General features: G+C 47.5%; 6 protein-coding genes across 15 annotated transcripts; 4 read left to right on the plus strand and 2 right to left on the minus strand.

Moving 5' to 3' along the window:
• Window positions 1-2817: 2817 nt before the first annotated feature.
• zgc:136930 (uncharacterized protein LOC563946 homolog) lies at window positions 2818-11984 on the minus strand. The gene is made up of 10 exons (XM_035429737.1): window positions 10473-11984; window positions 9634-9694; window positions 9227-9322; window positions 8550-8729; window positions 7907-8032; window positions 4944-5164; window positions 4785-4831; window positions 4049-4078; window positions 3437-3466; window positions 2818-3066 (listed from the first exon to the last, which is right to left on the minus strand). The coding sequence occupies exons 1-10, from the start codon at window positions 11228-11230 to the stop codon at window positions 3014-3016; spliced, it is 1602 nt and encodes a 533-aa protein (XP_035285628.1). The 5' UTR covers window positions 11231-11984; the 3' UTR covers window positions 2818-3013.
• Window positions 11985-12739: 755 nt separating this feature from the next.
• LOC118233792 (leucine zipper transcription factor-like protein 1) lies at window positions 12740-30498 on the minus strand. Of its 4 annotated transcripts, none has more exons than XM_035429746.1 (10): window positions 30410-30498; window positions 26589-26713; window positions 25506-25700; window positions 19908-19968; window positions 19405-19476; window positions 18414-18479; window positions 16560-16637; window positions 15092-15268; window positions 14311-14414; window positions 12740-13433 (listed from the first exon to the last, which is right to left on the minus strand). In XM_035429746.1, exons 2-10 carry the CDS (start codon window positions 26663-26665, stop codon window positions 13415-13417), a joined length of 849 nt encoding a protein of 282 aa, XP_035285637.1. In that variant the 5' UTR covers window positions 26666-26713; window positions 30410-30498; the 3' UTR covers window positions 12740-13414. The 4 variants fall into 4 exon arrangements, with proteins under 4 accessions (XP_035285637.1, XP_035285635.1, XP_035285634.1 ...); XM_035429744.1 differs by lacking the exon at window positions 30410-30498 and adding an exon at window positions 29056-29163 and having other exon boundaries at window positions 15092-15250; XM_035429743.1 differs by lacking the exon at window positions 30410-30498 and adding an exon at window positions 29056-29163.
• Window positions 28971-72568, plus strand: LOC118233791 (dnaJ homolog subfamily C member 13-like). Of its 4 annotated transcripts, none has more exons than XM_035429738.1 (57): window positions 28971-29066; window positions 32938-33018; window positions 36065-36140; window positions 36598-36747; window positions 37191-37232; window positions 37725-37925; window positions 38506-38712; window positions 39415-39510; window positions 40173-40264; window positions 41039-41205; window positions 41700-41779; window positions 42255-42424; window positions 42935-43034; window positions 43454-43561; window positions 44207-44362; window positions 44774-44830; window positions 45256-45377; window positions 45696-45771; window positions 46028-46123; window positions 46249-46389; window positions 47236-47253; window positions 47440-47522; window positions 47879-48032; window positions 48752-48855; window positions 49392-49551; window positions 49941-50003; window positions 50291-50392; window positions 50559-50663; window positions 51280-51482; window positions 52422-52506; window positions 52939-53093; window positions 53593-53638; window positions 53754-53908; window positions 58090-58291; window positions 58467-58582; window positions 58962-59040; window positions 59319-59454; window positions 59851-60035; window positions 60833-60907; window positions 61324-61443; window positions 61991-62170; window positions 62332-62511; window positions 63000-63113; window positions 63269-63385; window positions 63693-63870; window positions 64296-64387; window positions 64631-64730; window positions 65438-65512; window positions 65673-65785; window positions 66716-66885; window positions 67369-67411; window positions 67820-67993; window positions 68604-68783; window positions 69343-69483; window positions 69777-69920; window positions 70441-70540; window positions 72060-72568. In XM_035429738.1, the coding sequence occupies exons 1-57, from the start codon at window positions 29041-29043 to the stop codon at window positions 72155-72157; spliced, it is 6789 nt and encodes a 2262-aa protein (XP_035285629.1). In that variant the 5' UTR covers window positions 28971-29040; the 3' UTR covers window positions 72158-72568. The 4 variants fall into 4 exon arrangements, with proteins under 4 accessions (XP_035285629.1, XP_035285630.1, XP_035285632.1 ...); XM_035429741.1 differs by lacking the exon at window positions 28971-29066 and adding an exon at window positions 30434-30567; XM_035429740.1 differs by lacking the exon at window positions 28971-29066 and adding an exon at window positions 30532-30682.
• A 3943-nt stretch (window positions 72569-76511) lies between these two features.
• Window positions 76512-118197, plus strand: LOC118232939 (transmembrane protein 108-like). The gene is made up of 5 exons (XM_035428192.1): window positions 76512-76865; window positions 101743-101826; window positions 112614-113450; window positions 114086-114246; window positions 115712-118197. The coding sequence occupies exons 2-5, from the start codon at window positions 101787-101789 to the stop codon at window positions 115826-115828; spliced, it is 1155 nt and encodes a 384-aa protein (XP_035284083.1). The 5' UTR covers window positions 76512-76865; window positions 101743-101786; the 3' UTR covers window positions 115829-118197.
• Window positions 118198-120630: 2433 nt separating this feature from the next.
• Window positions 120631-126086, plus strand: bfsp2 (beaded filament structural protein 2, phakinin). The gene is made up of 8 exons (XM_035431514.1): window positions 120631-121077; window positions 122183-122265; window positions 122631-122787; window positions 123171-123332; window positions 123732-123860; window positions 124392-124627; window positions 125530-125609; window positions 125896-126086. The coding sequence occupies exons 1-8, from the start codon at window positions 120631-120633 to the stop codon at window positions 125931-125933; spliced, it is 1332 nt and encodes a 443-aa protein (XP_035287405.1). The 3' UTR covers window positions 125934-126086.
• Window positions 126087-128734: 2648 nt separating this feature from the next.
• LOC118233000 (protein CDV3 homolog) lies at window positions 128735-135350 on the plus strand. Of its 4 annotated transcripts, none has more exons than XM_035428289.1 (5): window positions 128735-129159; window positions 132446-132519; window positions 133006-133139; window positions 133299-133461; window positions 134998-135350. In XM_035428289.1, exons 1-5 carry the CDS (start codon window positions 128974-128976, stop codon window positions 135122-135124), a joined length of 684 nt encoding a protein of 227 aa, XP_035284180.1. In that variant the 5' UTR covers window positions 128735-128973; the 3' UTR covers window positions 135125-135350. The 4 variants fall into 4 exon arrangements, with proteins under 4 accessions (XP_035284180.1, XP_035284179.1, XP_035284178.1 ...); XM_035428288.1 differs by having other exon boundaries at window positions 128737-129159; window positions 132446-132522; window positions 134998-135346; XM_035428287.1 differs by having other exon boundaries at window positions 128737-129168; window positions 134998-135345.
• The last annotated feature ends 5517 nt before the right edge of the window (window positions 135351-140867 follow it).

Raw genomic sequence — 140867 nt, forward strand, 5'->3', positions numbered from 1 at the left:
TGACAGATTCCTTATTACATTTCTTATAGCGTTCATTCTACCGCTACTTTACGCTAGTCTGGCCAGCGGAGGATGGGCTCCCCCCTCTGCAGTCAAGTTCCTCCTGGGATTTCTTCACAATGTATAGAAATCGGGGGGTTTTCCTGGCCACCATTTGAATGTTTTTCTTCTTCTTCTTCTTCTTCTTCACCTGGGACTTTTTAAAAACCTCACATTCTGGCCTAGTTCATTTGCCCAACATTCCCATTGTTGCTCTGCAAAGCCTCTTTGTGACAGTTCTCTGTAATCGAGCTGTATGCAAATAAAGTTTTGTTTGCTTTGAGTTGCTGGTCAGGGAAGATTGCACAGTCCAGCCCGCAGTTTCCACAGCCACTGTGAGTCTGTGCATCACAATACCACACCTGCTCTTGTCTTAGCTCTCGCCCCCATGACTCAAACACACACACGCATTGTTTACCATTCTTCGCTTTCTGAGCAGAGAAAGTGGAACTGAAATTTCTCTCCAGCTTATTTTGAAACCGTCTGGTGCACAGGCCTTGCCCCTCCTGAGGAGGCAACGCGTCTGTCTGTCCAGCTGTTTGTATGTCTGTCTGTCTGTCTGTCTGTCTGTCTTTCTGTCACAAGGTCTTACATCAGATCAGATCACCAGATTTAATGCAGTAGCTTCTGTGTGGAGTTGCTTAGGTACAGTTGGGTGTGTGCCCAAGCATTCTCAGGACGCTCGGAGCCACTGAACGTCTTAAAGATGATCACGGCCTAAACTTCAGGAGAAAAGTGAAGAAATGCAAGCGTTCATCAACATGAATACATCGTTTTCTCTGCACGTCTTTTGTTATTTTCTGCCTCTGCCTTGTACGTTTCCTCTTGTAGCGCTTCTGATGACAGGCATGGCCTGTCCCGCAAACTTATCCTTGCAATTAGGCTTTAGTCTTCTGTCCCGTTGGACTTGAAGCTACATCATAAAACCTTTTCATTGCCACCAATTCCACCAGGGAACGTTGTGTCACGTCCTTTAATACTGTGCATCTCTGCTATTTTCACCTTTTGAAATTCTACAAACCAGACCATATTTTAGCTGGGATTTTCGAGGAATGCTCTCTGTAGCAAATTAGATTTTACGGCAGTTGATCAGATTGCATATTTTACAGCACTCGATTGCTTTTTTGTATACTTTCACAAGGAAAGTCAGAACAACCAACAGGATGGTAGATCTCCAGGAACAGGATTGGGCAGCCTTGGTTTATAGTGACAACCACAGGAATTAATTTATGAAATTGGTAAACAACAGATTGGTTAGGGGACAGTCAGATGACCAGGATTAGGATTTGGTCAAAACCTCCGGGTTTACACCCAGGGTGTGAATAATGGGGGGATGGGGGGATGGGGGGGGGGGGGCTGAGCCCCATAACTGAGACATGAACCCCACAGAAGGGAAGTGAACACAAAAGGTTGGGGGAGGGGGGGGTTCTAAAATCTTTACACAAATCAATAGTAAATATTCAAATGTGAATCCCCAGTCCCAGAAAGATGGTAACACAGTTCAACACAGTGACCCCAACACCGCATCGGGAGTGTGCTGGTATTTCCATGGTTCACAGGGAAGATTCCCACCTATAAACATCAATTTCTGGACTAAACCGGTGTCCATGGAGTAGTGGGCACATCCAACCCGCCGCCAATGCGGACCAAGCAACAACAGCCAGCGCTTGCGCAACTGGCTGAATTCCATCTTGAGTAAATGAAAGATCTGGTGTGATCTGTGTGAAGTTCAAGTGTGAAAACAAGCGAAGATGAGAAAAAAAGTGTTAATACAACCAAAACAGGAAGTGCACACAGACTTCCTATCTAGTATCTTTTTAAAAAAAAAAATTTTTAATCGCTTTAAATACTTCCTGACTGATAGGCGCTCCACTTGAACAAGGAGCACACCTGACCGGGGACGACCACAAAAATATTTCCCCAGTGAAAATGGAGCAAGTTGGGCCCCTTCAGTTCCTCAAGTTGAAGTCAAGAAGCCAAAACTGAAGCGCACTTACATTTTTCTACAGTCTATGGTGGAACTCCATCAAGTGTGCCCACAACCGTGGGACCTCTCTGTCTCTGTCTGTCTCAGTCTCGTTTCCCCTCCCACTGTGCGTTACGAAACAGGACTATCCCCTGCAGGAAGTGAAACGGTCGACCTGACCCTGGCCTCCCCACCAATTCTCAGTTATGGAACATAAAAGTCAAGAGAAGCACAGAAAAAGTAATATTTTAGGCACTCAAATACTACACTAACACCATTAAACATTCACTTTTAATGAAATGTCTGCATCTTCCTAATTGTGCCATCAGTTGATGTGAAATTGTGCTCTCTTAGCAAATTATGCATATGCGTGCGTTTGTTTGCCTATTTTCCACCTATGCCTTGACTTAGAAATACTGTAAAATTAAAAATGAATACAAAATCTTTTATACACAATTTTCATTGAAAACAAACCAATAATTAAGACGATACTTAAACAATACTCAAAAGAAAATGTAGTTGTAGAGCATGCAGTCGGGATTTTGATGTGGCTAAACTTATATATTAATACTAAATGGGTATTAATAAAAGTAAATACTAAATAGGATGAGTTGTTCTGTCTGATGTGTGATTTGCCGTGGCGTGGGACTCGCTGAAGAGTTTGACTTGTTGGAATTTGAACAGCATGTCCAAGAGAACGCTCCCAATCTAGTGATTCTACTGTTCTATGGTCGTACAGCCACAGTCTGTGCGATGGCTCACATGCTACCGGCTTCGATGCGCAGCAAAGAAACAGAAGACCCACACTGTCCGGTTCAAGCTGGAAGATTTATTAAGCTGTAGGCAAAGAGTGAGGGATCCATGCTCGGAAGGGGCGTAGGCTGGAGCCAAAGGTCTTTGGCGTAGGAGGGTGAGGGGGCGTAGGGGGCGTGGGGGGCGTAGGGGGCGGGGCTTCAAGGGGAAGGTAGAGGTGCGATGTCTTGCTGTCTTCAGGGGCCCACGTGGAGGTCAAGTTGACTCGGTCTCCTCTCCATCGGAGACGGCAGATGTCTCTCTGTGCCCTTTTGAGAAGTGTGGAGTTTACAGTAAGAGCTCCACAAGGCTAAAAGGCTCCGATCTCCTCAAGCACTGCAAAGATACTGTCTATTGTAGGGATGTGGTTATCTGACTAAAAATGACAAAGGCCTCAATTCAACGCCACATCTCAGTGTTATTCTCAGTTAGTGTAATTATCTGTTTCCCCAACAAATGTACTTTCCACAGCAAAGTAATACTGTTTAAAATAATGTGGGGTAATATTAATTTGATAACAAACACAACAAAAGAGCAAATTATTATTATTATTATTATTATTGTTATTATTATTATTATAGCAGTGTTAACTGACTTGATAAGCATTTGGTATTCTGTTCAAAGCATGCATGCAATTACCTGAGATGACAGTTATGCCTGCAGACCCACCTAGGAGAGAGAGAGAGAGAGAGAGAGCAAGAGGATAGGAGAGGACAGAGAGAGAAGGTCAGATCAGCGATAGACAACATAGGCGGAGATCATTCTGGATGCGGACGGCACTTCATTTCGTGGCATCAGGCACACTCAGAACTTCACGGCGTAAACTGTCATTGTACAGCAACGCCCAGGAGCCGAGTGCATCTCAGAGCGCCGTCCAGCATCGGACACGGCGGATGTCTCTCTGTGCCCTTTTGAGAAGTGTAGAGTTCACAGCAAGAGCTCCACAAGGCTAAAAGGCCCCGATCTCCTCAAGCATTGCAAAGATACTGTCTATTGTAGGGATGTGGTTATCTGACTAAAAATGCCCAAGGCCTCAGTTCAACACCACATCTCAGTGTTATTCTCAAATGTACTTTCCATAGCAAAGTAATACTAAACATAAACTACTGTACTTTCCATAGCAAAGTAATACAACAAAAGAGCAAATTATTATTATTATTATTACTATTATTATTATTATCATTATCATTATAGCAGTGTAACTAACTTAATAAGAATTTGGTATTCTGTTCAAAGCATGCATACAATTACCTGAGATGACACTTATGCCTGCCGTCCCACCTAGGAGAGAGAGAGAGAGAGAGAGAGCAAGAGGATAGGAGAGGACAGAGAGAGAAGGTTAGATCAGCGATACACAACATAGGCGGAGATCATTCTGGATGCGGACGGCACTTCATTTCGTGGCATTAGGCACGCTCGGAGCTTCACCGGATGACAGAATAATCTGTCGTTCTACAGTAGCGCCCGAGAGGCGAGGTGCATTTCAGAGCGCCGCGGAGCGTCGCGCTGCCGAGGGCTTCTGCAGCCCTGCACTGCCGCTCCGTGCTCCTGGTGCTTTCACAGACCAGGGCCCTGTGCACCCTCACGACATTGGCAATATGTGAGCTGCTCTCAGCAGCGCCGTCTAAGCTCTCTGAGGGGGGTGACTTGCCTGCCAGGGCAGTATCCCAGGACAGGTTGTGGGGGGAGTTCTGGGGGGTGCTGGAGAGTGGGGCATCACCCTCTGCAAGAGGGAAAAGGGCAGGTGAGTGAGGGCACCCTTTGCTCCCCTCCAGCAACCCCCCCCCCCCCAACCCCCCCAACCCCGGGCCCTACCCCAGAACTCCAGCCCCCAAGACACAGGCTACTACAGCCCTATGAGTCTGCTGAAAGTCTCCCTAGAGATCCACGTTTAGATATTTCATTCGGGGCTGCACGCTGATTCGAGATCACCGTCCCTCAGATCAGGGGTTCAGAAGCACGTGCTGAATCAGTGATCTCATCTCACCTGTGAAGGTGTAGGATCCTCCTCCCCCTGAGTAGGACTCTGACATCCTGAACGACGGGTCACAAAAAAAGGCCGAGTCAGCACACACTGAAGGCGCTTACAGGACTGTCCACAAACTTTCGCCCCTTTTATAGTCTTGGGAAAAAAAATGCGGCTCACTTGAAATCGTTGCCCTCCAGCAGTTTCCTATAGGTGGAAATCTCCACGTCCAGGGCCATCTTGACATCCAACAGCTCCTGGTAGGCGATGATCTGCTTCTGCAGGTCTGCTTTGGCCGCCTCGATGGCCGCGGCCAGACTGGATATCTGGGCCTGGAATTCCGCCACGCCCACCGTCGACAGCGCCTGCGCATCAGCCAGACGCTGCTCCAGCGACATGTTCTGGAGCAAGGAAATGAAGGGAGGAGAGGAAGAGAAGGAGAGAAAGAGAAGGGGGGGGAGAGTGGGTAGGAATAAAGAAGGAATAAATGAGTTGGGTCTAGATGGATGTGGGGGGGGGGGGGGGGCTGGTGAAGATGTCCATGGCTGCTGGCACTGAGGGAAAAGTTAAAGCCATGACTAGAGCAAAGCTGAATTGTCCCTTATATTCAAAAACATAATTTCTGTGCAGCTGCACTTCATTTCAGATGATGATACCCAACAGCCATATTTTACTTTACTACACTGTTGTAAGTCGCTCTGGATAAGAGCGTCAGCTAAATGCCTATAATGTAATGTAATGTAATGTAATATTTGCGTGTGACTATAAGGGTTGCAACACGGGCATCACTGGCTATATCAGGCGTCACTGTAATGTTTTGTTTTGATAAGAAAACAGCTAAACTGCAGTCTGGATTGCCCCCGTGTCCTGTTGGCACACATTCAAATCTTTTTGTTAGAAAAAAAATACCGGTTTCTTCGGGGAAAGTCAGTACAGCAGAGCCGCTGTGAAATGGGGGAGTTTGGCACTGCTCTAAGCGTACCGAGACGAAGCAACCACTTCCTTTGCATGTTTGAGCTGTTCTTCCGGTAAGCTGTGATTTTTCTGTTTTTTCAAAAATCTTTCGCCTTGAGAACTGACGTTTACAGTTGCTGGCGCAAACTGACGGTAACTGTTCTGTCGGTTTCTTGCAAATTTCAGTCTCACGCTCGAACAAACACCAGCAGGGAGCTGAGACTTCAGTAAGTGGCACAGCAAGCCAGCCTAAGTGCATTCACATTTTAGTTTTAGCTTTTCTCTTAAATCGGAGAAAGCTGCAATTTTCACAGCATAAACTTACATTTCGGCCTAACCGAAAATCTTCCGTGTGGGCTCTGGCTGTAAAAAGGCACTCGCTATGCGTGCAGTCTGGGGCCTATATGGTTGAATGTACTTGTCTTGGGCAGCATGACTTTGGTTTCTCCAAAAGGATTTGCCAGAAATCCACAGGCTGCAAGCTCTCTACTGTAGGCACCGTGTGAACAGTAAGGTTAAAGATGATCACTGACTCCCAGACAAGTGGTAAATGGACTGCATTTATATAGCGCTTTTATCCAAAGCGCTTTACAATTGATGCCTCTCATTCGCCAGAGAAGTTAGGGGTTAGGTGTCTTGCTCAGGGGATACCTCAACACAGCCAGGGCGGGGATCGAACCGGCAACCCTCCGACTGCCAGACAACCGCTCTTACCTCCTGAGTCATGTCGCACCTAGAGGCTGCACTCATTTCAGCTGCAGTGCACCGTAAGGCATTATTTTCGTAGAGCAAAACCGAGGGTGAAAAAAAAATAATAAAATGAGGGTGAACATCATAAATACGTGCCCAAATGTGGCGTCTTCCCCATCACACGTTGACTCATTCTCCATCTTCCAGCTTGGGCGTCATGCTCTGATAGCTGTATCTATCTGCTTGCTTGTGCTGTTCAACAGATACAGAACTTTCCATCCTGTTTTCCCTCAAGACTTTCCTCTGTTCTGCTTTTTGGTCATATGTTGGCACAATGTTTTTTTGAGGCTCTGTCTTCTGGTTTTCTCACAGGGTTCTGAGCATGTATTGCTTTACTCTCTTTGCTAGCCGAAATCCGTCCTTACGTACGAGAGCACGTGTCGAATATCACAGGGAAATTTACACGAAACTGCGTCAGAATGTTACGTATGGTTGGATGGCGGTCCCTGCATCCATTCTGATTTCACTCTGGTTCGTTAGAAATTCAGGCACCGGTGTTGCGTTCGGCATGCAACGGACTTTCCAGCTCGAAGCCAAAATTCCCCCTCGATAGAACTGAAATGGATGTTGATTTTCTGACGCGAAAGCAGCACTACAGAACATCGCCACCACCCTCCCCCCCCCCCCCCCCCCCCCCCCCTTTTGTCTTCGCCCGACAATGCTCTGTTTTCGCTTTTGATGACAGACGATGCGGGGGTTTCACTAATGATTCACTGTACCGTGAACCAGCACCAATCACTGTCATCTACGGAGGCTTTCCTGTCTGCTGCCTGTCTGTTAGAGCGATGTGGCTGGATCGGACGAAACACACTTCTGTTTGATACCTCATCTCTCTGGCCTTGACCTTCCAGACTTTTCCATAGAAGCACATGGCAGGCTGTTTGTGTTGCTACCACAGTTGCTTCTACTACAACAACTGCACATCATCACCAATGAGACATTTTCCTTTAGTGCCCTTATCCAGTGGAGGGTTAACGGAAAAGATGCGATTAAATACAAAGGAACCTCTATCACGTGTTTAGAAGCACTGGCTAGGGATCACATGAACGATGCCACTTCCGCTTTTGTAGGGATTTCCCATCTATTAAAATTGTCTCTATAAAATAATTTTCAGCCACACTATAATTACTGTGATTCTGGGTCACGTTGTTTTAATAGATCACTATTAACCTTTAGGTCATTCCACTATAAACCGCACCGTTCTCAGTGATTAACTGTCGGATGCGGCGCTTTTAGGAATCCCTTTTATTTTAGCTTGCTGCCTAATTCCAGCCCTTCTAAATCTGATACTGCCGTTCCCCTTGGTCCAGGGAAGCACATTTAATATATCAAACGAAATCAGCCTTGTAGGTCACCAGCCAGCCGAATTAATGAAGGAGTAAATTAATGAAGGAGTAAATCATGTCTGTCTGTGTGGCACACAGCAGGCAGAGGCTCACCATGGTCAGCAGAGCCTGAAGCTCCAAACCCAGGCCCTGCAGGTCCTTTCTAGCAGCCGCAATCTCTATTTTGGTACTGCTGATGGCTTCAGTGCTCTTGGCTGTTACTGTAGAGATCTCGTCCATCTGCGGGGGGGAAATCAGGGGAGGTCAAAGGTCAAAGGTCATGGGGATTCAAAACGTCACAAAGTGTGTTCCAGTTAAGTTGTAACAAATTCATTCCACGGAGTTGTGTTTACACTGGCATTGTGTAGAAATTAGGATATTACTTAAATGGACCGGATGTGACAGATTTGCTTCAGTCAACAATTTGCCCAATCAACATGTCTAGCCTTTCCCAGTACTGCAATAAAGTTTGGTGCAATTCTGCATAAACATTACAGTAACTTTTTAGTCTGGAGTGAAACTGCTGATGTGAATAGTAAAAAGTACCTAGAGTTTGTAGTAATTTATAATAATAGTCTGTAGTAATAAAGCTGAAGTACGCGGTAAAATGTCCAGTGTTAATTCAACTCTTAACAGAGTACATTTGGTCCCACTTTGGACCAAACGTACGTGGTTACAGCTGAATTAACACTGGACATTTGACTGTGCGGTAACTGCGGGTTGTAGCGGGAATGTCGACGCGGTTGGCGAACAGCACCCTGAGTCTGTAGTATGCGTCCGCCTCTTCTTTGTGCTGCCGCACCGACTTCTCATAGTCCTCCCTTATCTTGTTCAGGGCCTCTGAGATGTCGAAGGATTTGAGGGTGTCCACCTCGATCATCGACACGGACGTGTCCATGTTGGTGGTGCCCAGCTTGGACTGTAAGCCGGCAAGCTCCTGCAAGGGACGAACAGCCAAAAAATGTTGCTCAGCCGAGAACCACTGACCACGAAGGCAGTTGCAGTTTTGCATGAAAAAGATTTTTTTTTTTTTTAAAGCCAAGTCTTATCGCTATACCCCCCGTTACGCAGTCAAACCTATCAGGCTGAGGCGTCTTCCTGAAGTCCCGCCTTCACATATTGTGAATAAACTACGGGAGCACGTGGAAAGTGTGGCTTCTTTTTTTTCTGATTTATGAGTTTTCTCCAGCCGGTCTGTGCCTGGTTTAAGTTTTTTGGGCGGGCGTTGGCCCTCCGGCTTCTACATTTTACAAATAGTTGGCTCGCCACTTGACAGCCCCCTCTGTCTGAAATGCCACGCTATTGCCCTGAATGGACTGATTGCGCAGTTCAAAGCAAAAATAAATAAATAAAAAATAAAACTGCGGGACAGCCCGCAATGTCCCTCAGCTCTTTTGGCGGTCACAGTCGCGCTCCCCACGGCGTGTCCCGTACCTCCTCCTGTGTCTTGGTTATAAAGTCCAGCTCGTTCTTCAAGCTGGAGGACTTGGCATCCAGCTCAATACGCAGGTCAGACGCCATCTCAATATCCTGGGGGGGGGGATAAGAAGATGGACAGGTCATCACTGACCTACTCGGCCTCATCATACGGCATCATGGGTAAAATTAAGTCCGACTGAGACTTGGGTGAATGACAGGTGTCAATTCATCATTCAGACCTCGTTTTAATGTGAACCTCCACCATTATGACTGACAGACAATGCTCTTAAGCCCATTCATGGAATATGACCCTTAGGCATTTTCTTAGAAAGCCTGTCGTGCAACTTTCTGTAACTGACAGCTTCTAGCATAGCAATATCCCACTGATCAAGTTCACAAATTGCCCAGCACCTCTCCCTTACCTTCTTCATGGCTGCAATGTCAGCCTCCAGCTGGAATCTGACGCCCTGTTCAAAATCAAGCCTGTCAACAAAGGGTGAGTGTTACACGTGTGCCGCCTCACCCGATTAAAACACGTTTCCCCGTCCTGAATTATGGACTGCAACCCTGGCCCTGGAGAGCCACAGGCTCTGCTGGCTTTCATCGTTACTCCGCCCTCAATTAAGCAATTAGAGCAGTTGATCACGCGGGTAAACTCACTCAACTGGTTTCTTGGGCCTGAATTTGGGTGCTGATTTTAAAGTGAAACCAAAAAACCAGCAGAGCTTTTTACGCTCCAGGACCAGGGTCACAGGCCCCTCTACTTAGGGATGTTGGTGGGACAAAGAAATCTAAAACAAATTTGAAATGAAAAGGGTCTGGCAGTCTGTCCCCCAACAGATCATGCCACACTTATTGGTCTATTGGCTGTATGTTGCCTCCCTAAATGTGTAAAACAGTGTCCACATCTAGGACTGCCCAAATAATGTCAAAACTGAGCAAATTTATATTTTCCAATATGACCGTCTACATATCTACATATAGCTACATCTGCAGATATTAATTTTCAATCGCCAACTGCATGAATTGAACAATAAAATAAGCACATCTGATACACTGCACTACAGAGTTCACTATTTTCTGTACGATTTATAATTCCGCACGGAATACAGTACCAATGTTGTACTTTTAAAGCTTTTTTTATTTTTTACCGTGAACACTTTGAAGACTAAAAACACTATATGAAGACTGCATTCCTAATGAAGTTACTACGCATTGCTTATTTCAGAAACTAATGAGAAAGGGAGGGACAGACACTCACTTGGCCTTGACCTCATGGGCGGTGCCACGGATGTTGTCCAGTTCAACCTCCAGCTTGATGGTGTCCAGGGTGAGGCCCTCCAGGGTGATGCGGTACTCGCCGAGCTGTGCCTCGTACTCTATGCTGGTGGTGGACGAGTCCGGGGACATGTCGGTGCCCCCGGTCAGCTGGGACAGCTTGGCCTCCAGGGTGGCGTTCTCCTGCTGCAGCGTGCGCACCTTGGCCATGTAGGTGGCGAAGCGGTCGTTGAGGCCCGAGAGCATCTGCTTCTCCGCCGCCCGGGTGAGGATGGGCCCCAGGACGGGCCCCAGGACGGGCCCCACGGCCAGGGCCGAGCTGCCGCTCAGGCCCCCCGCCGCGAACGTGCGGCCCATGGTGAAGGCGGGGCTGATCATCAGGCCGCCGCCGCCGCCGCCGCCTCCGCCGCCGCCGTAGCCCAGCCCGGCGCCTCCTCCTCCGCCGCCCAACCCCAGGCCATACCCGCCTCCCCCCAGCCCGAGGCCGAGGCCCCCTCCGTAGGCCGCTGCTCCTCCCCCTCCCAGCCCCAGCCCCATCCCCATCCCTAGCCCCCCTCCTGAGCCCAGGCCTCCGCCGCCCCCGCCATAGCTCAGGCCCATCCTGGCCCCGCCGCCGCCGCCGCCACCGCCGCCCCCGCCGCCCCTGGCCAAGCCGATGCCGCCAAGCCCGAGGCTGCCGCCGCCGCCGCCGCCTCCGCCTCCCGACATCTTGGACGAGGAATAGGAGTAGGACACAGACATTGTCGCTGAGCTGACGTTCGTTCCCTACAGCAGGCACCGAGAAACTGGAGAGCGCCAGGCAGCCAGCTCGGAGCTCTCCATTTATAAAGGATCGGGGGAGAAGGGCGTGAGCAGGGAGGGGAGGGGCCACAAGGCAAGGGGGGCTCCTGATTGGCCCCCAGCCAGCTGGATCCCCACCCTGCCCTGCCCTACCCCTACAACACCCTCGCCAATGCGGGACAATCACAAGAGTGTATTCGCACCTGCAGGGCAGGGTCTGACTCCTTCATTCAATCAGTTTGAGAGAACAGTCCCTTCAGGGCTGGCAGTAAAGCAGAGATTTATATTGCAGCCTCTTTGTGCAGCGATGGATTTTTTTGAATTTTTTAAAATTATTATTATTTAAAAAAAACAGATAATACCTGCTGACATTTTATATCCATGCTTTTTCCCCGAAATTGCAGGGGTTGCATTGCAGGCGGATATATTCCGAGTCATTTCGTTCTCCGAAAACCACTACTCCCACCTTCGCGTTAAATAAGTGCTCTAATGCCACGGGTGTTAAGTGTTTGTTTCAGTAAAATAACAGTCATATGCTTATGGGGTCATATGTGAGGCACATCAAGATCAAGCCAGCAGGTGACGGACTACCTGCAGGAAAGGGCAGTTATCGGTGAGTGCGTCCACGCACAGCGCTAGGTACTTTCAGACACAGGAGAGTTCACTGGGAGAGTGAACACACACCCAAGCAAGCAGAAAATACTGCTCCCCCCCCCACCCCCCCCAGTGGTCTTTCTCCCCCTAATCAAATCAAATCAAATCAAAACAGTTTTCATTTTGACTTTATTTTGTGCAGCGCTGTCTTACTTTACAGAGAGCAGAATGAAGATGGGGAATTTGCCAGAAAAATTTGCCAGAAATCAATGTTTTTTTTTTTTTTTTTTTTTTTTTGTCTCCCCCAGATATTACAGTTATAAAATGAGGAATTTGTGTATGAGGCGCACGGGAGTGACAGCAGCCGCTGCCTGGTCTTGAAAGCCTCCGGGAGCCGTTGGCCGGGTCTCTGCGAGTGCGCTGTTTGGGTGTGGCCAGGCCTGTATGTGCTTTTTAGGGGGGCCAGGCGAGGCGGGCATACCTTCCCCTGTGGAAACACGCTCTCGCTGCGGAGTGTCAATCAAGCGCGCAGGTCTGCTGCCTCGTATCCCTTCGTGAGGCAGGTGTTAACCCGTTCCCCTTCCGTCAGGTGGCTGCGGAAACCTTGTTCTGGGAGTCCCAATGCTGTTTCTAAATGACTTTTATTGAGATGTGCGCATTTGACCGGTTGGTTCTGTCTGTGATAAGGTCTCAGATCCCGGTTTGTTGCGAGGAGGGGGGTGGTGGTGGGGGGTGGGGGTAGGGGGCGTGGAATCTACACGCAAGTCAGGGTCGCTTCGCGTGTCCCGCGTCACGTCCCAGAGCCCCCCATGATCCTCAGCGTCCGGCGAGCTGCGTTCTAGGAGGAGGAGGACGTGAAGGAGGAACTGAAGCTTGTTAAATAATTGTCGCTGCGTTTATTTTTGCAGGCGGCCAATGACAGCACACACACTTCGTCACGCCGAAACTGCAGTGTCACCATGACTCTTAAAGTCGTTCAGACAATTTAAATGGGAAAAAGATTGTAAAAAAAACAACATTCCCTCATTTATCAGCGAATCACTCCCTGTGCACAGAGATGTACAAAATATATACATTATCAATAAGGGAAAAGGAAGCATTGCCTCGTTTTGAGAAAACAAATGCAGAGCTTTTCCCAACTGGAATGTGACAGAACTTAAACTACAGAGCAAAAAAAGAAATATTCAATATTCGGTTCGTCCAGCAACTATAGGATCTGTGACTGTAAAAGTCCCCCTTGCAGTCCAGGTCAGACTAACCACTGACAAACAGCCTTTCTACTCTTGTGTGTTTACACTTCCTACTCAGGTCTAATAATAAGTCGACAACATCAGCAGATGGGGAATTTCTTGACAGAGTCACCAATGTTTACTGTTACGCAACATTTCTCAGTTCACGTTTTCCAACCCCTTCCTCCGTCCAAAGATCATGTGCTTCACTGAAGTAGAAAGCAAGGTTGTGGGAGAGCTCATGCTTCAGGTGCTGCAGCATATCTCGTTCCCTCTCGTTGCCTTCTCCATGTTATCCCACCAGAGCATGTTCTCAGTTTGATCACTCATCTGGCTCATACCTGCGAAAAAATGAACATAATTATAAACACTATTATTTAAATCAGAACTGATATTAATCTCAGTGGGAGTGGGAGAGCTGATCTGGCATCTGCTGTTCCCTGTCCACACCCTCATCTTACTCGTTATGAGCTAAAACAGAAAAGTGATCCCTGTCAGCACTAGTATTCTGGCCTTGTATCATTGTCTTGATGTTGTAGCTTGCCTCCTAGTTTGACTTAGCATAGGTTAGGTCAGAGTGATGTTCACTGTGTGAACTGGACTTAACGTTGCTTTGGATAAAAGCATCTGCCAAATAAATGTAATGTACTGTAAAGTATTCTTTGACGCTTTATGTATATGGCCCCTGGCACCTACTTACAGACATTTAATCAAGGATTACAAAAAGTCCTTTATGCACTTCCTGGCTTTGGAGGACGGACCTACAAGAATCACTCAACTCATATTCATGAACTCCAATCTCATTTCATTGCCCAGCAAACGTGCAAGCATGACTGTGTGATGATAGCGTAAGGCATTGGTTCCCAGCCCTGTTCCTGGAGATCTACCGTCCTGAAGGTTTTCATTTCAACCCTAATTTGGCACACCTGACTCTGCTAATTAGCAGCTCAAGGAGGCGCGCTCTCATAGGGCTGAAATGAAGACCTACAGGATGCAGGGTAGATCTACAGGAACAGGGTTGGGCAGCCCTGCTCTAGCTGTAGAATGAGGCTTGCTTTGTTAGGGTTTAAGTGAAAACCTACAGGATGGTAGAGCTCCAGGAACAGGGTAGGCTATCCCTGGCATAAGGAATATGTTGGGATGTGATGTGACTTGAAATTATGTAATTTGACGTGATGTAACAAGATGCCCTGCTGCATGCTAGGTGCTGCTGCTCACTTCTGCAAACGCTTTCTAATCTCCTTGATTTGCTCATTCTTCTTGGTCAAGATTTCCTTCATGTTGCGATAGGCAGCAGTCTGCTGGAACTTCTTCTCCAGCTCCTACCGAAGTCACACACACGCAGGCAAGCGCGCAAACACACACACACACACGCACACAGAGGCACGCACGCAAGTACACACAAACAGGAATGCACACAGGCACGCACATATACACACACACGCACACAAGCACGCACACACACACACACAGGCACGCAAACAAGCACGCACACATACGCGCACGCACACACAGTAGTTAAGCAACATTTCCTTTGTAACAGCCAAGGTTATTTGTCCTATTATATAAAAACATAAATATATTTAACAGCTTTAAAAATAAATACATAAATAAAATGTGTTTGTATTATTATTATTATTATTATTTAAATGTGCTGTATTTTAAAACAAGAGCAATATTCCTCAGTAAGGGGCATGTGGCTCAGTGTGCGTGCGTGTGTGTGTGGGTGTGTGTGTGTCTGTGTGTGTGTGTGTGTGCATGCGTGCGTCTGTGTGTGTGCGTGCGTGTGTCTGTGTGTGTGCGTGTGTGTGGGTGTGTGTGCGTGTGCGTGTGTGTGTGCATGTGTGTGTGTGTGTCTGTGTGCGTGTGGGTGCGTCTGTGTGTGTGTGTGTCTGTGTGGGTGTGTGTGTGCGTGCATGTGTGTCTGTGTGCGTGCGTGCGTGTGTGTGTGTGTCTGTGTGTATGTGCGTGCGTGAGGGACGCCGTTGCCGGGGGAAACCTTCTCGGCCTGGGCCAGCTGGTCCTGCACGCGCAGCAGGTCGTGCTTGGCGGCGACCAGGTTGTGCTGCAGGTCCTCCTGCGTGGCGGTGCTGGCGCCCAGCGTGTCCTGGAACTGGGCTCTCAGCGCGGCCACCGTCTCCTCCAGCCCGTCGATCTCCTGGGACCGCAGCGACCGCTGGGCCGCGAGGGGAGGGGGAGAGGAAACAGTCAGGGTGGCCACATTAGGGGGATTCACCCCCACCCAAATGCAGGGGGCTTTTAGAGAGATCTAATAGGGGAAGTTTTACTGGAAAAATATTCAAATTTATGCGAGTCAATGGTAGATGGGGGATTTCGAAGAACTTATGACGTCAAACTGTGAAAAATCTGCACGAGAGTTTTTTTAGGGGGGGGTTTAATTCAGGCAACATTGGTAACAGTGGTGAGGCCAGGCAAAAAGCATCAACAAGTGCTTGGGTTAGAGTCACTACCATGTTGTAACTGCCATGAGACTATTATACAGTATGATGAAATATGGTAACAATGAGAAAGTAATGGGGTAATTGCTACGATTGCTATGAAATTCAGACATATTGTATTTTGTTCCAATCTGAGGAGAATAAGACACTGACGGTAGGGATACGTACCAATAACATTCCAGGAAGCAAACGAAAGAGAAACAGCAATTTAAAGACAAATAAACACGAAAGGGTGACAAAGACTACGCCTATAACTGCCTCTAACGTCCGAGTGACACTATCGTTAAGACCACAGAGAGAACTTAGAGCAGGGCTCTCAGACTCAAATCCTGCAGGGCTGCTGTGTCTGCAGGTCCTTCGTGTGTTCCTGCACTAACAGTAAGTGCTGAATCTAAGTCGCTGATTGGCTAAGGAGGCTGCACACCTGGTGACTGATTGGCTAAAGACTCTGCACACCTGGTCTCCAAGGCCTAAACTGTCTGCTGCCGGAAAGGAAATCGCGAATACCAGCAGAGACTGCGGCCCTCCAGCACTGGAGTTTGACACCCCTGATTTAGAGGACAAACATTAAAAGATTATTGCACGTTCTGTTATGTTCTTTATGCAGAAACTGGGCAAATACATACAGGTTCTGCTGTCAACAGCCTTTCTGTCCTGAGATAATCTTCAAAATTCACATATAGTTCACTGAAAAGTGTCTTCTTTCACATTAACTCGTAAACGTACTGACAGATTGATGTATTTGACCGTTTAAAGTGAATTCATTCTTTAGTGTATGCATACATTTCCACAATGGACCAAATGTTCACTGACAGCCAAGTAGCCACTGAAAAGACACTTACCTATCAACACAGAGCTGAGAACTTACATTTCGAAAAACTTACACTTTTACAATATTTATAAAAGTGAAACTGGAAAGTCTACTTAATAACCCTAAATATAATGCATAAAACAATATTAAATTCCTGTATCTATCCTGCAATCTCTATACCGGTCGCTCTCCCATACCTGTTGGTCCCCCTGGACCCTCTGTAGGTCCCTCAGGGTCTGCTCCACCTTCCACTTCTCATCCAACGCACTTGTAGCCTGGAAGCAAAAAAAAAAACAGTCTGTTACCATGTGGTGTAGGTTACAGGCCGATGAGTACGTTCCAATATGCATCCAGGATATTCCACTGGAACTGCGACTGCGGAGGTGTTTTCTCCCCAATCCTCTTCTGCGGACCTGCCTGGCGGCCAATGAGGAACAGATCCACACCTATATATAGCGAATATTGTCAGTTACTCCCCAGTGACTTGGATTTGAATGTTAGTTCACTCTTGTATTGCTATTGTGACTTCGTGCTATTTTGACTTCTGTGTATCGATCGTAATTTCTGAAAAGACTTCGAGTTTGGGTTTGCGTCTCTGGTTTGGTTGCTGGTTTTGTGTTGGGTTAGGAGTGGGATTTAAGTAGGTGTTTGTTTTCTTAACTGTCACTGTTAGTTTCACTTGTGTATATATATAAGGAGTGGGATTTAGGTAGGTGTTTCTTTTCTTAACTGTCACTGTTAGCTTCACTTGTGTATATATATAAGGAGTGGGATTTAGGTAGGTGTTTCTTTTCTTAACTGTCACTGTTAGCTTCACTTGTGTATATATATAAGGAGTGGGATTTAGGTAGGTGTTTCTTTTCTTAACTGTCACTGTTAGCTTCACTTGTGTATATATATATATAGATATCTATATATCTTAACCGTGTATGGGTAAGATCAGGGCAAGCAGATAAAAAAAAAATGCAAGAGATCAACCTGCCTGAAAATAAAGGGCTAGAGTCGCCCTGGGCTTTCAGAAACGGTGGGTTCGTACGCTAAGCCGTTCTCCAAGAGTGTCATTTTGGTTCAAGTGTTGTTTTGGTTTCCTACAATCTCTGTCCATTATAGGAAATATGTTTAAGGACACGGTATCTCAACACAATCAGCAATCGGCTAGCAGCTCCCACGCGTTCACTCTCTCTGCGTGTACATGCCCAAGGAGGGAAAAGAGGACTGACCACAGGGAAACCAAAGTGAGGTGGCAGTGTAGTATAATGGGTATGGAGTTGGTCTTGTAACCTAAAGGTCGCAGGTTCGATTCCCCGCTAGGGTACTGCCGTTGTACCCTTGTACACTTGACCTGCATTGCTCCAGTATATTTCCAGCTGCATAAATGGATGCAATGTAAATGCTGTGTCGCTCTGGATAAGAGCATCAGCTAAATGCCGGTAATGTAATGAGGCTGGGTTTGGTGCTCCTGGCCCCACGCGTGGGTTGAAGGTACAGACTGCCGTTCAGCTCAGGACGTGAAGGCGGCTGTAGATTCGCCGATATGACAACAACCCGTGACTTAAATCCGACAGAGTGGTAGAGTGAGTAAGGAAACAAAACAAATGTGACCTCATTTTCAGATGTGAAGCACCTCACGGACCTCACTTGTAACTCACACACACACTCACTCACATTCAGCAGGCTGAAGATTCTCCACAAGGGGGAGCTATCAGCACTCAAGCACCCCGAAATTCGGGGGTGTAACGTAAGGCCTGAAACACTCAACACTCAAATGCAAATGACAACTACAAGCGCACAGCCCTCCTCAAGGGGGTGATCCACGACAGTTGTGAAAGACCAAGTGGAAGAAAGCACAAACGGAAGAAGACGGCTTCGTCTTGCCTGCCACAGCGCCCCCTTGGTGCAAAGCTTGACACTTACGCTTGTGTTGCGTTGCATTGCGCTACCAAAAATGTTCATAACGAACTGGAATAAACCTGCATTGTCACACCATTAATAAACACGGTGAGGACCACTGCATGTGCCTGAGGGCTCAATAAACAGATGCAGAGACATACCTGCGACTCCAACATCCGAAGCCTGGACTTCAGCTTGTCGTTCTCTACCTGTAAACGACCGATCTCCTGCAAGTGAAAAATAAAGAGATGTCTTTTTGTTCCTTATAGGAGCACATTACACAAATCAGGAGGAGTGCATAGGGCTAACTACGCAATACACCGCAGAGTTAGTCTGAACAAATACACAAATTACTGTTAAAATGATCATCAGTATGTTACCTTTCGATTAGCATTAAATGAGTACTATCAACCCATTTCACAGAATAAAGCAATACAGTTCCAGGAAACCATCAAGCTGTAAGTAAGGTTACCCAGGGTCCTGATAATCCTGTAAATGGCTATGTAGGAGCTGTCGGGCCTTGCATCCAATAAAAACATTATTTAGTAAAACCTTTAGCACGTGCAAAACCCGTCAGCACACGCAAAACTAATAGCACAACCGATGATTGGTGCAAAATAAATACCGTGACCAATCACTGGTCGGGTTATTGGTTTTGTGTGCGCTAATCCTGCCAATGCCACCTGTGACCTTGCAGCCACACAGGGGGATGTATAACTTAAATTACATTATATTACATTACAGGCATTTAGCAGACGCTCTTATCCAGAGCGACTTACACAACTTTTACATAGCATTTTACATTGTATCCATTTATACAGCTGGATATATACTGAAGCAATTCCGGTTAAGTACCTTGCTCAAGGGTAGAACGGCAGTGTCCTTACCCGGGAATCGAACCTGCGACCTTTTAGTTACAAGCCCAGTTCCTTACCCGCTGTGCTACACTCCGTCAACTCAACTCAACATGGTGCCATGTAGGCCATAGGGTTTCAGCCAGCAGGGCTCTCCCCCTGTCATCGCACACATGACTGGTCAGCATTGAATCCCACAGTCTGACAGTCACCACAACCAACCGATTCTCAGGAAAGTGTGTGGAAACCGTTGAGCCAAAATGAAAGACCACACACGATTTCTCCAGAAATTACTCACCTTGTTGAGCAGCTCTGACACCCCGCCTTCATTCAAAGGGGCCAGTTTAGGTTTGCTGGACTCCTGAGCTGTCTATAGGAGATTAAACAATAATAGAAGGTAAATACAAGAGGTTGCACTTTACTTGAAGCTGGTCTTCAAAATAATTTTTTTTTTTAAATACTTTTTTTTTTTCATCTAAATATTGACCATAACCCTTGTGAAAAGCCTGCATGTACATTATGGCCAGCTTATAACAAATGACATGCAATTATGTTATAATGCATGCAATGAAACACATTAGAGACTATTTTATTTTATATCACTTTGGCCGGCGATAACTAGTTGCAAGCAAAGTTGCAAGCTGGTTATGGTATTTCTGTCCAACGAATATCAAGTAGTGTTACACCATGGAAGGAACTCAAACAAACGCCAAGAAAATGCCTGAATTCAATCAGATCAGAACGCTTTCGCTGAAAGGTATGCGCACTTGTGACCGCACGTACGCTCGCTTTTTCACTCACCTTTTTGTTGGTGCTTTTAAATTCGGCTTTCTCAAACTCCGCCACCTGCTCCAACAGGTCCCTGAAACGCACCAGGAAGGCAGAGAGACTACAGCTGCCATTAGTGCTCTGGGCAGCACAAATAAAAAGTTGGCGGCAACACAATTTCAATGCAATTCAGATTCTTGCGGTTAACGGTAAATATGTTACTACTCCAGCTGGAATAGGAGCGACTCTTCACTGTAGGCACTATTTAGTCTGATTTTTTTTTTTTTTTAAAACCTTTCAGAGTATTAAATGGTATAGGAGACTCCAGTGCACGAGCAGGCCTCTGAAAGTTCTCCTTTTGCACATCAACAGTGTATCACATCATAAAGCAAATGAAATATAGTGCTGTATATTTCAACTGAACACCATAATTGAAGTTTTGGGGGATTTTTGGGGAGTGTTGAAGAGTTGGCCCTCTCTCTCCCTCTCTCCCTCTCTCTCTCTCTCTCTCTCCCTCTCTCCCTCTCTCTCTCTCCCTCTCTCCCTCTCTCCCCCTCTCTCTCCATAGACAGCAGAACCCCTCCAGGCTTGCGTTTCTGCCCAAATCCATACTCTCGCCGCTGTGGCTATCAATCTCTTTTTTGTGTCCTTTGGCAGTGCGCTCGTAACAAGTTCAGGTCCGTCCGGTGGGAGGTAGTTCGCCAAAAGAAAGACGCTTTCCCCCTCCTTCTCAATCCCCCCTGCCTGTGAAGACAGGCGTTAGGAATCCAGCATGCCATGTCAGCATACTTCTACCTGAGCGCAGCTATCAAAATAACCCAGCCCCACTGCGTCTTAGCGTGGCCCGAATTATTATAAAGCACTATTATCTGCTAAAACACACAAAAAATCTGCTTTTTTATCGGTCACTCGAACGCAAGAGGAAAAAGCAGAGGTGTTTCTAATGGACAATTCTGGCGTAAAACATACATTTAATATAAGGTCTATTACAAAACACATCGACCGCTGCCACTTTTACCCTTTTGAAGAGCAGGTTTTTTTTTTTTTTTTCAAAATTCTAAGTCAGTGTTCTAGAACTCCATTGCTTCCAGTCACCAGTTGTGATTGTTACGTGAGCATTAGAATGTTCAGCGGAGAGCATTACGATCACTTATTTGTGACCTTTACACCTTAAAGCCTTAATATTCTTGTGAAACTGTACGCATGCACTGCAGAATCTTATTGCACTTTAATTATTCACTTAAAGCTCCATTAAAGAGTAATGTCTATAGCACATTTTTTTTAACAGCATTCATCATGCAGGACTCATATGATTTAATTTTGTTTTTTCCTGCAAGGGCAGAAGTTAAAAAAAAAGGCCAGGACACACAGTAAGGAATCCCCCTTTGGCTCAAACTAGCCATAATAGCACAGTAGAGGCTAGTCACTCTGCGCCTAGCCGCCTAGCCAGTTACAAAACTCCTACAGCAGTTTGCCAAAATGGGGAAATATTGTGTTTGCGCAAGCTGCACATACTCCACCCTATAAATCACATTTTTCTAAGGAAAAATGTTTTAAAAAGTAATGCGTCTGAACAGTTGAGCAAGGCTGAAGAACACAACACAGTCATTACACTCTCAGCTCATAGCTTTAGTAGTCTCCCATCACCTAAGATTCTGGGCCAGATTGGTAGAGGTGGTGGTGTATAGACAATGATGTATTGCTAGTGGTCGTAACAACATAATATAACATGATGACAAGAACAGGCCATTCAGCCCAAAAATGCTTGCCATTTTCCTGACTAGATTAGTACTCTGATTACCTACAGACTAGATAGTATCTAACACTTTTTGGTAATTGGCTTATTCTTATTCTTGCTTATTCTGCCTAGTTGGCTTTGCAGAGGTTAGGTCTGAATAGTGTTCACTGTGTGAACTAAACTGTGTTCTTGGCTAGAAATAGCTGTACAAAATAAGTATTGTACCTTACTGAACCTGTGTTTAGCAGTTGTCTATGACCATGAAATGCACTTTTTGTACGTCGCTTTGGATAAAAGCGTCTGCCAAATAAATGTAATGTAATGTAATGTACTGTATCAAGCCTAGTCTTGAAAATCCCCAGAGTTTCTGCCTCTACCACGTGACCTGGCAGGCTATTCCACACATTGACTACTCTCTGTGTGAAAAATTCTTTCTAATGTCTGCATGGAATTTACCTTTTGTAATTTCCATTTATGTCCTCTTGTTCTAACATAACTCAACCAGAAGAATCTCTTGTAGTTCACTTTGTTGATCCCCTTTATGAATTTAAAAGCCTCAATCAAATCACCCCTAAGTCTCATATTACTAAACTTGAAGAGATTAAGCAACTTAAGTATTTCCTCATTGCTTTTATCTTTCATACCTGGAATCAATTTGGTTGCTCTTCTTTGAACCTTTTCCAGAGCCTTGATATCTTTCTTGTAGTACAGTCCCCAGAACAGCACACAATACTCCAACTAAGGTCTAAGATAATTAAAACCTATATACTCAATATTTTTGGCTATACATCCCAGCATCTTGTAGGTATTTTTTACTGCTTTCTAGCTAACTAGCTGAGAAAATATAATGCAGTAACAGCTATCAATATAAGTGACAACTGGATAACCAACTAGCTAGGTAGCTACCTACTATCTTCACACGCAGTAAACTGTTCGGTGTTAATCTACTCTTAGAGTACATATGGTACTCTGTTAAAGTTGAAATAACACTGGATGTTTTACTGTGCACAAAATCAAAACATAGCTAGTTAAGCTACGTTATATTTTGCCGGTTTTGTAGCATGTAGCTAGACTAGCTACCGTGGATATCAGTACTCATTGGATAGGCATGGCTATGAGATGATGATAATCAATGCTATGTACGCTAGCTAGCTAGTTCTGAACACTAGATGCAGTGAAATAAAATTAGATACAATGTGACATTAAAAAAAAAACTTGGTCTGTAAAGTAGCTTCACCTAAAGTGCTGATGTGAACAAGCTAACCATCAGTGTCACTAGCGTCAGTCACTCACCAACACATCTGTTCTCAAACTAAATTTCTGCTGATCCCTGTTACTTCTTTTCCCTCCTTGCCCCATTCCGGTTCCCTTTGATGCCTAACGCAGTCAGATTGCTACAGCTGTGGTCCTTCCTGCTCATAATTAATTACATGGTAAACCTTGTCCACCCCTACCATGGGCATTGACGGGATATGTCTTTGTAGTTGTAAATTGCAGTGTAGCTGTCCCACTATAAAACTCCCTTATGTTATAATCTGATCCGTTTAATCTGATTTTGTAAGGGCCAATGCCATTACAAAATCAAGTCCAGCTCTAATCACAAGGGTCAATTTTTCAAGACACAGTATGTATAAAATGATACTGAAACCGTATGTATGATACTGTATGTATCAAAAAAAAACATGATACTGCATGTATAAAATCCCATTACTACATAATTTCCCACACAGTTACTTCACTGAGGAATGCCGACTTAAAAGATTTCTCTTCAGATAACATTCTTTGTCATTTATGCAAATACAGTCATTTATTACATTTTGGTAGATTCTATACTTTCCATACGTGTTCGTTTTTTTGATTGATGGTATTGAAAGTATTCACGGACGGCACATACAGTACACTCTCCTATCACTTCCCTGGAACGTGAGTTGGTATGCTTCCAAGCCTTCACCCACTGCCGTGACTTGCAATGGAGGAGCAGCTGAGGACATTGCTCCCAGCTGTATGGACAAATCCCAGGGTGGCAGGGGAAGGTACGCTCTGCTCCGACTGATTTTACGACCCTAGTTTGCTTGCCGTTCCTGCAGGAACATTCACGTTCACATGACGACGAGGAGTACTAGCACAGGTGCTAGGCACAGGCGATGGCCACACCTGTACGAGGTCGTGCTGTTCAGTTAGTAGGAGAAATTACCCACTGCACAGGAATGATTCTCCTACTGTAGCCATGACAAATGCTGCAGGACGAATGATGCCCTGAAGCTAACACAGAAACAAAAGCGTTAGAAAAGCAAACGCTAAAGCCAACAAGATTTCCCTTGTCGTCTCCCACTCAGAGACACCAAATTCTAACTAGCCGTGCCCGTTTCCAACGAAGGCCAGCACATGAGATTTGTGTACATCAACCATGTCAAACTGAAAAAAGACAAGAATCAAAGATGTTGACTTTTTTTATGGGAACGCCTAGCTTCACTTTTGAAACAGAGGCAGGAAGTGGGTTTCTGTGACTGAAAGACTGCCATAGATGAGAACTGAGGTGACCTGAAATGCACCTGTGCACACCTTACCTCCGCCTGTGTGATGTAATTTCAGATGCGCTTCGAGCCGTTAAAAGCACAGGCCTTGCCACAGCTCACACCTTTGAATCTAATTTATGTAACTTCACCTCAAAGGAGTGATCTTCTGTTTGTCTCTCTGTTTTTTTCCAGTTCTGCAAAGCCTGAATGTCCAAATCACAGGCTCTTGAGATTTATTCCTGGGAGACGCTGAAGTCCTTACAAGTAGTGTGTGTAAACCATTGTGGAACTGGCTGGCCTGCGATACAGATCACTACCGGTTGCTTTGACTGATGAACTAACAGCAGCAAACAACATTATGTGGTCAGATGTGAATTTATAATCCACAGAAGAAAACAGATGCAGAAAACAGACAATGCTGTTGACAGAAAAAGGTGAAGTTGCATGAGGGTTAGTTTCTGCTTAGTGCATGACTCATAGAAAAAGTGGACTCCCTGCAATCAGTTAATCTACCAGCATTTCTCATTTGTAGTGCACGGTGGCAGGATAGCAGTTGGATTAACTTCCAGGCTCACACTCAAGAACGAGGCACTATTGTTTTACAGATAAGAAAGGCAATTATCCTGACTAGCTCCAAGAATGTTTCCAATCACATTAAATAATCCTAAGTAAACATGCTAAATATAAAATGTTGACCTCTTTTAAGGTGCCCAGACATCTATAGCCTTCACTAGTACAGTAACACAAGCAACCTCTAGTTTATGTGAGCCCCACTGTCCACAGGTATCTCTCAACTGTTCACCACAACCCAGCCTGAAAAGGCTCCTGTAAAGCATAGTCTAATCTAGGGGTCCTCAATCTAATGCAGAAATGGCCAACCAAACATTTACATGCCTGATTTTGCTAATCAACCACTAGAGTCTTTGTCAAGGCCCTTGATTATTAGAATCAGGTGTGTTACTGCTTGGTTTGGTAGGAACCAGATCTGGGTCAAATACATATTTCTTTTGGATTCAAAAGAAATATGCACTTTACTTTTATACACTTTACTGATCTTGTCTGGTGTATTGGAACCAATGAAATTCTCTCAAAAAGTGCAAACCTCGCCTTATGGTCATATCGGCAAGCTCAATGAAACCAGGCAAGATCAACAGAGCACAGAAAAGTATTTTAATCCAAAACCAATACTTATTGGACCCAGGTCTGGTAGAAACAAAAGCCTGCACCCACGCCAGCCCCTTTCCTGATAAGACCGAGGACCCCTGGTCTGTTCTTTCTCTTCCCCCTCCCCGCCCCCCCCCCCCCCCCCCCCCCCCCCCCCCCCCCCCCCCCCCCCCCCCCCCCCCCCCCCCCCCGTCACCCCAGCGGAGAGCCGACCTGTTCTCCAGCTCGGAGACGTCCGTCTGCAGCTTGAGGTAGAACTTCTCGGCCTGGGAGAAGAGCTGCCGCAGCAGCAGCACGTTGGTGTGGGCCGCGTTGATGAGCTCCGTCTCCACCTCGCCCCGGACCACCGCCCGCAGGCCCTCCAGCATCTCCGCCACCTCGTCCGCCGTGAAGGTCTCCTCCGTCAGCCTGCACGCAGGGTCGCGGGTCACAGGGTCGCGGGGTCGCAAGGTCATGGATCGGCCGTCCAAAACGGATCGTGGAGAGTCGACGGTTATGAGCAGAAGAGGTACAAGAACTGAGACAATGCTCAGAGGGCGTTCTGTCCGACCTTTCACCAACATGGCATCATACATGAGGGAAACAGTATACAGCGGCATGAAAAAGTATTTGTCCCCTTCCTAATTTCCTCTGCACACCTGTCGCACTGAATGGTTCCAGATCTTTAGGCAAAATGTAATATAGCAACATGAGGGAACACAAAATGTATTTATTTATTTATTTTTATTTTTTATTAATTATTATTTCATTTATTCTATGAAAAAAAAGTTGTGATATGGGTGCTTGATAACGTTTTCCATTAAATAAATGAAATAGCAATTCAAAAAATATGTTTTGTGTTCACTCAGTTTCGCTTTGTCTAATTACATTATGGCTACAGATGTGAAACCATCCATTGAAAAATATGCAGTAAAAGAGTGTAGTAACAGTACTGGTGGTATTTGCAGTATAAACACTAGGAGATAAACAGCACTTGCATAGTATTCACATTCACATTGCCCAAAGTGACACTGTATCAACATAAGAACACTGGATGGTTTCACATCCAGTGAAACCATCCAGTGTGAAAAATATGCAGTAAAAGAGTGTAGTAAGAGTACTGGTGGTATTTGCAGTGAAACCACTAGGAGATAAACAGCACTTGCATAGTATTCACATTCACATTGCCCAAAGTGACACTGTATCAACATAAGAACACTGGAAGCAGGAGGCATTACTGAATTCTGCAGTGCACTTTTGACGGTATACTGAGACATGGACCCACTGGCCCACACATGAAGCTGTCTGAGTAGTCACCTGCTGTCTTTGAGGTCCTGGAAGCAGGAGTCAATCGTCTTGAGCCTCAGGGCCCTCTTAGAGCGTGCAAACCGCATATAGTTGACCACTTCATTCTGATGGTGCTCATTGAAGCCAAACTCAGCCTATGCGCGGACGCAGAAAAAACAACTGTTGTTAACCAGACACCCCTGCCAAATTCAAATACGATTCACAAAAACCTGATATTCCGAACTGCATCATATCATTTATTCAGTAAGCCTCCTCAAACATGACTGGGTTCAATAAAAGAACTAAGTACAGACATCTGCACCTGTTCAAGTTTGGCCTCGGGCAGGGTCAGGGTCACTTTCCCGTTTCAGTAAATGCTAAGTGGTGCATGCAATGCGTAACCCACACAGTGTGCTACCTGGGGTGGAACAATTGCTTACTGTGCTTTTATGTTAGGTTACACTGCCCCACACTGGCAAAGACGCTTGCTACAATGCATTCATGTTCTTATATCAGTGGTTCCCAATCTTGTTCCTAGAGATCTACCGTCCTGTAGGTTTTCATTCCAACCGTAATTTGGCACACCTGATATTACTGCTTAGCAGCTCAAGAACATCTCTAGTTGTTTGACTGAGGTGTGCTTTGTTAGGGTTGGTGTGAAAACTCACAGGATTGTAGATCTCCAGGAACTGGGTGGTGAAGCAGTGATCAGACCTCTGTGCAAGGACCCTGAATTCTTGCTCAACCTGATTTTATAAAAATGATGGTTTCTCCATACACATTCCAAGGAGAGACAAAACACAATTTCACTTCTTAAAATACTTATTCTAACTGTTAAGGTATTCTTGCTGTATCTTTTGGCTGTTATAGCTGGCTACAATCAATCACATCAGAACAGTATTGCTAGCTAAGTTAGGTGCATCAATTTAGCTCAGGCTAGATAACAAGCTTCCATCACCTGTGAGCTGATCATTTTCAGTTAGCCTTGGCAAGCACCATACGAAATAAGGAAAACTAATGCGATTATACTAGCAGTCAGTACACATTAATAGAAAAAAGCGTGTTAACTACCAAATACGCATATGTTACAAAAACAAGAAAAAGATAATAACATTAGCTATGTAAACTCTACTGCGTGTTCACTAATTAACAAGTCAGCCTGCTCACACGTAAGAGAACAACAATGAATAACAGCTTAATTAACGTTAATACTGAATGAACGAATCTAACATAGCTAAACACACCAGCTAACGTTACTGTAATCCATCCACCACATGTCACCGATCTCGCTTGCTTGGTAGCTTTGACGTTAGCAACTACCTACCAATACATAGTTCATTTAGCTAGTCCATTTGGAATTAAAATCTGAGCAAATGGCCCGTCAGCACTTCTAATTTATATTCACTGTCAATAGATATCTAGTCTAACAATCTGAGATGTGATGTGTTGTTGTACCTTTATAAAGTACTGTGTTTCAACATACCGGCAGTAGCTAATGTTACATATTCTGTAGGAAATAACAATACCTCTAATTACAACGTTGGTGAAAAGCATTCCACACTTAAACTATATAGCTAGCTAGCTAGCTAGCCAGCAAGCTACTTACCATTTCGGTAACAGTTCTCGGGCGTTGGATAGCTAATGTTAGCTAGCTAGACAGCTAACTAGCCCTTTTATAGCAATATATAAAAATAATCAAAACATTTATATACAGCAATTATTGCTGCGCGAAACGTATTCTATTCTGAGGTTTATGTGTTTAAAGCGTAGTTTCTATCAAGCAAACCGGTATCTTTTAACCTCCTTGATGCAAGCGTTTGGCCGTCTCGTTGTGCTTGGAAACGAAAAGCGTCACTGCGTTGCCAACCAAGGCCGTCACAACTACGGATGACGTAAAGGACAAAAGAGCGTTAACCCTCAAAATAAGAGAAGGTGGTCTTAAGGCTATGACATTCAAAGCAGGTAGGCCAAAGTCTTAGGGATATTCTGCTCACTCAAATCAATTTTTCTGCAAGATGAATTTTTCACTTATTTGCAATATACATTGCATATGGACTGGCAATGTTGAAAAAGTTCTTCTGTGGAGATAAAAGTGGACAGTGCTGAACTAATAATTCAGGCTGCAAGTTATCACATAAAACAACTTCTTCCAAACCCCATACCATATTTTCTGTCTGCATAGGTCCAATATTTAACAAACTTACAGATTTCAGTTCTGCTTCCATACGAGACATACAATGAACTAAAATGCCATACAAGTTAGTTCTTCTTTAAGCACAGGGACAGACTGGCAGCTCATTTCAGAACATATATAAAAGTGCTGTTATGCGCCTTAGTAACCCTATGTTTAACGGCTGTAACTTGATTAAGCTAACCAGTTGCGCATGCTAGGCCGCGGGTCAGATGCTCCATAATGCGATAAGTGAGCAGGGTTCGAATTCTTTTCTTCTCAGCAACTCAGCCAAGGAGGCCACCAAAAAACATGTTTCCCTTATACCTTCAGCAGCGGTGAGTCCACGTACGCATTGTAATGTGTCGGTGTCGCTGTGTAGGAACAATAAGGATACGGTGCTAGCGTTAGCATGTCCAGGAATGGGCACTGTGGCAGGGCTTTTATTCACTCAGTGCGTTATACTGTATTCGCAACTGACACTTTCTCTGGGTTATGGAAGCCTTTTATAGATCGTGTTTTGTGTTAAGTTTTATGCTCAATGCCAAATAAACAAAATTCTTTTTGATTACATATCTTTTTTGAATTAAAATTAAAGAATGACCTCAAGGGACAATCTCAATTTAAATACATTTTAAATGTATTTTTGTTGACTGAAGTTCAATGAAGGAGTGAATGAAGGAAAAGACCATGACAATGTACAAATGAGCAAACTGACATGTAGGAAAATCAAATACAGACAGACATTAATGACGTACACCTTGAAACAAGTGGAAGTCAAATATTTGATAATTACAGAAAGGACTTTGAAGGACTGCTTCAATCACCATACTTCAAAAGCCTTGTTGCTTTTGTTGTAATTGTTTTACCAAACTGGCAATGAAACACTAATCTTGGCTTTATCAATTTGCGCATTGTGTGGCTTCAAGGATAATACATTGGCTCTGATCCCAATTCTGAGGTATTATACCATTTTTTAGATTCAGATATTTTAGTAGGTGTCCAAGGGTCATGATGCAGTATGTGACTTTTGTAACAATTTGGTGAATAAAACTTTTTTTATACAGAGAAGCAACTACATGATTGATTTAGTCTTACCACTCAAAGGGGAGAAATACTGAAAACAGGAATAGGAAATCATTTCTATCCTGAAATAAAGAATCCAGTTACCAATTACATAAATGCATTGCTCTTAATAAATGAAAACTTCCCGTAGCTTTTTGTTCATTTGTATTTGTATAAATACCTTTATACAAAAGACATCTTCAAAAAGTAGTATATGCAGCAAAGAGAAGTGCTGTAGACACAGATTCAACTGCCGCACGAAATGTTCTGTGTACACACATAAAATGAAGACAAAAAGGAGGGGAGGGGGGGACTTTTAGAATTAAGTCAGAATAAAGAATGTGAGGTCTGTGCGTAAACACGGCTGACATTTTCGCGAGAAAGCCTCCAGAGGTCGCTACAGAATAATTATCATCGTGGGTACCACTCACGTAAATGACGGTTCTCAGCATCCACGCGCAGCAGACTTGAAAAAAATAGCCTAGCTAGACACGTACGTAGACGTTTTTATTAAGACTGCTGCCCATGCCAAATCAGGCTAGACTCGAAAATGTTGCCTGGTTACTCGTTAAAAAAAACCTGCAATGGCACTTGAATTCCAACAATGGATTATTACCAGATCCTTCCTTTCGTGGCTATTCCTTGAATCTGCGCTTCTTCCGAAGTCGCCAATCAGCTGATAGTCCTGTGACAGTCGGAGGCGGGGTGCGTGCGCGAAGGGTCTAAGGAGCGACCAGCTGTGGCGCAGCTACAGTGGCGATGTCCTCCTTCTGAGTGAGTAGAAGAAGTGTGCAGCTAATTAAGCTGGACTGTGCCGGGTAAATACAAAACTACGACCTTTCGAGGGAGGAGGCGGAGGGACGAACTCCAGCTGCCAAGAGCAGTTCAGGTGACGGCGATGTTTTCAGCGCATCGCAATGATCAATTTTCGGTTGCACACCTGCTTACCTATCCTCGAGGTGCACGTGAAAATAACAATCTCGGCAGTAGCTACGGAGCTGGAAGTTGTACCTTGAATCCGCAGTGCATTGTTTTTGAGGGCAGTGGCTTGCTTTGACTATATTAACTAAATGCGAGCTAGCCAACTGAAATATTTTTTAAAATCTGGTATAAATATCTGAAGTCTGCTATAAATGCGTATTATAACATTTGAAGAGCTGGAACCTGCTACTGTTTTGTATTTTGTCCTACATTTTCCTATTTCGTTTTCATTTGCTAGAAAGCAAATTTACATTAAATTGTGCTTTTTGGCAATTTTCAACAGTCACTTCACGTGAATGTGGTGACTGGAAGAGCAAGCTTCTGCTACCCTGTTGCAGTGTTCTGCAGCCTAATGTAGATGTTTGCTACTTCACAGTAAAATGTTCAGTGTTAAACCAACTCTTACAGAGTGTATATGGTCCCAATTGGACTCATGTATACTCATGATTCGAATTAACACCGGACATTGAACTGTGTGCTTTAATTGTTGTTTGAGCTGTAACTTTGCACATTGTCTGTTATTTGCTTTGTAAACAGAATAGAACAGTGATGAGAATATAAGTGGTCATAGACGTGTCACTTTGCCTAAGAAGCATATTTCATCTGCCATAGGAAGTTGAGGAATTTTGGAGAGTAGTCATTTGTTTTTGAGTTGCAGGTGGCTGGAGGTCAGACAGAGGAATAAATACACTTTCAGATATTCTTACTGAAAAGTTCTGTTTTTGTTGACAATATTGGTTTGTATACCACAGCTGTCACCACTATGTGGAGTTGCTATTCTCAAGTGAAGTATCGAATGCAACTTTTTCGAGCCAGGTCATGGCGTGGGTACTTTTGCAAGAAATAGCCTAATCGTTTGACAAATTACACGTGCCCCAAATCCACGAACAAATGCATTTAGGATTAAATGTGGTTCAGGAATAAGCTGTCAATAGATTGGTGTGGTGTTCATGTTAGGGCCTTGTTAGCGCCTTGTGTAAGCAAGCAGGTATTGATACTGAGGGCTGTTGTTGTTGAGTTTGGTCTTTAACTCTAGAAATGGCAGGAAGGAAGGGAGCAGTAAGATGCTGCCAGAATCGCTGCGGATTGCTGACGAAGGGGAACCCTCCAGCGGCACTGGCACTGCGAGACTGCTTTGTTCCCTACAACTCAGATGCCTTCCGTGTGTGTGTGTGTGTGTGTGTGTGAGTTTGTGTGTGTGTGCGTGCATGTGTGTGTGTGTGTTGCGTGGGTGTGTGTGTGCGTGTGTGTGCGTGTGTGTGTGTGCGTGTGTGTATGCGTGTGCGTGTGTGTGCGTGTGTGTGCGTGCATGTGTGTGTGTGTGTTGCGTGGGTGTGTGTGTGCGTGTGTGTATGCGTGTGTGTGTGTGTGTGTGTGTCGCGTGTGTGTGGGTGTGCGTGTGTGTTTGAGCATGTGTGCATGTGTGTGTGCGTGATCCATTGCATACTGCGATTTTATTTTCTTAACTAAAACTGTGTGATCAGTTTTAAGAATGCGTTCTGGCTCCTGTGCGTATACACTCATAGTTTGGATTATGCACAGAATATTGCATGTTCCACTGAATGCATTGTGAGTGCACCAGCTTTCATATCATGGTGGCACTAACTGGAAAGTGTCTTCAGAATAGAGGGTTATAATCTTGCACAGGGTGCATCCTGGGAACAGCGCAATCAGCATGAAATGGGGCAGTATTCCAGGCAGCTGATTAGACACTCCAGAGGAAGCAGGGCTTCGTAGGCTCTGAATTATGCTGAATGTCGTGTTTTGGACTAAGCCTCTTTCCCACAGGGTCACTGAGAAAGATCAGACCTCAAACTGATTTAACGGATTCCAGGTTATCAGTGGCAGCATCACAGATTCAACTTTTTTTTGGGGGGGGGGGGAAAGGTTATAGTGCACGCATGCCTGTTCAGATTGTGGAGAGTTGCCACCTCAACCATAAATGTTTAAGAATCCATTCAGTCCTGAAAGTTAAAACGTTGCACTGTCCAAACACTCACAGCTAAAAGTTTCATTAAGAATGCTGTAGAGAATGCCTTCTTTAAAGAAGCTAGGCATGCTGCTTGTGGATGTAATGCGTTGAAAAACACTTTTCATCGGTTAGAACATGTACTCCCTCCACATCTTGTCTTACGATGCCTTTTGTGTCCTCCCATGTTTCAGCTCTTTCCAGAAGATGAGTGTCCTCAAAGGCAACAAAGATGTGGCCTGTTTCTACACCACCAAGCACTCCTGGAGAGGAAAGTAAGAGTTACTTTCAACCCCGTCGAATGGACCTTTATGGCTAAAATAGGTCATCTGCAGACGTGGATGCGAAACCATTCTGCGGATGCAAAACCGTTATCTACGCATGCGGAAATTCAAGGAGTCACGGCTGACCAAACAATCCTGAATATTGTAAACATTGTACAACTAAGCAAACTCCAAATTAAACGAGCAGGTTGTAACTGCCTTGGAAAGTCAGTTAGTCTCAGAGATCTTGCACGACTTCAATTGCTTCCAGCACATCCTGAAGGCAATGGATGGGGGACGTGAACACGCTACACAGTGTTACTGCTCAGCCATTTCAGAATGCCATTGACAGCAAAACAATTTGTGGTCAAAACGTGGAAAAAAGAGGAGCTTTTTATTGGCTGCTGGCCGGAGGGCTTTGCACACAGCTGTTGACACCATTGCAGTGATTCGGTTTAAGCGACACTTAGCAATGCAGGACCCGAGAGTGCCTGTTGACGGGCCCGGTACTTTGGCTGTCTTGTGGGAGTTCAGCTGCATTCAGGCTGAACGTCATTGCTCAGAAAATTCTGCTTTACTTAGGAATCATAGGCTCCCTATTGCTTAACGGCAGATCTTAATTAAACTTGACCTGGATTAATTTATTTTTTTGTCCATTTCGACAGTTTTTTCTTCAGTTGGTTCAGAAATTGACTGAGCCCTACATTTTGGATTCGGAATGAAAGTCAACTGCAGAGTTCTTTGTTTCTCTCTGGTTTTGATCACACAACTTCACGTGATGTCACAATGTCACGTGATGTCACAAAGGGCAGAGTCTGCATTGCAGTGCACAAGCCCTCCTGCACAGGACACTTTTACAAGACAGAAGGGTTAACCATTAATCCACAGAATTATCCCAAAGATGCATGATCTTGTGTACGCCCACCCACCCCCCATCCCCCCACCCTACCTCCCCTCACTCCCTTCCCCTGTCTCCCTCTCTCCTGAGTAACAGTGAATAATTGTTCAGGAGAACAGTGAACACACTGAATGAACTGGCCTGGCTTGTCGAGAATGAAATTGAATGAGTTCATCTGCGTGACTGTCAGCTCCCACAGTGCAGCCAGAGATGTCACTGTGATCTGGCTCTGCCTGAACTGGAACATGCTGACCAATGCATCTGCACTGTAAAATGTTCAGTGTCAAATCCACTCTTACAGTACATGTACATGTGGTCCCTATTGGACTCATACGTACTCAGTGTTAGAGTTGAATTAACACTAGACAGTTTGTGGAGTCGCACTCTGTTGTATCTCTGAAAGACTGAATATATCCCTAGGGGATTTAGTCTTGCCATATAGACTCGGCTGCTGTACCCTTAGTGGGCTGCTGCCTGAAGCTTGGTTTGTCTGCCACCAAGCATAAATAGGATTTCACCTCCTGTAGCTTAGACTGCCAGCTTGCCTTTTGAGGCTCTGTATGGGGTCCACCCCCCACATGATTGTCTTGCCGTTTAGGAGAAAACCCAGCTGTATTTGGTTGAAAAGTGTAAGTTTTCTAGCCGACTAGGATGTAGCCAGGCTATATTCAGGTAAAACCTGAGCTATATTGGGATTAACCTATATAGTCCATTTATGTCAAACCATCTCTCAGCCCCAGATTTCCACCCCTCTGGACTGGAATCAAGTTTTTTCTCACTGGGGAGGGTGGAGTGCTCTCTTCAGTGGATGTGCTATGTCTGAGCTCATCTGTAGCAGCCAGACTATGGAAGAGGTCTTGGAGAAGGCAGGACTTGGAGAGAATATCAGATACAGCATATCATTCTTAGCCAGTTTAAGAAAGGAAAGGTGAACTTGAGTTTCATCAGTATAGGAGTGGGAGGACAAACCATGTGTCATCATAAGAGATGACAGAACCAAAAGACCTGTGAAGTTTTCTTTAGAAAAATTAAAAACCCTCCTATAAAATACAGCAACTTGTGCTCAACTGTGTACGGCACAGTATCACAGAACAGTCTTTTGACTGCGAAGGTGCCTTTGAAAAGCGCACCCTGGTCACAGGTGCACAGAGGTCCATGTCCCCTGATTCGTCACTTATAAAGTTGTGTAAAACAGTGGTGTCATTGGTCATATAAAACTAAAGGTTTATAGGCCTTCCTGTACACAACTGCTAAGCAAAACTTTTTTTTGTGTGTGTGTAAAGTCAGAGTGAGAGAGTGAAAGGAAATGTGTGTTGATCTCAGCCCTTCTGTTGAAGAGAATGACCAATGACTGAGCTTCTTATGGCCAATGACCAATGACTGAGCTCCTTATGACCAATGACCAATGACTAAGCTCCTTATGACCAGTGACCAATGACTGAGCTTCATATAGTTTCAGGTATCAGGTGTGCATATGTGGGTATGGCCAATCAGCTGTGATTGCTGATCAGAAACACCTGTTTGGGACCTCTATAAAAGAGCCTGTTCTCCACCTCTCTGATCCCTCTCTCTCTCAACCAGGAGGAAGAACAGTGACCTACTAACCACCACTTTTACCCCTTTTTTTCTTCACTCTGCTCTTTGTGTTTTTGATACTTTAATAAACTAATTTTGTAATCAATCCCATTTTGTGTTTGATTCCTTTTTGTTATGGCCTTTTAGAGCCGGGGCCGTAACACCAATGACTGAGCTTCTTATGACCAGTGACCAATGACTGAGCTTCTTATGACCAGTGACCAATGACTGAGCTTCTTATTACCAATGACCAATGACTGAGCTTCTTGGTCAGAATTTGTTTTTCCTGATAAGCAAACATTTGTGCTTGTTTGTTTGAGTATTGTTTTGCTGAATGTTGTTTCCCAGACATGGATTAAACCTAGGCCTAGAATAAAAGAGAGATTAAATGAAGCTCTCCAGTGGAATAATAATAATTTAGTCTAGAACCACACTTAATCCATGCCTGGGAAACCAGCCCTGGGTGTTTGTTAGGTGAGTGTACTTCGGTTGTTGTTGTTTCACAGGTATTTGTTTCATGCAGTCTTCATGCTGTTTTCTGTATGGCAGTGTGTCTTTCTTACCCTCTTCTCCTGGCTGTTTCAGGTACAAAAGAGTATTTTCAGTGGGGACTCATGCCATCACCACCTACAATCCCACAACTTTAGAAGTAACAAACCAGGTCAGTTTAAAATCCACCTGTTTAAATTACTATACTGCAGCTCTGCTAATGCTTTGAACCACATTTGCATGAACAATGAGCATATAGCACCCTCACTGTATGACTGTTACACACTTTGGCAATGAATCAGCAATCTTGCAACCACTGATTACACACAGAGCTTTGTTTTTAGACTTGTTTCTGTACCGTACTCTATATTAGCTCTTATATGCTTAATGTAATATTTTGTATACGCTCAAATTTAACCTTGTATGCTCCATTCTAACCTATTAGAAAAATTTGATTGAGACAACCACCTGAACATTAAATTCTCACCTTTCATTGAGTTTATTTTCATATTTGAAATGTGATAATTTTAAACCTCAGAAATGCATGTTTCTGTGTTTGTGTGTGTGTGTGTGTGTGTGTGTGTGTGTGTATATGTGTGTATGCGTGTGTGTGTGTGTGTGTGTGTCAGTGGCCATATGCAGACATCTGCAGGATAGCCCCAGTGGGAAAGGGTCAGGGGTCGGAGTTCACCATCACTTTCCGCAAAGGCGCCGGCAAGAAGTCCGAGACGCTCAAATTCTCCACTGAGCACAGAAGCGAGCTGCTCACAGAGGCGCTGGTGAGAGACCGTCTGACTGAGAGACCGCGTCTCCCACGCTTCCTTTCAGAGAAACTGCCTCACAGAGAAACTGCCTTACGAAGACACCACTTTACAGAGAATCGGTTTCGCAGATACATCGCTAGTACTGAGAAACTGTTTTTACTGAGAAACCGCTTTTACTGAGGAGCCACTTCAGTCAGAGGCTGTCACACAGAGAAACCACCCCAGGGAGAAACCCCTTCATTGTCTTGCTGAGAGACCACCTGGGTTCACTGAGTTTCATAGGGAGTTCTGGTGTTCATCATTCGAGTGACAGATCACTTCTAACTTATTCTTTTTTGCGCCAATGAAGTATTGTTTCTCGATCTCATCTAAGGCACTGTGAATTACATTTGCTGTAAACCCTGACAAGTCATTCAAGTTGTGTAGTCCATTGTTTCTCTTTCTCTCTCTTACTGCAGCGATTTCACACTGATTTCTCTGATGGGAAGAAAATTGGCAAGGTGAGTAGCATGCAGTGATCAGGTGACAGAGTTTGTGTGATGTGTGTGTACCAGGGGGGAGAGAACCATGGTAAGGTCTATTGATCAAAGTGCAAGAGATTCTTCAGAGTCTAATCCCAAAGATGTATGACCGTGTGAACAAATTAGTATTTGCTTAGGAAGGGATGCATTAGAGTTTATAATATTTTGCTTGGATATTTAACCCAGTCCCTGCAGGAGTGGGTGGAGCAGTAGTGTACATAGTATTACTGCCTCCCACCTGGACCTTCAGCAGATCCTCCTGTCACTTTGAGCTTGCATGGCATCATCCAGTGTTTGGATAAAATTTCACCAGAACGACCAATCATAGCACTGTGTGTGATCTCAACACCAATCACAGCACAGTGACTGATCTCCTGGTACACCAATCAGTGCAGCGACTGATCAAGACACCAATCACAGCACAGTGAATGAAGGTCGCGACCCCATGATGTGCTGGTGTTCTCCCCTCAGCGCTACAACTGCTTCAAGCACCACTGGAGCGACTCTCGGCGGCTGGTGGTGCTGGAGGTGACCCCGTGGGGCATTGACCAGATTGACCCCCACACCGGCCGCCTGCTGACCTCCTACGAGTATCGGTCCATAGAGGGCTTCACCGAGCTCTCAGACTACCAGGGAGGCTTCTGCATCCTGTACGGGGGCTTCAGCCGACTGGTACGTCTGTGTGTGTGTGTGTGTGTGTGTGTGTGTGTGTGTGTGTAGTGTGTGTGTGTGTGTGTGTGCGTGCGTGTGTGTGTGTGTGCGCGTGTGTGTTTTGTGCGTATGTGTGTGTTTGTGTGCATGCGTGTGTTCTCGTGCAAGATTGTGTGTGTGTGTGTGCACGTGCGTGTGTGTGTGTGTGTGTGTGTGTGTGTGTGTCTGTGTGTGCATGTGTGTATGTGTGTGCGTCTGCATGTGTGTGTGTGCATGCGTGCATGTGTGCGTGCACACGCAAGCTTGTGTCTGTGTGTGCGAGTGTTTTCACAGTAATGTATGAGCGTTATACAGTATGTTTTATTCCCAGAACTGATGTTTTGCCAAGTTCAGTGTTCACAAAGGATTATAGATTTTTTTTTATTTGCCAATACAGAACAGTATAATTTCACAAACTGGCTCATTGAAAGAGAATCCCTGTTATTATTCTTCCTCTGTCCTCCATCTCGCACACGTTTCTTTTTTTCAACTCCATCCCCTCCCCTCATTCTGCCGCTCCTCTTTCCGCCCCCCCCCCCCCCCCCCCCGCCCCCCCCCCCAGCACTTGTTTGCCTCGGAGCTGAGGGCCGAGATCGTCGCTGGCGCCATAGAGCATGCTGGGAGTTTCGTTGGTATCGCGCTGCGGCAGCGCCGGGAGCTGCTGGACTTCGACGGCTTTACCGCCGCGCGGCTCGGCAAGTACAGCGCCGACCGCTGCGTCACCTCGCTGGCCGAGTTCACCGTGCAGAAGATCTCGCCCCGCCACCCGGTGAGCGCCCGTCTCTCTCTGTCTCTCACTTTCTCTCTCTCTCTGTCTCTCTCTGTCTGTCTCTCCCTCTCTCTTTCTCTGTCTCTCTCTCTCTTTCTGTCTCTGTCTCTGTCTCTCTCTCTTTCTGTCTCTGTCTGTCTGTCTTTCTCTCTCAGTCTTTGTCTCTCTCTCTCTGTCTCTCGCTTTCTCTTTCTCTCTCTCTCTGTGTGTGTCTCTGTCTCTCATTCTGTCTCTGTCTCTCTCTCTCTCTTCCTGTCTCTGTCTCTCTGTCTTTCTCTCTCAGTCTTTGTCTCTGTCTCTGTCTCTCTCTCTTTCTGTCTCTGTCTGTCTGTCTTTCTCTCTGTCTTTGTCTCTGTCTCTCTCTGTCTCTGTCTCTCATTCTGTCTCTCTCTCTCTCTCTCTCTCTCTCTCTCTGTCTCTCGCTTTCTCTCTCTCTCTGTCTCTCTCTCTCTCTCTCTGTCTTTCTCTGTCCCTCTCTCTGACCTGCTAGCTGTAATGGGTGTTTCGTCTGTGGTAGTCAACCCTTTTCAGGTGTAAGTTCACAAATATGCGAGTAGAATGTCCTTGTCTTAACGCTGCAATGTTGCGATCACTAATGGTAATCGAAAGAAATGGAGTTCTAGAACACTGACTTAGAATTTTTTTTTTTTAAACATTCCAAAAAACCTGCTCTTTAAATGGTTAATTACTCCATCCCTCCAGGAGCCAGTGAAGAGGATTCTGGGATTGACTGAGGCCTGTCTGGTAGAGAGGGATCCCGCCTCTTATAACATCGTCACCCTAAAACCATTTGGGGAGGTAGGTGACCCTTGCTGGGGAGCTGGGCTGGTGGGGGCAGCATGGGGTGGGACTGGTTTAACCCAATCCCAGCTCTGTTTTTAGCTTGAACTCACACTCACGTCCACATACATGTGAACTGCCAGAGAAAGTGTCAAAATGTGTGGTTTAGGGTACTTTTATGACATATAAAAATTAAATACACAAAAGATTAGCCCAACAGACTACACTGGGCTGGTGATAATGACACTATTACACACTGCACCCATAACAAATTAATGAAAATAACCAACATCAGGCAGACACAGAATCATTTATACACACACACACACACACACACACACACAGACACACACACATACACACACACATACACACACACACACACACTTGAATTATCCCCAGAGAATGGATTGTGTGACACAGTGCACTTGCTTCACAGACCTTGATTAGCATGATGAAGAGCTCAATCACGTGTGGACAAGGTCATCAGTCAAATCCACGATTAAGTCCCACATTAGTACCAATCAGTGCCTTTGAAATGAACTACCGAACAGACTGAACACAGCCACCCTGTACAGCAGTGGTCACCATAATGGCTCAAATACCCATGTGTGTGTTATTTATTAGCCTGATTGTTAGTTACATTTAGGGGCTGATGTTATTTGTGCTCATGTCTGCAGGTGTTTGCTCTTATCTGTGATGCAGAGAACCCCCAGGTGTTCACCATAGAGTTTATTACGGGCCAGATCAGACGGTATGCTTCCACAGAAAGGTAAGGTGTCACGTGTACAGTATGTCCCCCTGTTATGTGTCAAATATGCATTGTTTGTGTGTGTGCGTGTGCGCGTGCGTGCATGTGTGCGTGCGTGCATGTGTGTGTGTGTGCACACGCACGTGTTTGAGCGTGCGTGTGTGTGTGTGTACAGTATGTATGTTTGCGTGTGTGTGTGTGCATGTGAGCGTGTGTGTGTACAGTATGTATGTTGGCGTGTGTTTGTGTGTGTGTGTGTGTGTGTGTGTGTGTGTGCAGTATGTATGTTTGCCCGCGTGTGTGTGTGCGTGTGTGTGTGCGTGTGTGTGTGTGTGTGCGCGTGCGTGCGTGTACGTGTGTGTGTGTGTGTGTGTGTGTGTGTGTGCGCAGTATGTATGTTTGTGCGCGTGCGTGTGTGTCTGTGTGTGCGCGCTTGTGTGTGTGTGTGTGTGTGTGTGTGTGTGTGTGTGTGTGCGCAGTATGTATGTTTGTGCGCGTGCGTGTGTGTCTGTGTGTGCGCGCATGTGTGTGTGTGTGTGTGTGCGTGTGTGTGTGTGTGTGCGCGTGTGTGTGTGTGTGTGCAGTATGTATGTTTGTGCGCGCGCGTGTGTGTGTGTGTGTGTGTGCAGTATGTATGTTTGTGCGCGTGCGTGTGTGTGTGTGTGTGTGTATGCGTGTGTGCGTGTATGCGTGTGTGCGTGTGTGCATGTGTGCGTGTGTGTGTGTATGTGTGTGTGTGCGCGCGTGTGTGTGTGTGTGTGTGTGTGTGTGTGTACTGACCAGCCTCTCCTGCAGAGACTCCCTGATGGCCAGCCTGCTGGACGGGGTGCGGGCCTCAGGGAACCGGGACGTGTGTGTGAAGATGACCCCCACACTGCGAGGGCAGCGCTGGGGGCTCCTCTGCATGCCCGTGGAGGAGGAGGTGGAGAGCCTGCACCTCAAGTTCCTCGCCGCACCCCCCAGTGAGTCACAACCCCTCCTCCCCCCAAAAAAAGATCCAGAACCCTCCACCTAAATGCACGTTTATGCCCCACCACAGAACCACAGCACAAAAGTTGCTGTGATGACCCACACAGTAAAATGTCCAGTGTTGACTGAACTCTTACAGAGTACATGTGAGTCCAATATGCCTACTGTAAGAGTTGATGTGACAATTTCACTATGCGGACTGTTATGTTGGTCACCAGTCGGCACCCGGAGCCGACCAGAGGAGGATGGGTTTCCCCCTTGAGCCTGGTTCCTTCCAAGGTTTCTTCCCATCTGCCACAGGGAGTTTTTCCTCGCCACTGTTGCCTTAGGCTTGCTCCTGTGGGGGTTTAGGCCAGGGTTGTCTGTAAAGCACATTGTGACAACTTCTGTAAAATACGCTATGCAAATAAAATTAGATTTATGAATTTTGATTGATTGTCTCGGGAAGTCGCAGGTATTTTGACTCGGTTCTGCTCGCTCTCCTCAGATGGAAGTTTTGGGGACGCCGTGCTGAGGTTCAACGCCAACATCTCCTACAGCGGCGTCCTGCACGCCGTCACGCAGGACGTGAGTCCGCACAGCCCCCTGCCTTTCCGCCTGTGCTATATAACAACACGCACTTTTCACTGTGCTGAGCAGCGCTGGGCGGTGGTTAGTTTTTTCCGTGTTACCATTCAGGCAGAGGTTTTACCCTAAAAGAAGTGATTCACAGCAATTATACCTGCTGCTGTCAGCTCAGTGCATTATGTAAACTAAAGAGTTTCAGTTGACAGTGCATTCATGAATATAGCTTAGACGCAAGGCCACTAATTGTTTGGTTCTGCATTTTTAATCTCAAGTATGAGTTGGTTTTTCCTATGTTAAACGATCCAGAACGCAAAATATCAGATGAAAAAAGAAAACAAAATGGAGATTGAAGGAATTTTGATCATATAGAATGTCTTTGGCTTCACTGTGCTATTGAGTCCTGTACAGCACACAGTTATGTTGTATTTCAGGATGGTAATCTCTCCTCTCCCCACCCCCTCCCCCCCCTCCCCAGGGCCTGTTCTCAGAGAACAAGGAGAAGCTGATCAACCACGCCATCTTGGCTCTGCTGTACCAGGAGCCGGAGCTGCCGGGGCCGAACGCCGAGCTGGAGGGCCAGTTTCAGGCAATGCGCCGGCTGGTGGCCTCCAAGGCTGGGTTCCAGGCCTTTACCCAGCAGGCCAAGTACGAGACTCTCTCTCTCCATCGTCTCTCACTCTCATCTCTCTCCTTCTCGTTTTCTCTCTCTCACTTTCTTTCACTCTCTCCCTCATCTCTCTCTCTCTCTCTCTCCTTCCCTCCATCCCTCTCTCCCTCATCTCTCATTCTCTCTCTGTCTCGCCCTCCCTCCCTCACCTCTCACTCTCTTTCCCTCCCTCCCTTCTCACTCTCTCTCTGTCTCTCTCCCTCCCTCCCTTATCTCTCACTCTCTCTCCCTCCCTCCCTTCTCACTCTCTCTCTCTTTCCCTCCCTCACCTCTCACTCTCTCTCCCTCCCTCCCTTCTCACTCTCTCTCTCTCTCTCTCTCCCTCCCTCCCTCCCTTATCTCTCACTCTCTCTCTCCTTCCCTCCCTTATCTCTCACTCTCTCTCTCTCCCTCCCTCATCTCTCTCTCTCCCTTTTTCTCTGTCTCTCTCTCTTTCTTTCTCTTTATTTCTTCCTCTCTCCCTCCCTCATTTAGCATTTGTGTTCCAGGTTCAGGGAGAAGCTGGGGATGAAGACGGTGAGGGCGCTGAAGAGGAAGAATGATGGAGTGACGCACGCCGCCATCGACATGCTCTGTGCGCTCATGTGTGTGAGTGTCCACCCTCCTCTCTGTCCTCAACAGGTCATATACCTTGCGACAGGGCTGTAGCACCCCCTGCTGCCCACACTGATTGGTGCTCATTTTTTTTTTGAGCTCATAGTATCATAAGGTTATATTGGTACAGTATTTATGTGATACTGGGGATGATATAATAGTGAATGAATGATAATTTTGGTGTAGATTGTAGCAGTGTTATGGTAATGGTATTGATGATGGTCATAGATTGTAGTCAGGGTCTTAAAGTTGGTGCGATTATGATGGTGCCAATGTGAAAATGTAGTAATACTGTTGGAAAGATAACTAGCCTTAGGAATGTTAGAGAAGGATCATAATGAAGGTAATGCAGTAGCGTTACCATGGATGCAATTATGATGTCGATGCTGACAATGCCGCTGGTGTGATTTCAGCCAATGCACGACGACTACGACCTTCGTCAGGAGCAGCTGAACAAGGCCTCCCTGCTCTCCTCCAATAAATTCCTGGAGAACCTTCTGGAAAAGTTCATCAGCAATGTGGTGAGTGTGATGCAGAGGGAGGACATCAGGCAAAGCCTTCGCAAGCATTTCTGTGGTGAAAAGTCGGTGAGAAGTCAGAGTAACGCTGCGTGGGCGTTCAGGTGAAAACCCAGCTATATTTGGTTGAGTGAAGTGAAAGTGAAAGTTTTCTAGCCGAATAGATCATAGACAAGGTATATCCTAGTAAGACCTGAGCTATATTGGGGTTAACCCAGTCCGTTCAAAGATCCTCCACTAGACAAATAGGTTTCAGCTTTTGCTCACTGGGCTATGGCCCTACTGCTGCTTCTGTTATGGGCGCTGGTGCTCTTACACTATTTCTCCTATCTCAATCACTGTTGCTAATGCTAGCATTATAATTCCACCCGTGAGCCAGCATTTCTGCTACCATTGCTAGCTCACTGATGATAACCGCTGCTGGTGGTCTTTTGCATGGCACATTGGCCTCTGTTGAGGGTCAGTCTGTTGCTCTTTATGAAGATCTCTGCACAAGCTAGCATTCAGAGGGTTGCAGCCCAGTACTATGCAGGATTTTTTTTTTAGCCTTGTTGTGGTCCTGTGTTTACGATCAAAGAAGTCTTCTCCCCTGTCTTCGACCCCGCCCACTCACCAGAGCTCCGCCCCTTTTTGCTTTCGTTTCCCCAGGAGCAGGGCGCGGGCGCGCTGGTCATCAGCTCGCTGCTGGACTTCCTGACCTTCGCCCTCTGCGCCCCCTACAGCGAGACCACGGAAGGGCAGCAGTTCGACATGCTGCTGGAGATGGTGGCCGCGGACGGCCGGACCCTCTTCAAACTCTTCCAGGTGGGGTCTGGGGGGGGGGGGGGGGGTTATGGGGTGGTCAGGTATTTGTGAACAGAGGTGACAGAGAAACCGTCAGGGGCAAGGGGGGGCCATGTTTTAAAAAGAGACTACAACAGAGTCAAGGGAAAATATTATTGAAATTATATAATGCACATTAATAACATTTCTGTAAATGTGCCAGAGTTAGCCAGGGAGGCTAATGTCAATCTGTAGGCCCCGGGCTACATGTCTTTGGTCTGCGGGAGGAAGCCGACACTGCTTTCTGTCTTTATCTTCTTGTAATTCTTGGAGTGTGATGTTGAGAATGATGAAGACGAACGAATCATCAGATCAAAGTTGTTGTCTCTCTACAGATGAGTTTTGGTCATGTGATGAAAGGTGTCATTTGGTGTCATTTCCGTCTGTCCACAGCACCCTTCCCTAGCCATTGTGAAGGGAGCCGGACTGGTCATGAAGGCCATTATCGAGGTGAGGCCTTTAATGTTTGTGTGTTATTAGAATCATCAAATCTGCCTGACAGCCACTAATTAGAGCAATTGTCACTATATTGATCGTTATCAGAGGGGAAATTTTCCTTTTTTTTACTCAAATAAAAAACTCAAAAAAGTAGTCATGAATATTAATAAAGAGTAGGTTTTTTGGGAATGTTTTTCGTAATTTTTTTATTCCAAGTCGCTGTTCCGGAAGCCGGTGTTCTAGAACTCCATTGCTTTCAATTACCACTAGTGATTGTGACATTGGCATTTGAATGTTCAATTAAGAACATTCTAATCACATATTTGTGATCTTACACTTTATAGGGTTAAAATGATTATGATCCCTGTGGCAGTCATTATGGGTGTAACGACGATGATGATGATGATGATGATGATGATATTGTGTGTGTCTGTAAGGAGGGGGACGAGGCGATGGCCAGTAAGATGCAGGAGCTCGCACTGAGTGAGGGAGCCCTGCCCAGACACCTGCTCACCTCCATGTTCACCGTCAGCTCTGACCAAAGGATGCTCACCAACAGGTTAGAGGATTCTTTCCTGTACACACGTCTATGCTTCCATGCGCACACGTAATCAAACACACCCCCCTCCACACACACTCACACACACACATGCATATCCCCCCCCACAAACAAACATATACACACATACACACACACATACACACACGCAAACTCCAAAACCTACAAGAAAGCGCACGCAGTTATACAGAAGCATACATGTACACCCAGACACATAAAGAACACAGTTTTGGGTGAGAGAACTGTCATCGGCCACTGAAACAGGGTTTCTGTGCTGTGTTCTGTCCCTGTCCCCCTCCCCCCTCCCCCCCCTTGCAGGCAGCTGAGTCGCCACCTGGTGGCGCTGTGGACAGCAGAGAACCCCATCGCCATGAACCTTATGAGGAGAATCCTGGTGAGGGAGCGATCAGTCATGTGACTGACCTGTGATCATGTGACTGATGAGTGGCGTGCGCTTGGACTGAGCCTAACTTTGTCTTTGAACTGAAAAGGATTCTGAAGCTCAGGTGAAGGGCATAGTGTTGTATGAGTAAAGTGAATGAGCTAAGGTGTAAAAAAAGATCCCAGCTGATCAGAACCAGTTCAGATGGCTTAGATCAGCCATTATTGGTCTAATGTGGTCATGTGACCATAATGGGTGTCACCTCCAGCCCGCAGGTCTGCTGGCGTACCTGGACAGCCCTGACCCGGTGCCCGAGAAGCAGAGAGACACGATGAACGTTCGGGACAACCTCAAACTCGCCACGGTACGTCTCCACTGCGCTCTCAAGTCCGTCGCTAGTTCATCGCACAGCGTCTAGTCGTCCTGCGTCTTAAGATGTCTCGATCGAGAGACCGAAGTCTGGTTTTCTCGGCTTCTCTCCCCCCTCAGGAACAGTGCGGGTACAGCAAGGCCCCAGAATGGCAGCGGTTGGCGGGGCGGGCTGCCAAGGAGGTGGAGAAGTTCGCCAAAGAGAAGATGGACGTGGTGCTGACACACTGGCGGGACCGTATGGGCATCGCTCAGAAGGAGGTGAACCCCATTCCCAGCCCGCTTACCCCCCCCCCACCCCCCCACCTCATTACAGCCGTCCAGAATGCTGTCATTGCTACTGGTTCACTCTGCTGCCCCCTGCTGGTGCTGAGCAGTAATTTATGCTGTGTACATGCAAGCACAGGGCTGTTGGTTTGAATCATTGTTAATGTAGTGGATTAGCTGGGCTTCACTCAATGGCATTATCATTTTGCAGAGGTGGTCCAGGTTCACAAAGTAAAAGTCCTCCCCAGTATTTTGTTCCAATGACTGGGATTTTCTAATTAGCTCAAGTCTTCTGCCAGGAGGTAGAAATAATGAATGAACTCTGCTGGCTGAGGTCATGGGTGGAAGACATTAACTTTCTGAACAATGGACTTTCCACCTCTGTCATTTTAAAAGGCAGTTATAGAGTTTTATGTCCTTGACACTGCTCTATCCAGCAATATTTTGGGTGACCATATAATGAAAAATGAAAATGGAAATTTATTGCCACAGTGGTGTTAATATTAATGTTAGAAATCACTGCAGAGCTATAGCCGAACAGCTATACTTTTATTAAATTAAACACTGCTGTCTGGCATGACTTTGGTTTCCATAATAATTATGATTCCATCAATGTTAAATCCATATTTTATTTTTCCAACTAGATAGAGAACTAGATCATTTTCAGGTTTCCTCCAGGCCTGATTAGCCTGATGCTAATGAATGTAAAGTGATTGATTAAGCCGCATGGCAATCAGCAATGAAATGTCAGTCTTCTGCTGTGGAATAAATGAATGATTTTTCTGTCTCTGTGCCTGTCCCTCCCTATCCTCTACGGTTTCCTCCTGTCAATCAATGTAGCCGGACAAGAATAACCCAGTGAGTAGAACTCTACTCCAATCAGAGGCCTCCCATTGTGGACAATTGTGTCAGCTGTCTATCTGACTGCTTTTCAAGTGTGGTTTGTCGCAAATAGTTTGAATGGGCCTCTCTGGAAAGCTGAAAGATGTTCAGTAGAAATCACAGGTGGCAGGTTAAGGTTGACTGAAAGTTATATGCCTGCAGAATCCAAACCAGAAGCCAGTGATCTTGAGGAAGAGGAGGCAGAGGATCAAGATCCAGGCTAACTGGGAGCTGTTCTACTACAGGTAGGTCATCAGTGATGAGTGCTAATGCTAATGATGCTAATGTGCAGTAAATGGGTCTTATTGGTGTTAACTGTAGAGCAGCATCAGTGTTCACACAAAAACGCATGCATCGGATATAACTGAACAAATGTGTTAATCTGTACAGATTAGAAGTGACAGGCTGAAAATATCATCATCGGTGCAACCTGTAAACAATCACTTAGCAAACAATAAATCCAAAATTCTAGATCTCTGTCCTCCCTCATTCATCTAGCCTCAAATTCCTCTTCATGCTTTCATCTCCCCTTCACTCTCTCATTTCCCCTTTCTCTCCATCTGTTTCCTCTGTTCTCCTCCTCCCGCCTCCTGCCCCGCAGGTTCCAGCAGGATCACGCGCGCTCCGACCTGATCTGGAACCTGAAGACTCGGGAGGAGCTTCGGGAGGCGCTGGAGGGGGAGATGCGCGCCTTCAACGTGGACCGGGAGCTGGGCAGCGCCAGCGTCATCTCCTGGAACCACCAGGAGTTTGAGGTCAGGGGGTCATAGGTCAGGGGTCAGTGTGGACCGGGAGCTGGGCAGCGCCAGCGTCATCTCCTGGAACCATCAGGAATTTGAGGTCAGGCGGTCATAGGTCATGGGTCAGCGTGGACCTGGAGCTGGGCAGCGCCAGCATCATCTCCTGGAACCACCAGGAGTTTGAGGTCAGGGGGTCATAGGTCAGGGGTCAACGTGGACCGGGAGCTGGGCAGCGCCAGCGTCATCTCCTGGAACCACCAGGAGTTTGAGGTCAGGGGGTCATAGGTCATGGGTCAGCGTGGACCTGGAGCTGGGCAGCGCCAGCATCATCTCCTGGAACCACCAGGAGTTTGAGGTCAGGGGGTCATAGGTCAGGGGTCAACGTGGACCGGGAGCTGGGCAGCGCCAGCGTCATCTCCTGGAACCACCAGGAGTTTGAGGTCAGGGGGTCATAGGTCATGGGTCAGCGTGGACCTGGAGCTGGGCAGTGCCAGCATCATCTCCTGGAACCACCAGGAATTTGAGGTCAGGGGGTCATAGGTCAGTGATCAGGGTGGACCGGGAGCTATGCAATACCTGTGTCTACAGTCAGAATATGACTGTGTTAAAGTTCATTGATATTATATATATGTTTGAAGGTACTTCTACACACTGGAAAAGGAATATTACTTGCAAGCATTGTGTCTAGTTCCTGTTTCTGATTGGTTGCTGTTGCTGTACCTGTCCCTGCTCAGGTGAAGTACGAGTGCCTTTCAGACGAGATTAAGATCGGAGATTACTATCTGCGTCTGCTCCTGGAGGAAGATGAAAACGAAGAGTCAGGAGCCATCAAGAGATCGTACGTCACCTCCACTGGGTCACTCCCAGCGATTCCCAACCCCCTGGTGTTTACCTCACTTCTTTAAAAAAATACATTTAATGAAGGGTTATATGCCTTAGGGTTCAGTGATATTTCTTAGACACAAATGCAATTTAACTTAAAAGTTGCCAGCCAGCTGATCACTGACCTGGATAAGATGAAAATACAGTAATGCACTGGAGTTTACTTGATGAAGTGAACCAGAGCAAATCCAGTTCAGTGATTTTGATTATTACTTTTGATTTCAGTTTGTGAAAAAGTGTTTAAGCTTTGCTCGGTTTTTGAAATGTGTCAGTCTGGTACTGTTAATTCAAATTTTGTTATTTGACTTAAAAGACCAGTCAAGGTGCCAGACTATGATCCTCCTACTCTTATTAGTAAAGGCAGAAACCAGTATATTTCTTTTTTGCGGTCACCGACTCTGCTTCTATAAAAACATAATTTTATTCCGATACCTTTTTCACTGTGCCTGGCGTAATCGCGTGAGCGTCTCACTTCCTGTCCGTGCTCCTCAGGTACGAGTTCTTTAACCAGCTGTACCACCGCTTCCTGCTGGCGCCCAAGGTCTCCATGAAGTGCCAGTGCCTCCAGGCCCTGGCCATCGTTTACGGGCGGTGCCACGAGGAGATCGGCCCCTTCGCTGATACCAAGTACATCGTGGGCATGCTGGACCGGGTCAGTGAGGGCGGGGGGGGGGGGCGGGCAGTACAGACACCTCTGTCATTCAGTTTCTGTCTCCATTCGCTCTTTGGTTTTAGGACTTTTTCTCTTTTATCTTCTAACCATTGTCGTTCTTCCTCTTTTATGTTTAATTTGAAGTGGGGTCTTACTGAATATACTGTATATGCAGTTATATGCCAAACTTGCAGTCTTATTACAATCTGTCTCTCTCTACCTCTTTTATTCTCTATCTCTTTCTCTCTCTCTGTCCAATTTCAAATTTCGGAGTGCTTTATTGACATGACAAACATAGGCAAAATAAGAAGTTGCATAATGAAACTGTGTAACATGGATAATAGTTCATGGATTATTTTTTTAAAGTGTCTCTCCCTCTCTGCTGACAGTGCACAGACAGGCTGGAGAGAGACAGACTCATCCTCTTCCTCAACAAGCTGATCCTGAACAAGGTGAGCTGGTCACTCTTTCCATCACCTTCTCACATCTGACCCTCTCCATGCAGCACAGCAGCCTTCCCCAGGTCCCCAGGGGATACAAAATTCATATTATAACATTATTGCTGCTGTGTGTTTTATATCGTTTTTTTTACTGCAGTGTGTGATAATATTAGTATTGTATCTGGGTATCTGAGTTTAGACTTGCTTGTTACCTCTACCACGCTCTCTCTCTTTCTCTCTCTCCTTCTCTCCCCCTCTCTCTCTCTCTCCCTCTCTCACTCTCTTGCCCTGTCACACAGAGGAACATAGTGGATCTGACAGACTCGAATGGCATCCGCATCCTGGTGGATCTGCTGCCCCTAGCACACCTGCACACCAGCCGAGCCACGGTCCCGCTGCAGGTGAATCTGTGTGTGTGTGTGTGTGTGTGTGTGTGTGTGTGTGGAGCAACAAAATCACTTCTTGTTATTTAGTTTATCCATCGCAGCCACATTTTCTTACATCCTGAATCCAGGCCAAGTCTTTGGTGTGATAGTTGCTCACTGCCGCCCCCTGTCTGTGTCCCAGAGTAACGTGCTGGAGGCGGCACCAGACATGAAGAGGGAGAGCGAGAAAGAGTGGTACTTCGGCAACGTGGAGAAGGAGAAGAGGGGGCCCTTCAGCTTTGAGGAGGTGAAGCTTTTTAGTGTCGGGTCAGTCCTGCCATCTGGTCCCTGACCAGTTTGACATATCAGAGATGAGCTGGTGGGGTGAAATGCCATCTGCATTGGGCTGCGTGGCCTCTGCAGGGTAAAGTGTCTGCCGGCCTGCAGTGTGGTCTGCACAAGGCTGAGCCTCATTCATAAAGAGCAGCATTTGGCAAATTCCGAAACCTAAGCTGGAAAAAACAGGCAATGTTTGTTTAAAAACAGCACCATTATCCAGGCAAATATCCATCTATGCATCCATCCATTCATTATCTAACCTGGTTATTACTGGTCAGGGTCACGTTGGGGCTGGAGGCCATCCCAGCATGCATTGGGCACGAGGAGGAACCAGGAAAACATAAGCATTGTATATTTTACATATTATACCAATGCAACCATGCTACAGTTGAGCTCTTCCTGGGATTTGAACCAGCATCACTGTTTCAATCATGCTACAGTAGAGCTCTTTCTGGGATTTGAACCAGCTTCACTGTTTCAACAGTACTACAGTAGAGCTCTTCCTGGGATTTGAACCTGCATCACTGTTTCAACTGTTCACCCCTCCTGTCAGTGCTTTACTGTCCCACGCTGCTGTCCCCCAGATGCAGGAGTTCTGGAGCTGCGGGGAGCTGGACGCTAAGACGCGCTGCTGGGCGCAGGGCATGGACGGCTGGCGCCCCCTGCTGGCCATCCCGCAGCTGAAGTGGTGCCTGCTGGCCAGCGGGCAGGCGGTGATGAACGAGACGGACCTGGCCACCCTCGTCCTCAACATGCTGATCAGCATGTGCTCCTACTTCCCCAGCAGGTACAGCACAGCTGGTACTAGAGTACTGGTGCAGAGCAGCTGGTACTAGGGAACAGGTACAAAACAGCTGGTACTAGGGAACAGGTACAAAACAGCTGGTACTAGAGTACTGGTGCAGAACAGCTGGTACTAGAGTACTGATGCAGAACAGCTGGTACTAGAGAACAGGTACAGAGCAGCTGGTACTAGAGTATAGGTACAGCACAGCTGGTACTAGAGTACAGGTACAGAACAGCTGGTACTAGAGTTCAGGTACAGCACAGCTGGTACTAGAGTACAGGTACAGAACAGCTGGTACTAGGGAACAGGTACAGAACAGCTGGTACTAGAGTACAGGTACAGCACAGCTGGTACTAGAGTACAGGTACAGAACAGCTGGTACTAGAGTTCAGGTACAGCACAGCTGGTACTAGAATTAAGGTACAGAACAGCTGGAACTAGAGTATAGGCACAGCACAGCTGGTACTAGAGTACAGGTACAAAACAGGTGGTACTAGAGTACAGGTACAGCACAGCACTGGTACTAGGGTCTAGATACAGAACAGCTGGCACTAGAGTACAGGTACAAAACAGCTGGTACTAGGGAACAGGTACAGAACAGCTGGTACTAGGGAACAGGTACAGAACAGCTGGTACTAGGGAACAGGTACAGAACAGCTGGTACTAGAGTACAGGTACAGCACAGCACTGGTACTAGAGTGTAGATACAGAACAGCTGGCACTAGAGTGCAGGGTACAACACAGCTGGTACTGGAGTTCAGGTACAGAACAGCTGGTGCTAGATTCACTCATCTAGTCATTAATCTCCTGTGAAAATCCTTCAAGAAGCTCTGAAATACGGGACAGTCCATTTCAGCACTGAACGGCCGAGCCTCCAGCTCCAGCTCCAGCTCCAGCTCCAGCATAACTTTCTGTGTCTGTGTTCATTGACGCTTCCAGGGACCAGGACAACGCCATCATCCGGCCACTCCCCCGAGTGAAGAGGATGATGTGCGACAACACCTGCCTGCCCCACATCGTGCAGGTGAGCTTTCTGCTGTGGGGCTCGGGGGAGGGGGCAGCGGGCACAGGGTAAGGGGGGTTCGGTTGAGGGGAGTCGTAGTAGAACAGGGCACTGCGGTCTCTGGCTCTGTATGCTTCCCCATTGCAGAGGAGTAGTGCTTCCTCGTTACACTTAGGCCCTGGTAATTCGTATTCATTCTGACCATTTGACCATTTATTCTGGTCTGTTGAATGGCTTTAACCTAGTGTGCGGTGGAAAATGAAATAATGTATATAAATGTATGGTTTACTGCAGTCAGCAAATTTATGAACCATTAAATAAAATGGCATTATAAAACTCAGTATATGTGGTATAGTTTTCATTTAAAAAACAGGTTCGGCAGAGTGACAAACTTGTGTTGACCTGCAGCCAGCGGCTCCTGTGTGACCTTTTTGGATGTGTTCCATGTGGCAGCTGCTGCTGACCTTCGACCCCATCCTGGTGGAGAAGGTGGCCAACGTGCTGCACCTGGTGATGCAGGACAACCCCAACCTGCAGCGCCTCTACCTCACCGGAGTCTTCTTCTTCATCATGATGTACACCGGCTCCAACGTGCTGCCCGTGGCTCGGTGAGGGCGCTCACGTGTCCTCAGTAAAATAAACGTGAACACTCGGAACTCAGAACACGGAAGCATGTGCCAGCTTTGAATTCTACCACTGTATACCTCATGTGGGGTCGGTACCTTCACAAGACCAAGCCAGAGAGTAGTACTGTGATGGAGTATCGTTTTCCACCCCGTGCATCCACTGGGCTGTGAATTAACCCTTCAAAGGTGTGAGATCAGAATGTGTGATTGGAATGTTCTTGACTGGACATTAATGTAACAATCACTGCTGGTAACTGAAAGCAGTGGAGTTCTAGAACACTGACTTAGAATTTTGATGAGAAAAAACTACTCTTCGAAGGGTTAAACCACAATCAGAATGCAGAAGCTTTCACCCTTGGTCACTGCACCATCAAAAAAGTGGAATGTTAACTTGCCTCCTTTCTGTCCTGGTTTTGTCTCACTTCTTTAAGGGCATTACTGAGTGTGTCTGTTTGTATGTTGGTGTTTGTGTGTCTTCCAGGTTCCTGAAGTACACTCACCTGAAGCAAGCCTTCAAATCTGAAGAGGTGAGGTCATTTGGGGCTTGCTTCCGTTTCTTAAACCTGTAGCAGGTGTGCATTGTTGGGGGTGGTCTGACCCTTCATGACCCCCCCTCCACCCCACCCCCCGCTCCCTCCCCAGGCCAGGGGTCAGGACGTGGTCCAGCGGAGCGTGCTGAGCCCCATGCTGCCCGAGGCCATGGTCTGCTACCTGGAGAACTACGAGTCCGAGCGCTTCTCCGAGATCTTCCTGGGCGAGTTCGACACGCCCGAGGCCATCTGGAGCAGCGAGATGAGGTAGACCAGGGCTGCCTGACCCTGTTCCTGTTCCTGGAGGTCTAGCTTCCTGTACCCTTCCATTTCAACTCTAACTTGCCACTTTAAGGATTTAGATTTGGTCGCAGGGAGGAAAACTAGTTTATCTGACTCTGTTGACTTCAAAACCTGTAAGGCGGATGTTTGTGTGAATAAGGGTTCTAATAAACATGCATTGACTAGGGGTGTGCTCAAATAATTGGTGGCAAGACTCTGTACCTGAGAGACTTAGACCTACTGCTGCCAAATCTAAATCCTTAGAGTACACCTGATTCTACTAATTAGCAGCTCAATGAGATCTCTAGCTGTTGAGTGAGGCCCGCTTTGTTAGGGCTGGAGTGAAAACCTACAGGACGGTAGATCTCCAGGAACAGGGTTGGGCAGCCCTGCTCTAGCTGTAGAATGAGGTGTAATTTGTTAGGGTTGGAATGAAACCCTACAGGAGGGTAGATCTCCAGGAACAGGGTTGGGCAGCCCTGAGGTAGACCCGAGACCCTTACCAGGCTCTTACAGCGTATCATAACTTAATTTGTTTCTGCTGTTGCTAGTTAGCGAACATAGTTGTGTGTAATTTAGGTAGCCTAATCTTTTTAAAACTTGTCTCAACTGTTGCTAGTCAGCAAGCTTAGTTGGGCGTTAGCTGAGAATATCTGTAGTTGACTTGCTGTTGTTAGTTAGTTAAAGGCGTTAGTGAAACTGTGTGTGGGGATTGGTGTTTAACTGCCCCGTATTGTTGAGCTAATTTCGAGGAGCTTCACCTGGTGCTTATCTGCTCTAATGAAGCTAATGCAAACACGTAATTGTCACCCAGTATTTATAGCTCCAGCAGAGGCTGCCATAGGCAGCCTCGTCATCAGTTTATCATGTTTTTAAACCCCATTCCCTTGTGCGTGCTGCCTCGCCCCAAATGGTCTGTTCACCGCAGGCGTAATTTAACCAACTTGATCTACCCACCCTTATCCACACCTCAGGAATTCACTGTCACAGGTGGATTATGGAACTGCCAGTCAGCCGTCCAGAAAGCTGACTTCATTACTGCCTTTGCCAAGACGAAGTCTCTTGACTTCCTGGCTCTCACGGAAACCTGGATCACTCCCGATAACACCGCCACCCCAGCTGCACTGTCTGCGGGATACTCCTTCTCGCACACCCCCAGGGCCTCTGGCCGAGGCGGGGGTACCGGTCTACTCATTTCCTTGTCCTGGAAGTTCTGTGTCCTCCCCAGTCCTAACCCTACTTTCTCCTCCTTTGAATTTCACGCGATTACTGTTACTCATCCCTCTACATTTCACGTTATTGTTCTGTACCGCCCTCCAGGTCCACTCGGCTCATTTCTGGACGAGCTGGACACTCTCCTGAGCTCTCTCCCTGAGGATGGCACTCCTGCTATTCTACTGGGAGACTTCAACCTCCCACCAGAAACCTCCCAACTGTCCAGGGTTGCCTCACTCCTGCAGTCTTTCGCCCTATCCCTGTCCTCCTCCCCCCCCACACACAAGGCTGGTAACCAACTAGACCTTGTATTCACCAGAGGCTGCTCCATTCCCCAACTTGCAGTGACTCCCCTCCATGTCTCAGACCACTTCTTTCTTTCTTTCTCCCTCTCCTATTTACTCCCCCTCAATTCATCCAATAGCTCACCCACAGTAACTTTCAGGAGAAATCTCCCTACTCTGTCACAATCCTCCCTCGTCTCCACTGCTCTGTCCACACTTCCCCCTCCTGCGTCTTTCTCTAACCTGCCAGTTGACCTTGCCACCTCCACCCTCAACTCCTGCCTCTCTCAGTCCCTCGACTCACTTTGTCCTCTTGTCTCCAAACCAGCACGCTCCTCACCCCCCTGTCCATGGCTGACCGAGTCACTACGCTCCAGCAGAACATCACTGCGGGCTGCAGAGAGGAAGTGGAGAAAATCCCGATCCTCTGATGACCTGACTGCATACCATACCCTGCTGGCGACTTTTACATCTGCCCTCACGTCTGCAAAAGCCTCTTTTTTCCAATCCAAGATCAGCGCATGTGTCTCTAATCCACGTAAACTATTCTCCACCTTCTCTTCCCTCCTCATTCCTCCTCCACCCCCACCTCCCTCTTCCCTCTCCGCAGATGACTTTCTGGCCGCCTTTGAAGGAAAGGTGGCTACAATCCGGAACTCCTTCACCCATCCAGTGAGCCCCCCAACCCCCCAGGACAACCCCACAGCCACACTGACCTCCTTTGAAATGCTGGAAGACTCCGATGTATTACAACTGATCACCTCTCATCGCGCAACCACCTGTCCACTTGACCCCATCCCATCTAAAGTTCTCCAATCTATCTCCAGCGAGCTCCTTCCCTATCTGTCTTCCATTATTAATTCCTCTCTCTCCTCTGGTCATGTTCCCTCTGTTTTTAAGACGGCTCGTGTTACCCCACTACTCAAAAAACCCACCTTAGACCCCTCCGATGTAGCAAATTATCGACCCGTATCCCTTCTACCCTTTCTGTCCAAAACCCTCGAACGAGCAGTTCTTAAACAATTAACCTCTTTTCTCCATCAGAACAACCTGCTAGACCCTCTCCAGTCTGGCTTCCGATCTGGGCACTCAACAGAGACTGCACTCCTAGCTGTGACGGAGGCACTTGCCACTGCAAGAGCCTCACGCCTTTCCTCTGTCCTGATCCTTCTTGACCTGTCTGCAGCTTTTGACACGGTCAACCATAAAATACTCCTCTCCACCTTGGCTGGGATGGGAATTGCCGGGACTGCCCTGTCTTGGTTCGCTTCCTATCTTGCAGATAGGACCTACCAGGTCACCTGGAAGGGGTCTGCCTCTGCTTCTCATCCACTTGTTACGGGAGTGCCGCAGGGATCTGTACTGGGTCCTCTGCTGTTCTCCTTATACACCAGATCTCTTGGTTCAGTCATTAATTCACATGGTTTTTCCTATCATTGTTATGCAGATGACACACAACTCTTCTTTTCTTTCCCCCCCTCGGCCACACTGGTCAATGATAAGATCTCTTCCTGCCTGGCTGACATCTCCACCTGGATGGCCAGCCACCATTTGAAGCTCAACCTCAACAAAACTGAGCTGCTCTTCTTCCCGCACAAGACCTCCTTGCTTCGTGAACTCTCAATCACGGTTGATGGCACCACAGTGACTGCCTCTCACTCTGCCAAGAGCTTGGGGGTGGTCCTGGATGACCAACTGGACCTCAAGGAGCACATCAAGGCAACATCAAGGTCCTGCAGATTCCTCCTATACAACATCAGGAGGATTCGACCATACCTGACGACGCACTCCACCCAGCTGCTCGTCCAGGCTACGGTGACCTCTCGCCTTGATTACTGCAACTCTCTCCTTGCAAACCTGCCAGCTTGTGCCATACAGCCACTACAGATGATCCAGAATGCCGCTGCCCGGCTCATCTACAACCTCCCCAAATTCTCCCACGTCACTCCTCTGCTGCGATCACTTCACTGGCTACCGGTCGCTGCCAGGATCCGATTCAAAGCCCTGACCCTTGCCTACACTGCCGCCAACAGGACAGCCCCCATCTACTTGCAGGACATGACTCAATTCTATGTGCCTGCTCGACCACTCCGCTCTGCAGCAGCAGGGCGTCTTGTAACCCCTCCCACCCGCCCAAAGGGATCACAGAGCTTCTCCACCCTAGCTCCCCAGTGGTGGAACGAACTCCCCGTCCCTCTCCGAACCTCCCCCTCACTATCCATCTTCCGCCGTGGCCTGAAGACTCATCTCTTCAGACTATACCTAGAATAACCACCACCATGCTGTGTTTATATATTTTTAAAAAAAAATAAAAAAAAAATACCCTTTTTTCCTTGTCACTTGTTACATGCTGCCCCATCCCTGCACTTCTTGGTAAATTGTATTTGTCCTAATACTCTAGCTTAATCTTCTGCCTAGTTTGGCTTTGCAGATGTTAGACCAGGATAGTGTTCATTGTTCTCAGCTAGAAATAGCTGTACAAAATAAGTAATTGTACCTTACTGAACCCGTGTTCAGCAGTTGTCTACGATCATGAAAATGCACTTCTTGTACGTCGCTTTGGATAAAAGCGTCTGCCAAATGAATGTAATGTAATGTAATGTTACAGGTAGCAGGTGTACATGACGTGTGAGCCTGACCGCGCTGCTTTGGGTCCCGCCCCTCCAGACGGATGATGATCGAGAAGATCGCGGTGCACCTGGCCGACTTCTCGCCGCGGCTGCAGAGCAACACGCGCGCCCTCTACCAGTACTGCCCCGTCCCCGTCATCGGCTACCCCCAGCTGGACTGCGAGCTCTTCTGCAGCATCTACTACCTCCGACACCTGTGCGACACCACCCGCTTCCCAGACTGGCCCATCAGAGATCCCGTAGGGGCTGTGTGTGTGTGTGTGTGTGTGTGTGTGTGTGGGTATATGTGTGTGTGTGTGTCTGTGTGTCTGCGTGTGTGTGTGTGTCTGTGTGTGTGTGCGCGTGTATGTGTGCCTGTGCCTGTGCATGTGAGGTTTGTGCCCAGTTTGTGTCATGTTGTGCTGCCCCCTGCAGGTGAAGCTGCTGAAGGACACCCTGGAGGGCTGGAAGAAGGAGGTGGAGAAGAAGCCTCCCTCCATGTCTGTGGACGAGGCCTATGAGGTTCTGAGCCTTCCAGAGGGACAGGGCCTGTAAGCCTCCTCCTCTCTCATTCTGCCTTCAGTTTCTCAGCCTAATACCCATATGAATATACAGTCAGGGATTCTATAATATATTTGTGCTTATTTGCTTGCCGTGTGGGTCAGTTTCTCAGTCTGATACCCTTGTGAATATACTGAGGCTTTGCAGTAAAAATGTAGTCAAGAGCCGTGTGTGACCAATTGCTGCACAGCTGCCGTTGCTAGTTGCAAGGCCAGTGAATGTGCAGCTATGCATGGCACATGTTGTGTCTGCAGCAGTGCAAATGCAGATGTAAATGTCATAAACGTTTCATGTATTTCGTTGAGTCACAGAGGCAGGCAGTGTGTTTGCAGTTTTCTGTGGTGTTCAGCGGTGGCATTTTGTCCACAGGCATGAAGAGAGCGTGATAAGAAAAGCCTACTTCCGCCTGGCACAGAAATACCATCCGGACAAGAATCCAGAGGGCAGGGTGCGTCTGATTCCTGCTTAAAAAACCCATTAAATAGAGTGTGTCTGATGTCAAGAGGTGCTTTTGACCCATCATAACATCTGACTACTGAACTATACGATTAAATACGAAATTGTTAGGAGGCGTCATGTCATATGATTTCAACAAATGCTTTGGGGAAAAAAAACTCTTATTGGGCAATTCGGTCTAAGTCTCAGTGAGATAGAGGGAAAAGATTACAGTAAGTTGGCAGTTTCTTGGGGTTGTCTGAAGGGTACTCCTTGCTCCTTCCCGTTCAGGACATGTTTGAGAAGGTGAACAAGGCCTACGAGTTCCTCTGCACCAAGTCGGCCCGCGTGGTGGACGGGCCCGACCCGGAGAACATCATCCTCATCCTCAAGACCCAGAGCATCCTCTTCAACCGGCACCAGGAAGGTCCGCCTCTGTCCGTCTATGTATGTCTGTCCTTCGTTTTGTCTGCATTTGTGTCTGTTGCAGAATGTCCGCGTCTCTGGATCTGTCTTATTTTATATCTGTCTGTGGGGAAGCCCCTCTCCTCTTTCTCTCTCTTTCTCCACTTTCTCCTGTTTGTCTCTCTTTCTCTGTGTCTATAGTTGTCAGGAGAACCTGTGTTTTGGTCGGTGTATTTTTAAAATTATCCTTATGATATTGAGTTACACTTTTTAATGATTGACTTGAAATGAAAACCCTGACTTGGTTTAATTCATTACAAAAAGTTGTAAGATGCCAGACAGGGTTGTTGCTTAATAAGTTGTGAGATGTTTTTCTGATAACTGGTCCCATTCACCTGTGTGCCTGTGTATTTAATAGTGTTTGAGCCATACAAATACGCTGGCTACCCCATGCTCATCAAGACCATCACCATGGAGACGAATGACGAGCAGCTCTTTTCCAAGACCTCTCCCCTCCTGCCGAGCGCCACCGAGCTGGCGTTCCACACCGTCAACTGCTCCGCCCTCAACGCAGAGGAGCTGAGGAGGGAGAACGGCATCGAGGCACGGCAACACTCGCTCACAGACTCACAGGCTGTGACTCTCACTGATTCACTGTCATACACACTAGCTCACTCGCTCACAGACTCACAGGCTGTGACTCTCACTGATTCACTGTCACACACACTAGCTCACTCACTCACTCACTCACAGGCTGTGACTATCACTGATTCACTGTCACACACACTAGCTCACTCACTCACAGACTCACAGACTGTGACTATCACTGATTCACTGTCACACACACTAGCTCACTCAGTCATGAACTCCGACTCTAATCCTCACTCAACCACTCACTCAGTCATGAACTCAGACTTGCTCACTCACATGCTAACTCACTCATTCACTTACTCACTCACTCACCCTCAGTCCCTTACTAATTCACAGACTGCGACACTTGCCTGCTTATTCACCGTCGCACACACTAGCTCACTCACTCACTCATGAACTCAGACTCAAATATTCAATCAACCACTCATGAACTCAGACTAATACTCACTGATTCACTCATTAACTCAAACTCTATCACTCACTCATGCATCACTTACTCTCTCAGTCGCTCATGAACTCAGACTCACTCACACACTCACTCATTCATACACTCACTCAATCACTTGCTTACCTGCAGACTGTTTTTGATTGTCCCCTTCCAGCAGGTCTGCAGCATCTCCAAAACCCATAGATTAATACTCACTCACTGGCTCAATGTCTGTCTTAAATAATCATTCACTCTTATGCTTGCTGGGTGACTGATTCATACACATTCACTCATAGGTATTAACCCTCTCGACTGCTTGCAGGTGCTGCTGGAGGCTCTGTCTCGATGTGTAGCTGTGCTAACTGCATCCAGCAAGCCTGAGGACATGGCAGTGCAGGTAAACCTGGAGCCAACCAGACCGTAACCTGGCCTACCAGGTCTTCCTGTGTGTATCTCTATCGTCTTTCATTATCTGTTAGCATTTCCAGGACAAACGGTGCAGTTTGTCTACGGCAGTGGTTCCCAACCCTGTTCCTGGTGATCTACCGTCCTGTAGGTTTTCATTTCAACCCCTCAATGAGGTCTCTAGCTGTTAAATAAGGTGTGCTTTGTTAGGGCTGGAGTGAAAACCTACAGAACGGTAGATCTCCAGGAACAGGGTTGGGCAGCCCTGCCCTAGCTGTTGAGTGAGTTGCGCTTTTTTAGGGCTGGAGTGAAAACCTACAGAACGGTAGATCTCCAGGAACAGCGTTGGGAACCACTGCTCAACAACCGTTTTTCTTTTTTTCCCCCCGATTTTTCCCTCTTCTCCAGGTGTGTGGGCACATCTGCAAGTGCTACAGTGTGGCAGCGCAGTTCAGGGAGTGCCGGGAGAAAATCGTCGAGCTTCCGAACATCGTGCGGGACCTGTGCCGCCTGCTTTACTACGGGAAGGTGAGGGCAGGGCCACCGTGGTTAGGGAGGGTGGGGTTACGAAAAGTGAGGGAGAGGCTAATGTCAGTGAGGACGGGCAGACAGTGGGGGAGGGCGTGGCCGGGACAGGCACAACAGTTGAGGGAACAGAAGAAATTCCCTAATCCTGAAAAGACCTTAATTCGTAGTGCTCTGTAGTGTTGGCAAACTTGACATGGAGGGTACAGCTCATAGCAGGGGTCTCATACTACTGTCCTGGAGGGCCACAGTCTTTGCTGGTTTTCGTGATTTCCTTTCAATCAGCAGCCATTTTAGGCCTTGAAAACAAAGTGTGTAGACTCGTTCACCAGTCAATGAATTACATTAAGCACTTCAGTGCAGGAACACATTAAAAACCAGCAGACACAGCAGGTCCTCCAGGATGTGAGTTTGAGATCCCTGGCTTATAGAGCCATCATATTGACCAGGGGCCAGGGTGCTCTACACGTTTCAGTGCTGTATGCAGTACGGAGGCTCCCGGGTGGGTGTGGTTCATTCCCCGTCTCTCTCCTCTCTCCTCCATCTGAAGAGCGTTCCCCGGGTGGCCTCTCTGGCCGTGCAGTGCGTCACCTCCTTCGCCGCGGACTCCCTCCTGCAGCTGCAAATGTACCAGGCCGGCGTGCTCTGGCACCTGCTGGCCTACCTGTTCAACTACGACTACACGCTGGAGGAGAGCGGCATTCAAAAGAGCCAGGACACCAACCAGCAGGTATTGCTTTTATCTCCATGCCTACGCGTACCTACTCACAGACAGAACACCAAATACCTTGTTCTTACAGTTTTATACACCCTTACACCTGTTCAAACGCAGCTAGGGCCCCCAGCTCAAATGTTTGTCGAGTTTGTGTTTCCCGCCTCTTTCCCCAACAGGAGGTGTGCAACAGCCTAGCCAAGCTGTGCCTGCTGTCCCTCAGCTGCCTGGGGGGGTATGGGCCGGGGCCCGAGGGGGAGGGCGGGGCACCTCCGGAGAACTTCGTCATCAGGAAGAGCCTGTCCGCCATGCTCACCCCGTACATCTCCCGCAAACTGGGGACCGGCTCGCCCGCAGAGGTACGGGGGTGCCCCACATGTGAACTTGCACGTGCTGGGCTTAGAAACTTAGAACTGTACAGAGAAAATAACTCACACTAGCGGTCTTCACGACTACAAAAAGTTGTACCTGACCCAAACTGGACCTGTGGATTTCTTACCCAAAGCCACGTGAATTAATTTTGAAATTACCCAAACCGCCTTTCGATGGATTGGTGACCTGTCCAGGGTGTGTTCCTGCCTTTCACCCAATGTCTGCTGGGATTGGCTCCAGTCCTTTAACCAACCAGGAATAAGCAATTTTAAAAATGGATGGATGGATGGATGGCTAGGTGGATGGAGACCCAAACCTAAACAGACTCATTATAAGGGGCTGTACAGACGATCTGCATGAATATCAGATAAATCCAGTGAATCCAGATGGTCCCATTCACCTCCGTCACACACACACACACCCAGAATCACGCCACACTGTCTCTACTAAAACACTGAGTCCCCTCCTGTCCCAGGTCCTGAAGCTGCTGAACAGTAACTGCGAGAGCCCCAACCTGATCTGGAACAACGGCACTCGAGCCGAGCTGCTGGAATTCCTGGAGCAGCAGCAGGAGCGGATCATCAAGAGGGTGAGCGGATCATTAATTAATGGGGAACCTTTACTGTACACAGTCTTCCACATCCAGCTTTGCCCAGCATCTTCTGCCGTGGGCGTGGTCAAGCCTGATGGATCTCCTGCCTTGTCTCTGCTGAGATTCAGAGCGTCTGATCTTCCCCTCCACAGGGAGAGTTTGACGAGAACCTGGCGACGGAGTTTGTGTTCAGCGACCACAGCAAGGAGCTGATCGTGGGCGAGATCTTTGTCCGGGTCTACAACGAGCAGCCCACCTTTGCCCTGGAGGTCAGGAACACCCCAGAACTTCATCCTCAGTTACAAACACAGAGCATCCTTTACAGAAAGGAATGGAATTAATAGAACTAGAAAATACTAGGATTCTTTTGTGCACACAATAGTCAAATAACATCTTCTCCAGCACTGACACACTGTTTCTCTCTTAACATGTTTGTTTGACTAAATGTCTTTGACTTCCCCCGTATGCCTCACATTTGTGTATCTCTTTGTGACCTCACTTCCTGTCCTCCGTGGCATCACATTTGTTTATCTCCTTGTGACCTCACTTCCTGTCCTCTGTCTTCCTCCTGCCCAGTTCCCTAAGGTGTTTGTGGCCAGCCTGCTGGACTACGTGGGCTCCCAGGCACAGTACCTGCACACGCTGCTGGCCATGACCCAGGCCAGCCAGGTGGAGTCCCAGCTGCACGCTCAGAGGCTGCAGTGGGCTGAGATGGCTCTGGAGGCACTACGCAACGTCATCAAGAACAACCCGGGTACGAGGGCTTGCGTCTGGGCTGGGGGGGCGGGGGGGGGGGGGTGGTGGAGTTTAGGATGTGTGCTGGGAGGGAAGGGCGAGGAGGAAGAGGAAGTGAGCAGAGGGGGAAGTGAGCTGAGATGGAAGCAGTGAGCAAAGGAGGAAGAGGAAGGAAGTATAGGAGGAAGGGAAAGTGAGCAGGAGGAGAATCTCAGGTATCTTGCACCCAACTGACATCCACCTCAAAGAGGATGTTCTCATATCTGTGTGCCATTGTCCCTGCTTCAAGGGAAATGGATCAAAATGCATTTTGTTTGCCATTTGATGGAAGAGTCCATGTTATTATTATACTTTCTGTGAAAGTATTCCTCCTTGTATTCCTGTACTGACTGACATTGCTCCCCAGCGCCATTGATGGATGTGTGGTCCCTCTGTCTGTCTCAGGGTCCGAGTCGGAGTGCATCGGTCATTTCAAGCTCCTCTTCTCCCTGCTGCGTGTTCATGGGGCGGGCAAGGTCCAGCAGCTGGCTCTGGAGGTACCACGTTCTCTTCCTGTGTGGGACAGTACCCAACCAGTACCTGAAATGTGTACCACCAAAGGACTTTTAAAGTTCCTGGACATTGATGAGCGATAACTTGCTGGTTGAGCGACAGTATTTCAGCAGTTCTGGGGTGACCCTAACCTGTATGATAACTGTTTTTCACCACCTCACAGTCATTCTTTGGTACCTGCCTATGAGCCTCTCCCATTGGCCCACTGTGTTTATCTGTTGACTCAGGTGGTGAACACTGTCACGACGAACCAGGACTGTGTGAACAGCATCTCCGAGGCCCTGGTGCTGTCCAATCTCCTGGTTCTGCTGCAGTCCTTGCCCTCCAGTAAGACCTCTCTCTGCTTGCTCACAGTGACTCACCCAGGGTTATCCACAAGGTGGTGCTGTTGTTTGTCTGGATGCCATAATTCTGCCAATGTCAAACACATCAACAAGACCAAACACTGACTTCATATTAACACACTATATTAATGCCAGTGGACATATTCTCCAGTAGTCCTACTCTCCAAACAGCTCCTGCACAATATTACAGTTTTGGGTCAAAAATCATCCATAGTCTTACATTGTAAAACTGCTCGATTTTACAACTGCCAGAAGGCTCAATGATGGCTTGCGAACAAGGCCGATTCTCCATGTCTTCATAGAGCCCTCCCTGAAGGTGCAGTTGCAAGTCTAGGCGTGAGCAGCTTATGAGTGGGGGAGTTAAGACGATTCCAAGACCCCTGACTGACGGGGGGTCTCAAAAAATATTTGAACATTGGATTTTCTGGGGTGCCCCAGTGTGGAATCTTTTCATAGGGCCTCAAATCCCTGGTGGATCCCCTGAGTCTAGGTAGTGTATGCTGTATGTTTTTGGGTTGTGCTCTTTTCTATGGACTTCCTGCTCTTGATAACTGATCTTGGATCAATAGACGCACCCTAATCCTAGTCCGATTCATGTCGTGGGTAAATGCAGATCCAGTAGTGGCATATTTTATGTTCAAGAAGCCCAGGTTAATTAAATATGTTCAACCACATGTGTCTGTCTTGCAGGCAGGCAACTAGTACTGGAGACCCTGTACGCTTTGTGCTCCAACACTAAGATCATCAAAGAAGCTATGGCTAAAGGTAATGATTCCATCAAAGGGATTGGGGGTAAGAATGATATTGGGAGAGGTTGAACAGTTTTCTCTTAATTAATGCCACCATATTCTTAAACACCGCATCATCTTTCCTGGTGATTAAATTCTGTCTAAACCCCACTCCTCACACCTTGCCTCTCTTCCAGGTGCTCTGATCTACCTCCTGGACCTCTTCTGTAACTCCACCCACCCCCAGGTGCGCTCCCAGACTGCCGAGCTCTTCGCCAAGATGATCTCGGACAAGCTGGTGGGACCCAAGGTATGACCCTGGCAGTGCCTGTCTGAAAACAAGTACCTAAACCTCTGAGGGGTGGTTACACACCGGTCTCAGTGTGTTTGTCAATAGATGGGCCAGGTCTCATTGTGCCTAACTATAGATGAGCCAGGTCTCAGTGTGCCTGACTATAGATGAGCCAGGTCTCAGTGTGCCTGACTATAGATGGGCCAGGCCTCAGTGGGTCTGTCTATAGAGAAACCAGGTCTCAATGTCTCTGTTTATAAACAGGGGCCAGGTCTCAATGTGTCTGTCTATAGAGGAGTCAGGTCTCAGTGTGTCTGTCTATAGAGGTTCCAGGTCTCAGTGTGTCTGTCTATAGAGGGCCCAGGTCTCAGTGTGTCTGTCTATAGAGGTTCCAGGTCTCAGTGTGTCTATCTATAGAGGGCCCAGGTCTCAGTGTGTCTGTCTATAGAGGTTCCAGGTCTCAGTGTGTCTGTCTATAGAGGAGTCAGGTCTCAGTGTGTCTGTCTATAGAGGTTCCAGGTCTCAGTGTGTCTGTCTATAGAGGTTTGAGGTCTCAGTGTGTCTGTCTATAGAGGGGTCAGGTCTCAGTGTGTCTGTCTATAGAGGTTCCAGGTCTCAGTGTGTCAGTCTAAAGAGGTTCCAGGTCTCAGTGTGTCTGTCTATAGAGGTTCCAGGTCTCAGTGTGTCTGTATAAAGAGGTTCCAGGTCTCAGTATGTCTGTCTATAGATGGACGAGGTCTCAGTGTTCCTGTCTATAAACAGGCCCAGGTCTCAGTGTGTATGTTTACAGAGGGACCAGGTCTCAGTGTGTCAGTCTATAAAGGGGCCTGGTCTCAGTGGCTCTGTCTATAAACAGGCCCAGGTCTCAGTGTGTCTGTCTACAGAGGGACCGAGTCTGAATGTGTCTGTCTATAAACAGCCAGGTCTCAGTGTGTCTGTCTCCCTCAGGTGCGCCTGACGCTGATGCACTTCCTGCCGGGCGTGTTCATGGAGGCGATGAGGGACAACGCGGAGGCGGCGGTGCAGATCTTCGAGGGGACGCACGAGAACCCCGAGCTCATCTGGAACGACAGCTCCCGGGAAGCCGTTGCCTCCGCCGCTCGGGAGATGATGCTGGAGTATGAGGGCGTTTCACCCTTTCCTTCCTCTTCTGCATTGTACCGATATACATTCTTCAGTGCTTTAACAGTAATGCGTAATTTGATTTGAATTTACATGTTCCTCTATTTGTTGTCGTTAGTTCTCATTATGTGACATAGCCAGGAGGCATTAATGGACACATCCGCATTAATATTATGGTGCTGGTCCACACTTTTCTCATGTGACATTAGCCCTTTGAAGAGTAGGTTTTTGTGGAATGTTTTTTTTCTTCAGAATTCTAAGTCAGTGTTCTAGAACTCCTTTGCTTTCAGTTACCAGTAGTGATTGTTACATCAGCATTAGAATGCACCATCAAGAACATTCTAATCCCATATTTGTGATTTCACACTGTAAGGGGTTAATCCCCTGTCCAGCATGCGAGTGCCTCTCTGTCACTGCATCTGTTGATTTAATTGACTAAAGTGTTTCTACTGCCTCACACCAAATATTCTCCTGTCCAGGCACTTCAAACAACAAAGGGACAACCCTGACGTCAACTGGAAGGTAATGATGTCTTTATAATGTCTTTAGCTTCAGTCGATAATTGTCTGAGCAACTATGTGCAATCAGGCTAAAGAAAGCATGTCACTCTTATATTACTCGACAAATGTTTCAGTGGTTGTGTCAGTGACCTTGATGAGCATTGTTGGACATTGTTTTTCAAATGTGTGATTAAAGATGGAAATGATACTTCTGGGCTTTATGCTGTGCATCTTTAGTATTGACATGCTGACAATTCAGTGTATCACTGTAGTGTTTGAGTTTTCATAATATTTCTGTGTGTGTTTATGTGTGTGGATGTACATTTGTCTGTGTGTGTGTGTGTGTGTGTGTTTGCGTGTGCATCTGCATGCATGTGTGCACTTGTGTACGTGTGTGTGTGTGTGTGCGTGTGTGTGTGTGTGTGTCCAGCTGCCAGAGGACTTCTCAGTAGCATACGGGGCGGGGCAGGATGAGCTGGCGGTGGGCGGAGTCTTCCTCAGAATCTTCATCGCCCAGCCAGGCTGGGTGTTACGGAAACCCCGGGAGTTCCTGGTGTCTCTGCTGGAGACTCTGACAGAGCTGCTGGAGAAAAACAACCCAAATGTGAGTCTGAACTCGCTTTATTCCACACTCACACACACACACACACACACAGGCAGGCTGGCAGACAGACAGACAGACACACACATACACACACTGACAGACACACACACACACAAACACTGACAGACACACACACACACACACACACACACACTGACAGACACACACACACACACACACAGGCAGGCTGGCAGACAGACAGACAGACAGACACACACACACACACAGGCAGGCTGGCAGACAGACACACACACACACACACACAGGCAGGCTGGCAGACTGACATACACACACACACACAGAGGCAGGCTAGCAGACACACACACACACACACACACATACATACAGAACACATGTGTTTATCGGTTTATATACTATTAGGAATACTTCTGTATTCTTGAGACTTACACTGATGTTCCACACTTTCGTAAGTCCCTCTGGATAAGAGTTCCCCATGATCATAATGTGATTTAATATGTGCTATACACGCACGCACACCTTCACACAGGTGCACTCACACACTGTTATGGATGTCCTGTGCTATACACGCACACACACTTTCACACAGGTGCACTCTCACAGCTCACACACCTTCATGGATGTCCTGCAGGGCGAGGCCTTGGAGATGGTCACCACGGCGACCGTGTGCCTCTTCGGCGCTCAGACGCAGCTGGCTGACCAGGTGCCCCCGCTGGGTCACATGCCCCGCGTGCTGGGGGCGCTCGGTCACCCGAACACCGCCGTGCCAAAGAGCTGCATCCGCCTCATACACGTGCTCTCCGAAAACCAGGTCAGACAGGGCCGCCTCTGCCCCCTCTGAGTGTGTGTGTGCTTGTGTGTGTGTGTGTGTGTGTGTGTCACAGTACTGTGTGTGTGCGCATGTGTGTGTGTGTGTCACAGCTCTGTGTGTGTGCGTGTGTGTGTGTGTGTGTGTCACAGCACTGTGTGTGTGTGCCTGTCTGCCCGTTTGTGTGTGTGTGTGTGTGTGTGTCACATCTGTGTGTGTGTGTGTGTGTGTGTGTGTGTGTCTGTCTGTCTGTCTGCCCGTCTGTGTGTGTGTGTGTGTGTGTGTGTGTGTGTGTTTATCTATGTATGTGCTGACATGATTCCCATGCACCTGTGCGTGTGCGTGTGCGTGTGCGTGTGCGCGTGTGCGTGTGTGTGTGTGTGTGTGTGTGTGTTTATCTATGTATGTGCTGACATGATTCCCATGAACCTGTGCGTGTGTGTGTGTGCGTGTGTGTGTGTGCGTGTGTGTGTGTGTGTGCGCGTGTGTGTGCGTGTGCGTGTGTGTGTGTGCGTGTGTGTGTGTGTGTGTGTGTGCGTGTGTGTGTGTGTGTGTATCACAGCTGTGTGTGAACTCCATGGCGTCCCTGGAGACGATAGGGCCGCTGATGAGTGGGATGAAGGTGCGGGCGGACATGGTGGGGCTGGCCTGCGAGGCTCTCAATCGCATGTTTCAGAGAGAGCAGACCCACCTGGTGGCTCAGGTAAGCACACACACGCCCCACTGTCTCTCTCTCACCCTGTATCAGAGTCCAGAGAAATGCTTCACTGGTGTGTGTGTGTGTGTGTGTGTGTCTTTGTGTGTCTGTGTGTGTGTGTATCTGTGCGCGTGCGTGCGTGCGTGTGTGTGTGTGTGTGTGTGTGTCTTTCTTTGTGTGTCTGTGTGTGTGTGTGTATCTGTGCGCGTGCGTGCGTGCGTGCGTGCGTGTGTGCGTGCGTGCGTGTGTGTGTGTGTGTGTGTGCGTGCATGCGTGCATGTGTGTGTGTGTGTCCATAGGCCCTGAGGGTGGGGCTGGTTCCCTATCTGCTGCAACTGTTGGAGGGCGTGGGCCTGGAGACACTGGAGAACCCATCTGCCACCAAAGCCCAGATCGTCAAGGCGATCAAATCCATGACAACCAGCCTGCAGTACGGAGAGCAGGTAAGCTATGACCAGGCCTGCTCCAGTCACATGCATGTACACCACAATTGCTATAACATGAGTTGATTATAAAGCATTATATGTTGTCACTGTCTGCTTGAAGAAATTTGTTTCATTTAACAACAAAATGCACAACTTTTATTTTATTTACTCAACATTACTTTAATGGAATTTCAAACAAGACATTATAATAAGTGGTTAATTGGCTAGCTGGCAAATTCTGTATGCAGTAGCTTGTTATCTTTAGAAGGTACAAATGAGCTCACATATTATCCCCTGAAAAGAAAGAAAAAAGATGTTTAGAAAGTGTGTTTTTTCTGCATGGAATAAATTCATGAAATTTCTAATAGAGAGCATTATGAGCCATTGTGTGTGGTTTTAACTGTGCTTATACTGCATTATGACTGCATTTTAATGAAATTATGTACTCTAGAATCTGTAGCAGTTATGGAGTGCAGGGTTGAGTACAGGACAGCAGTCTATTGTCTGGCTCTTGACTCTACACCCACCTGTATTACAGGTGAATGAAATCCTTGCGCAGTCCACAGTGTGGAGAGCTTTCAAAGACCAGAAGCATGACCTGTTCATCTATGAGTCTCAGGCAGCTGGGTATCTGACAGGTATGCATATCCTCACATACACACACACACACACACACACACACACACACACACACACACATGCACAGACACACGCACATGCATGCACATAATCACACATACGCATGCGTATGTACGTGTATAAACGATGCAAAAGCGAATGCATGAATGAATGTTATTGCTGTTGCACATACACACACACATGAAATACCTGGTATCTGGTACTCTGTCTCCATCTTCATCTGGTTACAAACATAAAATGTCCTTTCAATTTTCTGGAACAATTCTAATTTGCCAGGTATACAAATGATTTCCCTCTTACCTCCATCAACGCTGGCAAGATTGCCACTCGTTTATATCTGTGTGAGTGTTTCCATTCCCGTTGGTGGAAAGGATATTAGTTGTGTATGAAATTTGGATAGAAATTGGTGGCATGATTGGCTTTGGCCCAAGGAGGAAATAGAAAGCTTTCAGTGCTACCATGACAACTACTAAGGTTAGCGGAGGCATCCATCTTACTGAGCTCCCAACTAGTTTTAGTCTCTGTTTAGCACTGTGACCACACATATGGACTGCATTTATGTAGCGCTTTTATCCGAACGCTTTACAATTGATGCCTCTCATTCGCCAGAGCAGTTAGGGGTTAGGTGTCTTGCTCAAGGACACTTCGACACGCCCAGGGCGGGGTTTGAACCGGCAACCCTCCGACTGCCAGACAATCGGTCTTACCTCCTGAGCTACGTCGCCCCACACATGCTCTATGCCGTCCTGAACTTCAGTTACCTGTGACTAGTGCAGTAAAGAGTGGGACACCCCTGCAGTGAGCAAATCTGCGTGAACGGTCCACGTGAGTGTTTTTCACACTTTAACGTGTAGTGTGTAACGTGCGATGTCATGAACCGTTAAGGTGTTATACACGGAAACCGAATATGTACGTGTGCACCTTATATGCTGGCATCTGCGTCTGTATTCTCGCAAGTAGGTTACGGATCGAAACGCAGCGTGAACCAACAACGGAGGTAATTCCGGGACAAAATCGGAGCGCCTAATGAATCATTTGCTCATCCTGAGCTCACCTCCGCTGAAGAGCCAGCGTTGGGGCTCCGCCTGTGGGCTAAAAACGCCTGAAAGTCACTGAGCCTCCGGCGTTGGATTTATGTGTGCGCGTGATCCTCCAGGCCCCCGGCGGCCGAGCGCAGTTGAGCTGTTGAGCATCCTCGTTTTCCCCCCTGAACACTTTTTTTGTGAAAAGTCAGCGTTAAACTCCACTCCCCTTCCCCCCCCCCCCCCGCAGCCGCAGCGCTAAAAAAAGAAAGTGGCGGTGCAGCAGAAAACGCACGAGCTGTGACATTTAACGCCCTCCCCCCCCCGGAGCCCTTACCGCCCGCCGTGTGTGTGTTCAGTTCAGGGGTGTGCAGCGGGGGGGGGGGGGGGGGGGCTGTCTCACTGACGGTTTTGTTTGGGCCCTTTTTTTGTTTGTTAACCCTCCACCCCCGTTTTTGTGTGTTAACCACCCCCGCCCCCCGTACCCCTCCCACAGGTCCGGGGGTGGCGGGCTACCTCACAGCCGGGACGAGCTCTGCAGTGCCCTCCAGCGTCCCGCCGCCCGTGCACTGTGAGAGCGTGGATTTAGGCTGATGGGACGGACCCCACGGGCGGGTGGACCGCCCCACTGCAGGGGACAATTGGGCTCCTAGCACATATGAAGCACACACAGACAGGGGCAGGTCGAAATTTTGGGGGAGGCTGGGACCAGTGGAGCACCACCCCCTAGAGCACCATCATTATCTCCAAACAGCACCAGCATTTTATAACACTTATTTTTCCAACTGAAGACACTTTTTTTGGCCCTTTTTCTTCTCTGAGTCCAGAAAATGGTCTGTGGTGTACCATTTTATGTGCATTTGTGTAAACACCTCCTTCCTGGCCCAGTAAGCTGTAAAGTTAAGCTCTCAGTCCCTATCTTGTTGAGAGCTCAAGCCTGGTTGTGTGTTGCACACCAAAGCTTGCAGGTTTTCAGTTTACGAACTTAAAATGCAACAAGAGAAAATAAAAAAAATAAAAAGTTTTCTAAATGAGAGCCAAAGACATATGGACAGAATACAGACATTTCATTTCCAGGCTCTCCCTCGGGCTACCCTGCTGATCAACCACCAAAGTTTTCTGTTATTAATGTGACCCTTCCTTTCCTACATCCCTCTTTAACATTGATTTCTCTCTCAGGGGTGCAGAAAGCACTAGAACAATTATATTGAGTTGTATAACTACTTCACCATTCCCCAAAGGCCTTTTGTATACAGTAATGAATTGTGATATTTACTCGTATGATTAAGAAACAATTGTGCTGTAATTGCAATCTTCTTTGTACATTACATGGAATTTTTCTGCATATACTCAGTTTAAATTGAGAAGATTAAGTACATTTGTAACACTTGTAAATAGATTTTTAAAATAAACAAAGGGAATTGATTTTTCCATACAGATTTTCATTTCCATGTGTTTTTCAAAGCGCTTCGCATAAATTTGATGCTGGTTTCTCTCCAAACTGTTTCCAAAAGGTTGAGTAAAATGGGACTCTTTCAGCACTAACCGGCACTGTTGGGCTATGCTCACTAGAGGGCGACACTTTACTTCCCTCTAGGTTGGATTATTGGTGATACAGAAGCTCAGTACCTCTTCAGAATTACATTTCTCTGATATTAATGTATAATAACTTTTTGCTGACACTGACAGAATACTGCACACTATGGGGTATTTACCCTGGTGAAAATTAATCACAAAGTTATGCTTCCAATTCAGCATTTAGATATTTGATCAACAAGATATATTGAAAGAAGCCCTTTGAAGCAAGTCACTGAACACCCTGAAGATATCCTAAAAGATCCTACAGCATGCACATGATTAATGTTACAGCCAAGTGGCTGGTGTTCATTCACCTCAGAGTTAAAATTAACTTCAAAGATTTCATTCTCTCGCTCTCTCTCCACCCGCCCCCCCCTCCCTCTCTCTCTCTCTCTCTCTCTCTAGTGTGATGAATTGACTATGATGTTATAATAAAGGGGCATCAAACGCCTCTCAGAATTGAAGTATCATGTTATAACCATGAATAATCACTGCGTTCAAATCGACTCTTAATATGCTTTTGAACTTTTGAGCGTGTTTGCGTAACCCATGACGACGTTTGGGTTCCCTGTTGCACTGCCGTACTGCCCTGTGTTTGCAATCGTATAGAACCTGTGCATAGAACCTCAACGCTCTGTTGAACCTTCAGCCTTCGTGGTGTCTGGAACCTGAGCTGTTTATAGAGAATCTCGCCGTGTGAAGGATTCCAAGGTCTCCTGACTCCACAGTGCCGCCCGGTGAATTATTTCACGAATTAGGCTCTCCGTGCCAAGAAACCTTTTTACTCTGATATTTGAAAATGACCCCTTTTACACATACTTGGCAGCGTGTAGAATGACCTCACAGGGATGCCTGGGATCCCCCCCGTGACATAGTGCGAGGTTCCCCTTCTACATTAAAGCCAACTGTCAGACGAGCCAACGCGTCCTTGAGAAGGCCCGATCTATGCCACCAGGCTTTACGTTCAAACTGTGTGATTGATGGAGGCCGATTACTGAGCTTGCCAATGAAACGGAGACTGAAGACAGATGGTGGTTTCAGAAGCGCATGGGGGGGGGGGGGGGGGGGGGATGCCCCCCTTCACCCCTTCAGGTATGACGCTGCAGATTCCTGCTCCTGGTCGTGAACGCAGAGAGGATCAGAGGAGGGTCTTAGAGTGTCTGACTGACATTTCGGTTCTGATTGCTATCCGCACACCCAGCTCCATTTTAGGAGGCCTACTTCTTTCAGGGGGACTTGAATGTGCTAATGTATCCAGGGCTACTTTTTGTACATTGTATGGCAGTGAGTGATAGCCAACCACCAACGGTATTGCTCCTTAAGTCACAGATGATTTCCTTCATTTTCACTCTGAGTAAGCTATAATGGTGTGTTCCTCACTCAAGGAGTGAATGAATGAATGATTGCATTCATATAGCACTTTTCCAAACACTCAAAGTGCTTTACAGTGATGAGTGGGAACTCACCGAACCGAACCACCAATGTGTAGCACCGACCTTGGGTGATGCACAGCAGCCATTTTGAGCCAGAACACTCACCACACATTAGATTGTGCTCTTTGTATAAATCGGATTTATGAGGAGCAGACTTGGGGTGGTAGGCAGCATAAAGGAGAACGCTCGGATTTTGGGAATTGGGCACCATGGGTGGTAAATCCAGGTTCAGAGAGTAAAAGTGTTTTGTTCCAATCACCTGTTATTTGCTAATGGGTGGAAGAAAGCCATGTGCAGGACATTTACTTTCTGAACCCTGGAATTTTCTCCTCTGTTAGGCACTTGAGGAAGAACACCATTTGTTACTGCGGTTTGACAGTTTAATAAGTTCTGCCTTATAATCTGTCCTTTGGGTATATCAAAAGTCAAAGCACTTTGGTGAAGGAAGGTGGTCTCCGTGAACACGAATATACACAGACAAATCGACAGCAACGCGTTATACTGTTACAACAAATGTATGACAGACAATGCATAAAACAGATGCAATTGTGTTTGCCGTGTCTTAGTTCTGGTCGTAGCCTGTTTGCATAAATTACATGTGTGCGGTCCAGGAATTCATGCAAATGACGTTAAGCCGTGTGCTTTAGTAAAATACAGCACGCGCACATTATTTGTGTCTCATATTGCAGAGCGGAAGTAGCCTCCGTCGGTGTATTGTGTGCTCATCTTGGATGAAAGCGGTTGTCATTCAAAAAATAATGGATATTGAAACAGTAGTGGATTGTCTTTTTTGTGTGCACACATTTATTCTGCCACATTGTGGCTACAATAACAGATCCTGTCTGGACTGTATTAGAAAATTTGACACACGGGAATATAGTCAGTGATAAGATGCCGTACAGATTAATTTACAGTACGGTTTCTCAACAGTTGGCCTATATCTCTTGATTTTCTGTTGATGGATCATTCTTGACTGTTTGTGGAAAGTGTTTATCAGAAAAAAAGCATTATGTAACTTACACTCCAGTAACTTCGCAGCAGTTGTCACGTTTGTGTCTGCGTGGCTCAGAGTTTGGAAAAAAGTATCTAAATTATCCCCAGGAAGAGTAGGTCTAGATATTTCTGCTCGTGTTTGAATACATGCAAATCATTATTTGTGTGTGGATTAGAACGCCCTTGGATTTCGGTAGAGTTACTGCCGTCAATTTAAGCAGTCAATAATAGCCTAGTACACGCAGCGTTTGCAATGACTGAGTCGTCACAGCAACAAGCTTTCAAACATTTGTAACACTGCGGCGCTTTACTAACCGTATCCGATTACTCTGAATATAAAATTAATTATATTACTTCTCTTCTTTATTTTTAAAAAAAAAAACGTTTTAAAATGACACTGGAAAAAATGCGACCCTGAATTTCTTCCTTTGTGTATGTTTGTGAATGAGATAAAACTTTTTTTTTTTTTTTTACTTTACTGTAAACCAGCTAGCAGCATCAGATCCTTTGGGATTGAAATGCTGAGACCAGTATATCACAACAGCCTCGATCAGCACATCAGAAATTAAGGTGACTGGTTACAGTTACCATTATGACCAATGCGTCTCATTGGCCTATTGTCTTTATTCTAATCCTTCTTGGTACACGCCAACCCAAGTATTCCTGTTGCTATAAGTAGCGATATACCGTTGTTTCGTTGATATCCAAGTTACTGACAAACATTTTTTCAGACTGTTGATAAATCAACACGCCGCTGAATTGTTTTGACCTCCAGCCGGTTCGTTTTCTTAACAAGACAACTGATGTTGGTCTGCACATGCTCAACAAATCCGGTTTCTAATCTGAGTCAACACCGAACTAAATCTGTCCCTGCTGTTGCAGCAATATATCCCCTCATTATTATTCTGTGCTCGTTCGCCTTTCACAATAACCCGACAGCCCCTCCGAGCCTGGGTGATACCACGCGCACGCTTTTTCGCGCATTCCGGTTAGAGCTCCCTTGCCGCTGACGCGAAGCGGGTCAAAGTGTGTCTTTTTAGGCTGTCCCACCCTGAAGAGATAGCCAGTGGGTGTCTCGTTTCCCTATATAAACATTTTTTTTTTGTCAGGCTGTAACTACTGAACAATTTGTTCGCACCGAAGTTGGAGCTGCAGAACACCATTGTACATGGATATGGAGCTCGTCATGGCAATAGCGGGCAACATGTGCGCATGGCAGATGTGACTGCGGAGTTGTGACAGTGGTTTTGGGTTCACTCCGTTCGGATACGCCAAGGATCAGAGAAGAACGTTGAGAGGTACGTGTTTCCTGAATTTACCTGTCATATACTTTGCCATCGCAAAACAATCAGAGAATTTCCGTCTTTTTTTGTCTTGCTGTTTAAAAGATGAATCGTGGACTCTGGGTTAGCCCACTAGTTCTCTCGGACTAAGATACGTTGCATCTGTGTACCTGAGTCTATACACTTTTTTGGTATGTCCGTGGTGTGTGCGTGAGTGTGTGTGTATCTGTGACTGTGTTTAATTTGATCCCCATTAAGATGAGATTTGAAAAAACACAGAATAAACAATTTGTTTATTTTGTAACAGTTGTGTAATTGTATATATAAGCATAATTACTTAATTGTCGGCGCTGACGTCAGCCGTTCTGGTCTACCGGGCTGGTCGAAACGCACAGGTCGAGTCACGTGATAATTTCTTGGACTGAATGTTCTGATCTAGCGTTTACAATCTCGTCCATATGTGTTTCCCTACGACTAAGAACAACTAAGATTTATTAAGAGCCGCGCTCACTATACAGATAGTCGTTTATGAAATGCATTCGAAGTTATTTGCTTGTATTTTGCAAAATACCCCCCGCCCATGCGGTGTGTACGATAGACTAGCCTACACCTTGCTGGAATATTTTTAATTCCTCACTTGCGAAGTGAGTTAATTTCGCGCCCGACTGTATACTTGCCAGACAGTCCTGTCAATTGGATAGACGTTACATTAATGTAATGTAAATATTGTAAGTGTCAGTTTGTCGGTGACAATTGCATGGCTGATTTATATAGGCGGCTGAAATATTCAGTCAATGGAACTAAACTTAAGCTGTGCCCAACTTTGACGTCGGTTTCCATTTTTACCGTGTAAAGAGGTTTGACAGTCAGGTTCGATATTAGCCATGCAGGCACTATGGAGCGAAGATGATACTGTTTGCGTTTCACGGTTGTTTCCCTATCTTGATATCAAGGCACGCTTTACAGTCTGTACTACAAAATAAATGCAGATGCTGTATGCGCCTGGGCTGCAAAACTCTGACACTCGAACAACGTTGACGCTGAGTAAGGCTAAATCTTGTGGTCGATGAAACACGATGCTCGTATTTCAGTGTCAGTTTGGTCAAATCAGCGTTTTGATAAATGAGAGGTAGCATACAGCGAATCAAACTGAATATATTTACGTGGCATAGCATGGTTGCTGGATCCACACAGCCGACAGACTGAATTGCCGTGATTACTGAGAGTTTGTGAGAGTGAGAATTGCTTGGAGACGGGCGCCTTCAAGGTAGCGTAAATGAGTCACTGCATCCGTGATATCATTCATGATATCATTCATTATGTAGGCTATTGTGTTAGTTTTTCTAAGCGAGCTTGCCGCATATTCTTTTTTACTGACTTTTCAGTAAAACCTTTCATACTGTAAATACACCTGCAACAGGTGTGCAGTCGTAAAACAGTGGAATGCTTATAAGTGAAGTATAACCCAATGTGCACTTGTGTTTTGGAGGGTTTGCATAGTCCCAGTGTAGTCACCTAAAATAAAAGTGGCCAAATAAAAATGTTGAAATGTCTTACTTTGACTTTTGTCATGTTGAGACAATGCATTGCTCACTACACACAGCCAATGAATTGCTAAGTGGACACGTGGTGCTTTACCAAAAACCAAAAACAAAAGAGTTATATAATCCTTCCCAAAGTAATATCCTTTAAGATGGTAGACCACAGTGATTTGCATGTGAAGTAAATAAACTAAGTGCCTGGACAAAGAAAGTGAGAATACAATAGAATAATAGTTCTTGAAGAAACATTATTTGTAGCTTTCACCTTGATGAATCTACCTCAATGTTTTATTCAATGTTTAACCAATCAGGTACATCAGAAATTACACCACAGCATAAACAAGTCATTACTGGGGCTCTGGCTTGTGCTGTCAGAGAAACCGAGAATGTCTTTGGAGATGCTCTAGGCCAGGGTTGTCAAACTGAATCCCAAGGGGGCTGCAGTGTCTGCAGGTTTTTTTGTTTTCCTTTCAATCAGCTGCCAATTAAGGCCTTGAGAACAAGGTGTGTGGATTCCTTAGCCAATCACTGACTTGAATGAAACACCTGTGCAGAGAACACCCCAAAAACCAGCAGTTACTGCGGCCCTCCAGAATGCTCACCCACACATCAGCTGAGGTGGAGAGAGAGAGAGAGAACAGTGTTTTAGCCAATTAAACTGGGGAGATGATTGGGTGGCAGTTTACGAGAGCCAAGTTGGGGTACATCGGGGAACCCCTTACTGTGCGCTGAGTGCCATGGGATCTTTAATTGCCACAGTAAGCCAGGATCTCAGAACAGGTAAGAGCGCAATAATGGCATAAGGTGGGATAGGATCAATCAGGTGTCCGACTCCAAACCTTCTCTCCCTCTCCACCTTCGCTAATGTGTGGTGAGCGTTCTGGCCGCAAATTGGCTGCCGTGCATCACCCAGGTGGGTGCTACACATTGGTGGTGGGTGAGGTGAGTTCCCCCTTCACTGTAAAGCACTTTGAGCATATGGAAGAGTGCTATATAAATGTAATTAACAATAATATAATAATAACAAACAGCTAGTTTTGCTCTGCGTCAGTCATTGACCGACATTGACAAAGGGAAACAGGTCATAGTAAGAGAGGCAGTTGGCAGTTGGCGCGTCGCTGGATACCGAAACAAGGCCCCGTGAGTCTCTCAGAGCTTAGCACAGCCAGGGCAGCGATCGTCCTCCACTGATTAACACCACCAGGGTTCGAATTACCCCCTGACTTTTGTGGTGGGGGGTGGGGGGGGGGGTCTATGAGATTGCAGACTGGGGGGGCGGAGAGATTGTGAACACTCGGCCCCCGGGAAGGGGTTGAGGATGGCATCACGGTTGTTGCTTTTGGGCAGGGAGGGTTCAGGTGTCCTTCAGGAGGGGTACGCTCCCCTGGTTCCCCTGTAATTGGAACCCCAAACACAGCCCACCAAGTGCGCTCATGAGAAAAAAAGCAAAAAAAAAAAGGGACCACTAACAGAAAATTTTATTTATTTTCCTGTGTTTTAAACGGCAGGTAGATCTAGCCCCCAGTCTGTTCTGTCCTTGCAAGGAGACTCTCGTGGACCGTTAAGAAAAAATAATTTAACCCAAAAAATCAGGGTGATATTGTCAGAAAATAAACAAAGCCAAATCAAAATGGCAGGCGCCGTTAAACGTGTCCTCAGACCGAGGGTATCTGCGAAACGAATTGGTTGAACCCTTTGAAGTGCTGGTTTTTTGGAACCCTTTCTCAAAATTCTCAGTCACTGTTCTAGAACTCCACTGCTTTCAAACACCAGCAGTGACTTACATTCAGCAACAGAATGTTGAGTTAACAAAATTCTAATAACGTGTTTGTGATCTCACGCCTTAAAGGGTCAGGCAAAGAATGAGTTCCTGAAAGCACTGAGCCAGAACCTCTTTGCTGGAGTTCTGTTTGTTTTGAAGCAACCAAGCCGCTCCACTGGAACCAGTGTGAGGGGGAGGCTCATTTTCTTTGCCATTTGTGATCTTATGAGCCATGTTTTATTTCTGGAAACGGGATATAGTAAACGATGGCTGCCTACACAATGGATGGCATTCTTGTAACAATGCCCTGGGCAATGTTGTTGAAAACACACTGAGTACTGTGGTGAGGCCATGCACTGACAAATTCAGATGGTCTTCGTGCCTTTTAAACCAGGATGGTATATTTGTCTCTGTGCATGGCCGCGCCCGGTGCGTGAAAGCTCTGTTGTTGTTGGGGCGCGGGATCCCCCCGAAATCAGCCACAGGAAGAGCCGCGCGGAAGAGGGGAGCGCTGTCGCGGGCCCTTTTCCGCGCCCGGGACGACCGGTGGGTCCGCGAGATAAGAGCCGCGGCTCGGCCAAGCGTGAGCAGAAGGCTGGAGAGGGGAATTCCTGGCATTCTTTGTCCCGCTCTCATGTCCGTCCGCACCTCTGGACAGCGCTGCGTTCCTCGCCGGACCACAGAACCTCTTGCTGAGGGGGGGGCAGTCTTGTCCTCGCATCAGTGAGTGCATGTGACCATCAGGACCTGCAGTCCCTGTTATAACACTCCTGAGTTTTTGGAATGTGGAATTTTTTACAGAGTTCTAAGTCAGAGTTCTAGAAGTCCTTCGCTTTCAATTTCCAGTGGTGATTGTTACATCAGCATTAGAATGTTTAAGTTAAAAAAAGCCACAGATGAACCAACAGTTAAGGATTGCTGCATTACATACTATTAGATTTAAAGGCAAAAAAAACATAATTAAAGTGAATGTGTCGAGAAAAGAAGTTCAATTGCACTATTTTTAAAAATGGTTTCATTTTATGAAATGTTCTGAGCACTCCGTTCTCATTTGTCGGTTGAAATGCATTTGAGGAGAGAGCTGAGGTGGTAACGGAATGGGGAGAAGTGGATTGATGTCGTGGTTTCTGTGAATTTCCGACTGATTTTGATTATATCTTAGCCCTCGTGTGAGTCAGTATCTGTAATTGACTTTCAGCGCTTGGAAGAAAAACATTGGCAGGTTTTCCGCTCTTCCACTTGGTTCAGTATTACTCATATATATATATTTTTAATAATCTGATTTGAAACTGTACGTTGCCTTTTCCTTCGTCCTCCAGAAAGTAATTGAGGTCCGACAGAAACTGATTGAGTATTTTCAGGCTGAAGTCATGGATGACCTCAGCTTCCTCTTCCATGAGGTCCATCACATTTGGGCAACTGGTGGGGTGGGAGGTCAGTGATGGTTGGGGGGGGGGGGGCGGGGGGTGCAGAGTTACTGGAAAAATTCAGTCCGGTACGAGCACTTTGTGTTTTTTTTTTTTTTTTTTTTTTTAAACGTTCTTTCGGTTTTCAGTGAATGTTTTTGATTGGCCCAAACAGCTTTTTGGGTTACGTTGAAGGATATTATCGATATTTACCAAAAAAAGGAAGTTTGATGGTCTTCTGGAAGGAGGATCGTGGTCTAAAGCAAGAAAATACAACACGGGAACCAGCAAAAAAAAATGTAACAGAACAGAGAAAAAGAGAAGAACTGTTTTCATACTGTGTGAATTTTACCACTCAGTTCTGACTGCTGAGATTCAGGATGAGGTCGTTTTGACTGAATGTCCAATTGAACTTACCTTGGAGAACGATAGCTTCTAGATGTGAGCCTACTGCCTGTGAGGCAGGTGCCTCAGCATTTGTTTGTCAGGGAACATGATTTGACTGAGCGTCATGTCTTGCTTTCAGCAATGACTTGAATGTCTCATCATCTCATCGGCACATGTGGATGGTTGGCTATTTGAAACCTTGTGTTGAATTAACATTTGTTCTTACCTCTGGCTTACAGAAGGAACACTTCTTTCATACTTGTTTTTAGTTAGCCATGTTTGCAAGAAAAAATGCAAATGTTCAAAGTCAGAAGTCGGTGAGTATCGATTGGATCCAGTCTGTCAGTGTACTTTATTTTTTATTTTTTATTTTATTTTTTAAATAAATTTGGTGCCCAACATCCCCAGTTTCCACCCTAATTGGGGATGGCCAATTATCCGCAACCACAGCTGCGTTCATGCGCAAACCCCACTGCTGATTCAGAAGTGTAGACTGCCAATAGCTCTCCAATAAAAACGCACGTTGCTGCCTGCTGCTTCTTTTCACACCAAAGACTACATCTATGCTCGTAGTGGGCGGAGTCAGAGGAAGACCTTTCGCATTGGGCTTTACATGCAGCCCACAGGCGGCCGATCGCACAGTGGGGGTGGCTACAATGTGCCAATTACGCATCACCCTACGGAATGCCAACAGTCAGCACAGGCATAGTCTGGATTTGTCACTGTATTTATTTAAAAGTATTTCCCATAATGGTCTTGCAGATACAACAGGGGGAAGAGGGTGGGGGGGCCAGTGCGGGATGGCCTCTTGCCGAGGCAAGTGGCCCCCGAAAAGTACCCTGTTGATAAGCCCTCTGAAGCTTAGCCTGAGTGTCTAAACCGAGAAGAATAACGGTGATGCTGCCCCAGGGAAGGCTCTTTCTGTGAAGTGGCAGCCATTTTGTGCTCAGGATTAATTGGCGCTTTTTTTTATGCGGTGCAAACGACGAGGAAAATAGGATTAGGGGAGAGACTCGCCGAGGTAAAAAGGGAACGCGAACATTCCTGGGTCCCCCCCAGGTCTGCTCTGGACCTCCTGTGCAGGTCATGTGATTCCGAGGGAAAGGTTCTCGGTGTGAAGCTGACTGGCAGCCGTTCCCTGATTGAATACCTTTGTTCAGTTCTGCTTGCTTTATTGAACAGAGGGCTGCAAGGTGAGCGGCACACCAAGAATTTTTCCTCCAGCAGTATGCTCTACAGTTGTGGGGTAATGGGTTCAAATTGATCCTCGGTGGACTCACATACTGTAATTAGAGGGTTTCGTTTCAAACTGACCCAGACGTCTTCACCACTTAATAGTGCAGTAATAGTGTCAACATTTACCGCATATTTACGGTTTCCTTTTCCTTAAAATTTTAAAACCATAACTAACGCGGTGCCCCTGTTTCATCGTTTTTAGTGCCGCTAAAATGTGAAGCGCGCACGGCATAAAATATTACGAGTTTGACGAAACACTTTGGCTTCGCCCTCCCCGGCTTCATTTTTATTCATTAGCCAAAAAGCAGCCACTCAGGTCTTAAATTCATACGGCTCACTCCGGTCGGATCGATGCCGGCACACGGGCGGAACTTCCCCGGTTTTTGGCTCGGCTAAGCCTGTCGTCTTAATGAGCCTCGGCGGGACGAGTCGCGCCGCCGTTAGCATCGTCGTTCCTTCCGTCTCGCGGAGTCGAGCTCGACTGGCCCCTCTACTGAGCCGGCGTAGCGGCGCGTTAGCGTTAGCGCCCCGTTAGCATCGTCGTTCTTTCCGTCTCGCGGAGTCAAGCTCGACTGGCCCCTCTACTGAGCCAGCGTAGCGGCGCGTTAGCGTTAGCGCCCCGTTAGCACGAGGATCGTTTAGTTCCGTTAGCGCCGCCGCCTGCGCCGAAGAGAAGCGCAAGAGGGGAACGAGAACGGGGGGTGTCTCCGGTCTCGCTTAATTTCTTCACTCGCGTCCCGTGCGTTATTGCTCTCCACGACTCTGGGATCTGCTTTTAGAAGCTCTTTCAGAAGAGAATTTAAAGGGGCTTATTGACATTGGAGAGAAACAGCGGGTGCACCGATAAACCCCAACATATGCTGAAAGCCAGGGTGTTCCCTGGCATGAAAAGGGTCTTCGGTGCTCCCCATCATTGGGTGGGCGCTTGCGGTCGCACGTAGGGTCATCCCAACATTAGGCCCCATTCACGAAACTTGCGTACGATCACATTCGATCGTAAACTGCGTGTAAGAACGTTTCCGAGAACGTTTGCCCTTTCTCCTCTCCATGGGGCTGAACATGTCCAACCATGCCAAGTACAAGCACACATAAACATGCTCTCTGGCACACACACACAAAACACACACAAACACACACATACACAAGTACACAAATTGTTAGCTGAGATGGTGCGATGTTGCGCGTTGTTGTGCAACGTCGCAGCGGGGAGATATCTGCCCTGGCAGTGTCGCCATGGAGACAGCCGCTGCACGCCGGAGCGAGCTGAAGACGCAGCGATTGGTAAAGCTCTGGAGGACAGTGTTGAGTCCACGCAGGTCCGTGTGTGTTTTAGGAGGAGGGCACGGATTAGCGCGTAGTGCGTTCCGCTCAAACACGTGTGGCCCCCGCCACATTTCCCCTTCTTCTCACCACACGGGTCAATCAGCTGCTGGGCTTGGGAGGAGTAGAGCAGAGTAAAGCTTTAATGCCCCCGGAGGGGAGAATTTGGCTTGCAAACAGCAGTCAATAATAAGTAAAAATGGAACCCATACAATGTATATATACATTACAGACATACATAAACACAAGTACACAGTTAGCGCCCATTTCACTGGTGTCACTTGTCACCAGAACCATCAGAAGAAGCAGCAAGAAAGAAAGAAAAATGGGGGGGTGCGGGAGGCACCGTATCACATCCACTGATAGTCACAGTCCCATTTTGTTTAAAAATCCAATAGCTGATGGAATAAAAGACCTCATATATCTGTTAGTGTCACCTCTAGGGGGATACAACCTCCGCCTTGAGATACTGCACAAGCTCCAACTTTTCCACTTTTCCACAATGCTGTGCAGAACCTGGAAGCCGAGTGTGTGTCCGAAATGGTACGCTCGTTCCCTATATAGTGAACTAGCTAGGGTACCAGCCACTTTCCAGCGAATGGCTGACACCCTAGTTAGCCCTCTATGTAGGGGACTAGTGGACCATTTCGGACACAGCCCGCGACACCAGTGCAGGGGGACGGTTCTGATTGGGGGTCCGCTGTCCTGACCCCAGGTGTCGTCCGTTGGGGTGAGTTACCCAGCATGCCTGGAGTGCTACAGTGCCTAACAGGAATGCTTGGGCCAAGGCCCCGGTTAGCTGGAAACGTCCCAGATGTTGCCCTCCTGCGTCGCTCTATCTGCGTACCGCAGCCAATAAGAAGACGAGCTGGCGTCGTGTTTTCGCGTCAGCGGTGGCTGTCCTCGTATTGAACCGTTTTTTTTTCACGGGGGCTGGTCGTGCAGACTGGGCACTGGCCAAGGCTGCAGTGAACTCCAGGCTCGTGGGGGGCGTGCTCTGCGAGTGCTGCTGCTCTCTACGGCTCAGACTCAAGACTGCATGGCTGCGTGAAGCTTTGGATGCTAGGCGGTCCCCTTTAAGGCTGAATGTAAATACTGCATTGCAGCCCCTGCCTTGAGACTATAGCTCTGGCCATTTATTGAGACTGCAGTATATATATATTCCAGTCCAGCTTATTATGCATGCAGTCTTGCATGCAGTGTAATACTGTGAGGAGTAAGTGGAAGGTAGCAGAACGGCTGTGCTCGGCGCGTCCCCAGAAGGACGGTTCTGTGCTTTGTGGGGACCTTGCGCTGTCACGCCGCTATTGTCCGTTCTGCCCCTGTCACCGTAGCAACTCTCCTAAAATCGGTGTCTGCAGAATGAGCTCAGCACCGCCCCCCACACCCCAAGCACACACACACACACACATGCTGCATACACACACACAGTGTGCACACACACATGCACATACACGCACACACATGCATGCAGACACCTATGTACATACACACACTCATGTATGTCCAGACACACACAAACTCTCTCTCACACACACACACACACACATACACACACACACTCTTTCTCTCTCTCTTTCTCTCTCTCTCACACACACACACACTCACTTTCTCTCTCTCTTTCACACACTCACACACACACACACACACTAACTCACTCACTCACTCTCTCTCTCTCTCTCTCTCTCTCACACACACACACACACACACACACACACACTCTCTCTCTCTCTTTCACACACACACACACACAGTTCTTCCCTTAAGGGCACCGGTACATTTTCCATCTCTTCACTATTAATAGCTCCGGTAAGGCAGAGGGAGAGGTCTCCTGGATGTGCTGTGACTGCACTCCCAAACCAGCCCCAGTGTGTAAGGTCCCGACAAACCACAGCCCCAGTGTGTAAGGTCCTGACAAACCACAGCCCCAGTGTGTAAGGTCCTGACAAACCACAGCCCCAGTGTGTAAGGTCCTGACAAACCGCAGTCCCAGTGTGTAAAGTCCTGACAAAGTGTGTAAGGTCCTGACAAACCACAGCCCCAGTGTGTAAGGTCCTGACAAACCACAGCCCCACTGTGTAAGGTCCTGACAAACCACAGCCCCACTGTGTAAGGTCCTGACAAACCGCAGCCCCAGTGTGTAAGGTCCTGACTAACCACAGCCCCAGTGTGTAAGGTCCTGACAAACCGCAGCCCCAGTGTGTAAGGTCCTGACTAACCACAGCCCCAGTGTGTAAGGTCCTGACAAACCACAGCCCCAGTGTGTAAAGTCCTGACAAAGTGTGTAAGGTCCTGACAAACCACAGCCCCAGTGTGTAAGGTCCTGACAAACCACAGCCCCAGTGCGTAAGGTCCTGACAAAACCACAGCCCCAGTGCGTAAGGTCCTGACAAACCACAGCCCCAGTGTGTAAAGTCCTGACAAACCGCAGCCGCAGTGTGTAAAGTCCTGACAAAACCGCAGCCCCAGTGTGTAAAGTCCTGACAAACCACAGCCCCAGTGTGTAAGGTCCTGACAAACCACAGCCCCAGTGTGTAAGGTCCTGGCAAACCGCAGCCCCAGTGTGTAAGGTCCTGACAAACTGTTCTGAAGGTCAGAGGTAACACAAAACTGTTGTAGTCACTGAAGGTCCATATAAGTCCTTTATATCAGTGCTAGGGTGGACCTGTGAGAAAGAAGAACCCACTTTATGCGTTTTGTTGGATGTGCCTTTACAAAAAAATTTAAAATCCAGCCTTATACTCAGCAAGCGATTTAGTGTGTGTAGGATACAAATTGATGCTAAGTCATCAGGTGTCTAATGGGTTTAATAGGTGTCTGGTGTCTAGGTTTCATCCTGTAATCAGGTGTTTAGGGACCATCTACCAATTAATAGACCGCTTCATGCACTCAAGGGACAGTCAGTACATTGTGAATCTGTAATACCTCAGGCAGAGAAGGTTTCCATACCAGTGGTTCCCAACCCTGAGATCTACCATCCTGTAGATTTTCACTACAAAACCAAAAACAAAGCACGCCTCATTCAACAGCTGGAGATCTCGTTGAGCTGCTACTGTAATTAGTAGAATTAGAGTTGGAGTGAAAACCTACAGGATGGTAGATATCCAGGAGCAGGGTTGGGGTTAGGAACCGCTGCCAAATACTCTCTTCTTCCTGTCTCCTATTTCCAGTTTCCTGCCTTTCCGTGAACTCTGAATGAACACTGCGGGCAGATGAGTCTTTGGGGTTGTGGCAATGTTCACTCACAGTGCCGCACTGTTGCAGTAAAGGTTGAGAGTACTTTATTGTTTGAAAAGGTCTATCAATATAGACCACTACTTACAGCAGGGGTACCAACACCTGATTCAACTGGTTAACTAATTGTAGTCTTCAATCAAGGCATCCTTACTTAGAATCAGGCATTTTAGTGTTGGGCAAAAACAAAAACCTGCACCCACACTGGCCCTTTTCGGATAAGGTTGGACACCCCTGACTTACAGTACTAAGTCTGTCGGGGGTTTGATCTCAAGTACTTCTACATCCAAGGTAAAAAGAAAAATACAGCATTAGCAACCACATGCCAATGCGTGACTTGTCATTAGCCAGGTGATAGAATGCACAAACACGCTTGCCTGATTGTCCGAACACTTTTCAAAACCTGCCGCTGAAGCTGGCCTATCTCTGGGTGAGATACGTGTTCCTCCGGCTCTGTTCACCGGTGCATTTGTTCATGTTGTGGGTTGATGACGGGACACCCCCTATTCCCCCCAATCTCTGGAAACGAAATGTGAACATCTGGCCGGTTTGTGCTGCTGGCAGGCCCTGGAACGGCCACCGTTGGGCCCGGCCAATTACGCAGCTTTGCTTTGGACAATTAGCGTGCTGATTGGCTGCGCTGATTGCTCGGTTATTTTTGCAGGTGCGGTGTCCTACGTGTCTGGAATGTGCTGAATAACGTTCAGGGCTCGAGCTGTTTTGTTCTAGTCCTGGGTAGAGCCCTCGATCGCTGTGGAGAGGTAGAGAAAGATACTTTGTAAAACTGTAAGCTGAGTATGTGTAAGAGGTTTGCTCGAGGTTGGATTTGAACCCGGGCCTCTCACTCGCCCAAAGACTCCATAGACGAACATGTTACCAGTCAGCTGAAAGTAAAATCGCCCCTGGCTAATGGCAACGTCATTATTTTTCACGTGAATGTTGCGTCGCCGAAAGTGTTGTCAAGGTAACCTGCTGCAAGGCCTTCGCTTTAGTGCAGATCGCTGTGCTGACTAGCGCACTAGTCGAGCTTGTAAGGGTGTCTGTGGAGAAAATGAATAGCACCATTTTGGGGTTTTTTTTTTTTTTGGTCGCTGTGCTGTGTCACTCCTCCCCCCCCCCCCCCCCCCCCCACCCCTCCAAGCACAGCTGCTTAATGCTGACACACTACAGGAAACCGCACACAATATCCCGCTCCTGAAACATCCTTCCTCATTACCGTCCGTTCCTGCCATTGTCGGCGAGACGGCCCCCAGTGCATCACGCGGCGCGTTTATCTGGGCCGCGAGCGCCGAGGATGTCGGCCTTGTTTTTTTCGGGGGGCAGGCCTGGTGGACAGAGAGAGGAAGCGCGGACACGCCGGAAAAAAAGCCCCCGTTTCCCCCCCCCCGAGACACGGTAGCCGGCGAGTGCGTAAGCGAGCCGCCCCGCCAGCGCGGCCCGATCTCTCGGGACGGTCCTGACGCTCGCCCCCCCCCCCCCCCCCCTTGGGCGTAACGCCCTTCCTGCGCTCGCGGAATGTCACGGTAGCCGGGGTGACGTCGTCGTGGCCTCGCAGCGGAAATGTAGGAATGCTGCTTGAGCGTTTGCCGCTGTCCTCGGTCACCGGCCGCCGTTGGCTGTGATATAAAGTCATGCAGCGCAAAGGTCACAGTTGATGAAAGAGAGTACTTCTCTTTCACTTTGTAACAGGCTGTTTTTTTGCCATTTGCTTTATTCATTGATTTAGTTGATGACATAGGACATAGGTCAGATAAGGTACAACCTATTCAGAACACACTGTAGGTACAGTTCTCGTAAGGTATCAGTTGTCCATAGTTGTGAACATCAAGTCTAGTTCACATGGTAAGCAAAGTCTGTAAAGCTATGGCAAGTCATGAACAACAATTGAGGCATGATTACAAGAGGCGTGATAAAGAGCTACAGCATCAAGATGAAGCCCCAAGCGCAACATGAAAGTGCTAGATCAAGACAAAGTGGAACATGAAAAGTGGTAGAAGATCGAGATACCAGTGTTACGTGGGATTGAGGAGTGTGAAGTCAGTCAAGGTAGAGTCTGAAGAGATGTGTCTTTGGGCCAATGGCAGAAAATAGGCAGTGACTGAGCAGGCATGAAAAGTGGTAGAAGATCAAGATACCAGTGTTTCGTGAGATTGATGAGTGTGAAGTTAGTCAAGGTAGAGTCTGAAGTGATGTGTCTTTGGGCCAATGGCAGAAAATAGGCAGTGACTGAGCAGACATGAAAAGTGGTAGAAGATCAAGATGCCAGTGTTACGTGAGATGGAGGAGTGTGAAGCCAGTCAAGGTAGAGTCTGAAGAGATGTGCCTTCGGGCCAATGGCAGAAAATAGGCAGTGACTGAGCGGTTCATAGAGGAATGGGGGGTTTTTCCAGCACTGGGGAGCTAGGGTGGAGAAGCTTCATGGCCAGGACGAGCGAGAACCACTCACACGAGCACTCACATCATTTCCAGTAAATAACAAAATATTCCAGGATGGTAGAAAAACAATGTAAAATCCCCCCTTCTTGCCCTCAGAGTTCAGTAGAACAATTCACCTCTCAAAAGTTTAGATCTCGCTACAGCAGCTGTCAGAGGACAGCTATTTGAGAAAACAAAGTGCAGTTTCCATCTCACGTACGCGAAACAAAGGGTACAACGGCTACAATTCATCTACAACCGGACATTCTTTTGAAATGAGTAGGAAGAAAGGCATTTCCTGCTCCGGTTGAATCTGAAATTGTAAGTTAATTAAAGTAAAGTAATGAGTAATTAGGACAAGGCTGACAGAAGCAACTCCTGATGTAGAGCTGATTTGCGGTGTAATAAGTAATCGGGGTCCATGCCCTGCCTGGTTTATGTATTTCTCTAGAGTGCACCAGACACTCCCAGGAGACCATGGGGAGCGTAGTTTCAACAGGGATTTTGGTCCCTGACAAATGTAATTTTCCGTAACCCCACGGAGACAGCTTAAGAATTCAATGCTTCAGCTGGGCATTTTGTGACACTGAGCCACCCCTGCACCAGCCCCCTAGATACCCCCCCCTACCCCCCCCCCAGGGACAGGGAAAGCTGACTAATCTCAGCACCACGCTCACTCTTTAATAATTTAGGCTGTGAGTGAATATTAGGCCTAGTCGCTGTCGCTCGCTTTCTGAATAAAGCCTTTATTAATCATAAACAGCTCAATGTGAGCTCAACTCACTCTTTGCGAGCAGTGTGAGATTGCTATCGGGGACCAAGTCGGGGGGGGGGGGTTATTATGGGATTGCGATCACAGATCCCAAACTACCTTCGGACCCCCGGTTGAAAACCGAAACCCAGGCCTGAAAGCACAGCCGTGTCCTCCTCAGTTCCTCAGTACAGGTTTAAAAAAAAAAACAGCGCTCAGACGATGTGTTTGTCCATAGGACAGGAGCGCATTGCGTTCACCCAGTCAGCTGTTGTTCTAGCCCTGCGGGACCCCCAGAGCAGTCAATAACACGGTGGTACGCCTCCCCACTGCCAGTGGATCAAGAGTCCCCAGCATGTGGCACAGTTTCAGTTTGTGCTTTCGTGTTCACGTCTCGATGTCTAAGACCTCCCTCCTCTCAACCCCACAATAAAGAAGGTAGCTACTCTTCCCAGAGACTCGTCTAAACCACAATGCACCTCAGGGACGTCATGCATGCAGTTTGTGGCTGTTCATCGCCACGTGACCAAACAACTGTCTCAGAGATGGGATCACTCACGCCGATTGTAGCTTTTTCCCATAATTCATGGATTGATATTTCTCCCGTGATGCTCTGCCACTCCTGTCGGTTGCATTCCACCCGGCTATCCCTGAGGAGAGAAGAAGGTGAAAGACAGAGTTACTGGACAGAAAATCTCTAAAGGGAATGTTCTCCTGAGCAATGATTGACAGACCTGCAGTTGCTGTTAGACTTCGCATTGAGCCTTGGTTGAAAATTTGACTCATTTCCAACTGAAGTGGAAAGTGGGAGAAACAGAGTCTGGCTTCGGCCTTATTGGGGGTCTCACTTTCTGGCTGAGTGCACAGGGACATGCCAACATCTGGAACTGATGGAGGAGAGACGCCTTCTACCTGCTACCTGCTACCTGCTGCTTCCTCCAATCAGGTCACTGGTCCTTTACATTGTTACTCAAGTCACCATGCGAAAATACATTATGGGCATTTAGCAAACACACTTACCCAGAGAAACTTACACAACTTATAGTCATATTTAATTATTTTTACATTTTATTTTCACATTGTATCCATTTATACAACTGGCATACTCATATTGTGCAAAGTCATGGTGCCAGGCCTGATTGGGATTGACAGCTGTCAGGCCCTGTGATTGATTGACGGGAGGGAGCGCTTGAGGCCCTGTGATTGATTGATGGTAGCGTCCACGACACAGACTCTCCCCGGGAGAGGAACATTTCCACCTGATGTCCACATCCTGTCTGCCGCGATTGAATGAGATCGCCTTCATGATCCACCCTCGGGGATCAGACTCGTGTGGAGGACCAGAGACCCCAGCTGCGTTTGTGTAGCTCTAGTAGAAAAGCAAGGCTGGCTTCTCTTTCTTTTTCTGTTTTTCTTTCTTTCTTTTTTTTAACCGTCTCATTCCAGCTAGTCTCCTAAAACGCACTTTCAAAAAGAGCAACAAAACTAGAGCCAAAGACCGAAAGCGCTAATGGGGTCGTATTCTCTGCCCCCTACTCATCAGCTCAGGTAGAGAGTGTGTGGCGCTAAGCTGTAGCATTAAGCTCCTGCACACAGCAGAGGAACATCCCAGACGCCCAAATACCGAGCCGCCCAGACACCCAAATACTGAGCCCCCTTTCACGCGTGTTCGCCGTCTCCGTCCGGTTCGGGCCGCCGGACGGGCACGGCGGCACGCGTCTCGTCTTCGAACCCGGGGGGGCGCCGCCGCTGCCCCCCTCCACCGCCGGCACCCTGGCAGCGGCGGCGGCGGCGTGTCTTCGTAAATCAAACCGCCGGCTCGCTAAGCCACAGCCGCCACGTCGATAGAGAGACGTTTGGAGAGGTGTCCGGAGGAACGTAAAATGGCGCCATTCCCGCTCGTTAGCTCGTTAGCTCGCGTCCAGCTTTCATTAGCTCTCCTGCGCTGTAAACAACGTGCCTGTGCTGGAGAACCCAGGCCTTGTTGTCTGTGAGCAGGAGGTGTTCGGCGCTGTGTTTTTTCGGGGGATATTTTCTTCTGATGAAAGCTATTCTTCAGCGGGGCGAGAGAGTCCTTTGCCAAGAGTCCTAGTCCTGTTATTATGACAAGAGTACATTCTCTCCCTACTCGGGTGTAAGGACTGTTATCCAAAACGACAGGAGTCTTTGCTGGGGATGAGCGTATCTGAAAATAGCACAGAAGCAGTTCCGGTGGCTTTTTCGTCTTTTTTAAATGAGTTTTTTTTTTTTTTTCGGTATTCATTATCCGTTCATTTTTCTTTCTCTTTTTAATGCACAACCGTTGCTTCACATAATAATAAATCACACGGGACCTTATTTAACTAGACTGGTGCACCTGCATTTAGCACACATGAGCAACCATATGAACAACCTTCTGCAGTCCATCAAGGCTGGAAAAGTACGTGTATGTGTGTGTGTGTGTGTGTGTGTGTGTGTGTGTGTGTGTGTGTGTGTCTCTTCCCACCTGGGCCTGGGGAAAGCAGGTGTCTACTTTCCGAGCAGGCACTGTATGAGAGCGTTGCCATGGCTGCAATATAAATGCTGCTACAGGCTTTTCAATGACATAAACATTTTACTGACGTCCCTGTAGCTCCATGTGTTGCCATGCATTTGTCTCATTCAGGTTTTACGGTGGAGCTGATCATTCGGTACACTAATCCGTTTGTCTTTACACCACCTGCACAAGACAGGCTTTTTAGAGCAGTAGAAAAAATATGTAAAAAAAATGGGGCGATATGTAGGCCTAAATGAAATGGGCTTCACGAATACCGCGCTAAATCAAGAGCGTGTGCCAGAATACTTTTTCCTCCCCAATTCGATCCTTCCTTTTCACACTTTGACCTTCTTTCCCATAGCAGTAAGAGTGAATTCTCTTGTGTGAATTTGGTGAAGTCTAAACAGGGCACTCAAAGACACAGAATGTCAGCTGGAAAAGACAAGTCGACGGTGTATTGCTCCTTAGGTGCCAGCCGCTGCTGTCTGTCCAATCTTAATGAATACACATTAATTCATATTGAATACACATTCATTCATATTTTCTGCATTATTTTTTTATTTTTTGTTCTCACGCCCCTGCATGGCCCGTGCGCAATGAAACTGCTCTTACGCACGACGGAAGCACGACGCTTGTGACGGGATCGATGTAAAGATGGAGATGACTCGGTCGCAGGCTGCGCAGCTCTCCCGATCTCCTCGCCTTGGCATACGGGGGGGGGGGGCTGCAGGGGGAGAGAGACCCAGGACTTCAGCTGCGGGACATGATGTCCCTGTCATAAACGTCAGGGTCAGCAGTTCGTATGGATTTTATTTGTTGTTGCAGCGGGAGAACCCTTGAGGGGCGCAGGAGTGGAGAGGGGGAATGGGGGGGGTGGGGGGGGGTAAATGGGGAGGGGGGGGTTGGTAGACGCAGTCGCCGGCGAATTTCGCAGAGCCTCCACAGAGCCACTGGTGCAGAGCGATCCGTGGCCGCGGGCGTCAGGCGGGACGGGGCAGGGCGGGACGGGACAGGACGGGACAGGACGCTCTGCTCTGTGCTCCGCTGGCTGTCCTGTCACGGGCGGCCGGTTGGTTTATTTCGCGCTGCCGTGTGTGTGTGTGTGTGTGTGTGTGCTGCTCTGCTCTGTGCTGTGCAGCCCAGCGTGTGCAGATCCCTCTCAGGGTGTCAGCTGGATGCCTTCAGCTTCGTCAGGCGAAAAGAAGAAAGAGCTTTCTGACAACACACAGGCCTTGTGAGGACATGAGGTCTAATGGAGGACAGTGTACAATGAAGCAAACGCTGAAAGTGTGCTGACCTTAGTTTGTGAGATGTGTATTCTTTGTGTGTGTGTCGTGTGTGTCGTGCGTGTGTGTGTATCTGTGTGTGTTTGCATGCGAGCGCAAAAAACACGATTGATGCTGTTGTGTAACCAAACCACTATCTGGCCATGAGTACATTTTGTTCACCAGCATGGATCTCTGGTAGCTCTGCTAAACACCACATCGCATCATACGAGGCTAGCTAGCTGTTAGCCTCGGTTAAAGCACACGCACGGTTGCGCAGTCCTGCACAGAGATACTCATCGGTTTCCATCAGAATTGAACTCCTGAGAACCCGAGAGCTTAACCCAGCTGTGTTCTCAGCGTTCAGGTGTTTTGCCAATATTATAACATTGCCACTACATGGCAGGAATATTGTGAGAATTATTTTTTTTTTTTTTTTTTAGTTAGCTGGGTAAGTTGTGGGGTGGAATGTGAGCGTGTGCCCTAACTGACGAGTGGCAATACGCTCTCAGGGACCTTCTCTAATTACAGGTCACCAGCAATTAGCAGAGCTATGCCCCAGAACGCCACAGACTCCACCCGACCCTCCCACACCACCCCACCCCCCCCTCTCCTCTAGCTGTTCCCTGGCACGATCTGCTGATAGCCGGTGCTGTAAACACTCCCAGGGCACAGCATTCCTAAGTGTAAACACACTTTGGCGCTTCCTTTGAACGTCGGTCCCCCTTCGCTCTCCCTACGTCATGTGCAGAATCGCTAATGGAGGATATCCTTTGTCCCCGCAACCCCCCCCCCCCCCCCCCTCCCGGTCCTCAGTTTGTCTCGCCTGATGACCTCGTAAACCGCTGCGAAGCGGCTAGTCATTGTGACACGCCACCGTTCCCCCCCCCCCCCCGACAAATATTTGTGCGTTCACTGCCTTGTTAAACAATTCATATTCATCTTTCATCCTTCAGTCAGCTTTGCTGTAATGTTATTCATTAGTTCAAAGCCATTAGCATTATTCATTTTTTCAGCGCATTACGCCAGCACGTAATCTCATTCCAGCCCTTAACGAGGTGTCAGATCACAAATATGCGATTAGAGCGTTCTTAACTGAACATTCTGATGCCGGCGGAACAATCACACTGCCGGTAATTGAAAGCAATGGAGTTCCAGAACACTGAACTTTGAAGAAAAAAATTCCTAAAAAAAAAAAAAGCCTACTCTTCAAAGGGTTATGTGGCACCTGAAGTCTTACAGAGGTACCTAAACCGATGCATACAATTACAATCACCTTCTCGCAAACAAACACTGCTTTTCCATTTTGTAGTTCTGTAGCTCCATTCTGTGGTTGTACGCCGGTTGTAAGTGAGCAAGAAATCAGCAAGAAAAGGAAAGGGTTCCTGGTGGTTTTAGTGCTCGTCACTTGGTACTATATAATCTCATAGTTGGTTGTTGAAGAGTAGATACAGGACACAGCCTGATGAAGGCCCTTGTTGACGCGTAAGGCAATGAATGCAGAGGCCACAGACTTAATCGATCTGCCTGTGGGTACAGACACGATCAAACGCCCACAGTTCCAGGGTGTCAGTACCCTGTCAGGGATGGCTAGCAGGTCACAGATGCGCTCCACGAGGTGAAATCTGTCTCACAGCTGCCTGAGCTGAGGATTTTCATTTTCCGCTCGTGATGTCTGAACGGTGAACTCACTCAATTTAAAATCTCACTGGGGGGGGGGGGGAAACACGCCTGTGCTGATTTAGCATCCAATTCTACAATTCCATCTTTGCGTTACATGAATAATAGATGGTCATTTCCGTGGGCTTCCATAAAACCACTGTTACTGTCGCGCAGTGAACGGAAGAGCCGTACTTTATTAAGCTGACACGGTCTCCTGACACAAGCTGAGAAGTCTGTATTATATCAGCGCGCCCATGCAAGCACACACAAATCAGATTCAAAGGCTATGTAAATGAATTAGTGGCCCCCCAGATGTGATTATGCCCCTCCCCCACACTGAAGGAAAGTCGTAACAGCATTGCAGAAAGGAGACACAGAGAGTGATGTGGACTCTGGACCGGGGGTGGGGGGGGGGGATTATCTGGAATACATTTTGATAATCAAATAAAAGTGTGTGTTCCCAGGCAGGTACCTGGCAGAATTTGCATTCTGCGAAGATTCTCACTTCTTTCCCTGACACATCGATGTTGATCGACGATATCAGTATCATTTTGAGAATGGAAGTTGTGCATACTTGGTTACCTCACTTGGCCTCTCTCATTCCTTTAAAGGAATTGACTCGTGTAGTACGTAGATGTTTGTCATTTTGGACATTTACATTTATAAGCAATTCAAAGCAGTAGTTTGTGTTGATTTATGGGTTCACTTTTAGTGAAGTGGTATACGGCTCATAGGAACTCTACTACAAGAGATGGCCCGGAATCAAAGGGAGTGGACATCGATTGACCCGTTGAGGTATAAGATCAGAAGTACGTGCTTGGAATGTTCTTAACCGAGCATTCTAATTCTGATATAACCGTCACTACTGGCAATGGGAAGCAATGCAGTTCTAAGAACACTGACTTAGAATTTTGAAGAAAGAAAGAAACATTCCAAAAAAACTCCGGTTCTCTTCGAAGGGTTGAAGACTTGAGTCGACTGTGTGCCAGACCTTAAACGCTCTGACTGGTGACACTCCTCTGCCCCGAAGAGTGGCTCGTGGGTCCGGTCCTAGGAGATGGGGCAGTACTCATCTAAATGTCCTGTCACTTGTGGGGGACAGTCTACTCAGTGACAGTGACAGACAGGCTTATTCACGTTGCTCAGTCTCAGTAGTGACCCTGGGAGAGATTTAAGGGACCTGCTCCAGACAGTTCCAAACAGAGCATTTACCGCTGCTCTCAGTATTAACTTCGGAGTTATTTCGGAGGGGCGAGGGCCTGTGGCTTTGGCAACAGGTCAGATCAGCTTCAGAGGAAGAGGGACTGAGGTAGACCAACATGCAAAAATGGGTACAATAGTTTTTTTTTCTTGCTTTTTCCATGCCGGGTTATTTTTCCTCTTCTTCCGTTGTGCCTCTGTGGTTGCCGCAGCAACAGCTGTGGTGTCCATGCGTAGCGGTTGCCATGTTAGTCCTTTATTTTTTCTGAGATTTGGCGTGCGTTAGGAAGCTTGGGCTGCACTGTGCGATTCGATTGCTATGCTGCTGATGGGATGGGCCAAGATTTTTGGGGGTTGCATCACCTGGTTATGTACATGTAATGTAGCTAATTGTAATGTAATGTAGTTTATGTAATGTAATGTAACCTAGCTAATGTAATGTCCATCCATTATCTATACCCGCTTATCCTGAGCAGAGTCGCGAGGGGTGCTGGAGCCTATCCCAGCGTGCATTGGGAGCTAATGTAGCTAATGTAATGTAATGTAGTTAATGTAATGAAACGTAACAAAGCTAATGTAATGTAATGTAGTTCATGTAATGTAATGTAGCTAATGTAATGTAATGTGAAAGACTGTGTTCACTCACAGGGTTTATGTTTTACTACTAATATGTAAGGCCTCCCACTTCCATTCCTCTCCTGTTTCCTACCCGTGTGCAGGTGTGTGGCGGCCTCTTTGCTCTTTCAGCCATGAATTTGATCAAAGAGCAGGTTACTGTTCCAGCTCCAGCCCTTGGCACTATGCCATGCATCCCATTCACCTCAGACACAGACTGTCTCACCTGTGGCCAGGTATCAAGGCTGGGGAGACCTCATCCCTGCTGATTACATGTGTGGCTGGTGTGCTGAAGGACTGTTGTTTTTTATCTCAGTCCAGGTTACACTATCGCCTGTGTTGTGTGCCCCTCGTTGGTTAAAGGAGAGTGGGTCTGATCCTCATATACCTGCCAAACATACACCATTCTCACGGGGAGGTCGGGACAGGCCTGACTGTTTAATTAAGCGTGCAGTACGGAGTCCGTGAACGTCGATCGTACTCACGGCGCTGTTGACGCTCCACATCATGTGACTTTAAAGACCAAGACAGTGCAGATGCGATTTAACATCATCATTTAACATACGGTTCCCTGAATTCGTAATTCTGAAGCTTAGCTTGAGCAGAAACCTGACTTCTCTCAGCAGGCGTCTCTCGGAAGCATCTTGCCCCGGGAGGGCGATGGCGAAGCGGGGAGCGCGGCCTCGGGGAAAAAAAGAAAGAAATCGGGTCGGTCTGTCGCCCCCGATCAATTAGGGCCCGCTACTCCCCTCTCGATCGAAACGTCTGCTGCGCTCCTGGGCTCAGAGGGGGGCGGGGGATTTGTTGTTTTGTTGAGGAACTGGTGCGACGCTGAGCAGCACAGCTGGCGAATTAGTGGGCCCGCTCCACCCCCATCCCCCCCCCACCCCTCGCCTCTCCGCCGAGACCACCGCCGCACAGCTTCACCTGGCAGACAGACAGTCACCCGTGCTGCTGTGCCGAGCGACAGGGACTCGGGATGGGGGTGACTTTGTCGCCGTTGGAGCCCCCAGAAGCCGGTTTTTAGGGCCCGGGGGGGGGGGGAGGGGTAGGTCCCCTCTGCCCGCCACTCATTTGTCTTCGGCTGGCGGTGTAGTATAATGGCTAAGGAGTTGGTCTTGTGACCTAAAGGTCGCAGGTTCAATTCCCTGGTGGGACACTGCCGTTGTACCCTTGAGCAAGGTACCTGTGTTGCTCCAGTATATATCCAGCTGTATAATTGGATACAATGTAAGTCACTCCGGCTAAGAGCATCTGCTAAATGCCTGTAAATGTAAATGTAATGTCTTATCTGTCTGCAGTAATTGGCTTTGGGACGCTGGTGATCAGGGGGTTTTTCTGGTCCTGCTCCTTAGGGGGTTTTGGGATTAGCGTGGGGGGTTCCCTGCCAAATGGAATCATTAGAATCATTAGCGTCCTGTGCGTTTTGAGTTTCTTTTAACATCAACGCGGCCCACCGACGGAGAAGGGCTGACCTTTGACCTTGTCACCCCTTCTCCTGCTCTGCCTTTCCCCACAGATGAATTCTTGCTTTCTGCTACTGCGGTTCCTTGTTAATTTCCTTGTGGTTAATGTCCTTTGTCGTAGCATGATCAAAGGACTGGCCAGCTTTTAATTCTGGGTCTTTTTGTTCTCACTGGGGGCCATACGTTCTGAATTCGATCAAGCTTACAGAAAAAAGAATGATCTTTCGTATAAAGCAAGCGTGCACAACTCCGGCCCTGGAGGGCCGGTCTGCCTGCTGGTATTTTTTTACCACCCCGTCACCTTAGATGTAGTTTTCTGACTGTTTTATGAACTACACTGGTTCACTCCTGTACTTCAGCACAGCAAAATCTTTGGGATACACTTGCAGGCTGCAGCAGTACAGTAGCTGGTGCTTTTACAGATCAGATAAAGATATGTTTGGGCTAAATAATCAAGAGCGGAAGTTGGCACAAAATCCCGAAACGGATCGGCCGTTGTGGGCACCCCTGATATGAAGCCGTCCTGCTGAGGGGGAGGGGGGGGAATTACACATTGGGTCACATCCAGGGCTAGGTGATTTCCACCATGGCCCTGGGCCTGGTTTACTGTGGTCATTAAAGACCTTGTTGCATTTATTGTTAAATGTAGGGGGTTCCCCCGTTCCCTGGCCAAATCTTAAAGTCAATTTTTCACGACTTTCTGAATCATCGCCTAGTTTAATTATCTTATCTCACCTCAGCTGATGTTTTTGTGAGCAATAATGGAAAAACTGTCAAAACAAAATGGCTGCCAAGCATCACTTTGGCGGGTGCTACATGTTACTGGAGGAGGAGGGGAGTTCCCCTCTCTTTCTTAATCAGAAAGTATTTCAGATCCTGAGATGGATTTCAAGGCACTACATTAATGCAAGATATTATTGTTCACGTATTGTGTCCATAAGCTTGATAATTTTCCTGCCGGTAATAATAATAATAGAATAAACTGTTTATATATAGCACCTGTCATGCAGAAATGCAGCTCAAAATGCTTGACAGAAGGAGCAAAAAGCAATACATGCATATATAGATACATCACGTTCGAAGATGATAAATATTGCTAATAAAATAGGATTAAGAAAACAAACAAATAAATAAACTATGAGTACAGTAAAATGTAAATATACAGTAAGAAAACACAAAGCAGGATAATCAGTTTTACACTGTTAGTGCTGACAGACAGAGGGTTGTGTAAATACAATTGTAATGTGGGTTGTGTAATGACGGTGTGTAAAGTGGGTTATGTAATGGCAGTGTGTAATGTGGATTGTGTGATGGCAGTGTGTAATGTGGGTTGTGTAACGTGGGTTGTGTAATGTGGGTTGTGTAATGACGGTGTGTAATGTGGGTTGTGGTTGTGTAATGGCAGTGTGTAATGTGGATTGTGTAATGGCAGTGTGTAATGTGGGTTGTGTAATGACGGTGTGTAATGTGGGTTGTGGTTGTGTAATGGCAGTGTGTAATGTGGGTTGTGTAATGACAGCGTGTAATGTGGGTTGTGTAATGACAGTGTGTAATGTGGGTTGTGTAATGGCAGTGTGTAATGTGGGTTGTGTAATGGCGGTGTGTAATGTGGGTTGTGTAATGGCGGTGTGTAATGTGGGTTGTGTAATGGCGGTGTGTAATGTGGGTTGTGTAATGACAGTGTGTAATGTGGGTTGTGTAATGATGGTGTGTAATGTGGGTTGTGTAATGACGGTGTGTAATGTGGGTTGTGTAATGACGGTGTGTAATGTGGGTTGTGTAATGACAGTGTGTAATGTGGGCTGTGTAATGACAGTGTGTAATGTGAGTTGTGGTTGTGTAATGACAGTGTGTAATGTGGGTTGTGTAATGACGGTGTGTAATGTGGGTTGTGGTTGTGTAATGACAGTGTGTAATGTGGGTTGTGTAATGGCAGTGTGTAATGTGGGTTGTGTAATGACAGTGTGTAATGTGGGTTGTGTAATAACAGTGTGTAATGTGGGTTGTGTAATGGCAGTGTGTAATGTGGGTTGTGTAATGACAGTGTGTAATGACAGTGTGTAATGTGGGTTGTGTAATGGCAGTAATTGGGGGCCTGTCTGTTTTCTGCTCCTCAGAGAGCCATGAGTAGAGTGGAGGAGGGGCTGGACCACATGATACCATGACGACAAGTCTGCAGGTCCTGTGCTGCCGACTGCTGAGTAAGTCTCCATGCAAAGACCGTCCAATCACCTCCGCTCTCGGGTTGCCAGATTTAGAATTTGTGGAAACCGAAACGAGACAACAACGGGCACAGCTGGAGCCTTAATCGAGAATGAGGTGTGGGGTGCTGTCAGAACCCATTGGAAATGATTTTGGATCTGAGAATAAAATCTATATCCAGAACATAATGTTATAGGTAGGACCTTGTAATACACCAATAGCTGACATTTTATATCGACAGTAGCTTCTTAGTAGCATCTTAAAGTAAAGAATTGCATTTGACTCTTTGAAGGGCTATAATTGGATCTCGTCCAAAATGGCTGCCCAAACTGCACTGACAAAGATACTGGGTTTGCTTTTAATCTACAGAGCCATTGCCAAAAGAGTCCTGTTTCAAGTGTGGAATTCCTGTTTAGGAATTCCTGCTCCTATCTGTGGCAGGCAAACTTCCATCCGCGACCCTGTGAACATAGCCTCAGAGTGCCACGCCTAGGCTTGGCCTGTCATCTCTCAGCATGAGCGGCCATGGCAACCCCCTTCGGGGGCAGCCGTAGGCCAGCTCTGTTCAAACAAACGACATCGCACAGCCCTTAAACAGGAAGTGATGTGCCTGCTGTTTGATCGATGCGCTGTTCCATGCTTATCTCTGAAGGCACATCTCTTACACCCCCCCACCCCCAGGCAGGAAGAAAGCCATGTTGCCCCATAGCCCCCTGGGAAGGGGCGAGGCACTCTTCCCACGCTGGCATCTAAGGGGCAAAGTGGGGGGGGGGGGGGCAGGGGCAAGTAAGACCCCCCATAGAGCGTGTTTGTTCACACCAGCCACTGCTGTATGGTTTGTGTGTCTTTTGCGGACGTGTTTTTTCTTTTTGCGGACACGTTTCCCAGTGCGGGATGCAGCCTGATTGTTTTTAGGTTGAATACAAGGCATGACAAACTGAGCAAAGGTCCTGAAAGGGAACGGTAAACATTTTCAAGCTGGGATGTCTATTTAAATTACCCACAATGCAAACTGTGTGACTTTGTGACTGAGAGAACCATGGGATATAGTCTGTGATTTATTCAGTTTGTGAGGACAGCCTGTCGTTTATCCACTTTTTACTGTTTTTACCCGCACAGCAGCCATCTTTGTTGGATAAGCTTAAGCACTGAGTTTTACTTCTGATGCACTCCTTCAGCCGCTTTTATGTTTTTTTTTTTTTGGTTTTGTTTTTGTTTTTTTTTTGCAATAGAGGTAAAATGCCTTAGTCAAGGGATAAAGAGCATCCTGCATCCCAGATGAATTCAAACCCGCAACCCCTCGGTCAGGCTTGTTATTGAACGAGTTCTAAAAATAGCGCAGCTGGCAGACTGGAGCTTATGAAACCCCCCGTTGGCAGTGCGATCTTCGCTGCAAGGTGGCATTTTCCTTCTGCGAGTGTCGTACACGGGAATCATAAACCCCCTGGCAAACCAAAAGGAAATGCATTAGGAGAAAAAGATGGCCAATAATGGACGACAAAGGTGTTAATCTTCATCATTTAGGGCTGGTTGTCATTTCTGCCCAGGGGTACATTTTGAGTTCGCATCATCAACGCCAATATACAAGCAATTTCAGAATGGGCTTTTTTTTCCCGCATTTTTTTTTTTTTTTTTTTTTTTTCTCTGGAGGTGAAATCAAGCCGAGGGAGCCGGTCAGTTAATTTAACGGATTTATTCAAATTAAATCGATTGTGCGAGGCCACTTATAGAGTGACCGCGCCGGCTCCCCACTGAATCAAGCTGTGTGTGTTTACCGGCTCGCCGATTGGACGCCGCTGATGCGGAGTCACGCCTCGAAATTTACTGTGTGGGGGGGGAGCCCGTGGCCGCCATCGATCGGCGCTTAAAAGCGACCGGAGATTCAGACTCATTAAGGTTCTGACTCACGTCCTGTGTCCTTGTAGGAAACACAGCCAGTGAATTAGCATCGTTAGACCCCATACATTGCAACGTGAATGTAATTAGCGTCATTAAGACTGAGCGCATAAGAGGGAAGAGGGAGTAATTAATTCAGAATCTGATATGCTTAATAGCTTAATGCGGCTGCGAGGTATATGTTTGTGTTAACGTGTTAACGAGTGACGCCGTGTTTTGATTGGCCTCCTTCAAAGATTCCGTATCAAATGAACCCACCCTTTTTTTACTATGGTTGGGTTGCTGTACCTTCCACACACACACACCACATCAGAGGCTCTTGAGCTTGACACAAAGGAATATGTTGCTGGCTGTTTTTGTGTGTGTGTGTGCATGCGTGTGTGTGCGTGGATGCGTGCGCGTGTGTGTGTGTGGGCGTGTGTGCGTGCGTGCATATCTGTGTGTGCGTGAGTGTATGTGTGTGTGTGCATGCGTCCGTGCGTGCATGTGTGTGTGTGTGTGTGTGTGTGTTGAACGCATTTGCACAGTCTTCACTTCAGCTCCATAGGAATTCAGTACAGACAGTCTGGGTCAGGAAGCTCGGTAGTGAGCGAGATGAGAGCACAGATGTAAAGTCGTTTAACAGCGTGTTGGAACGTCGCCATTATCGATTTAACTGGAGGCTCTCCCTTCAAGGCCGAAATTCGCACTCAATTGTTGTGCGGACGCTCGCCTGTTTTGCTTTGTTCTTCAAATCGATGTGCGTACATCCTGATCCAGATCCTGATCCTGGAGTGCACAGACGGAATGGCTCCTCTTCTCTTTTCCTGAACGTGTTAGGTAAAGCCTCACGTTTTTATTAGGCTTTCAGGGCCCAGCCGAAGGCCGACGGGTGAGTTTTTGGGAAAGGGCGCGTTATTTTAGGCGCGGGATGTGGGAAAGACCGACTCACGCCTCCTCGCTCTGTATCCCTCCGCCTTTCCCCCGAACGCCGTCGCGGTGCCCGCAGGGTGCGTGGCCTCGCCTCTTGCCGTGTCGCCGTGCCGACCTGCAGTGCCAAGCCCGTGCCAGCGTGTGGCGCTGTGCGTAGCTGAGTGCTGGCGCTGGTCCGGCAGAGTGTCCCGGCGGCTGCTGTACTGCAGTCGGTACTGTCACACCAGTTACCCCTGCACTGGACCAGCAACCCGAACCGACCCAGCACCAGTTACCCCTGCACCAGACCAGTAAACCAAGCCGACCCCACACCAGTATTCCCTGTGAAAGACCAGTAAACAGAGCCCACCGCACACCAATTTACTCCTGCACCAGTCCAGCAAACAGAGCCCACCCCACACCAGTTACCCTGCGTCAGACCAGCAAGCCAAGCTGACCCAACACCAGTTACCCCTGAGTTAGACCAATAAACAGCCCATCCCACACCAGTTGACCCTGTGAAAGACCAGTAAACCCAGCTGACCCCACACCAGTATTCCCTGTGAAAGACCAGTAAACCAAGCCCACCCCACACCAGTTACCTCTGAGCTGGACCAATAAACAGCCCACCCCACACCAGTATTCCCTGTGAAAGACCAGTAAACCAAGCCCACCCCACACCAGTTACCTCTGAGCTGGACCAATAAACAGCCCACCCCACACCAGTTGACCCTGTGAAAGACCAGTAAACCAAGCCCACCCCACACCAGTTACCCCTGAGCTGGACCAATAAACAGCCCACCCCACACCAGTTGACCCTGTGAAAGACCAGTAAACCAAGCCCACCCCACACCAGTTACCCCTGCGCTATACCAGTAAGCTGATGGTCCCTGACGGACACCCCACTCCACAGAAACGATGATGAAGATTTTCCGCAGTTGTTTCCAGCTCGTGTAAGGTAGGAGCTGGGAGCGGGGGCGGATGAAACAGCACACACGTGATTTGTGGAAGGTGCGAGCGGGAGCTGCGAAACACGTTTTGTCCCCTGCGCCGTGTTGTTTATGTATCCCGACGTCTGAGGCGTCAGCCGGATAGGTAATGAGGATAAATAAAGGAAATGCAATTTAATAAATTACGTACCCTACAGGGAAGCTCTTACCGGTGTCTCACCCAGCTTTCTCGCACCCCCGAGCCCAATAACGAATGTAAATAAAGCTTCTGTCGTTCTTTTCCATCTTCCCCTGGTAATTTCCGCCTTGTTTATTTCCATTCAATTACCCGAAATGAAACCGGTCCCCCGCCGGAGAAAGTCAAGTCAGACGTAGAAATTGCCGGCTCCGTTTTTCAATTTGGTTACCCACCGTCGATCGCGGCCTCGTTCGAGGAATTAGGCCTTTCGGAAATGATTATCGGAACAGGTACAAGTAGGAACACCCGAAGCGCCGGCGTGTTTAGGGACTTGTCGTATCTCGTGATTCGCGCCAGCGTGTAGCATTACACACATTAGACACTGAGTCTCATTCTCAGCATCCATCTTTCCCTCAGTGCTAGTTCTCCAATAGCCTGTTCATGCTGGTAAGCTTGCAGACAGACCACAGCAGGTTCCTTTCAAAGACACAAAAATATCGTGCGCGGAGGCTCGGCTTTTGTCGGTTACATTTGAATTTCGGTCACGGCCTTCCCTCGCTCCGTGGCAGGCCGGTCGGTCTCTGGAGGCCTGCTCGTGTCTGTGGTGCTTTCAGCCGTCGACAGATAGACAGCTGTTTTTGTGCTGCCATCTTGTGACGCGCTGCTGGCTCTGAATATGTCGAGAGGCTGTCCATTGGAGTTTACGCAATGTAGCGTGGTACCTTTTTGGCTTCCTGTCAAACTATGATGTATGCCAATTTCAGTTCCTTTCCCGAAGAGCGATTGAATTTTGATTCAGTCTTTGCTCTTCAGAGAAACTGATTCTGCAGTGGTGGCTGGAAATGACCCTGAAATGTTTGACACTCTCAGACAAGGCCTTTTGTTTCTCTTTCTCATCTTTTTCTGTACTCTTGCTCCTATCAACTCATTGCCAAAGCATAAATAACAATCAGTGTGAAAGCCACTATATCCATTGAATTAATAATGCTTTGTTCTTTAAGTTGTGCTATTTTCAACTGAAAATGAGTTACCATCTCTTATCTCTCTCTCTCTTTCTCTCACTCTCTCTCTCTTTCTGAAAACATACACAAACACACATACACACACATGTAATATTAATAGCTGAAATAGCTGGTCTAAGCCATGCTCTGAGCTGACTCAATTCAGTTTCCCGAGTCTGTGACCGCTCTTGCCACACAGGGCCGAATCTAAGGTACGAACAGGTGGGTCGATATTTCCAAAATGCCGGCCCTCGTCCGACAGCACCTCAGGATAGCGGCGGTGAGCCAGTGCGAGGCGCCGCAGCGGACCCCGGCGACGGTCGACTGAGCCGGCCGCTGGCTTTAATAGAAAGTGAAGCGCCTCTGAAGGTCTGGGCAGTGATGGGGAAAGGAGTGGGGGGGGGGGGGGGTCGAGCTGAGGGAGGAAATCAATGAGCTAATACATCACCGGGATGCGGAAGGACACACAGGTGGGTTATGTTACCTGAAGCTCGCCCTCCGGCCACAGTCCGTTACCTGCCTCCGTCACATCCGTCACCCGGAGTGGGCGTGGTTCCCGACCCCTGGGAACGGGCGGGGGGGTGTCACACACGCCCCCCGTGAGCGCTGCCATCACCGAACCCCCTCCCACCGTCCTGTACCCGTCCGCGAACATGAGGAATGTTATCATTAACGGCGTGCGGTACCGGCTGGGGATGGACTGTGATTAGTGCCTTTAAGGGGAGAGTAATGGACTCGTTGCAGATTTGGACCGCACCCCCCTAACTGCTGAACCTTGAGCGCTGTCCTTCACTGTCCTGGCGTAGGACTACATTATATTACATTGATGGCGTTGATCCTAGATGAGTGTTTGAGGGCGGTGTCTACCACGGGCATTTTCATTGCATTCGTCGCATTCACTGTAATTATGGGTATAGGTCACCGGTGCTTGTTGGGTTACATTACATTACATTACATTACAGGCATTTAGCGGACGGTCTTATCCAGAGCGACGTACAACAAGTGCATCAGTTCAAATTGCAGAGGTGCAGAAAAAACACACTAGAGTGAAGTAAAGATCGTAGTGCCAGGAGTGACCACGTAGATCAGGACTCCAACCCTGTAGGGTAACCTGTGGGTTGCTCTTGCACATGGAGATGAGGAACACCCTGCCTGCTAAAGAACTCCCCCCCCCCCCCCCTTTTAATTTGGCAGTGGTGAAAAATCCAGATGCTCTGGACGCTAACCGGATGCGCTCCCTCCCCAGGCCGAAATTTGCGGTCAATTTGTCGTGCGGTCGCTCGATCTGTTTCGCTTTGTTCTCCAAGTCAGCGCACGTACATCCTGGTCCTGGTGCTGGAGCGCACGGGGGGAAAGTCCAGGGGTCAGAAAGCGAAAGTCCCACCATGTGTTTCTTCCATCCATGAACTCATGAGCCAGCCGACTTCACTGATTAGCTACACCTCCCGGCTGAAGAATTGTGCTAATTAGCAAATCCAGGCGATTGGAACAAAATTTACTGCGGAGGACTTTTACTTTCTGAACCTCGACTTTCCACCCCTGAAATTAAGCGTCTCCTTGTGAGGCTGCAGGACACAGTCGTAAACTGGCATGGACGAGACTCAACGCCAGACTGTTAGGGCCATGACCACACGAGAATGAGAGCCTTAACTTGGCACTTCGCCCAACAGTGCCACTTAACGTGTGCATCAATTGAGCTGCCTTCAAAATGACAACCAGGGAAAAAGGGTTTCGTAGACATTCCCAGGCATGCAGAAAGTCAGCGATCGTGACAAGGCTGCCGTTAAAATTTTTAAAAAACTTAAGTAAAATCCAACAAAGCATTTTTTCAGAGAGTTTCACTCTTTTCTCGAGTCGTTGATCCCTGAAAGCTGGCAGCACGTCTCTCCCTCGTCGTCTTGGTGCCAGATGGCTCGCACCTCGGGTGGCTGGGGAACGCTCGCCCCCATCGGCGTGGGGAAGCGGCAGAGCCGTTGGTTCGAATCGCCAGGAGCCAGGGGCTCCACGCTAAGAAACAAGTTTTAGTACCACAGAAGAACACAACCAAGTTTTAATACCACAGAAGAAAAAGACCAGGTTTTAATACCACAGAAGAAAAAGACCAGGTTTGAACACCACAGCAGAAAAAGACCAAGTTTGAATATCACAGAAGAAGACAAAGTTTGAACACCACAGAAGAAAAAGACCCAAGTTTGAATACCACAGGGGGCGACTGATACAAAAACATGAAGGCTCTTTTTTTTTACCCCCCTCCCTTTAAAACTTTAGATGAGATTCTCAGTGAAACGTAGCAGATACAGAGAGGACACCCCATGAGGCAGATGTTAGTAAACATGTTTACGGTGGCTGAGGATGACGAGTTTAGGCGGGAGAAGCTTCCCCAGATGGAGGCCGCGCTGGGGGGGCGCCGCCGAACGTGTGGACTATCCGGGCTGCTTCTAACGTTCCCGCTTTGCTGTCTGACTCTGCTTCATGTTTAATTCAAACGCTTCTTTTTTTGGTATGTGGCGATGCTGCCCAGAGCAAGAAGCTCTATCTATCTTCCCCAGTGCACCTGCTGCAGTGAGTGAGCAAACACAGGGCTCTGCGGTGCAGCACCAATGCAGCACCAATGTAGCACCAATGCAGCTTCTAGTGATTTTTTCCCATCAGACATCAGTGCTCATGTGGCAGCACCCCGGCAGTGAGTTGTAGTTCAGTACACTGTTTCCAGGGGGAACTACAAGGTGAAACGTGCCACTGAAACTGCTAGAGCACGAAAGTCGGAAGGACAGTTGGTTTTGAAATCGGTTCCTTTGCAAGTCGGTGTCGGCCACTGTTTTTCGAGAATCAGGAAACGAGAAAACGAAACAATAAAACTTACTATCCCCACTGAGCCAACACTTCAGGAAATTTTAGTTTTCAATATTTGTTGCATTCTGACTTTGCTGCCTTAGTGCATCCCCGGACTGTAGGTGTTCTCAAGGTAAACCCACTGAATGTGAGTCATGCTGACAAACTCACTGTTATACAGACTCATAAGGATGGATTTCAAACAGTACGGGTCCTTTCTCTCTGTGTGTTTGTCTTTTTTGCCCACTCCTCTCTTTCCCTCTATCTTTCCCTCTCTCTCTCTCTCTCTCTGCCTTACTCTGAAGGAGGGAACTGCTTCCGTTGTCATGGCAGCGCATACATCACTGTGGCAAAACAATGGCTTACACCTGAGTCACACACGTGCGTGCGTGCGTTTCTGTGTGTGTGAGTGTGTCTGTGTGTGTGTGGAGGTTATCATGACTTGGGCCTCTTAGCTGGCACACATAATGCCACATTTGGTTGTAGGTCAGCTGCATTTTTCCCCAGATGTGAGCCAGAGATGTTCAGCCACAAATTTCCCAACAGTATTCAGAGTTTTTTTGTTTCGCGTAAAATATTGCTGCTAAGCAGAATATTTCAGTACTCCTAGCTTGACAGTAGTGGCTTGCACACACACAAATAAAGAATTCTCAGAAAATGATGGCTTTACCTCCCAAACTACCCAATCATGAGTCAGCATTACTCTATTTGCTGCCTCTCAGTGAGACATAAGAGAAACACCGTCACCGTGAGTGTTTCCACTGTCATGAGCTACCAAGAAAACCAATTTGGCAGTAGATTTTACACATAAGCACCGCGTTGGCAAAAAAAGCAGGCTTTCCCAGAAACTGTAATCTCCAAAGATGTTCCTGTGTTGAGGTTGGCAGCCCTTTGGCAGTTGATTGAATCAGTTTGAATTTGCCATACTGGGTCTGTCATGTGGGTCAGTGTTAGTCAGGCTGATCTGTCAGTCGCTGCTATGATGTCACCATTAGCGCCGCCCTCATTGGTCTTGAGGGCTCGACCAATTGCACGTTGAGTTCAGACCTATATTTTTAAAAAGCTACCACTAACACATTTAGCATTTTACATAGCAAAATGTCCCTGGTTATTTCAACTCTAACAGAGTCTATATGAGTTTATATGAGTCCACCCTGGACATTTTTCTGTTTATTTCAGGGCAAAATTCAACAAAAGCTGATATGACTGAAACTATTTAACAAAATATTCTTTAAGTGTAATTTCAGGTCATGGGTCAGGTCATAGTTTTTGTTGCGCAGGAAGATTAAAGATATTTGGATAGTGTTTGGCTGGAGCTCTGTCAGGGGCTCATTGGTACCCCACCTCTACCCTTCCACTCCCAATCTAACTGCCACACAGTCCTGTTTTTCACCTCCCCCCCTCTCACAGGCTTCACAACCTCGTCCGTGAGGCAAGGTCAAAGGTCACAGGTCTCCATAATGCTGCTCCATTGTGACCACGAGGGGAGGGGAGGGGAGGGGAGGGGAGAGGAGAGGAGGGGAGGGGGACCATCACTGCACAAAATGTCCCGGCTTGCCCTACAGGTTTTGGAATTCGTTCCACATACACCAGTGTGTGGGGTTGTCAGGATGCTTCAAAAAAAAAAAGTATAAATTGGTTTTACCAAAATCTTGTATGGAAGAGTAACAGTCCTGTGTGGCTTTTGTTGATCCCGTTCTGATGAATCCGGTGAGATGAATCACACCATATCAGCCTGGTCTTTCGCATATTTCATAAATGATGATAATAAACGGTACTGTTAATCTGCTCTCAGTTATGAAAACAATCTGTGTAAAAAATCAAGGTTTCATTATTAGGCTTTTTATTCAGTGATTAATGTATGCAGGTGGGTTGGCTGAGGCTGCGGAATAGTAGCTAATGTGTTTATATTAGTGCTGCCTAATTGCACTGTTAGTCAATCACACAGTGTGCAGGTGGGCCATTTTTTTAATGTTGTCCTCCATCCTTCGCTCAGGGAAATCTTTGAAAATTTTGTCCCGGTCCGTTTTTCTATTTTAGACTCTTCTTATTTGTTCTCTGTGTCCGAGTTGACCCTGGTCCCCCGTCTCTGGGGATGAGTGTGCTTTTAGCCCCGCCCCTCCCCCGCTGTGATTGGACAGAATAATTATATTTTATCATCTCATTTTAGAGTCTTTATTCATGCTAAAAGATGTAGAATGCTGACTGATTTAATTGCCATTTTGTTGCGGATATTGTGTGATATTCCGTAATAGTTCATAAATTAATTGGAAGAAATAAGCGGATATATGAGAAATTGAGGGTAACGATTGAGGCTAACTCGTAATAATTACACCATAGTAAAATTGTTGATAACAATACATTTCTATTAAGTACAATGGCCAGTTTTATTCAAGCAATGTGCAGTCAAGTGACAGAATGCAATAAGTTAGTCAGTCAGTCAGTCAGAACCTTTATTTAAATTCTCGGAGGTACAATTGAGGGCCAGGCCCTCATTTTCAATGTAGCCGAGATTACAAACACAATTAAAACACAATAGGTATAATAAAAGATCATAGAATATAGCAACAGGAACTAACATAGTAAATAATAAAATAACAGTAATAAAATACAGTAAAAAAAAATACTTGAATAAGTTCTCGTTTTCAGACTCTTGTAATACAAGTTTTTACCTCATTCTCAGTGTTAGCCTAGAACCTTTCTTCGCTCTAACCTTGAGAGCGTTTGCGGTGAAGCAGAAAAACGATGGCGCGTTCAGGTTACTTGAGCATCCCGCTTAAATCAGGAGCGTTGAGCGTCACGCTCAGTGGAAAAGCCTCGTTAATTAGCCGAGGACGTGCTTCATCTGGCAGAAGACAAGGCAGCGCTTGCGAGCGAATAAAAAAAGCCCATCGCACCTCTCACATCCAGCCGACTGGGTAAACCGCTGTAACCGTTGTGGCGTGCATCCGGGCTATGAGGTACGGGCTCTGAGGGCTGGTTGAGTGTCCTCTGGGTCATGTGACCTCGCTGACCGCTCTGTCCCGCCCCCTGTGCAGGTGTGCTGGTGATCCTGGTGCTGCCGGCAGGACGGGTGTCTCAGGAGCTGCGCCCCAGCGGGCCGCCGCCGGTCCCGCCGAACCCCGCCATGGCCCTCTCCCCGGACGCCAGCCTGCCCGCCTCGCACGCGCGCGCCGACCCCCACAGTGGACCCCTCGTCCCACAGTCTGGCAGTCACCCTCCTCCTGTAAGGGCAGGCCACTCCCCCCTCCTCCAGAATTCGGGAGGTGGTGCCCCGGGGTCCCAGCCCGGTACAGTACAGTTGTTGTCAAAAGAGGAAGACTTCACGGACTCTGGAAGGTCTTACTACGCCTCTGAACTGCGGCCTTCCCCCTCCTCACCCTCTCTCGCCTCTGCCACATCAAGCTCCTCCTCCTCAGTGTTGAAACAGGAAGCAGAGCTCCGAGGCTCCGCCTCCCCCACGCTGGAGTTCGTCCGGCCCCACCCCATCACCCTTCGCGAGGCGGGTGCTTTCCCGTCTGACGGCGGGACCGCCACGCCCCTTTCCTCCATCTCCACCTCAACCTTCCGCTTGCTCGACGTCGCCGCGACAGGAAGTGACATCACAGCCCGTGACACCACGGACGTTTCCCCTGACGGCTCCAGCCTCGCGCCCGTCCCGAGCCCCGGCAGCACCGTGTCCCGCTCCAGGGGGGAGGAGCCACCGGGGGGCGTGGCCTCTGTTACCACGGAGCCACCCGCCAGTCCCACGGACAGCCTCCAAAACAGACTCTTCCCCGCAGCCAATCAGACGGACTGGGCCCCGGCGGTCTGCCTGAGCAGGGTGGACATCGTGTGGATGGTGCTGGTCATCACTGTGCCTGTCGCCACCTGCTGTAAGTACCAGGAACTGCAGGCTGCTCTGTGCACTGCAGCTGTGTCTGGGTCACCTTACACACACACGCACACGCACGCGCACACACACACTCACGCACACATACACACACACATGCACACACACACACACACACACACTTACACTCACACTCACGCACGCACACACAACATACATGGCCTCTTACACACCAGAGTTCCGGGGCTCCTTTATTTGAGCTGAAATGAAGACCCTGATTGGATGTTTTCCAGCCTGTTAAACCACTGCTATCCTAATTATGTGGTGTTTGTTTTCTGGTAGGGAAAGAAGGGAGAATCCTGGACACAGGACTATAGCCTTAAGCACTCCACAGATGTAGTATAAATATTGTATGTTAGCTGCAGAAGTCTGTCGCCCATCTATAAAGGAATCCATCCATCCATCCATCCATCCATCCATCCATCCATTATCTAACTCACTTATTTCAGTTCAGGGTCACGAGCGGGCTGGAGCCTATCCCAGCATGCATTGGTAGAGGGGGCAGCAGTACACCCTGCACTGATCTCTGTGAGGGAACATTAGATTAAATGAGATCATGTTAGAATTCCGCCATCCTCTCACGGCCCCGTCTCTCTCGCCTCCTCCATCCTCCCTCAGCCGTCCTCCTCACGGTGTGCTGCATGAGGAAGAGGAAGAGGAAGAAGGCCTCGGGCCAGGAGAGCAGCCTGAGCTACTGGAACGACGCCATCACCATGGACTACTTCAGCCGCCACGCGGTGGAGCTGCCCCGTGAGATCCAGCCCCTGGAGACGGCCGAGGTACGGACCCCGAGATCGGGGGTGGGGGGTGGGGGGTGGGGGGTCAGGGACTCCAATGCTGCACTCATAGTCAGGGGGTATAAAGTGGGGTTCCATCCAGATATCATGCATTCACAGTGGAGGAATCTCTGAGCTGTTACAGCACGTAGCCCTACCATTGTATGTGTCCTGTTCGTTTCTCTATGGGATCTCTATGGGCACACCTTTACAGGAATTAAACTTTTATTATTGCCCAGTGAGGTGATAATCACACAGCTGCGAATGACACTGTGAAATTATCTTTCATAATTACCCGCACCCTGTACACTTAAGACCATGGCTGTGTGCTTGAACTTGAAGAGTGGGACTCCTGACAACTTCACCAATGCCTGCTGTGAATTTGTATAAGGGTGAGATGTAGGTAAAGCATCCAGTGACAGGTTAAATTAGCATAGAGATAAAAAAGAAAAAGGTGCAGGTGTTTTCTCTCTCAGTGCTGATATTTGGCTGCTACTACAGTCTTGAGTGTAATTCCCTCCAGTTTCCGGTTCAGTTTGCTGAGCCTTTACCTTCTTTTACAAATCGAATGGTGACAGATTATGTCATGTGAAGTTGTTGTACCTGCTCCACATTGTCGGTGCTTTGCAAATGGCTTTGCTAAATGATAGTCTCTCGACACTGGGGTCCGCAGCACCACCTGCTGGCTAATGAGCGGTACTGCAGTCTGACAGGAGCAGTCAGTACCAGGAGGCCTGGCTAACAGAGAGCATGCTCACAGTGCTATTCATGAGTTGTGCATACACATGCCATATGTTGCAAATGTAGGGCTTTGCAACTGACCGCGGTTTAGCACAGCTTTCTGTTTTCATGTTTTTTGTGTTTTTTCGGTTTTTCAGCATTAGCTGAGCATTCACTTTCACTGATAAAGTGCCAACATTGTTTCAGCTGATATACTGGACCTTTCCCACCGTGCTGTTCTGATGCCCATTCATTTTTCTTTCTTTTCTTTTTTTTGCCCCTCCTCTCCATATCCATTTGTCCAATTGTGGATTTGAGTGGAGTGGATGTGTTTGCGATGCGATAGTTCTGCTCTGCTGTGGCCATTTGTCAGTGCCACTGCGCTGTAATGCCAGTGGTCATATATCACCCAAAGGCTTCAGTTATGCTCTCTCGTGAGCTGAGAAACCTAAGTTTATGTGCTCTGTCCACACGTGCATGCGTTTGTAGGTGTGTGTGTGTGTGTGTGTGTGTGTGCATGTGCGCACACGTATGGGTGCGTGAACTCTCAGTGCATAGTAATCAGAAGCTTGTCCAACTATGTTTTCAGAGTAGTTTTCCCAACACCCAGGGTGTGCGATAATATGACTACACTCCACTGCATCAGGAACAAGGAGCCTGTTTTACACACAACGTTGCAGCAATGTTTGGAGAACGTTATGGGCGAGCTGTGGCACATGACGCATAAACTCCGCCTTGTGTTTTTCAGGAGCATGAGACCTTTCTGTCCCCCAATGGAGACTACGTGGACAATGGCATGGTGCTGGTCAATCCCTTCTGCCAAGAGACTCTGTTTATCAGCCGAGAGAAGGCCTACAAGAGCTAGAAGGGTTCCTATTGTGACATCATCGACAGAAGAATGGAAGCCCCACCCCCCTCTCCCCCCATCATGGCTTTGCCATTCAGTGCAGGTCAATGACCTTTTGCATATGTGGTGACCTTTAAAGGGATAGTTCATGTTCTAGAGTTTTTTTTCTTTTCTTTTCTTTGATGTTGTCTCAGTTTCATTGTATGTTTCCGACTGCCCCAGACAGCTTTTATGCAGTGATGAATATTTGAAATGCTTATAGAAGTTTCTTATGGCCACTGGCTTCACAGTGATATAGAGGCAACGTTGATTATGTGGTTTGGTTCAAAGCAAGAAAATGCTTTGTGCTTTTCTTCGGATTGAGTTAGGATTAGGGTTAGAGTTTAGGGTTAGGGGTTCGTAGGTAACAAATTTCAGATATGTCTTCATGTTACTTTCATCAACTACCTTTGGGAAAACCCAAATTTACTGAAACATGTGGCCAGTTGTCCTCAAACAGGATGCTGCAAAAACTGTCTGGGCCAATCAGAAACGTACACTCAAACTGAAATAATATGCCGAATCTCCAGAAGGCAAATGATGCCTTTAAACTTTTTTTTTGGCTTAATGTATAGTACAAATCCTGATATAAATAAATGAAAAGAGAAGTTATTCAGTATGAGTATGTGGCTGCATATTTTTATGATGTACATTATGATGTATATTTTCTATAACGGCTTAATTGTGATAAGGGTTTTTAATGTGTTTTTTTAAAAGCTTTGTTTGGTTTTGGTTTTTGGTAGGCAAGATGAGCGAGCGCTTGTGTGGTGGCTTTATTTTGTGCTGATGAGAGGAAAATACAAAAGATGCCCAAATAATTTTTTTTAATTTAGTGACTTAAAGCTGAAGCCTGTCGAACTTGAATCGTAATTAAATTCTGGATTCCTGATTAAATTAATTTCTTGACGGGGAAGTGGAGTAAGCAGATCGGTAATGTGTTACCATGAGCAGTTTATGGGAATGAGCATTGATCCCACATTTTACATGCACTGCAGAAGGAGAGAAACAAGCACATTTAAATATTTAATTAAAACATTTAAGCTAATTGACTTAAATGCTGGACCAGAGGTGTCCACTGGCCGGATGGCATTCCACTTGCAGATCTCCAGACAGATGTGGGGGATTTCCGCACACGAGCCTCTTTTTCTAGACAGCATCCAATTGTTTTATCAAATTGCACAGGCGTTGTTTCTGCTCTGTTTGCGTACAGCTGTTTCAAAGTATCGCAATCGTAAGAGCCATTGATTTGGTGGCTCACCACAATCCATCAAAGTGGGACTGTTTTCCATGATGGAGCGGAACACCACTGCACTAGGCTGTGTTTGACACACAGACCGTAGTTAATGGTTTGGAGATACACAAAATTAAATGGCCTAAAATAGGATTAAGGCATATGGAACGAGTCAGAATTTAAAAATTAAAAAAATCCATGCCGCATTTTGGCAGCATTGAAAAAATCAATGCTTTTCGTTGTCATCTTGCCAGGAGAGGTTCATGTTCAGGTGTTAAATGTGAACCTCTCCAGCACAGAGGCACAGCTGTGAACAGAACAGAGACCGAAAACCTGTCCGTACCTTTCTCATTATTAAACGCGCACCCTTGCAGATCACGCTTGTCTGTTGCACTGTACATGGGTGGTGGAAGGTGGACATTGCTGGCTACAGTGGTGGAGGAGGCTGAAGAAATATTTTTAGCAAGCACTGAGACTTCATATTACTTTGTATTTAACCCTTTAAGGTGTAATATAAGATATAATATGTGGTTAGAATGTTTTTAACCGAACATTATAATGCTGATGTAACAATCACTACTGGTAACTGAAAGCAAGAATGGCTTAGAATTTTGAAAAAAACATTACAGAAAACCCTGCTCTTCAAAGGGTTAATGACTATTGGCTGCAAACCAATTGTGACAATAAAAAGTGTTGACTGTTGAGTTCACCTGTTGACTGTTGAGTTCAGTCAGGCTAAACCTGATTGATGCAAACACGGTGAAAAAAAATTGTTTCGCCCATTTTCTTCACTTCATGTGCCAAAAAATCATATTTAATCTGTGGTATTTATTTTCACATTGGTAAGCAAGACCTGTTCTTCTCTTTGACATGTGGCCACAATTCATGTGGATCATGTCCCTCTGTGTGTTAAGGAAATTATCGAAATTATTATTACCTAACGAAGTGGGCTGCACAGAGAGGTGTTGGGCTTCAAAAACCACGTTTATAAAAACCAGTTGCAAAATGAGGCTGTGACAGAGATTGAACTTGTATCCAACCGCAAGCCTTTTTTTTGTATTGTAGTAATACACACTGTACTTTTTCACTACCGAGCAATAAAAAGAGAAAAAAGCTTCAAAAGTGTTTTTCTCCTTTGTTTGTCACCGAAGTCATGATTCTCTGCTGCTGCTGCTGCTCCTCTCCTGTGTGTCCTTGGAGGTAAAGTTCATAGAGGGTGAACGTCGGTTTATCCAGTTGTAAGGTGAGGAACAGCTTCGTCAGCAAATCCTTTCGCATTCCTTCCTGTCCTGTGCTAACTGCATGCCTTAGCCTACTCTGTGAAAGTTCATAAAAAGTGTGTTTTGTGTTTTTTTTTCATAAGATTGCGTCCACTTTCCTATGTATGAGCTACTATAATCCTATAGTACAATATAGCTGACAAGACTATTTAGCTGACAAGGCTATCCTATGCACCCTTTGATGTTGTTTGGTTTCAGGTAACATCACTGGCAGCATCTACTTGTCCAAGGGTCCTGTCCTCTTCCTGAATATCCATTTCAGGGACACACAAACCCTAAACTAATTCTAGAATTTAGGATCCAGGCATTCTGCTGTTTGTTGGGAGAGGGTTCCGGAACAGCCTCACTCTGTGTTCTGTGTTCTGTCTGTGGCCATTCTACAGGGGGACCCTTTGTTCCTGCCCCCCCCACCCCCCTCCCCAGGTTAATTAAACATCTCCTCTTTTCCACCAGCAGCTTGGTCCGACCGCTCCACTTTGGATGCGCCCATTTAACTGAATAAAGGTGATTCTTTTTCAGTTGAACGTTATTTATTGTGAAATGTAAAATTAAGTTGGAAGAAAACAAGAGATTGAATTAATGGAGGACGGCTACAATCAATTATAATTATATCAATGCTATTAGATCATGTTAATATACCATTATTAATATGTTATTGAAAATTACAATGATTATTTGACACATCTCTAGTTGAACTTTGAAATTAATTATTTGCAGGAACATGTCAATAAGAACATAAAAGGATCAACCTCCGGCTATATTTGCAGATGCCAAATGTCACAGATAGATTTATAAAGGCAGATTGTATAGATCCCTGGCATATTCAATTAAACAACAAGCTTTCTAGCAGACACTCTTATCCAGAGCAACTTATCACCCCCACCTTTGATGGTATCTATTTATACACCTGGATATATGCATGTTAAGTATTGTACCGAAAGATACAACAGCAGCGTCCTGCGTGGGAATTGAACCTGCAACCTCTCAGTCACGAGACCGGTTCCTTAACCATTACACCACAACACTGACTAGCCCTTACGCCCCACCCTTTCCCTGGAGCTGTGAGCTCTCGTTTCCCTGCGCAGCACCGGTCCTGCGTGCTGTCTGACATTGAGCTTGACTCCATTAAATGGTCTGTTGTGCAGTGCAGCAGTTCCCGTCGGGTGGATACGACTGTTGCCAAGCGATAAGAAAAGTCCCCCTTTTTTTTTTCCTGCGCCGGGAACAGATGGGCAATGAATCCTCATTTTTCTTCTCTAATTTACCCAGAAACCTTCCTTTTGACTGGGCCCTCCTTAGACCACTTTGCTGCAGGCAGCTGCTGCTATTTCAAATGAATGTATAAATTATCCCCTGTGGGAACCATTACTGACTTACTTTTCTGCAGTTTTGGGTATGCGCTTGCTTCGCTAATGCCTTAACGGTTGGAAACCTACATAGCTCACATATTTTTACGCAGCATTTTAGATGAAGCAGCTCTGTCAAGGACACAACAGCATTGCCACACATGGGACTCAAACCCATAACCCTCTGATTACAGTTCCAGTTCCTCAGACACTGGTGCCACACCGGTGTTTCAGCTTTTACACCCACTTATACTGACAGTCAGCAGTTCCATTGTAGTGAAGCACTAGATATAATTTTTTTCTGACGTGACTGTATGACTCTGCATGACTGTATGAATGCCTGTATGACTCTGCCCAGAACACACCTCGAGCCCATCAGGCGCTGCACCCCCTCCCTGTGTTTACGCATGGCTGCTCATTGTTTCTCTAGCGCCCATACAGAGAAAGAGAGAGAAAGCCGACTCACAGAGAAGCTTCCCACTCTCCCACCCCCCACCTCACCCCCTCACCAGGGGGGCAATGTGATGATGACACAGTTTCCACACGCATGCATTTTGTCCCCGGGGAAGGGAGGGGGGAGGGGGGGGGGGGGGGGCGGAGTCATCAATGGAGTTTTTCTGAGAGGGTCGCAGTGCTGAGGCAGCCGAAAAAAGCATCACACCCCCTCCCCCCCACACCACTGGCTCACGCCCTCACCCCCCCACTCCCCACCCACCAACCAACAATGCCCCCGGCATCAGCCCGGCAGCGGGACAATCGGCTGGCACAAAAGCCGCCAGTTTCCAGAAGCCCGGCCCACAATAAAGGGGACGTCACGGGCGCGGGGGCGCGGGGGCTCGGGCCGGGCGGGGGGCGGGGCCCGGGGATATCAGAGCGGCGGGGACGCCAGCGGGTCGACCGGCCTGCCGCCACACACGCCGAAAAATGCCTCTGCCGAGACGTCGATCCTCCTTCCTGGGCCAGTCGGCGGCCCCTCCCCTGCCGGAGCGGGCAGCGGGCGGCATCACCGCCGCCGCCACCGCCGCCCCGCGCGGCGTGTTCGTGGGCACCGTGCCCGCCCCCCTGGGCGCCGGCCTGAGCGGCCTGGGCGCGCGGGTGTCGCGGCGGGCGCTGGGCATCAGCAGCGTCTTCATGCAGGGCATGCGCAGCTCGGCCGCGCCCGTCCCGCCGCAGCAGGGCGGGCGCGGGCAGCGCCACCCGGCCTTCGAGAGCCTGAACGGCTGCCTGCTGGAGTACAGGGACAAGGTGCGCGCCCTGGAGCAGCTCAACCAGCAGCTGGAGGAGCAGATACGCCGCTGCCTGGACCGCAAGGCCTCCAGCGCCGGGAACTGGGGCGCCCTGCGCCAGGACTGGGAGGACATCTACCGGCAGGTGGGGGATGCACAGGATTCTGGGACAGGGGAGCGCAAGAGAGCGGGAGATAACCTCCCTCCAGAAGGTTCTGTGAAACAGAACTAAACAGTATAGAGTTATTAACAGCATGCGTTGCAGTAGTAGCGTTAGTTGTGGGGTACGTTAAGCCCTCACACATATGGCACTGTTTGTGTCTGTGTGATGTTGAATAGCTGAAATATGTATAGTCGAATTGAGAGTGAATCTTTTGAACGGTATTTATGACGGTATATCTTTTGAAGTGAATCTTTGGATGGTATTTTCTGAAAGTGCTTACAATTTTTGGACAGGGTTGTTGATGTTGACATCAATGAACAGAAGCAGATTGACAACAGGAAGGGGTTGATAGATGGAGAATTACTGCAGTAGTGCCAATGTCTGGGCTTTGTTATTACCCCTTATCTTATCTCAGGCAAGATGGAGGACCGGGAGGAGGCGTACTGGCTCATGGGGCATGAGAGGGCAGTTGTAGCCTGTGGTAAAGACTGTACTGCACGTGGAGAAACCAAGCCTATGCTTCTGTTCAGCTTCAGCGAGTCGTGGTGTTTGTGGGAAGTACTGACGGTAATGGGTGCATATCCATAAACAAGTGTTTAGGGCATGAAGTAAGCCGGTGAGGAAAAGTGGTACCAGCATCCTGTGTTAAATGTTTCCGAACAAGTTTAATGGTGCAAACAACATTTTGATCTTGAAATGTAAACAGTACCTTTAAAGACCAAAGAAACAGTTGTAGGAAGCAATTTTGTTTGGGCCATTAAATTTGTTCAAGAGCATTTAATATCTTGTGTCCACACCAAAGACAAACTATCATTCCTCTTCAGGCTGACCAAGGTGGCCCTCTGGTGGTTAATTTTGTTTGACAACAAATTAAAACCCGTGCAATCAGGCCAGCTTCTTTGATAAGAGAGAAGATGTAAATCGTAGTCCTGCTTTTTAAAATTTAGTCACACTAACATATATTTACCCTCCAGATTGCAAATAAAGTTGCATATTCTGAAATTACTCCAAGAAAAGTGCAAGGATGCATGCTTCATGCTTGGGTCCAACCTAACGTTGTGATGTCACCCATTGTGATGTCACCCAGGTGAGCGAGGCCATCCTGGACAATGCCCGGCTCATGCTCCAGACAGAGAACGTCCAGGCCAGTGCCGAGGACTTCAAGGACAGGTGAGCCGCCGTACCTGGGTCAGCTGTACCTCACATATCTCAGTGCTGGGTGCTGGGTTTGGTTCAAATCACCTGGATTTACATTTGCACATTTTTTTCAGCCAGGTGGTAGAACAATTTAGGCAAATCATCTGGGTGAGTTCATGGGTGGAAGAAACACATTTGCAGGACTTTTACTTTCTGGCCTCGGGACAGTAGTGAGATGCCTAGTGATCGGGAGTGATAGGTTTTTGAACATGCACAGACAATTGTTTCAATTTAGTTCCTATCCCTCTCTCCCTCTATCTCTCCCTCTCTGTCCCTATTGTTCCATGTATAAAGTTTTTTTGTGTCTATGGATTCATCACATTTTTTTGTGTCCATAGATATGAGAATGAGCAGCCCTTCCGTAAGGCTGTGGAGGAGGAGATCAACTCTCTGTACAAGGTGATCGATGATGCCAATCTGACCAAGACTGAACTGGAGAGTCAGATTGATAGCATGAAGGCGGAGCTGGGGGACCTGGATAGGGCCTATGAAGAGGTGAGGGGTCAGGGGTCATAGGTCAAGTATGCCACCATGTCAAATGTTAGGCAGAAAGTGAAACTTCACTTATACCCCATATGAAAAGCAATGCTGTGGTAAACTGGCAACATTTTTATCTTGGTTAACATTCCATTCTCGAGGTTCAGGAACACCGGGGGTAAAATCAGTTAAAGCAGTGCATCTTAAGCTATTGTTCAGAACCCAAAATGAGTATGAGGTGGGTCTGTACTCCACTAAGCTATGCTAGTATGTGCATTGGAAGGGTCTCTGAAAGGTACTAAATTTACATTAAAAGTATTTCTAATTTGGGTCCCGATATTTAAAAGGTTAAGAACCCATAATTTAGAGACCTTAACTGTACTGTATGTCACTCTCCGCAGGAAGTGAGAGCTCTGTACAAGCAGCTGGCTGGCCCGCAGGAAAATGAGCCGGGCGCCCCCATCGAGACCAGCCTGGACCAGATCCTGGGCTACATCCGCTCCCACTGGGAGAGAGCCATCGAGAGGAACCGGGCTGAGACCGACGCCTACCTCGAGCTCAAGGTAACCCAGAATCCAGTCCGCTTCCGAACCGCCTGCTACGGGCTAAACATGAGCTCAAGTGATCCATCACCGACCCAGCATAAAGCATCCTCACAAACACGTAGGGCTGAAATGCACGTAATGTCCAGATTCTACCATTTCAGCATCACTGGATAGTGTAGGCAGGCTAGAGCAGGTTTTCTGGAATACTTTTTTCCAGGCGTCCTAGAACTTCATTGCATTTCGATCACCAGTAGCGATTGTTACATCAGCATTAGAATGTTCCGTTAAGAAGAGCACTCTAATCACACATTTGTGATCTCACAAAGGGTCAATGCTGCACCGTTCTTTTGAATGAGATGAATGACTCTCTCTCTCTCTCTCTCTCTCTCTTTCTCCCTTCCCCATGTGCGCGTGCAGCAGACGGACAGTCCGACCACCAAGCTGACCCGTGAGGAGGAGGAGATAGAGGGCCTGAAGAGCGAGTGCAACGACTCCGGCTGCAAGATCCAGAGCCTGCAGGCCGAGACCGAGTCCCTCAGAGCTCTGGTACTCCCCCCCACCCCACCCGCTGGAGCTGGGGAGACCACCTGACTGGGCTTCAGTGATTGGCCCTGCTTCAGGGACATGGAGTTACCCTGCCGCTCTTATACTGGAGCCCAGTCACTGGTCCCCTCACCTGCCCACACACCTGCACCTGCACTTGTCCCCATCATTCCTACATATTTGTCTATATGTCTTGGAACCTAGTAGACATTTGTGTGTGTGTGCACGCAACCATGCATGTGTGTGGGTGCATGTACGCATACATGTGTGTGTCTGGTGTATAAGCGTGCATGCATGTGTGTGTGTATGTGTGTGTGTGTGTGTATGCTTGTGTGTGCATGTGTGTGTGTGTGTGTGTGTATGAGTGTGTAGGTGTACACAGCCCCTGACTGCTGTACTTGTCTCTGTGCTAACGTGTGTGTGTGTGTGTGTGTGTGTGTACCTGTGTACATACGTGTGTGTGTGTGTATATGTATGTGTAGAACAGCCCCTGACTGCTGTACTCTGTCCCCGTGCTAACGCGTGTCCCTGCAGAAACGCGGCCTGGAGAACTCCCTGAGCGACGCCCGGCACTGGCACGCCATCGAGCTGCAGAACCTGGGCTCCGTCATCGGCAAGCTGGAGGCGGAGCTCGGCGACATCCGCGGCGACGTCGAGCAGCAGCGCCGCGACTACGAGACGCTGCTCGGCAACAAGGTGCGGCTGGAGCTGGAGATCGGGACCTACCACGGCATTCTGGACGGGGAGGAGAGCAGACAGCAGCCCTCGATGTGAGCCACGCCCCTGCGGCACTCGCCATGTAAACCAGGGGGCTGCCCGGCCCTGTTCCTGCAGATCTACCATCCCGTGGTGTTTTTACTCCAACCCTGGTTTGGCACACCCGATTCTAATAATTAGCACCGCCGTGAGATCTCTAGTTGTTGATAAATGAGGTGTGCTTTGTTAGGGTCGGAGTGAAAACCTACAGGATGGTAGATCTCCAGGAACAGGACTGGAAGCCACTGGTATCAACTGATTTAGATCACTGCATCTTTCATATAAAATGGGCTGAGTTGGAGTTTTGGATCTGGGATTCTGGCCTAGATCAGTTGTTTGGTGCCAGAAAATGACCTGGATCCCCACTCTCTGCCGTTGTATATAAGCTTCTGAACCTGTCGCACCTTTCAATCTGGGTCTTCACTAACTTTAATAGAGGGTGATATTCTGCCCTCTAGTGTTACACGTGGGTACATTTCCACAGGAAAATAACAGTGGTGCTATGAGTGTAAAGGTTTATGAACCCCAAAATTAGTGGAGATATGATGATTGGTGGAGCTAATGTCCCTTACTGATGTTTTACTAAAATAATCAACCAAAATGTTGTGCTAACTGACATCACATGGTACTATGGGTAGTACTCAGTTAACTGTTTCCCAATGTTCCAGTGTTGTGTCTTGCTGTACCTCCAGTGTCTCACTATACGAAACTCTGTTGTGTCTTTCTCTATGAGCGTGTGTACTGTTTAATTTGTGCCGTCACCTCTGTGTTTGACTGAGCATGACTGTTTTTTTTATTTTATTTTTTATCCCGATATCCATACTGTGTGACTGTGTCCTACCAAGCCTGTGCATTTTGCGTGTGATGGTGATTATTTCACGGCCGTACACCCTGTTTGTACTGTATCCATGTGCAGGTGGTCAGGAGGTCCAGAGGAGGGTGAGGTTCTGTCAGAACCCGCACCCTCAGACCCAAATAGTGCTCCACAGCCTGAAGGTAGAGCCTGTCTAAGTTATCTGACCATCCCTCTTTAATGACTTTAAATTGATTTATCATGTAACTGTAAACAGCACCATGGACAGATTGACTCATTACAAAAAAAAAACAACCTTTCTATAAGAAAGGATACCTATTCTTTTCTGTTATTCAGACTGACAATCTGTGGCCATACACGCAAACGGAATTTGAATTATGAAGAGGAAAAGAGGTTGGATATTTGTTTATGTTCAAAAATACACTGCTTTTGTCTGAATGGTTGTTCCCATTTTTTCTTCGCCTTCAGAAGGATCCAATCCACCGGGTAACCTACAGGAGAACTAACGAAAAAAACCCACCACGGCCTGACCTCTCACGGCACTTTGACCTGCGGAATACGACCGACTCTCTCTCTCTCTCTCGCTCTGGAAAAGATCTTCAGTTGGCAAGGCTGTGCTCCTGTTTAGACTTTGAGAAGATTTAATTTGGCCTGTCCCCCCCCCCGGAGGCGCTTGCACTGTAGTTCTTCGGGTCTCTGTGAGAGGCCATGTTTTTGCTGGGTTTACTGTGTTCTTTTGTATGAGCTTAATAAAACCATAAAAATGATACAAAAAAATACCCTCTTTCACTTAATTGGTCCTTGCAGCTGAGGGTAGCACTTGACTTGTGCTGCATTACCATGATAATAGATTGTCTATTTTCCTATCAGAAGCTTTTCTGATAGGAGTTCTGATGACGGTGAAAGGCTCTGCTCTGCTCATATAAACGGTCTGATTTGATGGCAATGGAGCATTGATTTGTACACATCACTGAGTGTTTTATAATAATAATTCACTAAATCATTAAAAGTTTCACTGAAATTAGTCCACCTAAACCATGGTATCACTAAAAGCTACACGAGTATGTTGGAATCATCGCAATGTTAATAAAAATGTTACATACAAGATATTAAGAGTTACTATGTAATATAGTGTCAGAGGACAAAGTCCCAGATCCGTTGTTAACTTTAAAAAACCCAAATAATTTGAGAAATATGCATATAAATATAATATTTTAAATATGATTTATATGATTTTTAGTAAGTAGTGAGTTATAAATGAAAAACACAAATGACAAATTAATAAGAGTAAAATGTGTGTGTGGTAATAAATATTTTTTATCTAGGTTGTGATGATTTCTGACAACTCTTCTTCAGAAGCGCTACACGATCAGCTAATCCCTTAAAACTAAAAAGGAAGAGTGAGTAATCGCTGATCCCTATGCACGGAGGATATCATCCCTTACCGTTCATCAACAAGTGATGTGGAAAAAAATAAAATCTACAGTATTTTCACCTCTCAGTTCTTAAACAGGTCTCTGGCCTCGTTTCGTCCCGGATACCCTGCTCCAAGGACGTGCACAGACATTTTGAGGGGCAGGGGCTCAAGCCAAGAAAAAGACATTCCCCCCCCCCCACCCCCCTACATCAGCACACTACATCATGCCCCCCGTTGCCCTATCATCTGACATTTTAGTTTTATAACGACTATGGCGATGTAATTAGGTTTTATAACAGTAATCATAATTATAACAACAACAGCAGCAACAACACAACAACAATAATAATAATAATAATAATAATAATATTTATTTGGTCCAGGAGGGCATTTCAGCCAAGGAGCAGAAAGGGGCAGTGGCTCGAGCCACTGTAGCCACCCCCTCTGCACGTCCCTGCCCTGCCCTGCACGTCCCTGCCCTGCCCTGCCCTGCCCTGCCCTGCCCTGCCCTGCACGTCCCTGCCCTGCCCTGCCCTGCCCTGCCCTGCCCTGCTCTGCACGTCCCTGCCCTGCCCTGCCCTGCCCTGCCCTGCCCTGTGTCAGTCTGCGCTAACGTGTGCAAAATGCTTAACAGAAGGCCTGGGGCACGTACAGCACAGCCAGCCCTTAGCTTTCCTTCATTTTCATCTGTCCCTGTTCCTGCGGCACTTAAGAAGAACCGCTCTGCTTCCATTTTCATACCTACTGGACTGCTCTTTTTAAGCAGGGCCCGGAGAAGTATTTGAGGTGCTATTTTACACGCATCTCAGTCTTTCGTCATCGATAAATGTAATTTTGAGCGACCCAATTTTTCCAGTGAGAACATTTTGCTCTGACCGATGCCTCTGTTAAATGATAACTCTCTGATCTGCCTCTCTCTCCTCTCTTTCCCCTTATATATTCTGACAGCTTTTTAGTCAAAGAACCGTCTAAAAGCACATGTCTGTCTGAGATTATAATAGCTGTTCTATGGTAATATTGCTCTGTTCTAAAGGCAAGCTGCAATATGTGCAACAAAAATTTTATTTGCGGGCATGCGATGTACAAGTAGGGTATCGTTTTACTCTGTCATCATTCTTGATATTTTTTGTGCATCCACATTTCCTTTCCTCCACACTTGGTTGTAACGAGGTCATTTTACATTGTTTTGATTTTATGAACACCATAAAATTTTGTCCTTAATTGTATAATTAGTCACGTGCCTCTGCTGATTGCCAAACAACTGCAAAACTCTGCAGTGTGTGTCTGCAGGGACACTGGGAGGATAACTGTTGAAATTCAGGTTAAACCCTGAATTTAACCTGATTTACTCTGGGTTCTATGCATGGGCCAAATATAACCAAATAAATTACTTCAGAGACGACTCACCCATATAAAAAGGAGGAAAATGAGTGGAATAAAAATATGGGCTTCTGATAAAGTAATCTGAGCACATACAATATTGTATGTATTTTTTGCAGGGTTATAAAGAGTTAAGACATTCTGTGATAGGCTACACCTACTGTACATATTTGTGTGAAACCAGAGGCAAACTATTCATGCAAGCAAATGTGTTTAAGTCAATGGAGCTGCTCATTTGTAGCATTTAAATTATACAGTGGGTTAAATGTGACGGAAAGCCTTTAAAAAAAAGGTTGATTAGCTTTACTTTTGAGATTCAAGTGCTGTTGACCTGCAGCATGTCACTGTGAATCCCTCCCTACACTTCAGCAGCGCGCGGCTAGTGGAAACCCTTTCAGGCCTCGACCACTCCCCGGAAGTCTCACTCATCCTGTTTGTCATTTCACTATTGGCTACTGAGCCTGTCAATGAACTAAGAGCAGCTCGCGTACAGCCGAAGGGGTAGGTTTCACATCCGGTTGCCTTATGTTCGGCATGACAGAGAGGCGCAGCAACTTCGCGAATGTATGCAGCCGGCTGTTAGTCTTTCATTAAATGACACGTGAAAGGAGCATTTTGAAAGATTCACGTTGAACTTCTGGCGTTGTTTTGCAGAGAGCCGATATTGAACTATATAAATTATCTGGCTAGTAAATCAGACACAGAAGGTGAACTATATGTAATATATATATCTATATTTTTATAAGAAAATGGCGGATATTACTAGTGCTTGTCCTGAGAAGAGCTTGGACGACTTCTTTGCCAAGCGAGATAAAAAGAAGAAAAAGGAAAAAGGAAAGGGGAAGGAGCAAGCACCGACACCGGGACCTGTAACTTCGAAAAAGAACAAAAAGGAAAAGGAGAAGCCAACCAAAAACGAGAATCAAGACACGCAGGTAGAGAAGGTATGCGAATAGATCAGCTAGTCAGCTATCCAGCCAGTTTGACGTCAGTGCAGCGGTTAGCTAGATAGCTAACTACTACGCCCAAGGTAAAACCAATCACAGGTCAAGTAATCAGCCTGGTAATCATTGCATTCTTTAGTGTTGTGTGATGTGTGACAAAGTAAAACCGTTTAATTCGACACATAGTGGAGTGTCGGATTTCCAGCTGAGCGGCTTGCGGGCGCGAGACTGATCTCCCGCTTTAGCTCGTCAGTCAGCTGATTTGCTACCGCATGCAGTCACGGTGTTGCCGGTCTGTAAAAACTATGAGTTACGTTATAAATTAATTCCTCGTTTGTAAGATACCGTTGTTTATTTAGCATAGTATGAGAGTGTATAAAATATAGTGTTAAAGCTTGAATCGTGGCCAGTCGGCCTAATATGGTTGACTGATGCCCTGCCTATCTCGTTGCAGAGCTCGCTAGCTGTAGCGAAGTTTTTTAGTGAAGCTATCATAGCTAATGCCAGCTATTACGCGAATGCAGTAAATATGTTGGCTATCATGTTTCCCTAGCCAGTCGAAACGTTCATGAATATTGTTTAATCGGATAGAGGGTACGGTTTGAATAAAGTACATTTGCTTGCAGTTATTTGAAATGGCTAAGTCAACGTGTGGTTAAAAGTAACCATTTATTAATAGCACGACCAACCACGTTTTTCTAATCGTAATCCGGGTGTCGAGGGGTTGACTTAGCCTACATGTATGTAATAATTAGGTTGTGCAGTCGGATTTGGCGATTGATTGTCTGAAATGTCAGAGATGACAAATGGTATGTATACCGCTACATAACGCAAGGCTATATGGAATGTCTCGGTAACTGACTGTAGACTGAATCACAGCACACACGTATTTTCAATACGTACTAGAATGCGAATTTCTCTTATCTGCGAACAAGGTTATCGGATGCTACAAGATTCAAAGAATCTTGAGGCGTTTCATCTAAAAAGTGACCAAAGCTCTATCCAACATCTATCCATCTCGGATTCCCAGTGGGCTGTCTGTAAATGGAGACTACTTGGGATAGATAGGCCGTCTGAGATGGTCAGGCACATTGCAGTTAGATGGCACTGTAAATGCTATTAGAATCTGTTGGATGCATCGAACCTATTGCTCTAACAGGGGTGCAGTACTGGGGTGTCCTTGAGAATAAGTGCCACGTAATGAATTCTCAGAAAGAAAAGAAAAAAATGAATGGAAGTTCCATGTTGGTGTTCCGGAATGGCTCTGTCAGTAAAGGATTTTTCCTGCAGTGCAGTGCTGGACCCCAGTATTCCGGAACAGGCAAGGGGGTTTCAAGTCAGCCAGGTCTCCTCTGTTTTCCATAGTGCTCTGTCCTCCCTGCTCACAAGCTGGCAGTTGGAGCTGATGTGAGACGCAAGGAGGTGTAGGAGGTGCACGGGTAGCTTCCTGTGCTCCTCCTATGGGTCTTGGGGGGGTTGGGGTGTAAACCTTCACCACGACGATAGGGTACGATTTTGAGTCTTGAGGCGACAGTTTGATATTTGGCAGTATCACAGATTTTTCTACGATACGATCAAAAATGATCCGATGTAGTAAGAAATGATCAGTATATATGTGATCCAGCTAACACAAGCCTGCTAAAATGTCAATAGGTTTTTGCACTCTCAACCTCATATTGGTTGCATGTGCACGTCACATTTAACAGATGGAAACACAGCACTAGCGTGAGTGATGAGGTCAAGTTGGAAATGTACACAGTGATGTTTGGCAGTGTTGCTAGAGAGCAAACCGGCATAAGATTTATGGACATTTCAATCAATACATTGCTATGATTCATAAAGATACAGGAAGGTCTTTTTCCTCCCGTTGCACTGATTGGATGACGTCGTCGCTCATTGAACTAATGCATCGTTACAGATCGGTGTCGCTACACTGCCCCCTACCAGGGCCTAACTGGGCATTTAATGTTGGAGAGAAAAAAGAGAAGTCGTTTGAAACGGATGCTGTGTTGTGCTGCCAGTCTCTGAGCACAGGGGCGTGATGACGCTTGTCTGGCCTGAGACGCGAGAGAGAAAAAGCCATCGAATGGACCTGCTGCAAAGCCGCTAATTTAAAATGGCGGCTTAAAAAGGCAGTTTGAATTATGTAGCGCACGCGCATCCATACAGCCCGGTGGTGCTCTCGTCATATGCAGGCTGGATGATTCCTGTTGTCCGGTGTGTGCACTTTGGGGGGGGGTGGGGCGGCGCTGTGGCCCTCAGCTCAGGGTGTTCATTTCCCCCACCCCCGACGGTCCGGAGCTGCTGTTGCCCGGGCCCTCAGGAGCAGAATGTGCCTGCCGCACTCTGAGCCCTGTGCTCACCGGACGCCACGTCACTCAGCCCCTCGGGTGGGATGGGGCCGTCCTGTTCCTGCAGCTAAATGGACTGGTAAATGGACTGCATTTATATAGCGCTTTTATCCAAAGCGCTTTACAATTGATGCCTCTCATTTGCCAGAGCAGTTAGGGGTTAGGTGTCTTGCTCAAGGACACTTCGACACACCCAGGGCGGGGTTTGAACCGGCAACCCTCCGACTGCCAGACAATCGGTCTTACCTCCTGAGCAGCTCTGCCCCGCCCTGGGCCGTCCCGCCAAAAGCCGTTTTTCCGACGCACTGCCGAGCGACGAGACTGGTCCTTACGGCCCGCAGCAGCCAGTGGCCCTGAGGGGTGGGGGGGGGGGGGGGGGGTCGTGCGAATGCAGCTCCACCCGGCCGGCTGCAGTTCTCGCCGCAGCAGCACTCCGAGCAGCAGCGTGTCGCTAGCTCTATCAGCGCTGCCAAGGTCAGCCCTCCCCCCCCCGAGTCACATGAGGCCTTTCCACGCAGGGGCTCCCTGCTAGCTCCAGAAGGCTCTGTGTGTTGTGGACGCACACAAAGCCTCCCTCAGCGCTTCTCGTACAGTGAGTCTGTGCTCATACAGCAGGAGGGCCCGTACAGTGAGCTGTGCCTGGCATTGTGCACCTGCACCTGCAGCGGCAGGAGGCTAGCCGCTAGCCCGGCGTGTAACAAACCCCCAAAATGGCTGAAGGTGCAGCCTGGAGTGGGTGGGTGTTCATGTCCCTGGGCCCTGTGCACTGGCAGCAGCAGGAGGCTACCGCTAGCCGCTAGCCCGGCGTGTAACAAACCCCCAAAATGGCTGAAGGTGCAGCCTGGTGTGGGTGGTGTTTTGGGCCCTGCGCTCGGTTGTGAAGCGGTGGCCCCGGCTGACGCTGTTTCCGGTGATGTGTGTTGCAGGAGGACGCGGAGTGGAAGGAGTTCGAGCAGAAGGAAGTGGACTACAGCGGGCTGCGGTTGCAAGCTATGCAGCTGAAGTAAGGCCAAAGGGGGATCCCCTGAGGATTAGTCATTGCTATGGCAATGGCTTCAGTTATAGTCATTCGATATTCTCATGTTGCTCATATTACAGTTATGGAAAGGCCCTATGAACCACGGTTCTACTTCTGTTTATATTGACCTTTGCATTTATGTTTGTGTATGAGCTATATGAGTGTATATGTGCATATACTACATAAATATATGTACACAGCTACATGCAAAATGGAAATAAAGTTTAATAAAAGAATATCTGGAAACTAGTGGGAGATGCTGTGCATCTACATAAAATGCATGCTGCTAAATCTGTGCCCCATATTCTGAAGTTTCACGCAGATCTATGCAATGTGAACCTTTTTGCATTGCCTGGCTTGTTCAGTGGACAGTCAGCGAGACTCTCGGCATACAGGATAGAGGAGCACGCTTGTGTTCTCACACGGGTCTGATAAATAGCACTGGTGACGGTGACTTTTCTTTGCCAGCGATGAGAAGGAGGAAGAGGAGTATGAAAAGGAAGAGGTGGGCGAGGACGGAGAGATCATCCTGGTCAGCGGGGACAAAATGTCCGGCCCGTGGAACAAGCCCGGATACGCCCCCGTGGCGGCCCCGCCCGTGGGTGAGTGGGGTCGGGGGGTCCGCGTCGGGTGGGGGTGGGGGTGGATGGGGGGGGGGGGGGCGGGGGTGTAGCGGGGGGAGGTGAAAAGCCTGGTTATGCGCTCAGGTCTGGAGAGTGATGTGGCGTTCCTCTCTCTCTTTCTCTCTCTCCCCCTTACAGTGGAGGTGGAGGCCCCCGAGCCCAAGCCTGCGGGGGTGTACCGGCCCCCCGGGGCCCGACTGGGGCCCGCAAAGAAGGGCCCGACCCAGGGGCCCCCGGAGATCACCAGCGACGCCCAGTTCCCCTCGCTTTCGTCCACGGCCAAACACGTGGAGACCCGCAGGTGAGTCATCTTTCGGGCGGAGGTGGGGTCGGAGAGTCATCGAGCGGCGAAGTATCTGTCTGACACAACGGGTTTGCTTTTAGGCCAGGTGTGAAATTTGGCTGCGGTTTCATACCGGTAAACATTTCCTGCCACTGAGGCGCGTAGTTTCTCTGTTCCCATCATGCATCACTGTGGTACTCAGAGTGGTGTGTGTACGATGACCCCCCCCCCTCCCCCCCCCGCTGCAACCCAGTAAGGGAAGAGCTGCAGGAAACGGTGCTTTTATCCACTGACTATTTGTGAGCAATTCCACCGCCAGATGGAGTCATTTTAATTGGCCGGTCTCAAATCGAGGGGTAAGTGCGAACCAAAGTTAGGCCCGTAGTTGAGACTCAATCTCAACTGAGTCCCGAGTCAACAAGTCATTGGTTATTCAAGCCAAATTCAAGACCAAGACCACAGGGTAGTCAAGTCTGAGACCGCAAATATTGAAGTCTATTCAAGACCGAGGCCGTAACAATGAATTTTTACACGGCTGCCATTGTAATGTCATTTTTATTGCTATATTGTAAGTGCACACCATGTTTGAATTTGCTTTGACTGGCAAAATCCCAGGAAAAAACTCTTTCTAAACTAGTTTTTGGCTCTTGACAGTAGGAGACTGAGTGCTCAGTGTCAGAGACAGATTCCTGTACAGAGTTAAGCTTATTCAGAGGGTGACACCATACTGAAGCTGCCAAAATCTACTCTCCTGACTGCAGCAGTGGGCTCCAGTACTGCAGTTTTGCCAAAAAAAAAGGCACTTCAGCCGCAGAATGTGATTATATTACGAGTTTATACTTCACCTTGGTGTCCATTTGAGCTCACGGTATTGTCTTTTTAATAAGTATATTTTATCCTTTATTCATTCTGCATGCTGTGTCATTGAAAACTGTCAAACTTCAAGGTCCGGCTCAGTGTGGAATTTGTTCTGGCTTGAGAACAGCAACACCAATTGGTTCGGAAAAGCCCATTTTAACCTCTGCACAGGGCTCTACAGTGCTCCCATTTTGAGAAGTCATATATATGCTATCCGGAAAAATAATTTAAAGAGCACATCTACTAATTGGAATGCATTAGGGCTACTACTTAGGAACATGTGTGCTCCTTGGAAAAGATGTTAGCGCCATAGAGCCCTGATACAGGCGAGAGCTGTGTGTGTGCGTGCGCATGTGTGCGCATGAGTGTGTGTGTGTGTGTGTGTGTGTGGTGCATGCGTGCGTGTGCGTGGTGCGTCTTGTGTGTGTGCACTTGCATACATGCTGTGTGGTGCGTGTGAGGTGCGTGTATGTGGTGCGTGTGAGGTGTGTGTGTGTGAGTGTGTGTGTGGTGCGTGTGAGGTGCGTGAGTGTGTGTGAGTGTGTGTGAGTGTGTGTGAGTGTGTGTGAGTGTGTGTATGTGTGCACTTGCGTACATGCTGTGTGGTGCGTGTGAGGTGCGTGTGTGTGCATGTGTATGTAGCTGTGGTCCAGGGCTGATGGCGGGCTCCTCTGTGTGCGCGTGTCTCTCCCGCAGGGACAGGGAGATGGAGAAGACCTTTGAGGTGGTGAAGCACAGGAGCCGAGCCCGGGAGGAAGGAGGCGGAGCCTCTGCACAGCAGCTGCAGCTGGACAACCAGTATTCCATCCTCGGGGACAAGTAACCGCCCCCCCCCCCCCCCCCCCGTGCCAAGCCCCACCCACCCAGCATGGCCCCGCCCTCTGCCTGTGAGCAGGTGGGAGGGAGCAGAACTACGGCCATTCAACACACAATCGCATACACACTCAAATACATGCGCTCTCCCTCTCACATATGCTCTCCATCTCTCTCCCTCTCTCCATCTCTCTCTCGCATACACACACGCACCTACACATTCTCTGTCTCTCTAACACACACACACACACACACACTCTCTGTCTCTCTAACACTCACGCACACACACACACACACACACACATTATCTCTCTCACACACACACACACACACTCTCTGTCTCTCTAACACTCACACACACCCACACACACATTATCTTTCTCTCACACACACACACACACACACACACACACACACATACACTCTCTGTCTCTGCTCCTCTCTCTTCTCTCACACACACGCATCCTCTCTCTCTGTGGCACACACACACGCGCACTGGGCTGGCACAGGCCTCTCCTTCACTCATTGGGCCCTTTGTTCATCACAGCCCTCTTTAACGGCCACGGCCACAGGGAGAGGGGGGTCAAGACAAAAACAAAAAAACAACAAAAACAGTGTAAAACCCTGACCTGCGTTTGAACATTTAACGATACTTCAGCCATCTTGTTTTTTCATCGCGTCACCGTGGCAGAGGCGGCACACCTCGGCCCCTGCTTCCCTGGGTCTGTCGCCCCTGGAGACCCCCCGCAATCTGAACCAGGCGGCTCTGGGCGGCGGGGGGGGGGGGGGGGGGGAGGGGGGTCGGTCGGTCGGTTGACGTTTTACCGCCATCACAGGATACACACAGGCGTGACCGATCAGCCGAATTTCACACGGGCCGGGGCGCAGCGATAACACGCCTGGAGATCTGGCGTGCGGGACGGAGCGGAGGAGCGGAGACTACCTCAGGTTCACCTCGGCGGAAACGGGGCTGAAGAGAGAGACCTCAGCGCTGTCTGCAGATTTTTAAACATTCCCCCCGCCCCGCCCCGCCCCGCCCCGCCGGGGGCTGCGGACCTGCCACGTCCACTCGCTCGAGAGCCAACGTTCGGGCTGGTCTCCCAAGAAACGGGAATCTCTTTCAAACCTGCTGGCTGTCCGACAGAGAGAAAACACAGAAAAAAACGAAAAACAAAAAAAACTTTAAAGTGGCCTTATTGGGGGGGGGAAGAGAAACTGGGACCCTGTGACTTGTCCTCTGAGAAGATCTGAGCTGTCTTGTTTCACAGGCTGTAATTTGCTCCTGACACTTACCTCTCCTGAATCACAGCCCCCCCTCCCCTTCCTCATCCTCCTTTCAGAATGTAGTGCAGAGCTATAGTTTTGGGTATCCCGCAAAATATACCACTGAACTGTTACGCGTTTCTCCACTAACCCCTCCTCCCCCCCGTCCACCCACACAACCCTCTCCCCCCCCCCCCCCCCCAATACTTTTATTTTGTGTTATAACATTGGCAAGCCATTTTGTGGTAAATATTAAAGGTGTCATTTCTAATTGGATGGAGTTAAGTTTTTTTTTTTTTTTTGTTCTTCTGTCTTCCAATGTTTTCCTTCCGCTGGTTGCCCGTTTTGTACCTTTCTGTCGGCTTGGAGCTGCTCGCTGAGATGCACCTGCCCCCTTTTGGTCTGTTATGGAACTGCACTGGGGATGGGTTCATGATGAGATGATGGTAAATATAACTCCAGTCCAATCCCGAGCCTGTAGAGCTCCAGCCCAGCAGCTTCAAGGCTCTTTCGGTCCCGTGTTTAAAGATGGGAATGTATAAAAGAGCCCCCGCGTTTGTATTTGGGCTACCTGGTCATGGGGTTCTCCTGAGAGGGTTCAGGTGGTGGGTACCCGTCATTGGGCTGAGTGGCCATTTCCGTGTGGAGCGCAGTGGCCCTTCAGAGCTTAACACTTATTTAAATGGGCAGTGTGTTGGGTGTTGGATTGTGTGGTTAGAAACTTTCCCGTGAGCCGGTGTGAGAGAGTCCGTCCACAGCTGGGTTAAAGATGCACAGCATTGTGTGGCCGTCTCCTGTCAGCACCGTATTAGTCTCAGTCCCCACCTTTGCCGTTAGAATTGAGCTTTTTTTTTTTTTTTTAAATTGAAGAGCGAACCATTTAAGCGAGGTTCATTTTAGTCGGCCTTTTCTGTGTTTGTCTCTGTGTATCTGTCGCCTCTGGGAAATGTAACGCCTCAATGGCAACAGAGGAGAGGACAATTAAATCAACTTGCGGTGCTCGTGTCAACAGACCAGATGGGATCCATTCTGTGTTTATATGTATCCTTTTATTTTATCTGTAGTCCAAAAGACAATACTCGAGTTAAAACTGACTCAAGGACCTCAAGATGACCAGACTGTCTCTTCAGAGTTGTCTCCATCTCCCCCTAAACACAAAGTTGGTTACTTTCCTGGCATGGAAGTTGACATTTTTAAGATACAGCAAATATCATTCATAGTTTAAAAAGGAAAAAGAAAAGAAACAAAGCCATAATGGGTAAGATAAAGCAGTCTTGTCAACAAACATCAGTTTATTTGTGCGTCCATCTGAATGATAGAATTCAGCTTTTTCACATCCTGATACAAAGGCCACCAGAAGGAGCGTGTTGGCCTCCAGCTGTGGGTGCGTCGTTCATTTTTTTTTTTTTTTTTTTAACATTTAGCTTGCCGGCTGGACCAGAGCGCGGGTTCCAGGGGTGCTGGCTTCGGTCTGTGGGTGCGGTGAGCCCGTCATGTGGGTCTGTTTCGAAGTCTTGGGGGGGAGGCTGCGGTGGGGGGCGGACCTGCACCTGGCGTGGCGTGGTCCGAACTGGCGCCCCGGCAGTTCACAGCCAGATTATCCAGCCCTGCGGGACACGCGTCTAGTCTGGGCAATTACACTGCAGTAGGCGCACTTTCGTTTTTTTTGTGCGGCTGAGAGGGCGAATGTTTTATCGGACAGGGTGTGCGCCCCTTCAGTCTAACCACAACGCGTTTTTGCGCTCTGGGTATTTGTGTAACCGAATCAACAAACAATGTTTATTTTTTTTTAAGTTCTGGCGGAATACACTTTTCTCGAGGTGCGATAAACAGTTCAGTGAAAGGGGGCTCAGGGCAGCTCTTTAGCTGTGACTCAGCAAAACAGACAGAGCCCTGTGGTTATGACTGTATGGCGGCTACAGGCTGCTCACCCATGCTGCAACTGTGGTTTTGGACGCAGGACGTGATGGGTCTAGTTCTAGAGCGAGATGCTGCTGTTTTGCATCGAAGCAAAGAAGGTACGTAACCGAATGACTCAGCTCTACCTCTACGAACGGGGAAACAAAATGTTTGCAAGCGGTAAAACGTGTAGGCCACACGCGTAAGTTGTTTAGCCTGTCAGTCAATAGCATCTGCGGACCACGCCGGTGCAGTTCAGGCAGTCGTAACGCAAAGTGCCTTATAACATCCCCAATCCCCCCCCCCGTCAGCATTTTATGCTGACAGTAATGGCACCGTCAACTTTGCAGTGCAGAATGTCACCAAAATGGCCTCCAAAAGTCTCTCTGTTTACAAATGCTGCTACAAGCAGTACTGGAAAGTTTTAAGAGAAATTTATGTTGTCTGTACGTTTCCTGCATTTTGAGGCGTCGCATTGTGATAAAGGCAAAAACTACATCGCCAACCAACCTGCGTGATGTGCGGTCAGTAGGTCAATGTTTCTCATCTACATTTGGTGGAGAATAACAAAAAGATGTTTCTGTAGTGTCCTCAGACCTAGGATCAGAGCTGCTATCAGGTTAAAAAAAATTAATAAAAACCGTTACAGATTCATCCCCATGAAGTCTGTGAGTCTGGGAGATGTTTTCATGTATAGATGACGGGGTCTGTACTCTGTAGCGTGGGGAGTTGATAGGGATTGAATCCCTTTCCCCCCCCGAGTCGGAGATAGTGTGATACAGAGATCTTGGCTGCAGGTACATGCAGGGGCACTGCTGTCTTGCCCAAAAAAGAAAGATGCAGGAGATGCATACAAGCGATGGTTTTTCTCCTCCTCTGGTCTTGCTGATACACCTCAGAGCATCAGAATCTGAGCAAAGACAAAAGCTCATTTTAAAATACAAGACAACCCGTATATAATCAAATACATTAACGTTTCTGTACAGTCTAACCAGAGAGCATCACCTACTTTCTAACACCACATCTTGATTTTGCCAACCGTGGAACTTGTGTAACATAGGGGTAAACAAACCTGACCACTTTAATTTGTATTTGAGGTGAAGAACATGTCTCAACACAGGCGTCACTGTTTTTAGCCAGCTTTGACATCAGAAACACTAGATCGTTGGTTCTCAACCCTGTTCCTGTAGGCTTTCACTCCGACTCTAACAGAGCCCCCCCCTCAGTGTAAGAGCTGTCTTTGAGCTGCTAATTAGTAAAGTCAGGTGTGCCAAAATAGGGGTGAAATGAAAACTTACAGGATGGTGGATCTCCAGGAACACGGTTGGGAACCACTGAACTAGATTGTATGGAGGTTAAAGGGATAGTTCTCTTTCTGAGGTTTAAAAAAAAAAAAATAATAATATATATATATTTTTTTTTTAACTGTTTCAGTGTATAGTTCTAATTTGAAGAGGCAGTTTTTATGCGTACAGTGATGGCTAGTTTGGATATGAATGTTTCTGACGACCTGCTGGCTCTGCAGTGGCTTTTATAGGGTCATTAGGGGGTTTGTGGTGCACAGCAGGAAACGTGCTGATCGAGCTGCTTTGGAGTGAGGTGTGTTTTCCTGCTTTGGACCGCAAACCCACTAATGCCCCCTATAAAAGGCATGCTAAAGCCAGCAGGTCCTCAGAAACTTCTCTTGGTCTTATTTAGCACTGCTGAGCAATAACGTTTCACTTACCTGCTGTCACGTCCTTAAAAAGAAAAGAAAAAAAAAAAAAACAAGAAACACTTGCAGCTCAGCAATAATGGGCTTGCACATTATCACCCCTGATCCCCCCCCCCCCCCCCTCCCAAAAAACTCTGTAAACTGAAGCCAAAGGGTTTTTGGCCCCCCACCCAACCATGTCCTGTAAATCCCTGACATGCATGAAGAATTCTTTACTCGCAATAAAATTCAGTTGTCCTGGGGCCTGTACCACAAAGCAGGATTCCTCAGTTAGATAACTGTACTGAGTAAAACTCTTTCTACTTCAGTCCATGTTCCAGATTTGGGAGGGTTCTGGGTTTTACTCGGTGCAGTTATCCAGCTAACTCCGTAAGCCTGCTTTGTGAAACAAAGTTGAATGTAACTTTGTGTTTCCGAAAGCCTTATTTTTCCCGAAACAGGAACTCACTTTATTGGGTTTTCTGTGGCGCCCCTGGGTCCCCGATCACGGAGAAGCAGCCGGGACAGGGGCGGGGAATCTTTTTGGAGGGGGTGGAGGCTGCTCGCCCCATGCGAGTCTGCGTGGGCGTGGCTTGGGTCCTCCCGACCTATGGGAGAGGACCTAGACGTGAGTGCCCCAGCGGCTGAGCGCTCTGTTCCGCTCTGTTTTACCTGCGCTGGAGCTCACCTGCTGCTGGTCCTCCTGAGCGGCCAGCACTTCTGTGTGCCCGTCTGGGCTGCTCTGGGGCGTCCCCTCGCACGCCCTCTCCTGGGGTGGAAATGATTTTGGGAAAAAAATATTTTTTTTTTTACATTTGGGGGAGATTTTTTCATCATATTGCTGACAGGACTGCCTAATTCCTTGAAAACTGCTTATGTATATTAAAAAAAAAATTTT

Source organism: Anguilla anguilla, chromosome 8 (assembly GCF_013347855.1).
Source record: "Anguilla anguilla isolate fAngAng1 chromosome 8, fAngAng1.pri, whole genome shotgun sequence".
Classification (NCBI taxonomy): Eukaryota; Metazoa; Chordata; class Actinopteri; order Anguilliformes; family Anguillidae; genus Anguilla; species Anguilla anguilla.

Bases quoted from the DNA above. Each gene is read 5' to 3' on its own strand.
- zgc:136930 (XM_035429737.1), bottom strand. From the start codon at position 11,230: ATGTCTGTGTCCTACTCCTATTCCTCGTCCAAGATGTCGGGAGGCGGA. The intron at 5,165-7,906 runs GTGAGCCTCTGC...TCCTTGCTCCAG, and splicing joins TTCAGGCTCTGCTGACCATG to AACATGTCGCTGGAGCAGCG. The intron at 4,079-4,784 runs GTGAGATGAGAT...TCTCTCTCCTAG, and splicing joins AGGATCCTACACCTTCACAG to GTGGGACGGCAGGCATAAGT.
- LOC118233791 (XM_035429738.1), top strand. From the start codon at position 29,041: ATGTTTCCCTTATACCTTCAGCAGCG. The intron at 41,206-41,699 runs GTGAGTCACAAC...CGCTCTCCTCAG, and splicing joins GTTCCTCGCCGCACCCCCCA to ATGGAAGTTTTGGGGACGCC. The intron at 53,094-53,592 runs GTGAGGGCGCTC...TGTGTCTTCCAG, and splicing joins AACGTGCTGCCCGTGGCTCG to GTTCCTGAAGTACACTCACC.
- LOC118233792 (XM_035429743.1), bottom strand. From the start codon at position 29,142: ATGCTAACGCTAGCACCGTATCCTTATTGTTCCTACACAGCGACACCG. The intron at 19,477-19,907 runs GTGAGTGAAAAA...AATCTCCTATAG, and splicing joins TTAAAAGCACCAACAAAAAG to ACAGCTCAGGAGTCCAGCAA. The intron at 16,638-18,413 runs GTATGTCTCTGC...TTTTGCTTCCAG, and splicing joins TTCGGATGTTGGAGTCGCAG to GCTACAAGTGCGTTGGATGA.
- LOC118232939 (XM_035428192.1), top strand. From the start codon at position 101,787: ATGACGACAAGTCTGCAGGTCCTGTGCTGCCGACTGCTGA. The intron at 101,827-112,613 runs GTAAGTCTCCAT...CCCCCTGTGCAG, and splicing joins CCTGTGCTGCCGACTGCTGA to GTGTGCTGGTGATCCTGGTG. The intron at 114,247-115,711 runs GTACGGACCCCG...TGTGTTTTTCAG, and splicing joins AGCCCCTGGAGACGGCCGAG to GAGCATGAGACCTTTCTGTC.
- bfsp2 (XM_035431514.1), top strand. From the start codon at position 120,631: ATGCCTCTGCCGAGACGTCGATCCTCCTTCCTGGGCCAGTCGGCGGCC. The intron at 123,861-124,391 runs GTACTCCCCCCC...GTGTCCCTGCAG, and splicing joins CCGAGTCCCTCAGAGCTCTG to AAACGCGGCCTGGAGAACTC. The intron at 124,628-125,529 runs GTGAGCCACGCC...ATCCATGTGCAG, and splicing joins AGCAGACAGCAGCCCTCGAT to GTGGTCAGGAGGTCCAGAGG.
- LOC118233000 (XM_035428286.1), top strand. From the start codon at position 128,974: ATGGCGGATATTACTAGTGCTTGTCCTGAGAAGAGCTTGGACGACTTC. The intron at 129,169-132,445 runs GTATGCGAATAG...TGTGTGTTGCAG, and splicing joins AAGACACGCAGGTAGAGAAG to GAGGACGCGGAGTGGAAGGA. The intron at 133,462-134,997 runs GTGAGTCATCTT...TCTCTCCCGCAG, and splicing joins AAACACGTGGAGACCCGCAG to GGACAGGGAGATGGAGAAGA.